The 127259-nt window shown below is 37.4% G+C and overlaps 2 protein-coding genes across 2 annotated transcripts; both read left to right on the top strand.

Annotated features, from left to right (window-relative positions):
• Window positions 1-6119: 6119 nt before the first annotated feature.
• Window positions 6120-32660, top strand: LOC140148166 (polycomb group RING finger protein 6-like). Its single transcript, XM_072170027.1, has 10 exons — window positions 6120-6257; window positions 11782-11881; window positions 12666-12768; window positions 16317-16372; window positions 20330-20401; window positions 21779-21869; window positions 23035-23062; window positions 24279-24377; window positions 29884-29964; window positions 31799-32660. Exons 1-10 carry the CDS (start codon window positions 6198-6200, stop codon window positions 31862-31864), a joined length of 756 nt encoding a protein of 251 aa, XP_072026128.1. The 5' UTR covers window positions 6120-6197; the 3' UTR covers window positions 31865-32660.
• Window positions 32661-41223: 8563 nt separating this feature from the next.
• Window positions 41224-122688, top strand: LOC140148163 (polycomb group RING finger protein 3-like). Its single transcript, XM_072170025.1, has 9 exons — window positions 41224-41336; window positions 59787-59915; window positions 63382-63487; window positions 87277-87373; window positions 93194-93249; window positions 108865-108933; window positions 116784-116995; window positions 118991-119071; window positions 120840-122688. The coding sequence occupies exons 2-9, from the start codon at window positions 59871-59873 to the stop codon at window positions 120882-120884; spliced, it is 711 nt and encodes a 236-aa protein (XP_072026126.1). The 5' UTR covers window positions 41224-41336; window positions 59787-59870; the 3' UTR covers window positions 120885-122688.
• The last annotated feature ends 4571 nt before the right edge of the window (window positions 122689-127259 follow it).

Genomic DNA, 127259 nt, shown 5'->3' with positions numbered 1-127259 from the left:
CATGCAGTTAGAATGTGTGTTAGAAGAGTTTTTTGGTATAAAGTTGATATTTCTTGTTTTTTTTCGCTATCTACTGAAGATAGCATTTAGGGCCTAGTAAAATAATACAGAAAATAATTCATATACATTTAGCAGAACACATATTAGGAAAGTCTTTTCCTGAACACCCGCCCAGCTAGAATGTGTGTTGGGAAAGTCTATTAGTACATGTCGTCCTAATAAATACAGGAAATAATTTGGGTGCAACTCATTTGCAGGGTGTGATGCGGGTGTGGGGTAGGTTTTTGTGAGGTTCACCCTAATACAGGTGTGACTTATATGCGGGGTGCAGGGTGTATTTTTTCCAGGGTGTGGGGTGATTTTTTTGCAGGATGCACAGTGGGTTACTTTTTGCAGGGTGAGTCACTTGCGGGATGCAGGGTGAGTTAATTGCTGGGTGCGGGGTGAGCTATTTGCTGCGAGGTGAGCTACTTTTAGGGTGCGGGTGAGTTGACTTGCAGGATGGAGGGTGAGTTACTTGCAGTGTGTGGGTGAGTCACTTGCAGGATGCGAGGTGAGTTACTTGCAGGGTGGGAGGTGAGTTACTTGCAGGGTGGGAGGTGAGTTACTTGCAGGGTGGGCGGTGAGTTACTTGCATGGTAGGAGGTGAGTTACTTGCAGGGTGGGCGGTGAGTTACTTGCAGGGTGGGAGGTGAGTTACTTGCAGGGTGGGAGGTGAGTTACTTGCAGGGTGGGAGGTGAGTTACTTGCAAGGTGGGCGGTGAGTTACTTGCAAGGTGGGAGGTCAGTTACTGGCATGATGCGGGTAATATGTCATATCATTCAATTTTTCATCATTGTAACTCACCCGTACCCTGCAAGTTACTCGCCTTGTAGCCTGCAAGTAACTCACCTGCACCTTCAGCTGCCCTGCAAGCAGTGTCCGAAATAAGGAATATATGGAGTTTGTCCTAAAGCATAAATTCTGCTTGTCCTCAAAATATTTTGGTTGTCCCCAAAATGTGTCTTATGTTTGAGTGCAAAAAATCAAATTTGTTTGATGTCTTTCATATGGAAAAGTAGTCTCTTTTGCTCAAATAAAAGGGGTCCCACATTTAAGCAATGGGAGAAAATTGTCTTTTTTCACTTTCAACTTCAATTATTATAAAGGGAAAGTCTTTTATTTTTTGTCTCATTCTTAATTTTCTCATGTATATATTGAACTCTACTTTCCCCGATTTTCAAGGAAATCTGATGAAAGACCTCGTCGTACAGGAGCACTAAACACTGCAAGGTATTCCCAAAATCTCACTCAATTTACTGCGAAATACACTGACATGCACCCCGTGTTATTAAAGTAGCGTGCTATAGACAGCCCTCACTTGATAATAGTCAGTCCGATTGACTTGGCTCACACGATATTTCCTAGAAATACTTTGCCAGATTCTACTCTCTAAAAAGGAATCTGATTGGTTACAAAATGCCGTCGTACAGTAGGAAAAACCATACCCTCTTCCGTACAGCCCTGCTTAGTGTGCTGTGTGGTAATGTATGCATTGTGCATTGACCTCGAACGCCTCTGTACACACAGTGTGCACACACTGGAGTCGAGTATAATTTATTTAAAGAGACTTTCATAGGAAAACTTTTCCATATGGTTATGGAAAATCTGTAGCCACAAATTGCCAAACCTGTGCAAGCTTCAAAATTTGCCATTCTGATCATGCCCCCGGGGCCACTTGTATTTCAAGGTGGACACCATGCTCGTTTAAAAAACAAGTAAAAAGGGTTGTTTTTCAGCATTGGGCAAGTACAGCTCTGTACCTGTTTAGGGTGTCAAAAACGCCAAAAATCAGGAAAAAGGGAAAACTTTTCCAAGCAAAATACTTGCTTAGGGTACCAATGTTTAATGGCAAAATAAAAAAGGGTGAAATAGGCTATGTTTGGCTTCTATCGGAACAAATCGTAGGGTAAAACATTAAGAAACATCAAACTACTTATAAAACAAGAACCTGAACATGAATTTTGACTTTATTAGTGTTAAAAAAAATGGCAAAATACTTGTTTAGGGTATGTTTTACTGCCAGCGCTGAGTAATACTCATTTAGGGTGCGTTTGAGAGTCCATACATGAGCATGGTGTCCATCACGTAATGTAAGTGCCCCCCCCCCCCGGGATCATGCGTATCTCAAGCACTACCACCATTGGGTAACTCAGTGAAATGGTAATTAAAAATATTCAGAACTGGACATGCTGAACAAGTGGACATCACATAATACTATTTGCTAGCAGTGCAGTGTGGTCTATAGATCTCGCTTTAAGGACACAAATTGCAATCAAACATGAAATCAAAAGTTCATTTAGCAGAACACATATTAGGAAAGTCTTTTCCTGAACACCTGCCCAGCTGGAATGTGTGTTGGGAAAGTCTTTTAGTACATGTAGTTGAAGTTTCATCTTTCAGCTATCTACTGAAGATAATAAGTCCTAATAAATACAGGAAATAATTTGGGTGCAACTCATTTGCAGGGTGGGGATGCGGGTGTGGGGTAGGTTTTTGTGAGGTGCACCCTAATACAGGTGTGACTCATATGCGGGGTGGGTTTTTTCCAGGGTGTGGGGTGATTTTTTTGCAGGATGCAGGGTGGGTTACTTGCAGAGTGCAGATGAGTTACTTGCAGGGTGCAGGTGAGCCCGGCAGGTGAGTCATTTGAAGGGCTATGTGAGTTACATGTGGGGTGCAGGTGAGTTACTTGCAGGGTGCGGATGAGTTACTTGCAGGGTGCAGGTGAGTCATTTGAAGGGCCATGTGAGTTACCTGGTGGGTGCAGGTGAGTTACTTGCAGGGTGCGGATGAGTTACTTGAAGGGTGAGGGATCAGTTACTTGCAGGATGCGTTACTTGTAGGGTGTGATTGAGTTACTTGCAGGGTGCGAAGTTTAGGCATAGATCCCGGGTTGGATGGCGGGGTAAATTCCCCCCAATATTTTGACAGGGGGATAGTCCATACAATCGTCCCCCAATGTTGACACCTGTATGTGGTTTTCTGACCATTTTAACCTCATTTTTGACCAATTTAACCTCTAAAAAGTGTCAGTTTTTGCACGCTTTGCACCAGTTTGTTCCACTTTTGCACCATATTTCACCAGTTTCACTTCAATATGGCAAAAATCTTTTCTGTCATCAAAAGGTGCTGGCTTCACTACACATCAAGAAATTTTTTCAATTCCATCCCCCCATGTCAAAAGAAATCTATGCCACTGGTGTGGAGTGAGTTACTAGCAGGATTCAAGATGAGTTGCTTGCAGCATGCAGGTGAGTTACCTGTGGGTGCAGGTGAGTCAGGCTTACTTGCAGGGTGCAGAGTGAGTTACTTGAAGGGTGCGGGGTTAGTTACTCGCAGGGTATGCCGGGGTGACCTGCACTCTGATGCAAGGCCCAGGGAGGCACTCCCACTTTGAAGATGACGCGTATGTAGGGCTGTTAAGACCCCACCCCCTTTTTCAGCGTCGCTGTCACCCAAAGACCCCATATTTTTTTACGAACACATGCTCTGTCACCCGAAGACCCCAGGCGAAGACCCCTTTTCCATTTGATCTGTCACCCAAAGACCCTTATTTTTCAATTTGAACAGCAACTTTCATTGATCACTGATTTTGTTACTTATTTTGAAAAAACAAAGAAATTTGAGGCCATTTAGAACTAGAAATTCAATGTTTGAGGTTTCTGTTGCGCTGTTTCGGCTCTCACCCAAAGGGTCCATTAAAAAGAAGTCATGTTCTTACCCAATGACCCCATATTTTTTATATTTTGCTCTCACCGAATGCCAAAAATCATGCTCTCACCTAATGACCCCATATTTTTTACATTTTGCTCACCGAATGCCCCTTCCTGTGAAAGTGCCAGCCCTACACCTATATCCATTTCATATTGAAGTGCCCTCCCCAGATGCAAGATGATTTACTTGCCATAAATGCTGTATGTACATAGAAACGGGCACCTTGAACGAATCCCCCAATGTTGATGCCTGTATGTGAGTTTCTGACCAAATTAACCTCATATTGGGCCACTTTAGCCCCCCAAAGTGCAACTTTTGTCACGCTTTGCGCGAATTTTCAATTTATTCCACTTTTACACCATATTTCAACATTTTAGCTTCAAAATGGCAAAATTGTTCGGGGGTACCTTTGGCATGCTGGGGTATCTTTTGCAGGTCTATAAATCGGAAACTTATTCTGTCACCAAAAGGTGCTGGATTCAATATACTTCAAAAAAAATTTTCCAACCCCATCCCCCCCCCCATGTCAAAAAGATATCTACGCCACTGGGCACAAATCTGGTCATTTTACATCCTCATAATGTACTCAAAATTTACAAACATGCACAGGCCAAAATATGTTTTGTTTAGGGCCCTAAGTCAGTGGGGTACAGTCATAGGGACACGGGGGACATGTGCCCCCAACAGGGGCGTAGCCAGCTTTCTTGGCCGGAGGGGGGGGGGGGAAAAAAAAAAAAAAAATTGCAGTTGCATCATAAAATACATAGAGACTGTATGTCTTCAGGCTTCCTGAAAAGGGACTTATTGGGATGAAGTGAGCGAGTAGCAAAAAAAAATGGTATTTTACACTATTTTCGTCCATTATCCGGCTAAAAAAGGGCTTTATTGTTACAAGGTGCGCGCGTAGCGCAGAAAAATTTTGTATTTTACACTATTTTGGCCCTGAATTTTGCTAGAAAAGGGGCTCCTTGCCCTTTTTCTTTTCCTTTGCCCTCCTGATTTTCTCTTTCATTTTTTGTCAGATGGGCACTTTTTCTTTCATTTTTTTTTTTGTCAGGGGGGGCACTCTGCCCCCCCTGCCCCCCCGCTGGCTACGCTACTGGCCCCCAATCGATTGCAAAATTTAGAAAATTCCATAGGAAAATTGCCAAAAAATGGCTTGTGTTCCGGTTCCCCCTCAATCAGACTCGGTGCCCCCAATCATAGTTGGTGCCGCCCCAATCGGATGACCCACGCTAGTACGCCACTGCCCTAATCTCATCTTCATGTGAGGAATGGTAGAAAGTGTTTTGTGGTATTTTCAGTAGCGTAGCCAGCGGGGGGAAAACCCCCCTGACAAAAATGAAAGATCAAAGCGCTCCTCTGACCGAAAATAACAGAGAAAATGGGGATGGCATTATGGAAAAGAAAAAGGGCAAGGAGCCCATCAAATTCACCCTGATCATAGGCCAAAATAGTATAAAATATCAAATTTGTGCACGCTATGCCCGGGCGCTATGCGCATACATTTTTGCATTAAAGCCCTTTGCACCCTGATCACAGGCCAAAATTGTGTAACATACAAAATTGTTGCATGCTATACGGGTGCACATTGTCCCAATAAAGCATTTTAATATTGGAAGCTTGAAGACTTTTATACATGTATAGTTTCTCTGTAGGCCTATATTTATATCTCACCGATTATCGGAAATTTTTTCTTCAGTGCCCCCCAATTTTTTTTATTTTGCCCCGCCCCCTCCCCGACCAAAACAACTGGCTACACCCGGTGGCTACACCCCTGGGTATTTTGTGTGTAGGCATACCCTGGACAGGTCTAAGGTAGGTCTGCATGTCACCGGGCATGTCACATCTGCGTGCGAAGAATTCAGTGGAAATCACAGTGGCGTAACTAGGGTTGGTAGCGCCTGGGGCAAGAAACAAAATTGACGCCCCTACGTACCCCCACCACCCGAGAATATCTTTATTATTATAGACCCCGGTTAATGGCGGTTATAGACGCAGGGGTGTGGGAATGGCATCGGCATATTTTTTAAGTGGCCGTTTTGGCGCCCCTAGTGGTAGCACCTTGGACATATTTCTCCCCTAGTTACGCCACTGGGAAATCATAGCAGGGGCAATTGTGATTTTTGGGAGAGTGGCCTTTCTTTTCCTTGCTCCTTTTCTTCATTCTGTTTCTTTCTAGTTTGGCCAGCATGGTTATAAGCTTTCAAGCTTGGCTTATATGAGCATTTTGTTTGAGCCTGGTCCCGGAACAAGGGGTAGGCCCAATTTAAAGTAGTCAAAAGTTCAAATTTGCCGCCAACGGAACTGGTTGACATTGGGAGACGGGCTGCCTACAATATTCTGCATGCATTCAGATCATGTTGGTCAGTTTTCGTGACTGTAAAATCTGAATTATTTATTTCCCCTTTTAGGCTTATTTCATCCGCTTCGTAGAAATATGTGGCACCATCGTAACACGAGACGTAAGCAGAAGAAGATAGATCAAGAAGGAGGCCAGGTAGTAAACTTTTAAGTAAAGTGAAACTATAAATGAAAAAGAATATGTCTGCGCACCCACCACTCTGCAGTGAGTAATCTTCTTTTCAAGAAGCCTTCACTATAACTGGAAGAAGAAGAAGAGAAGAGTGCAGCGCACGATTTGCATGCATGCAAATGCAATGATATTGATAAGCTTTTAGTTAATAAGCTTTAGCAGGGCATGCATGGGTAGTGCTAGAACTAAACACTCTAGTCAGTGGCCGCAGGGACCCCGAACTTGCAGAAAATTAAAAAGTAGGGGGTCCGGAGACCGGAGTAGAGTTTGGCGAGTCCCGAGTTGCGCAAATGCAGCATAAATAATAATAATAAAATAAATACCGGGTAATGCTTCCGTCAATTGCAAGCCCGGCTACCAGGGACCCGGGCACAGCGGGGACGTAGCGGGGGAGATTACCAAAGGCAATTGTAATAAGCCCCGCTATGCCCCGGGTATTGTCCCGGGTACCGGGGCACAAATTGTGGGTGAAACCCCCGGTACTGTCCCCGCCCATGCCAGCCGGGTTTCAAAGTTCTGTATTAATTTTCAATGTTTTTAATCAGCAAATCCAAAATTTAAGTATTTTCATGGCCCGCTACCGGGACGACTGATTGTACATCCCGGGTACAGTCCCGGGTACCGGGGACGTACTTTCTGGTAATTTCAGGGTGACAGTCCCGGGTATTGTGTCTACGGGTCTCTGGTAGCCGGGCTTGCAATTGACGGAAGCATAATAATAATGGAGCGTATTTCTACTGCGCAAAATTCATCAAAAAGATCTCAGGGCGCGAAAACAAAAAACAAGGACACACAGTGAAACACAAAAAACCTTAAGAATCAGGGAAAGCATGTTGGAAAAAATGAGTTTTAAGACTACATTTGAATTGAGCGAGAGAAGTAATATTGCGGATGATGTTGGGAAGGGAATTCCAAGCTACAGGGGCAGCATAACGAAAGGAACGCGTACCGGCAGATGATAAATTAACACGCGGGGTCCTAAGAAGTTTTTCAGAGTATGTCTGCAATAGCGCTAGATTGAAAAACTGGGGGTCTGCAGCCTGCAGGGACCCCTAAAATGCACTTTGCAGAAAATTTAAAAACAGGGGGTCCAAACTGTATTTTGGTGGGTCCGGGACCCCAAAAAGCAACTTAGCGCTTCCCCTAATCCATGTACATGTATATCAGATCAGACCATGAGACTGATCAGTTGACAGTTATACCATGGTTATACCTAGTACAGGGAACCCATCCGTATAGTAGCTCTACACAACGCAGCGCCAATACGAAATTGTCATACCGATAAATGATGTGTCTGTTCATTGCCCGTTTTTTTTTAAGTTTGCGTTGCGTCTGCGAATTAGGTTATACCTACCTTGCTCGAGCAGTCTAGCCACGACTTTGCTTACCAATAACTTCACATTCGAGGCTAGAGACCATTTCATTCAAAATCTAGTCGGATTCACTGAAGCATGACACCTTGTAAAAGCAATGGAAGTTCAGAAGTAAACGTAAGCCAGCCCAATCATGCCAATCACGATGGGCGAGCCGCGATCGCATCAAAAATGTTGCTAAAATGGCACTTCAACAAAATTGTACTAGGTATAATGTAGAGTTGGGCGACTATCACTTTTTTCCTAGTCGACTAGTCAGCAGCAAATAGTCGCGACTACGACTATAGTCGCGACTATCTGTGGTTAAAATTGGACTGAAAAATCGGGTGAAAGATTGGTGGCAATTTAGTATTATAATGTATGATTACAGGACCCGTGATTGCCGGCATCGCATCACAGTTTGCTACACAAATCAGCACTGTTGCGATACAAATTGCTACACTGTATCGCACATTTGCGATGCAAATATTTGACTTTAAAATGCTGTAATATAGGCCTAACTTTTCTGTTCAATTAAATTCACTTGCCACTTTCCAGCAACAGCACAAGAAACTTCTTATAATTTCTCAAACCTTCAATATTCCAATAGCGATCTTTGTTCATTTCCATGTTTTGCTGTGCATGAAAATATGTAAACATGCCGGTACGGCAGTGCATATTTTCCATGGTATGCTCATGAACGTGTTGCATTGTGCATGTACGATTAACTTTCACCTCCGACCTACGTCACCTGACCTCATCTAGACTATTGCATTTGTGGCTACAGGGGTGGCATTGCAACATTACGACTGTTTGTCAGCTAATTTGTTTATTTTCCTGTTGCTTTCTAAATATTCTGTTACCACAATAAGCATAGCTTTTTGAAATTACATGAAAAGTACTTCTAATCTAATAATATTTTCCTAAATTTTCCCTTTTGGAAAACACTTCTCGGAAGTTCTCGCTGTTTCTTTCCAAAGTTAAAATAATCTCATACCTTCAGTAGTTGGTACAAACACCCAACCTGGGTCTGTACATGCACGCTATGACGCTGCTACACCTGTTATCGCTGCATAAATTATAATCATAATGAGATGTTCGACACAGTTCTAAGTAATTTGAGTTTTTTGACGGCTTTTATCTTGTGGGAAAGTAGTTCGACAACAAGTCCATAACACCAATTTAATGATGATTTATGGACTTTATGATTACTTGTTGGTTAGTGTTACTATTGGTAAGACAATGACTAACATTTTTTCACATTTTTCGCAGTTTATATATGTTAGTATTTAGTTGGTTTTGGTGCGAATAACTGGCACTTTTAAAGTAATTTTTTAACTCAAAAATATACTTGCATTAGTCGACTTTTGGTTTTCAATAGTCGACTAATTACTGATAGTCGCGACTAACGACTATTGGCGACTTAGTCGCCCAACTCTAGTATAATGAGAGGCAAACCTTAACACTGACCCATGCTTTTTTCATCGTGGTATTTTGTGGTTTTTTCAGGTGTTAGGGTTAGAAGACGCTCTAATCTGGAAAAATACATATTTTTTTGATATCGGAAGTCAAAGAAGATCCGAATTTTTCAAGAAGAAGAAGAATTTTGACTAGGCACCCCCGGAATTTGAACCTTTGACCCCCCGCATGCCAACCACACGATCGCGGACCGGTAGCTGCACGGGTTATTGCTGCCCGGCCAGCAATTCCGTGAGCATATCACACTTAGAGTGATTGCGTCATCTTAGACCCTGGGATGCATGCATGCGCAGAGTTTTTCATCGTGGTATTTTGTGGTTTTTTCAGGTGTTAGGGTTAACACATTTGCTAGTCAGCCAAATTGGCCTAAACCGGGGCCCAAACACAATACATATTTACATAGAAATTTAAAAGAAACGATCGGTCAAGGAAACCTTCATACATTTATGTTGTCTATACTTCACTTGACCCAAATATATGATTTTTTTGGTGATGAGACAATCGCACATGGAATTTTAGAGGGATTTTGATAGCAGTTCCACATAGAAAAGCTGCTATCATCATGAGACTAAGATCTTTTTTTAAAAGTAATTTTTTTCCAGTTTTCTAGTGTCCCTGGACCTAGACCTTAATGCTAGGATCATTCATGGTTGACCTAAAAAAACCCCATTTTGCACAATGTTTTTGTGTTTTTAATATGAAAATTGATAACTTGTATTCATGTCATACTAATAATGATATCAAAATGCATTCAAATTCAATGCATTTTGATATCATAATAGAGTATGACATGAATACAAATTATCAATTTTCATATTAAAAACACAAAACATTGTGCAAATTTTTTAAAATTTTTTAGGTCAACCATGAATGATCCTAGCATTTAGGTCTAGGTCCAGGGACACTACAAAACTAGCCTATGCCATAGTCGAATTTTATTAAAAATATGTTATTATTAGTCATGATGAACCCATTTCGTTGAACTCAAAATTATACTGATGATGTTTATTAAAATTAAAGTATTCAATAGTAAAATGGTCATAAAGAGTTAAAAATATCAGATAATTAGTGACAATAAAAGTAACTGAATGCAACATTATCTTGCATAATTATAATGGCTCACTTTAATACTGAACAATTCTGATTTTGGAATCTACCAGTTTATTGATAGCGAACCCGAAAATCCGACTATGGACTTTGAATTTTAAGCAGAACTTAACCCCCGGGACTTTGCTCTCTAAAAACACACAGTCAAGCATACTTGTTTATACAGTCCATTAACCACAAGTAATAAGCATGGTATATACAAGACGCGCTAGATGTTTGATGAGAGATTAACTTTCGCGTCAACACAAAAGCGCCGCAAATACCACAGATAGTTGTGTACGGTGTAGTTAATGGTAATGGCGCGGGCCCGGAAGATTTAAACAATAGCGAGATATGGGCGACCTATCACAAGGCAGATCCATTTAAAGATGCAGAAATTGGCCTAACTCTCCATAGAGTCCCGTGTTAAAAATCTTAACCGCAAGGCAAAGTCAGTAGTCCACTTGGGAAGCTAACAAACAGAGGGAGTGCGGTGACTGAAAAGATCAGATACAGATGTGAAAATCTATCAGTTGCACACAAATCAATATAAATCAGAGTTTTATGCTTAAATGTAATAGCCAGAGTATGCAAAATGGGCAAGTGGACTACGGAGAAGTCTACTACAAAACCGGAAATTTTTGCAATTTCTTTTTTTTTTTTTTGCGTAACTATGTTTACTATCGTCACGTGCTGTACATACATTGTGGGGACTAAATCGGTTGTATGCGACCAAATTTTTACCAATGCGATCATGTTTCCTGGTGCTCTCGCCTTCTGCGACCTACAAATTTGGTAACTTATACAATGTAAATCCATATTTTATTAATTTTGAATAAGCTAAAAATTAACAACAAAAAAATACCCGGTTCACAAAATTTGTTCTGAGAATCCAATTCATCAAAGCATATTACTAGTATTACTAGATTTTATTATTAATGAGGTCAATCTGATGACGTAGCATGTAGTTGGCAGTCCCCGCTGTGCCACTTTGAAATTCGCAAAGTCGATAAAAGCGTGGTGGTTTAAACATTGTGGGTAAAAAATAAAAAGTGTGGGGCTTGTATCAACTAACACTACCAGTATATTTTTGTTGAATGATAAAATAATCATAGTTTCCAAGAAAAATCACCAAACCCACAAACCATTTCGCAAGATAAAATGTCATTTGATGCCTGTTTACGTGCTTCCATCACAATGTAATATCCTCCCAAACCCCTGCCAAAACTCATACATGTGATGTATGCAAATGTCCAATTTTCCATGACGTGTTGTGATGTGTGGTAGTTTTGTGGTACCGCTAGAATATGTACCTCATTTCTTAAAACATATAATGAACCACTTATCTTGAATCACTGAAATTGCGGTGAAGTAATTAGATTCCTTGTCCCTTTAATATACGCATACATAACTTTTGTTACCAGTGTGTTATTAGTCACAAAATTTATCAGGGGATGTAGTACCACCTTAAAGTTTATACTATAATTAGTTACTGATCTAATTTACCTTAAATTAAATTAAGTTAAATTCATTTCTCTTTTTCCTCCATCTATTATTACATCTTTGAACAGATTTATGTGAGACTGACGGATATAAATCAATACATAACATGCCATCTCTGTGGGGGGTATTTTGTAGATGCTACGACCATAACGGAATGTCTTCATACATGTAAGTAATGTGTGCTGGTAAGTGTGTCTTTGGGGGTGTGTGTCTGGATGTGTTGATCCAGCTATTGATGATTCATATTATACCAATATATCTTGATCAGTCTAAATTTGTAACTCCTCCGACATGGAAGATTCAATTGATTGACAACTGAGTTCATTGGGATAATATTCTATTGGTGGACCACCTAGGTTTCATTATCATTGAGGTATAGGACTTTTTATTTTTTCGGAGAAGAGCAGGTAGGGCAACTACTTGATTATATGTCTACATGTTCATAACTTCATACTACATACTCTGAAAATTTTAGAAAATTCGCACGAGTCCGTTTTTTTAAAATCACATTTTTGTTCCTAAAATGGGGGTTATAAGCGCCCTCAACGGGCACTCTCTCCATAGGGCTACATGTAAAGACCAGTTATAGACAAATGGCCCTAAAATCAAATGGACTCATGCGAATTTCCTCAAATTTTGCATATTTTGTAGATTTAACATCTGGAATGTAATGCAAGTGATGTCGTTGCTGCTCTCCTAAATTCATTTTTAAAATGTCCGCCCCAGACCAAGGTGGACACATTTCATGGTGCTTAGCAGGATTTGAAATGGTGATTGATTGCTGTCCTTTGCTCTACACAATTGTTTTGCTTGCCCAAGATCGCAATAATTGGAGACAGTTTGTAGTCGCCTGGTCCCCAGCCGACTGATGATGCTCTACACAAATATTAAAGAGCACAAATAAAAAAACATGCACATATTTTCATAACCCATTTGGTATTTTCTGTTACAGTTTGCAAGGGTTGTTTGGTCCAGTATCTGTATACTAATGAGAATTGCCCAACATGTGATAAACAAGTGCATCCTAGTAATCCATTCTTTGACTATGCAATCAGGTAAGCATGACTAATGCAGATTATATACCTCATATATAGATTCCTGTCATCTGATTGGTTGAAAGTGCAGTCATTGAATTAACTATGCCCGCAAAATGAACTATGGACCGGTCCATGGAAATGAACTATGGACCGGTCATGTGCGTCACGATCAAACGGCGCGTTTTTCCCAGCGTAAAATGATATTACGCACGCGTTGATGTTTCCACGCGTTATAATCACGCAGAAATCGTAGATTGTAATCTGTGTGCCGTTCGCATTGAAACTATTAATTACTCTTCCCAAAATCAATGCTTTTAACCAAACACATGACAAGAATCTTAAGATTTGGTATATATATAAAACAAATATTGACTACTATGAGGGGCATGGTTAAAATTATAGGCCCGCGGTGATCTCAAAACCATGACTGCCCCGAGGAGTAGTCGAGGGGCATAGTCATGGTTTTGAGATCAACTTGGGCCTATAATTGTAACCATGCCCCTCATAGCAGTCAATATTTGTATACTATTGACCAACAGGTTAAGTCCCAGCATCACCCGTTAATTAGGCCCAATCATTCCATGATGCGAGAGAGACAGAACTGCTATGCATACAAATTTGTATTCCACATATATATTTCTAGGGTCTTTCACATAAACACGAAGACATGCAACGCTCTATTGGGTAATGCAAAGGCATGAAACGTTGCTGTGATTTGTTTGAACCACACAATCAAAAGCTATCAAACGATTGGCCCTCATGAATATGCAAGCATTCACAGTATACAAAGCACAGGAACTTTGGCTGTTAGTGATTATAGTCTGTAGTTGTTTAGTACATTCCAAGAGACATTCTAAACCAATGATGTGTATAAAACTGTATATACACTCAATCACTTTGCAATACATGCTCACTCAGCATCTACATGCCTCACTCAGCATCTACATGCCTCACTCAGCATCTAGATATAAAGAAAAATTGCCAAGCACTCGCTAGCATGGATCATGGGTACACTAATTATTTTGTATTTAGATGGATGTGAAAACATTTAGAAAGGAAATAGTTTAGCCCCTTAACCAACAAGACCAATACCAGCTACATGTAATTTGTATATGCTGGTCCACACAGTCGTTGCATTATGACACTGACTGGATGACTTGAAAGAGTACTAGCCAAATTCTTTCTATCTCACTCTTGAGCATGGTCACTACAAACCTTAATGCACCCGTCGCAATTTTTCTTGAAACCTTCTATGTCAACAAAATGGAAGTCTTCCGATAGCTCCTTGAGCCACTCTTCAGTGAAGGCTAACCAGCATTGATCACCAGCAAACCTGATATTATGAAGGTAGGACTTAAAATTCTAAAATATGTTTCACTAGCTGGAGGCCATGCCTGAACCACAATGTGGTTACTTTAGTTAACTGACCCTTCTGTCGTGAATGGCAGCTTGACAAACTAAGAATAGCGTACAGGACACAATCCGAGAACAGTCACATTCCTACCATCAACCCTCTTCACATGATGGCTTGCCTCAATTTTGCTATCAAAATTGTATGATATATGCCTATGATTGTACTTTCATTTGGCAAATGATCTGTCATCAAGACTCTCCCTGGATCTCAGAAACAGCGATGAAGACTTTGCACTATGGTGACAGAGTGATGATCTTCTTAGGGGTGGGAGATCCAGGTGCTTCCACTAAATGCACTCGTAATTCCAGTGATTAATGTATGCCTTATCATCTTTTGCCACAAATAGATTGAACTTGTCTCGGTCCTCATTCTAAGTGTATAGAAGGTGTGGACCTGTCCTGAATATGTCAATTGGTATCAATTTTGCACATGAAACTTCTGGGACCCCATCTAGAAGACACCCTGGAATACCCAATGTTAATGGATTAATGTTGAAAACACATTCATCAGAGTTGTCATATTTTGTGGCTATCTCATCTTTCTTATTTGGCTCTTTATTCATTATCAATGCCACTGTACCAGCACGTATATAATTAGTGGTGAGGTCAGCAAGTCTTGTGGACCTTGGATGATCTTCAAGGACGCTCATTCCATTCTTGAACTCTAAGAACCATTTCGATGCTGTTGAATACCAAGGACTTCATTACCACTTACAGCAACTGTACATTGTTAAATTTCATTTGAGTTTTTACCACCGTCCGGAGAAATGTCCATAATGACCCTGTATTCACTTCTGGTAGGACCTGTGAATTCATGGAGGTAGGCTTCCTCTGAAGAGTGTCCTGCCCACATATGATACAGTGATGCAAAAATCTAATGTCTTTGCAGTAATGTTTTGAAAGAACAAGCTTTCAAATGAGACCAAAGTCAATACCGTGCGACAAAGTAGCATACCGAGTTCTACGAACTTTTTGACCGCCCCTCGTAGGTTTGTAGCATCAGTCACACCAATATGTAAACAATACACAATAATTATAGGGTCCACAACTTATAAGTTCCCCTCTAATACTTTTTGAAATAAGTGGAAAAATGTTTTACAAAATGTAAAAAAGTATGTTTGTTTCTATTTGTTTCACACATGTGGACCAATTTATAGCGTCACACATCATTGCGTTCAGTCACAAAGAAAAGAGGCAGTTTTAAAAGATGCACCTGAGTCCATAGCAGTCAGGTCTTCTTTAACAAATACATGAATAGGCCCGGCCTACTGTATGGTTTGAGAGTTGACTCCTATGGACTCAGATGCAACTGTTAATACTCTTTAAACCAGTCTCTTTTTTTACATAATGAACCATTGTGACTGATCACAATGACATGTGATGCTGTAATTTGGTCCATATGTGTAAAACAAATAAGGCTACCCATACCTTTTTACAGCTGTTGATTTCGTTAAATATTTTTCGATTTATTTAAAAAAGTATTTAGGGGGACCCTAAATTTTGTTATGATAAACCAGATATTCAAAATTACCGAAACTTGAATGTGAATTAGATTCAGTTTTGTGAGATTCACAACAAGGGATATTTGTTTCTATGGCATGTGGAAAATCGCTCACTACAAATCAAGTTTGGGTGAGCGGTGTCGAGCAAGAGCGATCGGTGACGATGGAGCAGTAAAGTTGAATAATTTTGTGTTTATGAACTTGTATTTCTTTCATCTGTCATTATATTTGAACTGAAACCAATAATGTAATAACATATCTATTTAGAAAGATTTCAATACATAAATATTTACCTGGATCAATTTTCAGCTGTTGCTACTACAGTATTCGTCAGCGGAATGACCCAACTGTGCACTCTTGAAGTGTGATGTAATACTTGTAGTGCCCTCCATCTTTGTTCAGAGATGGTTGGTTGGCCCTGATGTGGATGGCTTCCTAAACTCTTCTCTCAAACCAATAGGGTTCCCTGTCCAAGCTTTGGACTTCGTCCAGGACGATGTGATATTTTTGTATTGAGATCAAGAGTTAAACTTTTTCTATAATGTGGATGACCAATACAGACAAACTTTCATGCTAATATAATGTTAAACATAATGTCTTCAAGTGGTCAGCTTTGATTTCAATATCAATGTTTTCTTGCCTTCTCTTCAGACCTGACAGAACTATCCAAGATATTGTGAATAAACTACTACCTTACATAGAATCAGGTAAGTGGTCCAATTTGAATCGGAAGTAACAGATGTGAATACTCATAGGGGTATGATGTATGTAACTTTTACAAGAATCTTTATGAGAAGCGATTCGCTGATTCTCAAATCAAAATTATTGTGCTGCTCCCAAACATGCTGCTTGTGCTATCTAAATGTTTCTTGTGGTGCTTCTCAAATATATGCTGCCTGTGCTATGTAAATGTTTCTTTTGCTGCTTCTCAACATGCTGGGTCAGTCCATGTCAAATCAACCAATTTTCTGAAAAGTTCCCAGGTGACCCTCTCAGATTTGGATGAAATTCCATCAGAATAATCTTTTGTGGCCACAATGAACCCATACAAAAATTTAGCCTCATAGGCCATGTCGTTTTTGAGAAATGGTCGTTTGAAGTTTGGCCCGGACCCCCCCTTTTTGGCACTCGCGAGTGTCATTGGTGATTTTTACCAACTTTGGTAGCTCATAACTTCCTGTTCTGAACAGATATAAAGCTGCAAATTTGCATTCTAGCTAACCTTATGTCATATTTTCAGAATCTGGCTCTAAATTTCAGATAACTGCTTTTCCTTTTTAAGTTATGAGCACCCAAAGTTGGTCATTTATTCAACCGCAATTGTGATTTTGTCATTTTGGGGGTCCCCTGGTGCCAAAAATATGTGATCATATGACTCAAATATCATAGATACATTGTCTATGGGTACATATCTGAGCCCACAAGCAAGTTTGAGCAAATCAAACCATTGATGGAGGAATAGGCGGCATCCAAAATTGGGTCCGGGTGAAAATATGCCAAAGACCCCCCTCTTTCGGACCAGTGGTTGACCTTGTGGACAGTTAAAACATGAATTGAAATTTACAGCCATGAAACATACTTATGAGACCTACCTAGAACCAAAAATTCAGCTTTGGTACTCAACTCCATCATAGTTAGATGGCAGCTTGAAAATAGGGTGGAAAACCGGCTATTTCTTGTCTAAGGGTGTTGAATTCAGCAACCATGACAATAAGTTTTTTCACAAGTTACCTCAAGTGTCATATGAAATATGTTCTGGTTGTGTTTTAGAGGCTAATTAACACATCTAGAGTGGTCTGTAACGTACGACCCAAAAATATGAACATATACTTAGTCAAATTTGGCATATTTTGATGCCATGGCTGCCGAATTCAACAACCTTAGACAAGAAATAACAGGTTTTCCTCCCTATTTTCAAGAGCCATCTAACTATGATGGAGTTGAGTACCAAAGCTGAATTTTTGTTTCTTGGTATGTAAATTTCAGTTCATGTTTTAACTGTCCACAAGGTCAACCATTGGTCAGAAAGAGGGGGGTCTCCGGCAAGTTTTCACCCGGACCCAACTTCAGAAGCCGCCTATTCCTCCATCAATGGTTTGATCAGCTCAAACTTGCTTGTAGGATCAGATATGTACCCATAGACAATGCATCTGTGACATTTGAGTCATATGATCATATATTTTTGGCACCAGGGGACCCCCAAAATGACAAAATCACACTTGCGGTTGAATAAATTACCAACTTTGAGTGCTCATAAGTTAAAAAGGAAAGCAGATATCTGAAATTTAGAGCCAGTTTCTGAAAATATGACATAAGGTTAGCTAGAATGCAAATTTGCAGCTCAATATCTGTTCAGAACAGAAAGTTATGAGCTACCAAAGTTGGTAAAAATCACCAATGACACTCGCGAGTGCCAAAAGGGGGGTACGGGCCAAACTTCAAGGGGCCATTTCTCAAAAACGACATGGCCTATGAGGCCAAATTTTTGTATGGGTTCATTGTGGCCACAAAAGATTATTCTGATGGAATTTCATCAAAATCTGAGAGGGTCACCTGGGGACACCTGGTTGATTTGACATGGACTGACCCTGCTGCATGTGCTATCTAAATGTTTCGTGTGCTGCTGCTCAACATGCTGCTTGTGCTATCTAAATGTTTGTAGTGTTGCTTCCCAGCATGCTGCTTGTGCTATATAAATGTTTCTTGTGCTGATGCTCAACATGCTATATGTACTTGTGCTATCTAAATGTTTCTTGTGGTGCTTCTCAATACGCTGTTTGTGCTATATAAATGTTTCTTGTGCTGATGCTCAACATGCTACTTGTGCTATCTAAATGTTTCTTGTGGTGCTTCTAAATACACTGCTTGTGCTATCTAAATGTTTCTAGTGCTGCTTCCCAGCATGCTGCTTGTGCTATCTAAATGTTTCTTGTGCTGCTTCCCAATATTCTGCTTGTGCTATCTAAATGTTTCTTGTGGTGCTGCCCAACATGCTGCTTGTGCTATATAAATGTTTCTTGTGCTGATGTTCAACATGCTGCTTGTGCTATCTAAATGTTTCTAGTGCTGATGCTCCATGCTGCTTGTGCTATCTAAATGTTTCTAGTGCTGCTTCTCAACATGCTGCTTGTGATATCTAAATGTTTCTTGTGCTGCTTCCCAATATTCTGCTTGTGCTATCTAAATGTTTCTTTTGCTGCTTCCCAATATTCTGCTTGTGCTATCTAAATGTTTCTAGTGCTGCTTCTCAACATGCTACTTGTGCTATATAAATTGTTCTCGTACTGCTGCCCAACATGCTGCTTGTGCTATATAAATGTTTCTTGTGCTGATGCTCAACATGCTATATAAATGTTTCTAGTGCTGCTTCTCAACATACTGCTTGTGCTATCTTAATGTTTCTTGTGCTGCTTCTCAACATGCTGCTTGTGCTATCTAAATGTTTCTAGTGCTGCTTCTCAACATGCTGCTTGTGATATCTAAATGTTTCTAGTGCTGCTTCCCAGCATGCTGCTTGTGCTATCTAAATGTTTCTTGTGCTGCTTCTCAATATTCTGCTTGTGCTATCTAAATGTTTCTTGTGCTGCTTCCCAATATTCTGCTTGTGCTATCTAAATGTTTCTTGTGGTGCTGCCCAACATGCTGCTTGTGCTATATAAATGTTTCTTGTGCTGATGTTCAACATGCTGCTTGTGCTATCTAAATGTTTCTAGTGCTGATGCTCAACATGCTGCTTGTGCTATCTAAATGTTTCTAGTGCTGCTTCTCAACATGCTGCTTGTGATATCTAAGTGTTTCTAGTGCTGCTTCCCAGTATGCTGCTTGTGCTATCTAAATGTTTCTTGTGCTGCTTCCCAATATTCTGCTTGTGCTATCTAAATGTTTCTTGTGGTGCTGCCCAACATGCTGCTTGTGCTATATAAATGTTTCTTGTGCTGATGCTCAACATGCTGCTTGTGCTATCTAAATGTTTCTTGTGCTGTTTCTCAACATGCTGCTTGTGCTATATAAATGTTTCTTGTGCTGATGTTCAACATGCTGCTTGTGCTATCTAAATGTTTCTAGTGCTGATGCTCAACATGCTGCTTGTGCTATCTAAATGTTTCTAGTGCTGCTTCTCAACATGCTGCTTGTGCTATCTAAATGTTTCTTGTGCTGCTAAAAAATGTTATTTCTTGGGAAAATTAAACTTGATTCTCACAAGTCATACTTTTGTTGTGTCTCGGCTCATATTTGTCTTCTCTTCCTTCTGTCTGTTATCAAAATTCCCGGGATTAACACATGTATGGGGAAGGAAAGAAGCAAGAAAATGAAGAGAAAAGTTATTTTTCGGGTGCGGTTTTGATCCACAGACCCCTCGAGTGCCAGACACATGGCCAGGGATTGCATGCTGCATGGGTGTACCATAGCTGTCCAATCTTGGCCAATCATTTCGTGCCCATATGCATGTTCGCATGATGATGCAATCGGATCACATGGGATACCCGCGCTTGCAGTTGCTTTGTGCTCTATCCTTATATAATGCAGCTTTTGGTTTAGGGTTAATGTCTGTTGGAAGCACAATAAAAAACAGAACAGAACAAAGAAGCAACAAAAAGAAGGATAAACAGTTTGGAGTTTATTTTAGTGCTTACTGTCATATTTTTTTTTGTACTTTTCATTAGATGAGCGAGAAAAAGAGAGAATATTTTACCAGTCCAGAAAGCTTCCTATGCCACAGCCTGTATCAGAGCAAGGTAAAGTTAACATTATGTTGCTTCTATTATCAGGTGTGTATGACATTGCAGCCTGGAGACCAGATCTGGCCTGTCTGAATATGAAACTCTCAAGTGATCAAATGTGAATTACATTTCAACAACTCTTCCTATACCTTTGTACAGGAGCCAACCGTTGTTAAACCGTGATGAACCCACACTTTTACTGAAGCGTATACGTAACGCGAAAGCGAGACTACGCGTTACGCGAGAGCGTAAAATTCGTCATGCCTGGAACCTTTGTGCGTATGCCAGCTTACAAGTTGAATTCAGTATTTTTCAGGTAGCGGCTAAACATTGCCGTTTTATTCTGTAGTTTTATTGCTGATATCAAAAGAGAAATCATTGGAAGTTTTTGTAAGGCTGAGTGGCAATGATTAACTGACATTCCTCGTAAAATAATTGTGAATTATACGATATTTAGCTTCTTTTCGTTGTTGAAAGGATTCAATCATGTTTCACCGTTGTTCATCACCGTTTAACAACTTCGCGTCCGGTAGCGTCTGCGTGGTTTACTTCGCTCGGTACTTCCTCGCGAAGTAAACCACTCAGACGATGCTGATGCATTGTTGTTAAACGGTGATGAACAACGGTGAAACATAATTGAATCCCTAAATATATTTTTACATCACTGTCGCCCCCCCCCATTAGAGATGTGTCACCATTGTTTAGAATTATTTGATACGGGTTGAATATGTCATGCATGTACAAAATCACATTTGACAGACTGTGATGTGATTCGCATATCATTGTACAAGGGCACACAGTCATGATCACCACCACTTACTGTATCTATGAACAGGTTTCATTCTGCTTTTGTGTTATCAAAGACATTTAGCAAGCATATGGGCTACATTGTTTTAATAACATTCATGACTAAAAACTATTCATGACATAAAAACTTCTCACTGATCGCCCGGATGAACAAATGGGCAAAGCTACAAATATTTTCCATTCCAGATCCACATTTGTGCTTAACTTCTTTAGGTCAAATATTTTGGATTGAAATAATATGTGAATCTTTGGCAGTTGGGTTTCCCCCTAAAAATAAGGGATTGCAGGGAAAAAGTGCCGTCGGTTAATTTTTTCCCTGGAATTGGATTATAATCCAGAGAGACACAGGACTCACGTCTGTTTGAAGACACTAGATCTATTCATATAAAACCTTTGACCTCTGTGACCCAGGCTTGGACGTACATACTGCTTCTGTGCTTCTTTCACTGCTTGTAAGGTATCGGCAAACTGACTGAGCGAGATGGGTTCAAATGAGGTTTTCTTGTGGGGTCAAATAGATGTGGACTATACCTGAGTCAGTACAATAATTGTGTCTTTCTTTTTTTTATCCTGCTTTTATTTCAGTTTCATCAGTGCCTTCGTCGGTGTCTTCATCAGACCTTGCTGCACCATCAGTGCCTAACAATATAGTTCCATTACAATTAGACTTTGCTGGGTAAGTGGACATACTGGTTAATAATTTAAAAAGTTTTGTTATCCATGTGAACTTAATAGTGTGCATTAAATATACAGTATGTAGTTGTTAGGTAAAATTGCATCTCATACACATACACACAAAATATGGCGAATAAACGTCCTCGGTTTGTCGAGTGAATGAAGTTTCAGATGTCTGCGTTTGCATAGTCCTAAACTTTGTCCACGTTTGGCGGCGAACACCCGTAGCGATGTGTGTGTATGTATGTGACAAATTTTGTTAAAGTTTTGGTTTGAAGGTTTGATTAAATGCTCTCAGGTGAACAGTTCAAATGCTATTGCAACAAGACTTGGGTCATAGGGTTCATTCATGTATTCATTGTGGTCTGAGAACTGCCTTGGTTTCACAACTAGGTATGTGGGTATCTTGATAAGAATATCAAAATCACACAGAAACAAAAGAAGAAATTCTGTTAAATTGCACGTGTATATAAACTGGCGTCAAAAAGAAACTTATAATTTTTCACAAGGTCATATCTTAAAATCCTCTCCATAAAAATGAACAAAAATTGCACACAGGATTACTTCAATACTCTACTCTAAACACATGTCCGTATCCAAGCAGTTGTCCAACTGACACAACAGCAAAATGCACTGACATGGAACACCTTTCTGCACCAAAATTCACATCTCAATAGATTTCTTTAAATGGGTTCCAATTATTCGCCTGTGAATGTGGTCCCGGAAGCTGTTCCGTGTCAGTGCATTTCACTGTTGTGTCAGTTGGACAACTGCTTGGTTACTGTCATGTGTTTAGAGTAGAGTATTGAAATTATCCTGTGTGTAATTTGTGTTCATGTACAGGCGAATAATTGGAACCCAACAAAAGAAATCTGTTGGATGTGAATTTTGCTCCAGGAAGGTGTTCCATGTCAGTGCATTTTGCTGTTGTGTCAGTTGGACAACTGCTTGGTTAATGACATGTGTTTAGAGTAGAGTATTGAAGTAATCATGTGTGCAATTTTTGTTAATTTTTATGGAGAGGATTTTAAGATATGACCTTGTGAAAAATTATAAGTTTCTTTTTGAGGCCAGTTTATATGTACTAACTGTTGAACTATATAGCTGTGTGTTTATTTTATTTATTTATACCCAGTATATTTATAAAACTATTTATTTCTACACAGGGCCTCTGAAGATTGCCCAGATATACCTGTAAGTACATTGCACTGCAGATATTATCAATATGTACGAGGGGGTATCCAAAAGTTTTTGACATCGCCCAGAAGCGAAGGAGCTATATCAAAGAAATTTTGTCAGTGTAATTACTGGTCCTTATGTACATTATGGTCCAAAAATTAGCTCATAAGTATGTTTACTTTCTTTACAGGTGGCGCTAGATGGGCAGTAGGCGCATAACCTTTTCATGATAAGATCCTCCACTTTCTTGAATTTCTTCACTGTGGCCGCATCATCCAAAAGTGATGGACGTCCACTTCTTGGCTCATCTGTGAGGGACATGTGGCCAGTTTGGAAATTCCTTTTTCAAAAATCAACAGTGCCATATGATGGGCAATCATCACCAAGGATAGCTTTCATTTCATCATAGATTTTCTGAGCATTGTAGGCCTAACCCTTCAAATGCAGGAACTTAATCACGCTGCTTGCCTCAATTTTCACCATTTTACAGGTTATGCGCCTACTGCCCATCGAGCGCCACCTGTAAAGAAAGTAAACATACTTATGAGACCATTTTTGGACCATAATGTACATAAGGACCAGTGATTACACTGACAAAATTTCATCGTTATAGCTCTTTCACTTCTGGGTGATGTCAAAAACTTTTGGATACCCCCTCGTATCTGCCATATTGGAGTGTCACTCATAGGGACCAAAATAGTATACCTCATGAATATTTCGAAAAATGCCCAAAATAGAATGCAGGCTGGTATCTTTAAGTATGATCTTGCAAAGTGAAAGCTGTGTATGCAAGATTCATATTGCAACATTATAACATGAAAATGAAATGGTCACAAACATAAGCACAAATCCGGCTTGAAATGTGGGGGAGGGAACAACCAGCCAAAATTGTTAAAAAGTGGCTGAAAAGAACAAAAAATGGGTCAAGGTGGGGAGGGGGGGGGGGGGCATTTGTCTAACACTTGCTCCAAATGGTTCCCATTATCTAAGAGTGTACGAAAGTGTATCGGGCATAATTTAGTGTGGACATTTTTATATTGTAAAAACTAGTTAATGAATTTCAGAATTTGTATCAATATGTAATTTTGCATAGAAAGCACTCAAAAACCATGCGATACCTGTTATATGCCCTATAGAGTGTTGCTCACACGTCGCAAATGTAATAATATATAATTATTTTTCAAATATACTCATCTTTTTATTTATTTTAAATATTCTGTATGTCTTGCAGCCTCTTAAGAAGAAATTCTTGTGTGTACCAGACAAAACAACCATACAACATGTGCAGAAATTCCTCATCAAGAAACTACAACTCACAGACATGTATGAGGTAAGACATATGTACATTCTTCATCATTCAGAGATGCCAATCTTCCGATTTAAATCGGAATTCCGATTTTTTTGTATTTTTCCAAAAAAATCAGATTTTCTAAAAAAAAAAAAAAAAAAAATTTTTTTTTTTTTAATTTTCAAAGTAAATTTTTGGCCAGAGCAGTAAGTTATCGACTCAAAATTACTTGTTATTCAAGGTTGGAAACCATAGAAATACTGCTATTTCAAAAAAAAATTGTTAATTTTATTTTAAAGTTGGATAAAGTTGTACATTTTGATTACTTTTGCTTCTATTGAACAGTCAGGAACACATTGAATTAATATACATTGCTAGCTGTTCAGTAAAGGTAATTAAAATGTACAACTTTATCCAACTTTGTAAAATAAAATTGGCAATTTTTTTTTTTTTTTTTTTTTAAGTAGCAGTATTTCTATGGTTTCCAACATTAAATAACAAGTAATTTAGGGCATATTATACAAATATTGACTGCTACGCCTCGGGCATAGTCATGGTTTTGAGATCACCTTGGGCCTATAATTTTAACCATGCCCCGAATAAAAAGCAGTCAATATTTGTTTTATATACCAAATCTTAAGATTCTTGTCATCTGTTTGGTTAAAAGCATCGATTTTGGGAAGAGAAATTAATAGTTTCAATGCGAACGGCACACAGATTACAATCTGCGCTTTCTGCGTAATTATATCATTAGCGCGCGCGTAATATCATTTACGCTGGGAAAAACGCGCAGTTTGATCGTGGACGCACGTGACCGGTCCATAGTTCATTTCCATGGACCGGTCCATAGTTCATTTTGCGGGCATAGTTAATTCAATGACTGCACTTTCAACCAATCAGATGACAGGAATCTTTATATGAGGTATATAAAACTTGCTTTTTTGGCCAAAAATATTTTTTGAAAATTTAACAAAAAAATAGGGAGGGGGGTCAGAAATTTGATGAATCATCATTTTTATATTACGCATTATATATATCCATTTTAGCCATGTAGGCCATGTTATTAGGCCAAAAAATACTTTGGAAAATGTCTCTCATGTACAAAAGTATAGGAAACTGAACATTTAAAGCCACTTTTTTGTGATGATGTAAACATTTTTTCAAAAAAATCTAAAACAGGTTTGTATGTTAAAAATGGCCTTTTGGGGTGCTAATTCTGCTAAAATTGCCTGGGCTTAGGTACCTAATTTGCATATTTTATGGTATAATTTTGAGAAAACAAGCCTTGAAGAATATTACATGTATAATAGATAGTCTTCAATACTGCTATCTAGGCTTGTTTTCTCAAAATCCATTTAAATCCATTTGAATGTAATTTTACCCTCAGAAATGGTGTCTCCTGTGCAGTGTAAAATGTGTAGAAACCCTCTGGCTTCGGGGGGCTTCACCCCCTCAACCCCCATCGTGGCTTTGCCCCTAGACCCCACCAGGGGCCCTTAAGCGGGCCCCTGGTCCCCCGGCCGCGGGGGCGAGACTTCGGTCGCTTCGCTCCCTACGCTCGCAAATTTCAGATTTTTTTTCATAACCCATTGGCATCTCTGCATCATCAGCCGTATTCAGCCCATTACTGAGGGCGAAAGCCTCCCCAAATTGGCACCAAAGTTTCCTGTCATTTGCTTCTGCCATTCACCTGATCCCTATGATACTGGATATCTCATCCCTCCATCTGACTTTCTGTCTGCCTTGGTGTCTTGAGCCCAGCCAAGACCTCCATTCTGTGACATTCTTTGTCCATCTATTATCTGTTGATCTTGCAAGATGGCCAGCCCAATGCCACTTCTTCATCTTTATTGTGTGGATTATGTCTGTAACTTCTGTTTGGCTCCTGATCCATGCCACTGTTTTCCTATCCCTTTTGGTGAAGCCCAGCATGCATCTTTCCATGCTATGCTGTGCAGTTTTCAGTTTTTGCTCCATCCTCTTAGTAAGTGGCCATGTTTCAGCTCCGTAGGTCATGGCTGGTAGTACACATTGGTTGAAATCCTTTTGTTTCGGACAAGTTGGCATCTTGCTTCTCATGATGTCGTTGAATTTATGTACATTAAAAGGAATTAAAAACTGGTCCACAATATTCACATTTTGATGTGAATAATTCCAAGGAAACTATTCTCTGTCATCAGCGGTGTAATGCTGTTGATCGAGTGATTGGTGTGCTCTGCTTTGTCCAGATGTTGACAATGTCTTTTTTGTCTTTTCAGACAGTGTTTGTAGTAGTTTAGAGAATCATATATTTGGGAATGTTCTGAGCTCCTGTCCTTGTCGAATAAGCTGGTATCTTTCTTTATGTACTTTCCAAAATATGACATTGGTTATTATTATTCTGACAAGTAACATTAAACTTCATTGATCAGACCTCTGTGGAAGCAAAAGCAATTGTGAGTACAATTTGGTTTTGGCAAGCATAATCTTACTCAATGAATTTTTTTACTACAAACCTACCAAATGCATCTGTTTTATAACAATAAATTAGGCATGAGAATCTCCAGGCTTTTACCCTAAGACAGAGAAATTGACAAACACTCGGACGCAAAATTTGCATGCATGTTGGCAATCAGACACGACAACCATTTATTGACTTTTGTTTAAGACCCGCACCAGTACCTACACAAACAAACAAACAAACTCGCAGCCGTACTATAGCCAAATATATAATAGGAGATTCTCTAATCGAGCGAACTATACCCAACCCAAGACTCTAGCGAAACAACGACCAAAGGCGCAGAAAATCTCGTTTTAGCAAAACCAAATGTGATCCAAACTTGCAGGCTACCCGAGGCTTAAATTCTGAGCGTTTGACCCCGAACCCGTGGATCATTAAATCAAATATCATGGCTAAACCAAATGTGATCCAAACTTGCACTCGGGTAGCCCCCACCCGAAGCTTAAATTCTGAGCGTTTGACCCCGAACCCGTGGATCATTAAATCAAATATGGCTGGAATCAAATATCATGGCTGGAAACTCAACAATAAATTCCGGTACTGGTGCATACAGATCCCACGCTCCCAAGTGGAATTCTTGAGACTCTTCAACAGGTGAGCGACCTGAAGTTCAAAGGATCAAGTCTTAATGTTAGCATTCTATGACATGTACATAATTATATCATAATAAGACAAGAAGTCACTTGCAGTACCAATAATGTTGTTTATCTCATTGAATGCGCCAAATGCAACATTCAGTATGTGGGTGAAACTGGTAATAATATAAGAGAAAGAATGCGTAACCACAGATGTACCATCAAGCACCACGCCAAACACGTAGACAAGCCAGTTGCTGTGCACTTTTCCCTTCCAGATCATAGCATCGATGATGTCAAAGTCACGGTCATTGAATCACTTGGTCGCCAATCCAAATTTAGACGTCAGCAGCGCGAGAAATTCTGGATCAACAAACTTCATTCCCTTCAACCCGAAGACCTTAATCTTATTGAATAGGTCCCCCCCTCTTTTTCACGCGCGCGTTTTATAGATGCGCCTTCACACTGCGTTGTTTTTAAGTCGCGATCTTTTCATGCTTGTTTTTTTTACGCGTTACGCATTAATTTTCTTGCTTGTTTTTAGATTGTTTTCTTGTGTCATTTCATATGTAATAAAGCCTGAAGAAGGTACGCCCAGTACCGAAAATTTGCTGTACAACTGTTTCCCGTCTTCGTTTGTTTTATTTTATCATAATAAATAAATACAGAAAAGATAATTCAAAACCCAGCATTATTTTCTTTTGCTTACTGTGTGAAGTCTTTGACCTTATAAAAGACTACTTTATTAACACTGTTTTTGATGACCCTGTGCCTGCAGGTAACAATACGATTGTCAATTCCTGTACATATTAAGAAATATATAGTTTTGACGACTTATTTTCCCTCTTGAACTATCATCCTAAAAAGGTTGATACAGAACAATTATATAAAAATTTATGTAGCAACATATTGGACACATGATCTAATTAAACAGTGTACATTGTATCTTTGAAGATCTGAGAAAGGGAAATTAATTGCAAGTCACATGTAATTTTCATGATCTTCGTCAACTCTTTATTCCTCCCTCCTTATCTACAGGGACCATAATTCTTGATTTTTCTTTTTAAACTTACAGACAGTTAAATGCTTAAATTAGCTATTTAACACACTACCATGTAGTATATAGATAAAATATATCTGTATTTATACAGGTCATTATCTCATTACTGTTATACATAATTATATTTTACTTCCTTCTCACATGTCCACACAGGGAGCGGTGGGTGGGAAGATTTTTGTTGTTGTCGTGTCCAATACAAAACCAACAGTGAATAAATCACCACCTAATCACGCCCGAAACCTGTGAAGGCGACAAATCCCATTGGTTCCCGGGTCGAGCCAAACAATACAAATTTATCTGCATGACAATGATTGACCTCTGACCCGGTAAACAATAACAAGGATTCGCCCATTTCTCAGCAAGGGTAAATTGAGTTTAACTTGTTGCACTGTGTTAAACTTTATTTCCTGAATTCAGGCAGTTTTTGTTGTCCAAATTTAAGCCTTTTTGGGCCTTTTCTTTTAAGGCTGAATTCACACACTTTTTCAGGCAGTTTTCAAAAACCCCATTCTCATGCCTGATAAATTGATTACATTAATAGAATCATGGCATGATCATTTTTTATAAATAAAATTTTCTTGTAAATAAATTCACCAGGTTTGTTGATAAACATTATTAAAGATTTCATTAAAACAAAACCAAAACTTGAACTCACTATACCATTTGCTTCGGAGCTTTGGACAATTGATCATCATCTCAATTTTATTAAGGGATCTAAAATGAGCGTTTATTATGCTTTCGACAGTATTTTTTGTGGGACATGAGAGCACCTCAGACCTATCGAATTGCATTCTGAATACGAAGCATGTCTTTCTGATATCAAATAATTTTCATTTTTTGAAAATCACAATATAATACAAATTTTATGACAAATTATAAAAATTTGATATTTTTCAAATTTTTGATATATAACAGTCCTCGAAGTAAATTATATAAATCTAATGACATATTCTTAAAGTGTATGTAGCAGGAGGAAAAGCCGACGGTCAATTGAAAATTGTGACCTTTCATATTGAAGATATGGATTTTTTCCCAAAAAGACCTAATTTTTTTTTTTTTTTGGTGTTTTGGGAAAAAAAATCCATATCTTCAATACGAAAGGTCAAAATTTTCAATTGATCGTCGGCTTTTCATCCCACCTACATACACTTTAAGTATAAATCATCAGATTTATAAAGTTTACTTCAAGTACTGTTAAATATAAAAATATAAATTTTAATGATTTGCCATAAAATGTGTATTGAATTGCTAATTTCAAAAAATCAAAATTATTTGATATCAGAATGACATTCTTCAGATTCAATGCAATTCGATATGTCTGATGTGCTCTAATGTCCCACAATAAATACTGTCCAAACGCTCATACCCCAGCCCTTAATGAATACCTATTTCCTTATATTTATCTTGCTTCAGGTTGACATTGTATTTGCTGATGACATCATGGAACCAGAGTTAACATTGAAGACTGTGTATGAACAAGCCACAGAAAGAGAGGTATTTATTGCAATGATACGTGTGTGTACTTATCAGAAATATTTCAGTTCCTATGTACAGGAATCATGATCATTCTTGTTTTGTGAATTTACCACACACACAGATGGCTGTTCAAAAAAATGCCAAAGGTTTATATAGAGCATGAGTTCCCTGAAATTATTGCAGGGGCGGATTTAGGGGGCGAGCATGCGCGCCTCTATTTTTTGACTAGCAAAGGGCGCGGTAACTTAAAAATACAAAAATTGTAAGAAATTTAAAAAAGGAACAAATTCGCCATGAACAGCAAACAATGGGCCAAAACCGTTGAGTTTTCGAGGGGGTAACCCCCTTTAACACATTTTTTTTCGTCGTCGACCAAAAGGCGCCCCCTTTATCAAAAATTCCTGGATCCGACCCTGTATTGTGTGTTAAAGATAGAAAGTCCTTGACCACAGTGACTCAAGTGACCCCATGAAACGTTAGCATAATTCAGGGATCCATCCCTGTGCAGGTGCAGTACCCTCTTCAGCCTACATTTATATTAATCATGACAGCCTGGACCCAGAGGTTTTTTGTGCTGGGAATACTAAGAAAATGAGCAGTTTCCTTGTCTTACAATATCATGGCAGGTATGTCATACTAGTCATTCAAATTTTATTCAGCAACAAAGAAAACTATTTAAAAGGATAATTCAGAAAGACAAATATGTTGCAGGCCCGGGGGGGGGGGGTTCTCAGTACAAATGACCATACGGGGACGTGCCGCAAATATGGGTAGCATTTTCAGCCTTTTGGTATATCAATGACCCCTTTTTCAAAGCCTATTTTTGGTATATGAATGGGTCCTTTTTTCAAAATTTTCTCAATTTTTTCGGAAAATAGCCCAATTTTTCCTTAACCTAGCCAAAATTTTCAAAATTTTCCCAAAATTTTGGGGAAATTTGTAAAAACTAAGACAATTTGGGTTAAATTCGGCCGAAAATTTTGACTTTTGGTATATCAATGGGTCCAAATTTCTTGAAAAACTGGTATATTTATGGGTCCACTTTCAAATTCTCAGCGGCACGTCCCTACCAAAACCAAACTTGAGTACCCCGGGTTGCAGGGAGCCATAGTAGAAACTCACTTGGAGCTTTTTTAAGCTTGTGAGCTTGTTCAAACAAGTTATGGCCTCCTTCATATAAATAATACAATTATAAGAATATAATACAAAACCAACAAACTGGGGAAAAAATAAAGGAAAATGTGATATGAAACATCAGAAGTTAGCGAGTTACATGAAAAACAGTTGCATATTAACAAGACAAAACAATTAGACCACAGTACAAGCTATAGAAACAGTAGAAACCAGTGACCAAGGGTGATGGGAAGAACAAGATATACAGTGCTGGCAGCATCGAGGCATTCAAGGACGAAATTAAACAAAGAAGAAAATAATTGAGGAGAATAGATAAAAAGTGTGCAGTAATTATAGTTTCTATAGGTGGCATAATCAAGATGATTGCTTTGAAATTAAAATGGGTTTTTAAGATGCAGCCCGAAGAAGTATTGAACTTTTATTTTTTACAATATGGAAAGTTTAATATCTCATAGATCACAAGTTTTATATGAAAATGTTAGTATCTCAGAAAATAGAAGTCACTTTTTATGGGGATTGCTGGATATTGTAGCCTGATGATTGGGCACAATTGTTTAGATGGAATATAAAAATAAATACCTACAACCAACCACATGAGTTGTTTAGCTTGCTTTACATCACATTATATCATCCATGATGTACTTTGTATCCTAGTTTTGCTGACTTTTTAAAGTAGGAATGCAATATATTTTATATTTGTGTCTGTTTTCTTTTGCAGTTACGTGATGATGGCCTGTTACGTCTTCAGTATAGCTTAGCCCAAACACAACTTGATGATACTTGACGTAGCTGTTGAAATGCTGTGACAGCAGTAATATGCTACATTGTTGGCTAGATATGTGGTTGGCCAGATTTCATAAGTCATAGAGGGATGGTCATAAATCCACCAGACTGATACCCAACTGCAGCCAAATTGGATGGATAGAAAGTAACATTGAAAATGTCCAATTCCTCTGATTGTGTATGAATCGCCAGACTGGTATATCAAAGTGGGCTTGTGACCCTCTGGTCCCTCCATTGTGCACACCATTGGCCATTAAGTATACTAGAGTATGTCAAAGCATACATGTATGATAATAAAACTATGAATGAGGACTTAATTTGGCCTATTATTTCATAGGCATAAAGCTATGAAGATCTGCCATATTGAGTACAGAGTAAAATGTTTCCTTTGGCATTTTGTGTTAAAGCCTGAAATGAAATGCTACTATATGTAATTTGAAATGCATTTGACAGGTGTAAAATGTAAGGATTTAGTGGTTTGGTGGCAATGACATATGACAGAAACTTAATAACAGAACAGGCAACAACTCCAGGTTTATATATTATTCATACACTCCTATATCAAAGCAGCCAATCAGAAAAGCTGTTAGAAAAGTGTTTCTCGCGCGGTCGCGTAGGATTGATTCATTTTTCGGGCGGGTTGATGCATTTAAATTTGGTTCTATTTTCCAACATTTTTAGTGATAATTTGTTATATAAAAAAGGAAAAATCACTTGTTTTTTTTTCTTCTCGTGTATGAAATAGATTAATAAACTTGTATTACTTATTGCTCAAGAAATTAGACAAAATAATGCACTTGCGCAAATAATTATGATATTGAATAAATATTGACACATTTTCTTGAAAACAAGTGTATATTTTCACTTTCAATTTCTTTTATAGACCCTATGCAGTAAACTGACCAGAACAGAATAATAATTGAAAATGGCAGCCATAATGGAGGACAGTACCAAGATATAGAGGGACAGGTGTCTAGTTCATTGTATTTTCATAAGAAATTACCAATGGAGGCCTCTTGAAGAACAGAATTTGATTGAAAAAAGGATGACTCTGTCATGAGTGACGCCATATTACACACCCTCTTATGAAAAGTCTACTGCTTGCGACTTGATGCTAGGGCATGCTAGCGACTCATTGTATTTCAAACTACAACATGAACACACAACCTTGGATACAATACTAACCAATCACGAGTGTGTTGGCATGGTTGGATTCACTTCTGCTTTGCCCATGCACAGTCGCACACGCTGCCGTACATCGCACAGTGTATGCGAAAAATTGCCACGCTATCACAGGCTGTATTCATTCAATTGAAATTTCTAATATAATATGATATGTCCTTAATGAGTGTTAATTGATTGGGCTTGAAGAACCTGAAATTTATTCATTCAAGTGTTTGTCTACCCACTTGGGTGGTTTCTGCTAGATTCAGTCAAAACTCTCCGCTTTTTTATACACCCAATTGGGTGGTGTCTTTGCTATTTGGGTGTTTTCTTTTATTCTTTAAAGGAGGATGTTTAATACGATTTCATATTAAACAGACTATTTCCACCTTGGTTGAATGACCTTGATTGAGCCTCACTCCCGGTGACCCTGCCTATGATCTTGATTGACCCTCACTCCCGGTGACCCTGCCTATGGAGTTTCATCCTGGTATTTCATTCCATGTTTTCGATATGAGAGGCAAAACTGTGTATCCATGGAATACTGACACATTTTGCTTAAAAAATCCGAACAAAAATATCTTTCTGCCGTAATATTTCACAGGTTCAATGAGAAAAATATGACCTTTCCATTGATATCAAAATATTGTGACTGATCCCCGTGCATGCCATGGTGCTGATGAGTTTTGGCAACATCAAAATTGGGCTTTCAATTTTTGTTCATACCGGGGGCACTCAACACAAATGACCATATGGGTATGCTCCCGGAAAGACTCCCTTTTAGATTTCGCAGTCTCGAAAGACCCCATATTTGACCAAAATAGAGCTCCGAAAGACCCTTGATTTTGATCATTTCAGCTCTGAAAGGTTTTTTCAGGCGATTTTCAACCAGAAAGCCAAGAAAGACCCTTGATTTGGACTGTTCGCAGCTCCAAAAGACCCCTTTTATCGGTACGCCGTCAGCTCCCAAAGACCCACCACCTTAAAATTCCGGGGGAGCATACCCACCAAAATTTTTCGATGTGCCCCCCGGGTTCATACACACCTCTGTAAAAATAATGTAGCACTGTTTGCCATATTTTGTGTATTTTGATCTTTATTATTAACATGTTAGGAAGTACCTTTGAAGAAAATTATAAGCCAAAAAGAGGTTACTTTCAGGGAGCAATATTTTGTCCTGCATGTAGTCTCAGATTTTGCCGTCCTCCAGTGAGGTGACTGCTACACCCATGTAACATGTTAAAATTGAGGGCGCTCTCACACAACACTGTTATTCTCATCATGATCCCCTTGCCAGCCTGTTTAATTCAATAGCTTTAATCCAACAATGGTCTTTACAAATTGATTACTAGTATTGTGATATGATCAAGCTATAAAATGTCGGAGCTGTTTGTCAGGAATGTTGATTTTATGATATACAGTAAAACCTCATTATAACGAAATCTGATACAAGAAAAACCCTGTTATAAAGAAGTATTTTTCCAGAACCAAGATACAAAATTCTTTTGTTATTTATTGTCTTTACAACCCTGATATAACGAAATTTGGATATAAAGAACTAATTTTTCTGTCCCTGACAACTTCGTTATAATGAGTTTCCACTGTAGTCAATGATAGCTTTCAACTTCCCTTGTATTTGATTGTTTTGAGCAATACAAAAATGTCCATATCTCTGGAATGGTAAGTCCAATTGTGATGGGGTTTTCATCATCATAATAAAGCTAGCTCTGAAAGTAGCTCATATAATGAACTTAACAACTGAAATTTGATTTTACTTAACAAATTATTCTTTTAGCTTCATCACATTACAATTGACAACATAATTATGATAATTCTGCCCATTCAAGTAAGAACATTTATGTAATTCTGCTTTGTGGAGGGCCAAATTTTATTTTGAGAGTAAATTAATCCAAAGAAAGTAGTATCCTCTTTTTCTGAGTTACATTGACAAAATGTAGTCATGTACTGCATTTTCATTTAAGATTAGGCCGATTCAAAAATGAATTTAAATAACTATAGATCAAGACTGACTCAGGCAATGGAGTTGCCAGAAAATATGAAATTTCCTCAAAATTGGTGCCCTGAGTCAACCTTTATTTTTTTGCTATTAGAAGGGAAAGAAGAAACAAAAAAGGAAAGAAGATGAACAAAGAAGTCACTTGGTACCCCCGGGACACCTCGCATGCCACGCAGAAGACCACTGACCTGTAGCTGTAGCCACAGAGGTTACGCTGCCCCGGGCAGCGATTCCCTGGGTATATATGACCAGCTTTCTCAACTTTCCTGATATGACTTAGGCTGATTGCATCACGTGGAATGCATGCACGCACGCACAGTGGTTTTAATAGTAAGCTTTAGTGAGACTCGGTTCGGATAGAATTAAGATTTGGCAAGATTTCGACATCTTGTACTGCCAGCAAAGTGTGAGCTGGTTGTGGAGCAATACATGATAAAAATACAAAGAATGATTACATAATAAACGATAAAGTGCATAATAATACAATGATGAGTGAAGGAATAGAGGGCTGTAGTTCTGTAACCCCTTGATACAGCTATATGGCATTTACCTGACATGGCAGCAGGTTGGTAGAAGAGAAAAGATGATGCATCCAACAACCAACTGTCATGTCCATCGGTGACATATCCAATGTTGAACATTCAAAGAAAAACAAAATGCACAGGTCAATGCTAATTACTGATGCCAGTATTAGTAAATGAATGAAAATAATGTCCAGAATGATTAAGAAGACTGAATATATTGGCAAAACATTGTTTATGTGTTAAACTAATAGGCATTAATATGAAAGTTTTAAAATGCACTTCAAAATGAACATTTCTAATTTGACTAAGCATTGTAATTAAATTACGATGAAAGGGCATAACCGACACTAAAACATGGTTATTTTGAGATTCTATAATTGATATAAACTAATAAAATATACGCCTGTACAAGATACTTTGTGAGATCTCATATTGACATTTAAGAGTTTTTGCATGTTTTTGCACCATTTTCCCTCAACAACAAATTGCAAAAATATTAAAATTGGGCTTTTATTGCCAGATAGAACTAAATAAAGGATTAGGATTTAGCTATATTTAATTTGGCAAAACCATGAAAACAGGATAATAGTTTTTTTAATCCAAACAAGAACTGTCTTTAAAAAAAGATAATGCCATGGATAAAGATCATGTTTCATAATTTTGCATTGACAAGTACTTGAAAATGCTAGTAATTTTTGTGTGGCACAACCAATCGGGTGGGAAATATCGGTATTTATTGGCAGTGGCGGTGCCAGGAATTTTTTTTTCGGGGTGGAAATATATACGTGATTTGGGGTTTTTTGCCTCAAAAGTGGGGGGGGGGGGGCAAGAAAAATATTGGAGGGGGAATGCCCCCTTGCCCCCCTGTAGTGCCGCCACTGTTTATTGGTAAGTACCACCAATGACATACTAGGAAATACTGAAGAATGTTCATGTTGAAAGCTTAAGGGGTGGGGTATGAACGTTTGGACAGTATTTATTGTGGGACATTAAAGCACATCAGACATATCGAATTGCATTCTGAATACGAAGAATGTCCTGATGATATCAAATAATTTTGATTTTTTGAAATTTGCAATGTAATACATAGGAGAAAGGTTTTTAACACATGTCAACACATACACAAATGACAGCCAGTGAAAAAAATGTAATGTAATACACATTTTATGGCAAATGATTAAAAATGGATATATAGATGATTTATTCTTAAAGTGTATGTAGGTGGCATGAAAAGCCGACGATCAATTGGAAATTTTGACCTTTCGTATTGAAGATATGGATTTTTTTCCCAAAACACACACAAAAAAAAGGTCTTTTGGGGAAAAATCCAATAGCTACTCTATAGACATTTGACCATTTCTGCATTCTATATTGTACATAATCTTAAAAATAAAGCACTTGACAGCTATTGCATAAACCCTACCTATGTGCTTTTACAATTTTGTATATAAGAGATAAAGTACACATTAGGGGTTTAGGGCAAGAAAACCCTATCTGCAATAGCTGCCAGGTGTAAAATGTGTACAATATAGAATGCAGAAATTACCCAAATGTCTATGGAGCAGCTATAACTGCAAACCCAGAACGTCTAAATTCAGCAAGTTCTAGTATTGGAGATTAGATATGAATAGAGTATTAGCCTTTGTTAAACTGATACTGGACAAAATTACTTATGGAAACAATTATAGACACATTCGTGGTCTGCTAGCTCCCTCCCAATTTACCAGCCCAAATGGTTTGTTTTACACTTTTTCTGAAGATCACTAACTATTATTCAATGTTGATTGTTGTACAACTATATGTAAAATTACTGTTCAAATAATACTATTAATAACATCACCATTGAAATCCATGCTTATTGTTTGCTAGCAATTCACTGAACTGGAAATTGCTCCTTTGCAATGATTTATAAGAGCCCATAATGTTACCCACACTGAAAACAAAAACTCGTATTATGTAAGCTGAACTAAGCTTTTTTTAGTAGGACCACTAGTTTCCCCTGGTAAACTAGTTTTTAATGTCGGACTAAACGTCCATCTAGTATGCTTGGCTAGTACAGCATGCAGTGAGGGAAATTGTTAGTACGGACATGCCGAACTATGCCAAAGTATGGTACTTTACTAATAAGTGAAATTTAGTTGCACCGCAAAAGTTGGTCCAACTAACTTTTCTGGCTTTACGAATTGGTAGAACGAATCATGGTTGTGGGCCGTACCAAGGGTTGTACTAAAGTTGAATTTACCGCCCTTTTGATCACATGACATGACTCTTATGACAAATTAAGCTAGTAGAGCTAGTCTCTACTAGCTTATAGACGACATTTCACACATGCAGCTGTAGACATAGCACATCTAGCGTCTTGAGATGGACATTTTAGCCCCGATTCTAGCCCGTTAGAAAAGAAATGGAAAGGTATGTTTTATTGACATTTTTCCCAAGCTTGTTTTTGAATAACTTACAAACCGTTAGAATTTGAAATGAGATTGTAAATCGGAACACAAATGTCATGATCATGGACCGTGGGTTTGTGCATGTATGGTTGAGGCTGCCATGGCTGCCGAATTCGTGGAAACCTTCATCATGCCGTGTGTAGTAGAAAACAGGGCTCAAAAAACGGGGCCAAATCTGTTTTTCAAATTCTAACCATGCTAAAACGGTTTGTAAGTTATTAAAAAATACAAGGTTGGGAAAAAAGGTCAATAAAACGTAAGTTTCCATATCTTCGACCACTTCTACCGGGCTAGAATTGGGCTAGTTCCACAGACTAGTTCAGTCAGCTGAACTAGTCGAACATTAGTACAGAATGCCCTATTAAAAAAAATAGTCGTATTTGACATCGTTTTTTGATAGTAGAGCCCATTAGTAGAACACCCCAATATATTAGTAGAGTCCCTAGTAAGCTCTAGTAGGTCTCAGTTGAACTAATTTATTATATTAGTAGGTCAAGGTTGAACTAGTATTTTGATAGTTAAGTCCCTAGTGTATCCTGACCTACTAACATATAGTTTAGTCCAGTCCAGCCGTATTAGTTACAGGTTAGTCGTACTTGACATTGTTTTAACTAACTTTTCCTTAGTTAGTCACCCCAAGTTTCGTTTTCAGTGCATGTTTGCTTCTTATTCCAGAACCACCCATGTGTAAAATGCACCCTATGCTGTTTTGGGCTTATAGTGTCTAATTTTGAGTCTATTTATCCGACTCGGGATCAGACTACATTTGAGGTCTGATCTTAGGATTGTATACTCCCCAAATAGTGGTCTAAATGTGTGCCTATATTAATTAATCCCTCATTGTTACTGCCAAACCAATTTTAGAGGATCTGCTGAAATATAGGCACTTTGGGTTTGCAGTGTATGGTCCTAAACCCTCAATATAATTGTTTCTTGTTTTCCTTCTCACCCAGTTGTTTGTCTCCAAGATAAGTACTTAGTGGTCCAATTAACATTATTGTTATCTTATTGACTATGCAGCTCGTAAAAATTTGGCCCTGCTTTATATTAAGGTGAGACAGGTGTAATCGGTTTTTGTGTGAAGATCATAGAAATTCAAAACTTGGTACAAAGTAACTGATATAAACAAAAAATACTCAAATGTTAAGCATATTAATTAGCTAATTTGCATATTTAATTAGGGAAAATGAGCTACAGCACCATTGGTGCTCTTGTTCATAAATCAACGGTAGTCATTCTAAAAATATTTCATCTGCGACACAGTGTTTTGACAATAAATCCCTCAAACAACCTGCTGTGGTTTATAAAAGGAATTTAAATGCAAGATTAAAGGAGTGTTTCGTGATCCTAGCATCCTCTTTTTATGACATTTTTCAGTACATATCCACGAAAAAAGCCTATTCCCAAAATTTCAGTTGATTCCGATTTTGCGTTTGCGAGTTATGCATGATTATGTGTATTACACTGCTCCATAGACAATACGTTGTAATTTCGTTCTGGTGCACCAGAACGAAATTCAAATTTCACGATATCTTTGCTAAACGAATTAATCTGCAAGAAATATTTTGTACATAAACATTATGTAGCCAGAGGTTTCCAGTGATATAAAAATCTCAACTTTTTTGAGAAAAGTAGGGGATGAGGCTGTGGATCACTTAAATGCCCCTTTAAAGGTGGGTAACCTGATTGAAAATCTCACCCCCATTTTACCTCATCAAAATGCTGATTTTGGTATCAGAAGAAAGCTCATATTTTTCTCATAAACATATTGAAATAGGGCCTTCCACCACTTGAAATCAATATATTACATGATCATGATGATTATCATTAATAAAAACACTGTAGACTACCAATATCAAACTGTATAAATGTCGGTAATTCCATTAGGAATTAGTCACATTTACAAAAAACATTTACCTTTTCTTTTTGCATGAGTGCTTGAAAGGGATGACATTTTAAAGTTTTAAAGAATTTGATTTTCCAAATATGTCAGGTCACCTTCCAACATTACCTTTTTGTATAATTTGGTTGTTTGATTAAACAAAAGAAATTTGTGTGCGACACGATTCTCTACCCATGTCAATTACTATTTAGCACATTTAATCCTGAGTGAGACTGCTTAGTGTATGAATTTTTTAGCCTTTTTATTAAACATGTGTGCAATTGGCTTACAGTCATCACATGCTGATAAAACGGTGCCCAAAATATCTGTGCCAAAAATCGCTTGCCCCCCCCCTTTGACCTGCCAAAATTGCTTGAGCCCCCCCCCTTCCGACCTGCCAAAAAATGCTTGCCCCCCCCTTTCGGCCTGACAAAAAATCTTTGCCCCCCCCCCTATAATTCACCACCGGGGGTACACATAATTATTGCACCAACCCTTATAATTATGAGATATAGCAAACTTTCCATGCTAGAGATTGGACTGAAACTCCCATGCTTTTATCACAAAGTGCACAATTGTACCAAATTTGGACGCTTAGGCTAGCAGCTATAGGAGTTGGGTTTTTTTAAGTGGGGATACACTTTTAGCTAAATGAAAGCAATGAGCAGTTTTCATACTGATTTTCTCTGTCCAAATTGAAATATAAGGGGATGTGCAATAATTATGAGCCCGGAGGGTAAAAGGGGGGGGGTAAAGTTTATTTGGCAAGTCGACAGTGGGAAGCAAGCAAATTGCAGACCGGGGAGGGGGGGGGGGGCAATAATTGCACCGGCTCCCTTTGAGTTTGGGGTCGACCCCATGAAATTGAATGAAAAGGTGACTTCTAACCACTTCAAATGAAGCACCAATCTTAATTATTGATTATACAATAGGCCTAAAATAATTATTCAAGCATTTATTTTTATATACTTAGTATGCCTTTTTATTTCTAATCAAAATAAATATGAGATAGAAATGAAGACCACATGCTGCAGGATGCACTATTGTTTTTTGCTTTTTCTTTGAATTTTCCACAAAGCACTGAGTATTTTAAAAATGAAATTTGAATTCAGTTATTTATGTAGATCAATAGTTTATTTAATTTTCAATATCGTATATTTTATTTATTTACCATTTATTACTCTCTATTTACCTTTTCATTCACATACATTTAAAAGTCAAGACTGGAGTCAATCAGCTGCAGCACAGCAGCATACGGGCCAGTCGGTAACCTAATCAAGCTATTCACTATAACCACGCCCATATTGGCTTGATTGACAGCTACAGCTTGGCGCAGGGTGTTGTACACGGAGGCTCCATTCCTTGGACGATCTCTGGGATTTAATTTGGAATATCTCTGTTTTTCACCCAGATTTGACAAAATTGACCACATCAAGGTAAGAAGCAATATCTCCTCCATAATTATGGTGAATTTAAAAGAAATCGGTTGTAATTTAGAGTTGCAGTAGCGTCCGAAAGCTATCATAATCGAGTAGAGATTTTCAGCGAGAAACACAGACGCTGTTGTGAGTGCATTCTCTGCGGGGATCACCCGGTTGGGATATGCTACCGTGACCGCACGTACCACACCGGCCGGCGAAATAGTGATAGTGAATTATCTTTTATTTTCCCAATATCGGTTTCTTTTTTCCGGCGTGCTTTTCCTTTGTCGAGAGTAGCGTTAAAAGAACTTGGAGGCAAGCCATTGTGTAGCTAGTATTATAAAATTTTAGCTGAAGCTGCTGCATCATAGGGAAGTGGATTATTTCTTGGATTTTTAACCCATATTTTTTTCCTGCAAAACTGGTGCACTGCAAATATTGTAGCAGTGAATTTTTTTTTTGGTTGATATCTAATCACTCAGTTGTAGAGCTATGCTGCTATCCTGTCTGCTGATCACAGCTGTTTATGTACCCATGCAGATTTTTCAAGTCAAATCATCCAACAAGTTGTTGGGTGCCCGAAAAAAACAAGTGGCCAAATATCTCATGGTTTGATTCAACTGGGAAAATACAAATCAATATTATTAGGCCAAGTAAAAAATAAAACATGTTTCACGTCCGGGTTTTCGAAAAAAAGGAGGAGGAGGGGGCTTTTTATTTTCTATTTTTTATCGCAAAATTGGTGTAAATACCCATACTTAAAGCTGTTTTAGCGTATACAATAATGCCTGGAAAGAGGAGGAGGCCCTTTTTTATTTGTTGTTCTGAGAGTTACACCCCCTTCAATGATCACAAAACCTTCCCAAAATGTTTCTTGTATCTTAAACAAGGCTATAGAAAGCATTCCAACTTCCTAGACATATTTTTTGAAAAGTTATAACTGAATTTCAAAAAATAAAAATATATTTGAGGAAACCTCAAAAAAAGGAAGCGGGAGGGGACGTGAAACATGTTTATTTTTTTATTTTGCCTTATAATATTGTGATGTAATGAACAAGATGTCAACTTTAAAGATTCCATAAAATAATTATTTACATGGTTTTTGATGTTTTATAGGCCAAGTAAAAATAAAAATATGTTTCTCGTCCAGGTTTTTAAAAATTAGGAGGATGAGGGGCTTTTTATTTTATAGTTTTTATTGGAAAATGATGCTAAATACCTGTATTTGGCACCATATTTTGGGTATTCGACGTACAGATTAATATTTGAGAAAAAAAAATAAGTGTGCCAATAGAGTTCAAATATGTTGTGATGATGTTGTCACTTATGGATCTCATATTTTTATTTCCGTCAAAAGCATATGCCTCTACTGTAATGCTCTGAAGGAAAACAATGACAGATAATGCATTTCTGACTTCAGAAATGAATTCTGCACAAAATTTCAGTCTAGAAAACATATTTAAAACAATATTTTTTGAAACTTTATATTTTGCCATTTTTGGCAGTCAAACCTGCTTCAAATCTGAAACATGCAGCTCAAGCTGCAAAACCCTATCCATTTTGTATTTTGCAGAAAATAGGGACCCATATGAATTAAGTCCATATTTGACCAATTTTACACGATATTCGACAGGCATGAATTAATTAGTAAAAAATTAATATGCAAAATATTAAAGGGGCATTTCGTGATCCACAGCCTCATCCCCCCACTTTTCTCAAAAAAAGTTGAGATTTTTATATCACTGGAAACTTCTGGCTACATAATGTAAATGTACAAAATATTTCTTGCAGATTAATTCGTTTTGCAAAGATATCGTGAAGTGCACCAGAACGAAATTACAACGCATTGTCTATGGAGCAGTGTAATACACATAATCATGCATAACTCGCAAACGCAAAATCGGAATCAACTGAAATTTAGGGAATAGGCTTTTTTTCGTGGATATGTACTGAAAAATGTCATAAAAAGAGGATGCTAGGATCACGAAATACTCCTTTAATTTCTGACATGATCGTGTCAGAAATTAATATTTTGTTCTGGGTCTGATTGGACTAGGTGGATCCTAGGGGAGGCCCCTCCTGAATTTTTTGTTATTTGCACAGTGGACAATTTTTCATGAGCACCCCTCCCCTTTTTCAAAAACCTGGATTAGCCCCCGACTTTGGAGTTTTAGGTATAGCCATCCCGGGGTAGCCATTCAAGAAATGTTTTATTTATTTGTTCTGTTTGGCAAAATATTTTGTATGTGAAAAATCTTGGATTGTCCCTTTTTGGAGAAAATGTGAGGATCATCGAAAAAGTCACCATTTAAATTTTGTGGAGTTGTATTTTTTCATTTTTACCATTGAATTATGTACAAGTTTTATTTATGCTTCCAATGGCTAAACCATGTAGTCGTCATTTCATAATTGTTAGCTTTACAATTGTACTATTAGTATCAGTATCAACTGTTTCACTTCCAGACAGGATTGTAGCAATAAGTTTTCATTCATAAATGTTATAGCGTGCAGGAAATGATACTTCCTCTGTGTTTATTGAGAAAGCTTGCCTGTTTCATGTTTCTAAATTACTTGGTTACTATTTTCAGACCAGTACAATTGTATGTGATTTTAATTGCTAAATAAGCACCCATGATACTTAATTTTCCACCAATGTAGGTCTTATTACAGTTCTTGCATGGAATCTCGCAGACACAATCTGAGGTTTGTAACTGATACATGTCCCCTTTGTCATTCGGATGAACTATTGTGAATTGTTTTATGCAGTTTGAAAACCATCATAACTTCATGCTCCTTTGATCTCTTCCCCCAGCCCAGGATTGACATTTATTTTATTGTGCATAAAAGATGCTGTTTTTGGAGTCCTTCTATTGAGGGGGGTTTCATTTTAAGTTTCAAGTAAGTGAAAGTGTTTTAAATGGTTAAAATTTTCTTTTAGACCAACATTCAACTACCTGCCTAGCTGCAATGAGGTTGATATGCAAATTTTGATGTGTTTTAGTGTATGACTAGATTGTCAAACACTGTACATAATAGCTAGGTATGTCACAATATGTACTGGTAATTAAGTAAATTCATTAAAAATCAACAAACCTATTTCCATCTAAATTTATCTGATATTTGCCATGGGCTCTTTCAATTTTTAACCTTGCACAAACCTTGACCAATGGCAAGGTGAAAGCCAGTACTTGTATTACATGTAACTATTATAATAAAAAGTGACACAATATTTCAAGCCTGTAACCCCGGGGGGTCACTCTCATTGTGGCCTGTACACCATCCGCGATAATCAACTTTTGAAAAGCACCCTAAACAAGGATTTAAAACTTGGCTAAAACGACACCCTAAACAGGGATTTCATTCCTAACATCAAATTTCATACCCTAAATTTCATTTCCGCGTATTTAGAAATTGCAATTTTGCTACCCTTTTTTCCAATTTTGCATGTTTTTGACACCCTAAACGCTACATGCGCAGATCGTGCCTAACCACTAAAAACGACCCTTTTACGCGTTTTCATTATCGCGGATGGTGTACAGGCCACAATGGGAGTGACCCCCGGCCTGTAACCTTTTGAGGGAGTCAGGACCAATAGGTTTAGGAATAGAGTAGGATACTAGAAATGCAGTCAGTGGTTTGGTGTTTGTAGCCTGTCACAACTTTGTCAGTGAACTCTGAAGGTTAACCTTTTATTGAACTCTATTACACACATTCATTTGACTTCAGGACCTTGCATGCAAGTCTATACTCAGATCAGTACCAAATGAGCAGAATATAATCACTTTTCATCCTTGATCAAAATTTGCGTGTAGACTCTGAAATTAGAAATTTGATGAGAATCGCAGTTTGCAGATTCTCCGGCACTAGGTTTGAAGTTCAGCATGTTCTGCTTTTAATAGCAGGTGCGTGACTGCGTGTACATGCTTTTATGCGAGCGATCAACGTGCCGCATATATATTATGTAAGCCAACGCAGCACATGCTGAACTTCAAAGCTAGTGCCGGTGACTCGAGGTACATTGTAGATATAGGCTACAGCCTATAGACTAGTTTCTGTCTCAGCTGTTTGCTCCTTCTTGCCAGGCTTCTTTTCACTCAGCCACCCCTCCAAAATAAATCCTGGCTACACCCCTGGTTGGAGGGGAGTTTCCCCCCTCAAGTTTTGGAGATTTTTAAAAATCACTCATTTGACTGACTAATTGTTGACCATTATATTAGTTACCTGATGGGACACTTGACACTCTTGAATTATAAAGAAACACTTAGCCTACATGTAGCCTAATCTGTAAACAAAATACCGTATTCATTCCAATAAGCACCCAGGGCGCTTAACAAAGTCATTTTGCGTGGGCGCTTATTTTTTACCTGGTTTACCTAATTTGTTCGTACATGTAAGGGGCGTTTATTAGAGACAAATTGATGTAGGTTATAAAAGGGTCCTGAGACGATCTACATGTAGTACGAGTAGCTTTTCTGATGCAGAAAATGTATTGCAAGTTTACCCAGGACTTGTAGTCCTCCAGCTATTTCACTGTATCGACGTCTATCTGTCACTTCAATATTACGGTAATGGTACCATACCAATAGCAAATTGAAAATACCCTGGATGGGCACTTATTGGGGCATGGGCACCAGTATTTACTCTCTCTGGAAATTGGGTGTGCCAAATGAGACATTATCTTCCCAATTGGCCAAATTTTGGCTCAGTAGTCAGTAATTTCCCACTAATTGTAATACAGCATTGCAAATTTGTGTGCGCCAAAAATAATTTTCACTGGGCCAAAATTGAGACATACGGTACTCTTGTTTACTTTTATTTTAAATAATGAAGAAGGAGGCGGCCTATATGCTTCACCCTAGCAGGGCATAAGACATAAATTAATATGCGAGGATCGCAAATAAACGATGCAAGCCCAAGAAATTATGATTTAAATGACGTGTTTAAGGCTCGAGCAAACTGACATGAAAAATTTGAGAGAGAAAAAATCAGGACTCAGCGGGGATTGAACCCCGGTCGCTGGATTACCGGTCCAGAGTCTTACCACTGCAATTTTATTGTAGAAAGTGCCAAGTTTTGCGCTCTCCTCGCGTATTTGTTCCACTTTTGGCATCATAGGCCTATTTGACCATTTTAGCTTCAATATGCAAGATTGGTAACACGCACTGCAGTGACTGCACCATTCGTCAACACCAGGGATCTACTTACATCTTGGGGAAAGAGGACAGTTCCACCCCTGCTCGTAATACTGAGAAAAATTTACAAACATTTGCAATTTAATAGCATTATTTTTTTTGCGCTTCGCGCAGGTCATCAGAACAACTTCATAATTGTTAAACTACCCTTATGAAAATGTTTCTTTTTAATGAGTGCAGGGGAAGCTCTCCAGTCCGATGCCTTGAAAAGGGCATTATGAACATTTCAACTTTAAGGCGAGTGCTAGTTTGCTATTGTCCTGCAATATAGTAATTTCTGAAATTGAAAATTTTGATATTAATTATTATTATTTTCCCGGATTATTTTAAACATTTTCATTGAATTTTCCCGACTTATTATATTAAAATTAGCTTGGAAAGTGTGTTTAGAGTCTGGTCAATATTAAATGGTCTATGATTGAAGTCATTAACCATGGCCGATGACACAAGGGGCAAAACGTGGACAGAGGTAGAAGAGTAAGGAGTTAGCCCTGGTAAATGTTTTCTTCAAAGAAGAAATGCAGATGATAGCTTTGATCAAGCTTTGTTAATTTTCATGAAAATGTGTACAGTGCAATGTCGTCATTCGAACTTCATTCAACATAATGTGTACGCATGCTTGATTAGTTTTAAATCAAGATTAACTTATCTTTGTCGAATGAAGAAATTGTCTAATGTGAACAGGGTGTATGATATGCAGACATCACAGGGGATGAGTGCAACCTGTTTGTAGTGCAGGGTGATATATTCCTATTGCTATGGTAGTTTAAAATCCTTTTACAACATCACTTCTACAGCGAATGGAGACATTCAGTGACCAACAGAACGGGTACACCCATCAGTCCGAAACCCTGTCATTCCGAACCATGGCTAGTCCGAATTTTAAGCTTACCTAACGCATACCCTGACCCTAACCCTAACCCTAAACTTAACCATAAACCTAACCCTAACCCTAACTCTAAAAATTCAGACTAGCGGGGGTTCGGACTGGCAGTGATTTGGACTGACAGGAGACCCCAACTCGGGACCCCAACCAAACAAATAAACATATTCAAACATCAACACAGCTTGCTGTAGTAAAGAGTAGTTCTTTGTATGTCTGTGCATAGAACTGGCTCAGTTCCTAGGACTATGAGGCCGCGAAGCGGCCGAGTGCGTGCGAAGCGCGCCCAACGAGGTCGCGAAGCGGCCGAGAGGGCGTGCGAAGCGCACAAAGCACTACTAACCACGAAATATGGACATCCAACAAGCTTAATCTTAAATAAAACAATAACCACTAACCTAAACCATTGAATTAAAACAAGAACCACTAGATTAAAACAAGAACCACTAGATTAAAACAAGAACCACTAGATTAAAACAAGAACCACTAGATTAAAACAAGAACATACATACATACATGTACATTATAAATATTTATATAGTGCTGCTACATTTAGAACGTAGCGCTCAAAACAAAAAACACAAAACAAAGCAAAAGAAGAACATGAAGAAAAAATAAATGAGACCTGCCTGTGAAGGCTACAAAATCTATGGAAACAAGTGTGACTTTAGAACCCTCTTGAAAATACCCACTGATTAGAACCGGGGATTAGAACCACTAGATTACTGGTCACGGCACTTGGTCCAGGGCTAGTCTGTGCAATGTGTATTGAAGGCCTACATGTACAGTGTGGGCCAAAAACAACTTTACCCAATTTCAGAGGGTGGTAGCTCAAATTGTAGAAGAGCTATTCATAATATTGTTACATATTCTAAATGTATATATTTCGAAAAGTATGTGATGAAGAAATGAAAGCAAAAGAAGCTAAATTAACAAAATGGTGCTAGTTCTACCTCCGAGGGTCAAAAATCACTTTGTCCACACGTAATTCAATGGTATGTTTCCGATTGCTAAGAGTACGGCATACATATGCGTTAGGCATACATGTAATTGGTAAACACGTTTGGTTTGTCTTTGAAAAGTGATGATTGTTTTACATGCATGAAAGAAATACAACCGATTTTAACCCCATTTACTTGTCATGTACTCGAACTTCACTCCTGTCATTGACCAACAATTAGCATAAAAATTACACAATTACAAAGGTTTTATCTGGCGCAGTTTTTGAATTTTAAATAGGCCTTTGTGCATTTTGTGACTGCGTGGCTTATTTCTAAATAGGTTTGCAAGGTGTCAAGATAAGGCAATTCACAACACAAGGGATGACTTTTATGGCAGAGGTATACTTAGTATTAAGAACAGAAAGCTTTTAGGTAGTGCAGCGTCAATTTCAGATTCGTTTCCCGAACGTAGATCCCACCGAAACCTACTATAACTCCACATATGAACAACTTTCACAACCTCGGAAGTGTGATGAATAAATGCAAAGCACGGAGTGGACGTCCAAGAACTGGTCGTTCAGCTGCAAATATTGCAGCGGTTCAAAGGGAACTTGCAGCTAACCCCAGAGTCAGTTGTCGACGCAACAATTTGCGAACATACTACTTAACGCAATAAGTTCAATAACTTCAAACTTTCTTGTAGATAACATTTCGTAAAAAATCAGGTCTGAGGTTACAATTGCTTTGCGCATATTTGAAGAGAATTGTGTTTATCTTAGCAGCGTGTAAGCTGCATATCATGACGAAATATCGTAGCTTGACATTTAAATTGTTCATGTTTGATTTATTTGATTGTGTTATATAAAATTGCTGAACAAATTTGTGCGTATACTGAGTGGTTCTCATTCGTTATCGAACTCGCAATTGCAAGTGATGCGACACGACAGCTAGTAGGCCTTCGCGTGGACAAACTTAATTTTTACTCTTTGATTTAAAACTAGAGTCACGTTTTTAATTTAATACATTTTTGGATAGTTTTTTCAACAAATACTCTATACTAGATGTTCTTTACGAATATGTGAAAACAATCTGTAGCAGACTTTTCAATTTTGAGATATGAACCTTTTGAATTGGGTAAAGTTGTTTTTGGCCCACGCTGTAGTGATAGATGGAAAGCCCTTGACAGGGCAAGTATATATCATTCTTGTATGTATTGGGTTGTATTGACTATTTGCCTGTCAATTGATTCTGGACAATTTGGTAACAACATTCATGATACCATTTTATTGTGACTTATGAACATCAAGGCCGCAAAATTAGTGGATAATCAAGAGTACCTCATCAGTGAATAGAGTTCATCAAAAGGGCAGAAGATGGTAACATATTGCTGACAGCAGATGATGGCAAGTTTTCTGAAATTATTACAATTTAATGTCATGTTGCTCATATTTAAACATGATTTAAAATGTTTTATGAAGCGGAAAAGGGTGTTCAAGTACATACATTGTAGAAATATTATAATAAAAATACATTGGCTATAATTGGGCAATTTGATATTGATATACCTGTACCATAATTATCTCTATTCCTGTTCACCAGTCCCTCTACTATTTTTGCCTTACCGATTTCTTCAAAAAATACAGTGCACTATACAATGATTGTGGCAGCCACTAGTAGCAATATTCAATGTCTCAAATGTCTCAAATAATTCCAAAAGTGTATGCATGTTAAGGGGCATTTCGTGATCCACAGCCTCATCCCCCCACTTTTCCCAAAAAAAAGTTGAGATTTTTACACCACTGGATACCTCTGGCTACATAATGTTTATGTACCAAATATTTCTTGCAGATTAATTCGTTTAGCAAAAATATCGCCAAATTTGTATTTCGTTCTGGTGCACCAGAACGAAATTACAACACATTGTCTATGGAGCAGTGTAATACACATAATCATGCATAACTCGCAAACGCAAAATCGGAATCAACTGACATTTTGGAAATAAGCTTTTTTTGTGGATATCTACTGAAAAATGTCATAAAAAGAGGATGCTAGGATCACGAAATCCTCCTTTAAGCACTATTTTATCAGTCTAAATCCGTTGAGGTTCGACAGTGAACCTCATTGTAAGTACTGTTTTTTTAAATGTTTTGTATGAATAACGCACGATATGTTTATGATATATACTAAAAATTTCTCCAATTTGTGTATCAATGTTTACGTGGTCTAGCGGTAAGAATCTCGACACCCACGCAGAGGGTCCCGAGATCGATTCCCACTTCTGGCTAAAATAATTTTTTTTTCTTCACATTCATTTTGAATCCAAAATTATTTATTTTCATGTGAAAATGTATACATGGCACTGGGAAATATATTTTGTGCATTTTTTTTTCTGTAACACTAACAGAGCCAATAGAGCTAAAAACGCACCTCGGCTCGGGGCGTCCAACGTCCAGGCAGTGTTGCCGTCATATTGTCTGTTTTGTTTACGCTAGATCAGCTGTTGCCGCATTAAATGACTGTCGTCCACCATCGTCTGCAAAAAAACTTGCCCCCCTTGGACATGCCAAATGTTGGGAACCCAATTTTGCAAACCTTCATTAAATAGTGGAGATATGTGACATGATCAAGGGAAAAGAGGATATTTAGAGCTTTCAGAAACTGAAAACCCCATGTTGATACAACTTTTCTTTGTGAAGTTACGTCAATTTATCAATTGCTGAAAACAATATAAAACAAAAGAATTTTAACACTTTCTTTGCCAATATCTCAAAATCAATATTATTAGCGACATCCGACTCATTTCCCTTGATTGTGTCACATAATTTTGTAATAATTAATGCAAGTAGAGAGCAGGAAAATTGGCATATTTGAATATTTCCAATGTTACTGTTTTCAGGCATTTTACAGCATTTTAGTACAAACAAAATAGGTACCCTCGGTAGGTGCCCCTGATTAAATGTATGGCAAAAATCTTGTGTCCCCCATTTGTCTTGGCAAATATGTTTCCTTTCCCCTTTTTTTATGCCAAAAATGAATTGCCTGCCCCATTGGCCCTGCCAAAAATTGCTTGCCGTCCTCATTGCCTCCCTCTCTTTTTAGCCTCCCTTGGGCTCATAATAATATTGCTCAGCCCCTCAAAGCAGAACAGAAATTAAGTTAAAATATTAATTAATGTGAGGAAAATTGAAATGAAATTAGTAAGTAAAATGGGGTGTGTTTGTTGTAGCATTAAGGGCTGGGGTATGAACGTTTAGACAGTATTTATTGTGGGACATTAGAGCACATCAGACATATCAAATTGCATTCTGAATACTGAAGAATGTCATTCTGATATCAAATAATTTTGATTTTTGAAATTAGCAATTTAATACACATTTTATGGCAAATTATTAAAATTGATATTTTTGATATTTAACAGTACTTGAAGTAAACTTTATAAATCTGATGATTTATACTTAAAGTGTATGTAGGTGGGATGAAAAGCCGACGATCAATTGAAAATTTTGACCTTTCATTATTGAAGATATGGATTTTTCCCAAAACACCAAAAAAAAATAGGTCTTTGGGAAAAAAACTCATATCTTCAATATGAAAGGTCAAAATTTTCAATTGACCATCGGCTTTTCCTCCCAGCTAAATACACTTTAAGAATATGTCATTAGATTTATATAATTTACCGAGGACTGTTATATATCAAAATTTGAAAAATATTAAATTTTATAATTTGTCATAAAATTTGTATTATATTGTGATTTTCAAAAATGAAAATTATTTGGTATCAGAAAGACATGCTTCAGTATTCAGAATGCAATTCGATAGGTCTGAGGTGCTCTCATGTTCCACAAAAATACTGTAAAAATAATAAACGCTCATTTTAGATCCCTTAATATCAAAGTGCTGTAATGAAAAATATTCATAAGTCAATGACTATTTTCAGAGAAATTGATGCCGTTTTATACAAAGAAAAACTCATGATGAAATTGCATTTCTGAGGACATGATGAAAACGTCAGCCGCATCAAGGCCAGGTTGACAGATTGTATGAAAAACACTATAGAATGATGAAGTTCAATGCACAAAATATTTATTAAAGAGCTGTTTCCAAATAAAATGTCGGCATTGATGGATTATACTGAATAGTGGTAAATTTTCATGAAGCTTTTGTTTTTGCGCTGATTTTCAGAACTGCAAATTTAAAATCCAGCGGAAATGTTTTTTTACCCATTTAAGAAGTTACAAATATACACCTTTTCGATACAAAATTGTAATTTTTTGGAGATTTGTTTCCATAATACTGCAAATAATGCATTTGCGTATTTGTAGCAGCCCTAAATTGATCGGCAGGATATTATTGCAACCATTAGTGATTGTCATCAGCATGTCTAAGACACAAAAGTTCCTGAGTGCAGCTAGACTAGACTGTGGCTAGCCATAGTGTCCAAAAGTCTTTGTTTGCATGCCAGGTGAACTTACCCACTGCACACCTTCCGAAATACTGGAGAAACAAAATCATTCAGGAGAAAATAGGCATAAAGCAAATATTTAAATTCTAAGGGTTAAAATAGTGAGGTTATGACCGGTGGTTATGATCATTGTTGGATAAAAACCTGTTTCTGACCAAAAACTATTTGTCATTGATAAATAGGTAAATGTGGCATTTAAGACAAACAACCTCTAAACCTAAACCCTAACCTCTAACCCTAACCTCTAAGGGGTGGCGCAATAACTATGTGTACCTCAGGGTGGTGAATTCTCAAAATGGTCTGCCAAAATTGCTTGCCCTCCCCCTTTGGCCATGCCAAAAATATTTTGATATGCCAAAAACCTTTGCCTCCCTTTTGATGTGCCAAAAATCTTTGACCCCCCCCCCACTTACACATGCAAGATATTTGGGGAACCTGAATTTAAAACTTTAAATTGTCTTTTCATATAATGTGAGCCACAGTGAATGTGAGCGAAGCAAGCAGGAAATTTTGCTTATTTGACATTTTCCTACACCTTTTTCGGGCGCAATATAGAAACAGTGCCCTCTTTCAACCTGCCAAAAATTGCTTAACCCCCCTTTCGACCTGCCAAAAAATGCTTGCCCCACCTTTTGGCCTGCCAAAAAATCTTTGCCCCCCCCCCTATAATTCACCACCTGGGGGTACACATAATTATTGCACCACCCCTTAATTAGCATATATGATGATGTTTCTGTCATAAATGCCACATCTACCGATAAATATCTTGCAATTGAATACCTGAGTGGAAGAAAGGCCCAACTCCAATTTTTTACAAAAATGAGTTAGACCCACCATTTTATTCCGAGAATGACTGTTCTTCATTGTGCGTGAAAGATGAGCAGAGATCCACTCTCTAAATAGTCTTCCACGTACACTTAATCATGGTTTTCATGGAAGAAAGGCCCAACTCCATGGAGTTGGGCCCTTCTTCCACAAATATTGGGTTTAAAAAGAGGAATTTTGTTCATCCATGAAATCTGCTTTTCACTACAATAAATTTTTTTCCTAACATATTACATGCTTCTACTTGCACAATTAATGGATAATTACCAAATTTCTGTAGCTATTTATAACACATCTGCTTACGGAACTGGCACTTGCAGTATATTAGTGGAAAAAGGGCCCAACTCCATCTCGTATTAAGACCTGTACCGTTGCCATGGAAACATTATACATAATTTTGAATGTATGTACCGTATTGGTCCGAGTATAGTCCCACCATTTTTCACAATTGGGGGGTGGGATTATACTCGAATTTAAAGGTTTTTTTTTGGTTTTGGAGTGTCCCTGGACCTAGACCTGAATGCTAGGATCATTCATGGTTGACCTAAAAAAACCGTGGGACTATACTCGGACGAATACGGTAATATTGTATGTTCATGTATTTAAGGTCCCCTGAAGATGAAAACATTTTGTCTATAAAACTTTTCCAAATATTAAGTTTTTTCTTAATATCTCAAAAACAGTTTTGATGGAGTTGGGCCCTTCTTCCACTCAGGTATTCAATTATATTCAGGTCATTAGCATAATTATACAACATCAATTGTATTGTTTGATTGTTTGGATCAAGTTTGGTCCAATTATCATGTTAAAAGAGAATTTAAATTTGCATTATACATACATATACGCATGTGGGAGAGAAAGAAGAAATGCAAAGGAAGAAAAGACAGGCAGAGAAGAGATGGAATGAGAAGAAAGGAGTGGAGAGGAGGGAAGATGAAGAAAGAGGCAGAGAGAGAATGAGGAGAGAGTTTCTATGAAGTGATCAATATTTAAAGCTGATAACGTATATACTGGTTGTGAGCGAGCGTTAGTCAGTACACCCACCCACTATCTACGTCTCCGATCAACTTACCATATTTCACAGAAACTAAACATATCAAAAATGCATTAAAGGGAAAAGATGACTTGAAGTGGAAAAAAGTCTACACTATTCACTTTGAAAATAAATATTGTTCAGTGTCACACATCCTATATAATGAAATTTTTGGAAAAAGTAAATCAAAGTAAAATTTACAGTAATATAGCCAAAATCTTTTGAGTGAGTTTTGGAAAACCACTTCATTTGTTGTTTGAGGCATGAAGGGATACACATGTACTACATCTAAAAATATTATTTTCACAAACTTTAAAGTTGTGTATTAATGTTGTTTCCAGGAATCATTGTGTGCAAGGAAAAAAGTTTTGTGGTTGGTGTTTTGGAAAAATATAGTACTACATGTAATCAGGTCCCAAAGAATTCAGATTTTTACTGGACTATTTGATCAATTTAAACCCATTTCAATGACTGTTACTTAATGTACAGGTTCTGTTTTAGAAAAAGGGGGCACACCTGTTAAGCATGGATGTGCATGTAAGTTGAGTTAACATAGCAAATTAACTAACAACTGCAGTGTATTTCTTGATTTTAATAATAAGCATGGGTAAAAAGCAGTAAAGACAAAAATACAGAACAATTTGGAGTATTGAATTAAAGAGTTGACAGGAGTTATAGGAGTTAATGTTTTTTGCTGTTTCAGTGTGCATGTTCTCACCATTGATGGTTTGGTGAACTGTCATGTAACATGGATGTAAGCGTGATCCTAAAAAATGCCTTTCACGGTGACCCAAACTATTTACAAGACCTCTTCTGCATTGAGGCTGGCCTTCCCTTTTAAAGGGAATTTTTATTATGTTTGATCCACCCCTGATAGCTCAACAGTACAAATGTAGTACTAGTCTAACCTACACTAACCTGTGGATGCACCCTTTCTAAAGTAAAGTGTCCATCCCTTATACATGCATTGTGTTGTGAAAAACTATCTTCAATATCTTGTAAGGCCATCTTAATTAAATCCTGTGTCTCAAAGCTCCTGCGGGCGTTAGAAAAATTGTGCGCGTAGTCCTCTTTGAAAATCAAGAAATTCATTTTTTAAGTCTTTTTTTTAAACAAAAAGGTGAAAACAAATCTCAAAATTCGTATTTGATTCGGGATTTGATCTTAAGTTTCTGATATTTTCGCAAATTTTTGCTTAGATCATGATTTTCATGTATGTTGCAATTATTCCAGATAATTCTTGATTGTCGTCGAGTTTTTTTTAAATCAAAAAACATGCACTCAAGTGTTTTTTTAAACTGGAGGCCACAATTCTTCTTGAATAAACCTCAGTTCAAAATTCCATGTGATGCCATGATGCAGTCAGCCTAAATCGTATACCACTGACTGTACCCACAGAATCGCTGACCAGGCCAGCAAAACCCATGTGGTTACAAGTTGGTGATCTTCTGTATGGCATGTGAAGGGTCCAAGGTCAAATCCTGGGGTACCAAGTGACTTCTTTGTTTGTCTTCTCTCCTTTTTCCTTTCTTCCTTCCCTTCCGAAAGCAGAAAAAAATGGGTAGGGTTAAGGGGGTACGACACCCATGCCAAATTTTGTGCCTATTTTTGCATTTTTCTCAAAAATTATAGCACATTTGTGACAAGTAAGATATGTATATTATAGGGGCAAGGACTACAACTACATGTACTGCACTGGAGATTTTATTTCAGCACAGACAACAGTTGTGGAGTTACAGTCAAAAATGAGGGAAAACCAACATTTGATCAATAAATCAATAACTACTTGCCTTGAGTTGCTGAATTTTCAGTGCAGTAGTCGTAGTCCTTGCCCCTATAATATACATATCTTACTTGTCACCAATGTGCTATAGTTTTTGAGAAAAATGCAAAAATAGGCACAAAATTGGCCAGGGGTGTAGCTGCATTATGAAAAGAAAAATAGTTCCGTGGCATCAATGGGACTTGAACCAATGATCGACGATCTGTTACTCATTGTTCATAAATCCATGTCTTTAATGCTAGGCCACGGAGGCAGTTGGACGGAGTCAAGTATAATATAAAACAAATCTCATAATGCCATGTTTAGCCTTTTGTTTGCATGAAAATAACACATTTTGTAAAGATGGAATGGCCAATTTACATAATACATGTGTATAGATAGCACAAATAATGAAGACACTGATACGATGATGAAATGGCAAAAGTCAGGAAATATCTGTGAATTATTGCAATTTTTTGGTTTTTGGAATTTTACCTTAATAAAATTTATGACTTGGTAACATTATCATTCAAAATCAAGAAAAGAAGAAAATATATTTCAACAATATATATATGGTCTCATTCTTTCTCTGGATTTTTGGCCCCCATGTATGTGAAATAGCATCAACAATGGTTCACTGGTAAATAGTAAAAACAGCCTTGGTCTAAAAAAGGTGAGTGGTGCCATATTTACGGATTCAAGTATCCTTAATGTAGAGTTAATTGACAAGTTATACCTTCATCAGTCACGTATGTTAGGTATTGGGGGTGGGGGGGGGGGCAAGGTTGCAGCTAGCCAAACATAAGTGCCGGCTAAAATAAGAGAAAAATGAATCAGAATGCCAATTACTTGACAGTAATGGCATTTGACAGCTGTTTTGAGGACAATTTGTCATTTTAGTGCTGGTCGGCAAGACCAAATTCCCTTGAGTGCCGGTCGGTCAGGGGGCGGGAGGGTCACTCACATTTAAAGGTGGTACGGGTACATGTGCTGCGGTCAAGGGTCCCTTTTTCAGGCTGCATGATGCTCCAGCTCATACATGTAGAGCCTCAAACTCAAATTTGGAAAAAATCTGATTTTTTTAGCTTCAAAGCTACAATCAAGGAAATAAATGTTGGCACACTCTGGCATGATACTAAATGTAAATTGCCACCCCTCTCCCCCAGTTCAATGTTGATGATCTTCATGCACTTTTTCCATTGGGCTCTCCAGTCTCCTAACATTGATTGAGGGGGAATGGGGGAGGGAAGGGAAGGGGAAAGGAGAAGCCATGTACTTCTCATCAAACATAGTTATACTAATTTCACTGAACTATCAAGAGTGGCAATGAAGTTCCAACATATTGTCAAGGTGTGCAAACTCCCGGGGGGATCACTCACATAACAAAGTGGTATGCATGCTCGTCCCAGACCCTCAAAAATGGACCCTAAATGGCGTAATCAGTGTGGAAAAATTTCACCCCTTATTGGCGTAAGGCTCTGTAAATCTTACCCCTAAAATATGGCGCAATTCGGCGTAAGAAACTAAAATGGACCCCTAAATGGCGTAAATTCTAAAATAAACCCACTGAAGTTGAAAAAATATACCCTAAACGTCGAAACAATGCCAAAAATCAACCCTTTTTCGACGATTTTGGGGACGAGCATGCGTTCCACTTTGGTATGCGAGTGACCCCCCCTGGTGCAAACTATTAATTTCGTTGATTGTAGTAATTTGGCCCAATTTTAGTTCACATACCCCGCAAAAATATCAGTTCATCAAGCCCCATCAAATCAGTTCTTTAGTTACCAAAGTTCCTCTCATCCGCGCCACACGCCCCTACCAAAATTTAAGTTGAGTGTCCGCCCCCCCTCCGGATTGTGACCTACAAGCCTAATAATAAACAATTTCAGTCCCGTTTCAAGGTCGATTCAACTGGATCTTGATCAACTGGATCTTGATCAACTGGATCTTGATCAACTGGATCTTGATCGGCCAAAACTAAAAACATGTCATCACATGGAATTCTTTATTCTACTGTAAAAATTTGTAAACCTCAAAAGTTGCTTTGAAATCAGAATGGACTGTGCTTTTGTTTTCAGACCTCAAGTGGAAGGATAACAACAAGTTTTCTTTGTTGTAATACTGGTATAACAGTAAAAATTGGGGATTTTGGGGTGCAAAATTGCAGATCATCTTTGGCTTGCAATTCATGTTTCTTTCAAAATGGCAAATATTGCTTCAGATTGTGTATGCATACATTTTGTGTTTTGCAACAAACTAAAGAGATCTTCGTTGTGTTTTTTTGTTTGGGATGGAAATTAAAGGGCTAGAAAGAAGCAGAACCAAAATAGGATATCATGGGAGAGTAGCTTACAAAAGGTCACACAATATTGGCTTTGTAAAATGATCAATGGGCCATGTAAATAGAATTTGAAGAGGAACAAATAAAATCTATGATGAATTCCTATGCTCTGTAACACCAGAAACAGTGTAGGCTGGTCTGGGATCAATAATAATTGGCTGACTCTGATGAACACACAAGGCATGCATGGAATTGTGTATTAATTGTTTAAGTAATTAATTAATTAGTCAGCTACTATTACTAGTGTAGTTGTGCATACATGTACATCATAGACTGTTACACTCTGTGCTTACATGTACACCCTCATCAATGCAGTGCCAAAATATTGTAAATTATGTTGGGCTTGTTTTATCCCTTTATTCTATGAGTATAATTTTGCATTGCATATTTTACAATTTGACTCGTTTAGGGTTTCAAAACACCAAAAATTTGAACAAAATTGTTTCTTTCTTCATCAAAATACTTGAATGCCTTAACGAATATACACATTACATGGAAAATTCAAATGAAAATGAAATTTAATAAAAAGTTTATAAGAAATTTTACAAACTACCATCTTTTCAGTGTTATCACCCCAAATTTCTCACAATTGCAACATTTTGGATTTTCAATGCAGAATTACAAATAAATAATTTGAATTTTCATGTTCTACGGTCTTGAACTACAACATTGCATGAAAATGTCCTTTAAAGAAAATCCCTCCCCACCTCCACCCCATCAAAATTTGAGATAATGGACCGTTCACAAACACTTGTTAGGGGCCCGATGCCAAAAAATTTCATCGCAAAAATTTTTTTGCCCCCTCCCCTTTACAGCTAGACTTCAAAAATTTCAGGGCCCCCTTTTTGACATGAAAATTATGGGTCAACCCCATAGAAAAGCATATAAACTCAATTTTCCCAGGAAATTTTGTTGTCATCTTTTTCAGCCCCCCCCCCCTCTTATGCAAAATGTAGTTCTTGTTTTACAGTAATTTGTCTGAAAGGCTAATATACATGTGTTCTTGTGTTGTTCTTATTCCAGAGGGAGGAGTCCCCTTGCACAGCCAGTGAAGAGGAGGAGTGAGTGACAATAGCTGTCAATCGGAGCTGATGCTAGTTGTCAATCATGGATGACTATGATGATTTCTCCTTTGGTCTTGGTGACCCCATGGTAAGGACACTCTGAACTGGCTTAGTGGTCACCTGGATCCTTTGTCACATCTTGTTCAAGATGTTACAATCAATAAGATGCTATTTATTTGTCTGTTTCTTACTTCAGTAGAGCTTGATTTTTTGGCCCCAAACATTAAAATCTCAGAGCACCAAAACCAGCATTACTCCCATGTTTCCTTCTTGCAAATCGCCCCACTTCAGGACTCCTATAGCTACCACTATCATACAGTAAAAGCACAGCAGCTGAAAGGAGTATCCCATCATGCGTTGCAGTATTATCTGCATGCCCCTTAGCAAATGTATACAAAATATAAACAAGAGCTGCTTAGATATTGAGAGCTATGCATAGTTTCATAATACTTTAGGGGTCATATTTTTGCAAACAAAAGTCTAAGCGTCCCTGATTTAAATGAGTTATTTAAAGTTGAAGTGAGGGGTTTTGTGTACATTTTCTATGGCATATTCAGTTCTATTATGGTACCGCAAAGCATAATGGGATACTCCCTTCAGCTGCTGTGCAGTAAAAGGGTGTTACTACATGTCGCAGACATATTGAAGATCTTCATTTGGGGATATGAATTGTTTAGCATAATTATTAACTCACCCTGTATATGCTACATGTAGAGACTGTCAGGTAAAAAGTATGTACAAATTTTCACTTTTCAGTAATGCATTGTAATTTGTTGTGGGTGATTGGAATCCCGGGATTGGAATTTGAATCAAGCCATATTATTTATATTAGCAAATAATTTTCAGATTCAATACATGCTACCAAAAATTTCAAAATTGCATTCTGGAATAAATTTGAGAGCTGCGGAGATGTCAAGTAAAAATCAAAATAGAACACATTTTTTTGTTCATCTTCTATCTATGGCGAGCCTGGATAATGTGTTATGATTAGAGCAAGTGACTGCAGCAAGCAGCAAGCTAGCAGTCAGTCTGGGGCAAACAGACAAGTCCTCATAAAGCAAGTGCTCCATGCTTTGCATGCTTTGTGCTTTTGTTAGTTTTCTATATGAGGCCAGCTTGCCTAGGGCGATTGTGCGCTTGACTGAATCTTGCGGTGTTTACTGTACCCTATGTGCCACTTTATCATGGCTTGATGGCGATCATATGAAATACAATTTGGGCATATACAAACTTTTCAATTTTTTAAGCCAGGCTGAAGTACTAGTTAAAGGTGCAATATTTAAAATGTACTCTGATATATATCTTCTGATACGGAACAATAAACAGTGTGGATCACGTTTCAGATTACTATACAGGCCTAATGATAAACTTCTAGGTTTAAAAGTCACAGCGTTCACACTTTTTCACATCATAAACAACAAGAAAACATACTCCCAACTTTCCCAAGTTTACATTTTTAAAAGAAATCAGGGCAATTGCCTGTGGCATCATAGACTCTGAAATTCAGAGTCTATAGATGAGGTGACCTATGATGTCACATGTTTACATTCAGACCACCCTCTGTTGTTTCAAGTCAGGCAAAATAACAACATAGGAGTGTCTCACAGACCACATAAATCCCTTTAAAACTCAACTTTTAAAAACCTTTGAAGTTTTGTGTGATATTATGTATATAGCTTGATGCATTTATAAACAAGATTGATACCATTTTTTGTATTATTTGCTTTGAAACCAAAGTTAATGAATAAAAATTAACTTCTTCCATGTAAACTATAGTGTTTTTTGCCTGACAGTTTTGATCACAGACCAACAGAGGGCATATCAAATGTAAACACATGTCACCTCATCTATAGTGGCGCTGGCATACAGCTAAATACAAAAACCAACTTAGTCTGGGCCAGGCCCCGGGGGCACTTCAATATGAAATGGATATAGGTGTAGGGCTGGCACTTTCGCACTAAGGGGCATTCGGTGAGAGCAAAATGTAAAAAATATGGGGTCATTGGGTGAGAGCATGATTTTGGCATTCGGTGAGAGCAAAATGTGAAAAATATGGGGTCATTGGGTGAGAGCATGACCTTTTTTTAAATGGAATCTTTGGGTGAGAGCTGAAAAAGCGCCACAGAAACCTCAAAAATCGAGTATCTAGCTCTAAATGGCTTCAAATTTCCTTGTTTTTTCAAAATAAGTAACAAAATCCATGATAAATGAAAGTTGCTGTTCAAATTGGACTTGTAAGGGTCTTTGGGTGACAGATCAAATGGAAAAATAGGGGTCTTTGGGTGACAGAGCATGTGTTAAGTAAAAAAATATGGGGTCTTTGGGTGACAGCGACGCTGAAAAAGGGGGTCTTAACAGCCCTACATACGCGTCACCTCCAAAGTTGGAGTGCCCCCCCCGGGGGCCAGGCTAATATAATTTAAAATTATGGCAACTATAAACTTTTAAACATTATTCAAGTTAATACAATATTGTATGCAAACCTGTTTCACCATCCAAACTATAGCATCCAAGTTTATTCAAACCAAGTTTCAAATATTATTTGATATTTCCGAAATAGACTGAACTTGTGAGTCTGGCTGGAATGTGTCCAAAGTTAACATCATGATGATACTAATTGCAATTTGGACTGCATAACCTTTATACAAGGCCCGCAGGGAAGAACAAAATTGGGATTTCCCTAGTAGGCAGTGTTGTTCTACAATTGCGACTAGGGAAGTGACACAGCACAGATCATATGTGTCATTGATACAAGTAGAACATGAAGTTAATACTAGTTATAATAGTAAATTAGTGATCAAGATTTTTATTTGTTTAAAATGTTCACTTAATTTTGACTTGTCACCTGTCACATCAGCAGAGGCATAGCCACGGGAGAACAGGGGTTGATTTCTCCCACCCGCTCTGATTTTGAGAAAGTAAACCATAAAGTACTTTCATATTTTATAGTACGTAGTATTGTGCAATTTTACTGTTTCCCAAAGATGGAAACATATATTTGTAGGCAGGCCTCGAAATAAGCCAGAATTGCTGAGGGCCATTTGGGCCCTTGATCTTAAATGTTTGAGGGCCCTCACCAATTTTTGTGGGCCCAACTTTGGGCCATTGGTTTTAACCTATGAACCCCACAAAAAAGTGAGAAAAATTGCCACATATTTTGCGGGCCATTTGGGCCCTCACTGCTTTTCGGGGGCCGAGGGCCCTTGGGCCCTCCTTATTTCGAGCCCTGTTTGTAGGCATTTTTAAGGATGTTTAATTGGATAAAAACCAACCCACTAGCTCCCACTGTCTCCTATGATGCCTGTATGAATAACCTGACAATGCCCATTCATTTCACAAACCAGGGGGCTACTAAAATACAAATGACCATACAGGGGTCTACTTTCAGATTCTTAGAGGCACATCCTTACCAAAATCAAACTGAAGTAGCCCACCCCCACCCCCACCCTTGGGTGTCGGATACAATATTCCACCAATTAGCACCACATTTTAAATTTATACCTACATGTATCTTTGTTAATAATATAATTTGAATTGTGTTTCTATTTTCCTAGATCGACCATTCCGTTCGTCTGGTGGATATAAATGAACAGATTTGTTGCAAGTTATGTAATGGGTACTTCATTGATGCAACGACAATCACAGAATGTCTACATACATGTAAGTACTTGTCGCAAATTGTCAAATTTCATACCTCCGTCTTATACATCGATTGCAAATTGTACAGTGGCACATTTTAAGCTGTAATTCATTCACCAATGTAACATTCCTTCTGTTCATTATATAAATGCTGGCATTGAAATTCACAGATTTAGAATTAATTGTGAAAATAAAAACATTAAAATTTCCTGCTATTCAGTATGGATGATAAAATTTTTGTACTTGTACATGAAGCCTGTGAATGCGATATGAATATGAGATCCTAATTTCAAAGGATCTGATTGATTGCACTATAACCTGTTAGTGGCATCAAATTAATGTTGCTTTTACAAGAAAAAAATCATCTGTGGTGCCTTGAATCAAGCAATACAACTAGGTGTAGAACTCTTCATTAACCCTAACACTGGACCCTGCTTTTTGGGATCGGAAGTCAAAGAAGTCCGAAAAAGTCAAGGAGAAGAAGAATTTTGACTTGGCACCCCCGTGATTCGAACCTTTGACCCCTCGCATGCCAAGCACCCGATCACGGACCGGTAGCTAAACGTGTTATTGCTGCCCGGCCAGCAATTCCGTGCGCATATAACACTTAGGGTGATTGCGTCATCGCAGACCCTGGGACTTATGCATGCACGCAGATTTTTTCATCGTAAGATTTTGTAAGATTTTTGGGTGTTAGGGTTAGGGTAGGCTCTAATCTGGAAAAATACATCTTAGTTAACCCTAACACTGGACCCTGCTTTTTGGGATCGGAAGTCAAAGAAGATCCGAAAAAGTCAAGGAGAAGAAGAATTTTTGACTTGGCACCCCCGGGCTTCGAACCTTTGACCCCTCGCATTCCAAGCACCCGATCACGGACCGGTAGCTATACGGGTTATTGCTGCCCGGCCAGCAATTCCGTGCGCATATAACACTTAGGGTGATTGCGTCATCGCGAGACCCTGGGACTCATGCATGCGCAGATTTTTTCATCGTAAGATTTTGTAAGATTTTTGGGTGTTAGGGTTAATGTGGTGAAAGTGACTCCTATTAAGAGGGGCAAAGTAATAGGGTTTGCCACTATGGATGACCAAATGATCATCCTGCCTGCTACAAGTGCAATGCATAGTTCATAATAAGTGATTGACATGTGAATTCTAAAGCTGCTCTTACCAAAGCGTTGGTGTTTCTGATAGTAGGCGTGGCTTGTAAATGAAACATTTAGAAACATTTCAGGCTGCAGAGGTGACAACACCGAGTGTGTTAAAAATTACGAACCAAATTGGGGGTGGGGCCAACTGTGATTTTTAAAAGGGAAAAAAAGATATCACTGGCCAAAATAGTTTGCAGCAGGGAACCAAGAGCTGTGTTTATTTCAAACAGGAGCAGTGAAGGTACATCTATAGATGGATACTGGATTTCACAAAGTGTTCCATTTTTTACACTTAAGAAGTACCAACTCTTGTAGATTTTGTGTAAAAATGTACTTTGGGGCTCTCATGCTTTTAGTACACGTAATGCTGCATGCTATCGAGGCAACAAAATGTGTATTCAGGGCACAGTGATGGAGAATGTGATGAAATGCTTGAAAATAAGTTCATGCATCTAGCTAGCTTGTATTAAACAAATGACAAAATAGTACAGAGTAGTTGTGTACTGTTCTAGTTGTTGAGCCCATTAGGCTATGTTGATGTTGGTGGGTGATACATATTACACTTGACACTGGCATAGTGCTGTGCATCCAACTCTGCAGGAGGTCAACAGACAGGGAGTAAATATGATGTCATAAATACACTGCGCACCCTCTTACGCACCTTACGAAATTTCTCAACAGAAATTGGAGCCTTTTCGAAACACGTCCTTGTTGGTCGCAAGAAACAAATTGGTGAGGGCGATATCTCGTTAGTGTTGGGCGACACCAACACCTGGGCGTTGTCATCCCCGTTCTTCCGGGGTGCCAAAACCTTTTCTGTGGTACAGGGGTTTCTTGTGGTCCCAAACTTCGTTTTGTGCATAGATCAGGTCGTGGGAGGTAAGTATCGTGCGCTTGTGTATGTCCCTCTCACTTCTGAGAGGGGATTATGGTGGTGTGTGTATAACCAGATAGAAGTGATCACGATACGATGACAAAGTGCTGACCGTGCATGGGTGGATCTAGGATTTCTTAAAAGAGGGGTCTGAGTGTCTCGTCATCATCCTTTGGCTGCGGAGCAGGTGACCAGAATGTCCCGAGTGTCTAAATTACACCGAAGTATCTAAATTAGACCAAGTGTCTAAAATTGGGCAAACTTTGGTCAAAAGAGGGGGCCGAGTTATTGATATATATCCCCACAGGCTGCATTTGTATGATTTAGTTGTCAAAAGAGGGTGCCGGGCCCCCTCTGGACCTGCCCCTGTTGTCTGAATGCTCTCATCATCCAGTTATTGTAATTGTGTCATAATCAGTAAATTATGAAAATACTTACGTTGACAGTTTACTTAATAGAGTCATTGATAGTTATTATCTTAACTCAAAAGTACAGTGTTTCAGAAAATGAGGATTTCAATAATCACCTCAGATTGGCTTAAATTTCAAATCAACAACAAATCAGCTTTTTAGAGCGGTAAGAGCGCTGTTACATGGAAATCCCGACCACAGTGCTTTACAAAAGATATAAATTAAAATTACCTTACAATATGCACAAAGTGTTTAAAGCAGTTAAACAATATATACATGTACAACAAAAGCAAGAAACAAAAAGGAGTTTGAATCATTCTGGAAATACATAAATTATTGAACTTACGAACTTATTGACCATCCATGAGCTTAACAGCATTCACAGATCTTTAGCTGTATGTGGATACGACAAATGGACATTGGACACAGCCACCAACAAAACCAATGCCAAACGTGAATGTTACGCAATAGTGACTCGAAGGGCAACAAGTCAAAGGCTCAGTTACCATCCCATATCTGGTCGGTGTTTTGGAGAGTCTGAGGCGGATATTGAAATCCCATGGCATTGTAACTCATTTCAAGCCCCAGAATACAATACAGTCTCTTCTGGTGGCTCCCAAAGACAAGACTGACAAGCTGGACAAATCGAGGGCCATCTATGGCCTTAAATGTTTAGACTGTTCTGCATCATATGTAGGGGAAAGTGCAAGGCCATTAAGAACACGTATTAGCGAACACGAACGCCCCACTTTCCCAGTTGGTGAGCATATCACTAAGGAGCACCATAGTATTGACTGGGACGGTGTGCGCATTCTGGACCGTGAAGAAGATTGGTTCAGGAGAGGGGTCAGAGAAGCGATCCAAATAAGGAGAACTGGCAGCGACCTCAACAGAGACCGGGGCGCCATGATCTTCCAGTTGTTTACAACAAGATTTTGTCACTTGACCAAAACCAATCAATATCTGGTAGTCAAGAGGCAAGTCAAGTGGAATAATCTCTTCAGTGGCTAAAGAAGACCTGTACGGAGATGCAGGTCGCAAGCTACCACAGCTCTGCAAATAGTAAGTCTTGTGACTGTTGTTTTAAATATACTACTGTACTACATAAATTATTGTTTAGTTTTAATAAAAGAGATGACTATTGCAGATTTTCTGTCTGCAAGTGGTAAAGTGTTCCACAATATTGGGGCAACATTTGTGAAAGCACATCCACCTGTGTAGTGAATCATAGACTATTGAAACATACGTTTCCACAGTTCTAGCTATGTTCACATTATTGGACGGGAGTACGCCCGCCGGGCGGAACTTGGTCAGTGCAAGTTGCTATGAGTAGCGGTTGGCACTACCAGGAATTATAGTGGCAGTGTGAACGATGGTCAGCTAGCGAGTAGCGAGCTAGGCATAACCTACGCCAGTCGTATGTTGCAATGTGAACGCTGCTATGACTGGTACCTGGTGTAAGTTTGACCTTCTTTTGGTCGAAATGAAGAAATTACATTTCACATGGTTGAAAAAGGTCACAGACACACCGGAAGTGGTAGACTATATCTATGCTGACCAAAAGTGAATACTTGGTGGAATTGGTTGGCGTAGTGCTAGGAGTAGGTAAGGTGTGGACATGCGGTAGGAAAAGAGCTAATATTTGTGGAATTTTTATCAATGTTAGAGTAAGTTTACGCCAGGTGTAACTCAAAATGTGAACACTAATGAGGGAATGCTCTGTATACAATGTACAACAAGCCAAAGTTGATCGGGGTCCAGAGCCAAGGTTTGCTGAAGAAAGGAATGAAAATCCCTATTACAGCACTGTGTAATTGATACATATTATTTACACTACATGTATGAACACCCAGGTAAATCATATCATATTTTGAAAAGTATACATGGTACAAAAACCAAATCTGTTGTCATTTTAAAGCTTATTTAATAATCTTTACACCCATATGCTATATATTTTGTACATCATGTATCAAAATCTCAAAAAGTACAATATTATGACATGTTCTGGAACAGATTACAATTAGGCCTATACCTAAATTATCTCTCACTGTAATACTGATTGGCTCATTTATTCAAATGAAATAATTCTATTCATTCAGGAAATCTAATCTGATTCATTTCTTTTATTCAATGTGTAAGCTTCAGTGACTGAGCACACACGGCAATGTGTAAATGATAGATGATATTTTGTTACCAAATGAAATGCTAGAATTCACTGAAACAACTCATTATGTTATGCATGTGCCATACTAGCTATGGTTGACTGGTTGAAACCTTTTATATGCTTCAATTATGACAATGAAAGATGTGCTTCAATTAAGGCAACTAAAGTCTTGCTAATTAGGATAATTATTTTTTTTATAGTATTTTTTTTTATAGTAAATAGCTTTATTCAGTGAGGTAATGTTCAATTTATATCATGTTTTAGGAAAGAATTAAAGGGGCATTTCGTGATCCACAGCCTCATCCCCCCACTTTTCCCAAAAAAAGTTGAGATTTTTACACCACTGGATACCTCTGGCTACATAATGTTTACTGTACCAAATATTTCTTGCAGATTAATTCGTTTAGCAAAAATATCGCCAAATTTGAATTTCGTTCTGGTGCACCAGAACGAAATTACAACACATTGTCTATGGAGCAGTGTAATACACATAATCATGCATAACTCGCAAATGCAAAATCGGAATCTGACATTTTGGAAATAAGCTTTTTTCGTGGATATCTACTGAAAAATGTCATAAAAAGAGGATGCTAGGATCACGAAATCCTCCTTTAAGTAAAAAATGGACAAGATATCAGTGTGGGTTTTAAACATACAGCTCAAAAAGTATTTAAATCAATGTGTACTTGTAGAGGTCTATTGCCATTTGGTCTAATACCATTTCGTCTAATGTCCGTTTAGTCTATATTCAATTTGTCTATTACCAGAAAGGCTAATTGCCACTTAGTCTAATAATCATATAGTCTAATGTCAATAGTCTTACATTGTTTGGTCTAATAACCAGTATGCGTACTAACCATATAGTCTAATAACCATTTGGTCTAATATTTCTTCAATAACCGTTTGGTCTAATAACTGTTTGGTCTAATAACCGTTAGGTCTAATACTTGTATGGTCTAATAACCATTTAGTCTAATACAATTTCGTCTATTTATTAATAAACTAAATGCTTGTAAGACTAAAATGGTTTGTAGACTAAATGGGTATTAGACCAAATGGCTATTAGACCTATTGGGTATAGACCAAATGGGTATTAGACTAAATGGTTGTTAGGCTAAATGGTTTTAGACTTAATGGTTATTAGACTAAATGGTTATCGGACCAAATGGTTATCGGACCAAATGGTTATAGGACCAAATGATTATTGGACGTAGTGGATATACACCTAATGGGTTTAGACGAAATGGATGTAGACGAAATGGATATTAGACGAAATGGTATTAGACCAAATGGCAAATCCCCCTTGTAGACAACTGTACTGTAGAGTGCATACTTCTGTCATGACTGTCAAGTTTTGTATTCAGCTGATGAAAAAATGATTGAATCCGATAATTTTCAGGAAAGTGTCGTTTTGTCAAAATAAACATGTTATTGCAACTATTATTTGCTATTTTGGGTTAAAACATCAAGAATTCAAAATGAGGACATTCTAACAAATTCAATTAACTATCCCCACAAAATATGAATGATGACTATTGATGAGCCTTTAACTCTTGAAGCTTGACATGTACAATGTACTAGCAAGTTGTTCCTTCCTCACCATTAGGGCCATGACTTCCGTACTACTATTGCAGAAACCGGGGCACCTGTGGGACTCTGAACTCTGAACTCATGTCGCAGTTTAAATGGTTCACCCTGCATTCATAAAAGTACTCACATGTTCAGTTTTGTGATATAATCCTTAAAAATAATACTAATTACTATGAAGACTTCCATCAACTCTTTTCTTCATCAAATCGGCATTTCACAGCAAAAAAAATGCAATTTCCTTGCCACCGTCATGGCCGTGTTTATCTCTATGGCATTAAATTTTTGTTATGGTGACGATCGATACGGTCCCAAATTTGGTCATTTTTACACCTTCAAATGTACTACCCAAATTTTTCACACATGCACCGAATATGTTTTGTTTATGTCTTATTTTCACGTGAGGAACGGTAAGAAGTGATATTTTGTTTTAAAATATTGGATACTGTGTACCCTGGACCAGATATGCCTAGGAGCCTCAGGCTAGTAGATAGGGGGTAGTGAAATCTAGATACTCTAGCCCCAATGAGTGGCTTTTGTGTGCAATCTGTCTGCCCATTGCAGCCTACAAATGGCGCAAGGTTCATCAGTATAATGACTGTGACTACCCTTAACAGCTTCCCATTGCACCTGGGTGGGGTGAGGCAAGCAAGACAAAACGCCTTGCCCAAGGGCGCAACACGGTGGTGGAACGGGGACTCGAACCCACACACGTCGAGCAAGCTCTCAGATTATGAGTCCAAGGCCGTAACCACTGAGCCACCATGCCCTGTAAAAAGGCTTAGGAACATAGTATAAAAAACATTTTATTATGCAAAATGTTCTGCACACTACATGTACATGGTGTACATTGTATGCTCGCAGACCATTTAAGGTTTGCAATTGGAAATTGGGTTCTTAAAACTTAAATGGCATGTGGAAAGAGTGGGAAGGGCAAAGGTTTTTTGGTAAGCCGAGCGGTGAGCAAGCAAATGTTGGCTAGGGGGCAAGGTTTTTTAGCATGCTGGGGGAGCATGTCATTTTGAAATTTGTCCACACAGGGGACAGATAATTTAGAAGGTTAGAACTGAGGGTCAGTGGCATAGCGTGGGTCATCATATTGGGGGGGCACCGACTATGATTGGGGGGCACAGTGGGTCTGAATGGGGGGCACAGACCGTTTTTCAGCAATTTTCCTATGGAATTTTCTAAATTTTGCAATCAATTGGACGCTTGTAATGGGTCTCATTAAAGTTCTGATAATATCTCAATTCCTAAAGCTCAATTTTGTTTTAATATTTAAAGGTGTAATGCGCAGAACATAGTCTGTCTGCCCAACCCTAACCCTAACCTTAACCCTAACTTGTCAGACTAGTTTCTGCAATTATGCTTACCGTATTTAGTCAAATAAACGCCCCCGGGGGCGTTACATTTTCCCAAGGGGGGGCGTTTATTCAAGGTCAATTTTAGAACGATAATTCCCATTAAAATCATTAGGTAAACTAAAAACACGCGCTAAAATGACGAACTATGAACTAGAAACACTGACTTCTGGCTTACTTCCGGGTTTCTGATCCAGATTTTCGCCAATTATTGACGCTATTATGGACCATGTGGGCAACTTGGTAAGCTTACTGTACACAAGATAGCATGGAAATATCGGCATTTTTGAAACATCTTGGTTGAAAAAAGTGGGGGGGGGGCCTTTATTTGAGGGGGCGGACTATTTGACGAAATACGGTAATTTAATGCAACCTATTTACCAAAATGGTTCATCAATCATCCTGTCACCATTCTAATTCTGATTCTACTATGTGTGTATACATTAGGCCAAGGAAAGTCGATTTTGAGTTTCCCGTCACCCGCCCTCACTTCATTTTCTGACCCTCACTTGAATTCATTATTGTGATTTTCCAAAAATACTGATAAAACTGGTTATATTTGCAAAAATATTATGAATATCCCTTTATTTTTGTGGAAAAATCAAAATCAAAACATGCATGTTGCTGTCAACCTTGTAGACTCTTTTTAATATACTTTTGAATCTCATTTGGGCTAAACATCCATCTTCAAGCGAGTGAGCAGCAAATAACAACACATTTTACATGCATGTTGGTCATATAATGAAAGGTAGAAAAATAATGAATAATGAATAATGAAAAAGTTACCTCACTTGTTTACAGGAATTATGTGACGGGAAACTCAAAATTGACTGTTAGGGGCCTTAAGCTACTGATACGTGTGCTCCAGGCCACTCCAGGATTCAGCATTCTACCCTACAGATTTATCTCTATAATGTATGAGGACTGGTAAAACTCTAATATTATTAGTTTTCCTGAAGTGAACATTTTAAACCTCTCTTCAAAATTTCCTGAGAACATTAATTTGTGTGGTAAATTGGTTGCCTTCTTCCCTGCTTGCGAACGTAAACAAAGGTACATAAATCTATGTAGCCAGCTAGCCCATTTATTTGGCGCTGTGTAGTGCGACATGATTAGCTAGTCGGATTGCATTATTTTAGATGAGATCTAGGACTTATTCACCTGTCACTCCACTTGCATACACTATGGACCACAATGGCCTCATCCCAATTGCATAGTTCAATAACCTCAATTAAACAACCATACTGCAAAATTTGACCTCAAGTTGCAGAGTATGAGTTTTCATACACAAATGTTCAAAGGTCATGCAATAAATGTATAAATGTATTGGGGTTAAAGAATTGTGCCCTGATGAGCATGTTGTGGATCCCAGTGATAGCCATTCATTATTCACTGCTAGTATATAGATAGTATGATGTAGCGAGTAGCTGGCTGTAGCGAGTAGCTGGCTGTAATGTATACTGAGCGCAAGATTTGACGATATATATTCACTTGCTGTGTATTTTCATGAATTTACGAGGAAAGGTGATAATATATGGCCAGGATTTGTTCGGGGTGGGCTAAGGGAGGGGAAGGGAGGTGACTTTTAGAGGGGGCAAAATTGTCCAAAAAAATGCCAATAAGTCTAAAATATCATGACAAGTAGCATGCCCCTGGCTATGCCACTGGTGACAGGAAAAGTTGAGCTTTTTATAATTAGTTTCTGAGGTGATCTGTATCAAACCTCTGCCTAATTAGGGCCTAATTAACTTACTTAAGTAAAGTAGGTAATGGGGATATGCATCCTGCACAAGAACAAATAAACACAATGGGGAACGAATGCTCGCTACGAGAGGAAACAGAATATATTAAATAAGAAAGTAAACAGTTCATTTTTTCTAACTTACTTAAATTATTACTAATTGATTCAATGTAAATTATCTGACTTTTAGGTTGGGTTAAATGTCAGACTCTAGAGGTGCTACATTATAGGAATGCTTAGGGGAATTAGTTTTAATAAAAAAAAATTGAAGCAAAATATTGCCAAAATTACACAATTACGGAATGGGCTTCTTCGTAAATGAATGGAAGTAAAGTAAAGGTAAAGGAGTCGATCCTGTATAAACAGCGATCGGAGTGCCCATCTCTCTTTCATTGGCGATTGGGCCAGACTCCTCCATGTAATCTTGCTATAGGGGATCGCTACACCTCCTCTACAGCGAAGTCTGTTACCTTCCCAGCATTTAAGAATGCCGGTACCCATATAAACACCTGGGTGGAGAGGAGTAATCGAGATAAAGTGCCTTACTCAAGGGCACAACACGATGGCGTCGACGGGCTCGAACCCCAACCTTTCGATTATGAGTCAGTGCCCGTTCCGCTAGGCCACCGTGCTCCCTAAATGAATGGAACGTACCTTTAAACTTGCTCAACAGTTGGAGCTTTTGTGTCACTCTGTGCATAGACCACCGAAACCATAGATTTTAAAATCTATGCCGAAACAAACCTTTATCTGGAAAGCATGAATGCCCTTTAAAACATGAGTGAGACAGTCAATAATGTTCAAATTACATGCATGTGAGTGATCTCTAAAAGGAGGTCAGCAGTCAAGTGTATGTCAACAAAGGTACATTTTTTCTGCTCTCTGCATTGCATACCTGTGTAAACATGAACATAACATCTAGTTAAGAACCACACCACTCTTTGTCATACATTAATTCTCCCAGCCACATTTCCCTAACATAATATGAATTTTTTTTAAAGGGAAATTTTGTTTGGCAGAGGTGGGGCTCGAACTCACGCCGCACCGCTATCGTAAAATCTGAATGAGCCTAGCGCCTTAGACCGCTCGGCCACATGACTTGTTGGCATCCATCTTGAAACTTTTTTGAACATGTAATCGCAACTTCAACATAGGCTTACCATGTGACAAGCAAAGACAGAAAACATACTATATTTTGGGATTTTAATTGCTTAAAACATTAATGTGTATTAATAGCGCTAATGTGTGTTAATAACTGCGTGTTCTACATACAGAAATCCGACAATAAATGGGCCTCTCATACATTGCACAATACATTATATCGATTTTGACTCGCCGCGCGGCTGCACGTCTACTCCTATATACATGTATCAGTATAATATGGAGCCTACCATTTTTCGTGTATACACGTCTGGATTTTTGCAATTTATAGGAGAAGTCCATGTAGGTCCCCAAAAGTTTCTTCCAGATATTGGAGATTAGATTCTCATAAAGACGAAACAGTAATTTTTCGTGGGGACTGGGGACCTACGTAAAAATTACATAAAATTTTCACCATCAATTCAGTGTCAATTTCCACTAAATTCAGAAAATATTTTGGGGTATATAAAATTGAAATAAAATTCTCTGCTTTCTAAACCACATTAACTTTAGCACCATTGGGTATCACAAATCGTCATATATGATGTACAGTTAATATTCAAATATTTTTTATACATTATGATGCTTCAGTTTTTACACAAAAAATATTTCATTGAAAACCCTCCCACTCGGCTATTTTAAAAAGGTAATCAGGCTTCCTCAACATGTGCAAGAAAATAGCATTAAATTTTTTCTTATTCTAGCAGCCTTTTAGAAATACTGGAGAACGGCGTCCACTGCTGTAGTTAAGAACCTATACTGAAAACATTGTCAACAATTTGTCAATTTCAGCAACGTAATTTGGAAATTAACAATTAGCAATGTCTTGCAATTTCATTTTGCACTATGAAAATTTTTGGAAAAAAGTTAATAACCCTTAGCATTTATGCAAATTAGCTAATTAATCATGCAATTATGCAAATTAGAGGGCAGCTAGGCAATATGATAAATTAGAACATATGTGACGTCCCATGTCAAAACCAGACACTTTTGGACAGGATCGTAAAGGGAGAAATAGCCAAAAATCTGCCCGGGTGATTTTTTCACAATTTGGGTTTGTTGCGAATTTGTGATGTTTAATATTGTCTGATAGTTTCAGATCGGAATATATCTGGCATCTTATGTTTTTTGAGACATTTTTTCAAGGTAATTCCTACTGCCAACATTGTCAATAATATTTTTAAAGGCCGATATATCAATTTCCAATTTTATAATACCATAACTTACGAACTCAATATCTTCACTTAGGAATGTCCGATTTCATTGGAGAAAACGGCATTGTGGAGCAAAATATCTCTTTATTTCAGATATGTAAAAACCTCAAAATTGATAACCTGCCCAAAAGTGTCTGGTTTTGCCATGGGACGTCACATATTAGAAACACTTTGATTAAGTTTCAAGGCAAAAATTTGCAAAATAAAAGTACCCTGAACATTTATGCATGGAGCAAAATTACATAAAAATGAGCCTGTTCAGTCATTTGAGCTTTTCACATCTGGGTCAGTCCATGTCAAAACAGACTGAGTGTACACCCACCCTCTTGGATTATGCTCTCCTTTGGCTCAGGGGTACCTTTCATGGACCCCTAGGTGAGGTCACAAGAAAAAATTCAAATTCAATTTCGTTTCGAATGGCGGGCCATCTAAGTTTGGCGACCTTGACCAAAATTGGGAATTTAAGGTGTCCAAATGACAAAGCGCTCTCTTTGAGAGGCATTTTCTTCTTAATTAAATCAGTTGTGACCCTCTTTTTGAATGTGGTCACTCACTGGCTGTGTCTGAAATGCCTAATGCCAAAAAGATCGGTTTGGAATTTCGTTGGGATTTCAGAGGGGGTCAAAATCAGCACTTCATACTGTTCAATCAAATTATCTTTGATTTTGAAGGACCCATGATAATGCCACAGTGCACGTATAGGTCCTAATTATGTTCAGAATGGATTAACCATTTGCCAATGTCTATGAGCAATTCAAAAAAAGAGAAATTTCTAGACCCCCTACAGAATTTTAGGCCCCCCTAAAGTGGTCCAGCCACAAATGGCGCTTAAAATCGGCAAATTTTGACACCTAATAACTTTAGGTGTACACCAGATATGAATTTCTAGTCTTTTGCATCTGAAAGAATGTAGTCTAATGTTACTAGGAACATAAGATTTGTTTTGTATTTTTTGTGTTTTGATACTTTCAAAAAGGTCGTTGACCTATGAACATTTTTTCGTCATAGCGCCCTCCTGAAAGGTCTGACACATAACAAACTATACATTTTTGGAATCCTCATGACCATACGAGTAATTTGATATATTACTTGACATAATTGGGAGCATTCTGAAAATTTGACCCCATAACCTGTACTTTGCATGTGCATCGTTGCCAGGAAGTGCATTTTGACCCCTTAAAAATCCATACAGAGGATTAGAAAGTAGTTTTTTCTTATTACTTGACTCAAGAGCAACTTGAAATATCAGGATAAATAATACAAATGGCTATAAAGTGATCAAAAATATAAAAAAATATCATACTAAAATTGGCATTTTGTACCGTATCCTGTATGCATGGTATGTTAGGCAAAAATGACTATTTTTGAAAGCGCCAACTTAATACTAAAACACAAAAATACAAAACAAATCTTATGTTCCTAGTAACATTAAACCACATTCTTTCAGATGCAAAAGACTAGAAATTCATATCTGGTGTACACCTAAAGTTATTAGGGGTTAAAATTTGCCGACTTTAAGTGCCATTTGTGGCTGAACCACTTTAGGGGTGGCCTAAAATTCTGTAGGGGTCTAGAAATTTCTCTTTTTTTTGAGTTGCTCATAGACATTGGCATATGGTTAATCCATTCTGAACATAATTAGGACCTATAAGTGCACTGTGACATTATCATGGGTCCTTCAAAATCAAGATAATTTGATTGAACAGTACGAAGTGCTGATTTTGACCCCTCTGAAATCCCAACGAAATTCAAATCTATCTTTTTGGCATTAGGTATTTCAGACACAGCCAGTGAGTGACCACATTCAAAAAGAGGATCACAACTGATTCAATTAAGAAGAAATTGCCCCTCAAAGAGAGCACTTTGTCATTTGGACCCCTTAAATTCACAATTTTGGTCGAGGTCGCCAAACTTTGATTGCCCGCCATTCGCAAACGAAATGGAATTTGAATTTTTTCTTGTGACCTCACCTAGGGATCCATGAAAGGTACCCCTGAGCCAAAGGAGAGCAAAATCCAAGAGGGTGGGTGTACACTCAATCTGTTTCGACATGGACTGACCCATCTTCATCTCTTGCCAGTCAGTCTCTTGGTTTTAGCCATGGTTTCAGCTAGCTATTTGCAGGAGGAGCAATCCTAGAATTGCTGACCTCCAATTTACCTTACCAGCTTTCAACACTGATGTATGGAGCTGCAGGAGCACATACTGCTCTCTACATTGAGTATCTTTGGTAGCACAGATCATGTAGCCATGTGCATCACTCAGGAGATGCGCAATAATATTAAATGAATCCTGGGAGGGTAAAACTGGGGGAGCAAGAATTTTTGGCAAGCCAGGGGGAGCAAGCTATTTATGGAGCACCTGTTAAGTAAAATGCTCTGAAAAGTAGGAAAACAGTACGGTATTTAAAGAAACTTTCAAATAGGCTTATGTGACATGATCTGGTCCATTGAAGCCATTTGACAGTCAATGATCTCTGCTTTTCTCATCTCCAAGCGCTGAACGCTATGTGCAATCGTCATTTGAAAAAATGGTTTGGTATTCCAAAACCCGGTACCCTTGCCTTTATTTTCATGCTTAATGGGCTCAATATTCGATCCATTTCTGATCTGTATCTCACAGAATTCTAATATACACAAGAACCAGTCATCCCTATACCGATGCGTGGCCGCAAACGTAACTGTCCCCGCTGAAAAATGAATCAAAAAAGGTATAATATAAACTGTATAATTGCTTTGACACTTAGTCAAGTGTATCTGAATATCCTCATTGCCACCTTAATCCCCATCTTCATACTGCAATCATGTATGAATGATAAGCCAATGATGTGCATAAATATTTTTGCTCTTTTCACTACAGCACTCATGTCCAAGCTATAAATAATACATTGCTTTATTGATTGCCGATGTCTATATGGTTAGACGATGGTGTCTATATGCACACAGGCTTGTCCAGCCTTCCCCTACCATGTTTCGTAAGTCTATGATTGAACTGATTACTAAAAGCTCTTCGCACTTGCTAAGTACTACATTTTGTTGCCCAATTAAGTACAGCTCATTTGTGGATGAGATAGGAGATCTGTGAGTTACCACATCCCTGGAGCTACATAATAGTGATAGGTGGGGCATAGAAGTAAGAGATGGGTCACCTTCATACAAATACTGTGTAATCATTTAAGACTTGATTTACGGGACCCCACAGAAATGAAAACTACCCGAAACAAGGTGACACTACTATGTTTTGTGTACCTAATATTATCTGTAGGGAGAAAAAATACTGGTTTAGGGTACTAAATGTACACACTGACAGAAAGCAAAGTGGGTACCGTCAGTACGGTCACCCTTCCCCTTGTCAAGGTATATTGGTTTTTATGCCTCCACCCGAGGTATACTGGATGCTATATCTCATGAATGGATAGGCAGATTGACTTCAGATTTTTAGGATAGGATTGCCACGGTCAGAAACTCTGGCTACCTTTTTTGGGTGGTGTTCAATTTGAGGTCATTTGAGGTCAACTTGTAAAATTCCATAAAAACTTTTGGTTAAATTTGGTCTCATATGGACCATTTAAATCCTAATGCAACCAATCTTGGATCAAAGCTGCATTATGGGTACCTTCATATAATTGGAGAATGGTGGTATCCAAGGTCACATAACGGAGGTCAAAGGTCATTTGAGATTATGCTTGTTTTTTACACTCATGCAGTTTGACATAGCCGTTATAATATCTTTCTGAATTTAAATCGCCCCATGGTGGAGACATCCCAATTGATGCCTTGCATTGAAAACCATTTTGTTTCTTTTCACAGCATTCAGTGTGTGTTTAAGGTTATTCATTATTTTAAACTGTTGTGATTTGGTAGTTCACAGTATCTTACGAATGGTTGTGAACTTTGGCTTAAAAACTGCATTGCTCAATTCTTTGCAAACATGTAGGTTAATTTTCAAAATATATTGATTCATATATAAAAATCTTTTTGGTGCTGACGGTTCTTGCCAACCCTTAAGGGTAGACGAGGTATTGCTGAAACAAGCAACCTAAAATCAATTTACATTATCTACATCAATATATTATTTAAAATTAACACATTGATGTTTTGCAAAAGTTCATTCTACAAATCGTGATACTTTGCAAAACTTGCCTAATTTATTGATGTTAATGATTTATGTGACGCTTTTATAAAAGTGTTGTTGTTTCAGCCTCTTCACAACGGAACTCAAGAACCGCAGCACCTATAAAAATATATCTGTGATATTTTAATTCTTCTACATGCTCGCTATGAATTGAGCAATGCACTTTTTTCCAAAGCTCACTACCATTCGTAAGATGNTGTGAACTACCAAATCACAACAGNTTAAAATAATTAATAACCTTAAAGGCCCATTCAGTGATTTGCTCATCCGGATGATCGTAAAAATCATCCAAATTCAGATTTTGGTACCTTTGTAATTGGCATAGATGTGCTAACATAGCCTGCTAGTGGTTCGGTCGAAAGTCGTGTATTTTAGACAAAATAAAGCATTTAGATGATTCTGGACTTTTGATACTGACAGTACAAAAGTCCGACTCAAGATCGAAAGAAGCTCACTCTCCATCGCACTAACACGCGTTATGTATTGTTTCTACTACTTATTACATCAGTAGCTACTATTTTAAACAAAATACACAATTTTAACTGTTTTTTATATTTGATTTGACCGTTAGTTTGCCTCGGTGACGTTTAATTGCTTATTTTGTTTTTTACTACAAAAATTAAGCGCCTGTTTTAAATCAATTTAGACTCTACTTCCCCGTGTTAGAAACACTGGACTAGGAAGTTTTTCCAGTCGATTGGTGGCGCACTGTACGAAAACCTTTCTAAAACTTCTGTTTTTTTGACTAATTTGTCGATGTATTCAGGGGAAAAGTGGTTTAATGAAATTCTGTAGACTTATTCTTTATTTCTAAGCTACTCTGACAAATTTCCATTTTTTAAAATGTTCCTGTGAAATCACTGAAAGGGCCTTTAAGCTGAATTTATATTCAGCTGGGCGACAAGTGATTGGTTTGTAGCCAATGAGCATGATGATGAGGTGGTGCTTTTTTTCTTGCATGGTAAAAGGGTGCTACCTCATTGGTAAATACCAATCGCGCTAGTCACTCAGCGATGGAGTATAAATTTGTATAAACCAAGTTATTCAAAGACATTTTTATTAAGATCACCCTGTATACAACTTACAAGAGGTTTTTTTCCTGCCATGTTTGAAGAGAAGAATAAATCACCCATCCAATCTGGCTGACATATTGCAATGTCTACCAAACTCAATATTTGCATTGTGTACTTTGCTCCATTTACAGGTTTACATTTCTTGAAAAGTACTTTGATATACACATTTTGTAGGATTTACAGTCCAACCTCTCTTATCTGAACCTCTTTTGTATGGATCTCTCTGTTATCCGGATGTGAAATCTTCACAGGAAAACATATTTTTGATGATTTAACGCCTGAATTCCATGCTCTAAATGCTTGGAATGACATAGATTTGGCAAAAAGTACTCTAAAGCCTTCTTTTAGTGTTATTATCCCATGTTAAAACAATCTTTTGTTGTCACCATTTCTTTTTTGGGACAGTCAGTACAGAATTACATGTAATTCACTTATCCGGATTTTTCACTTATCCGGACAATGCTTGGTCCCATCATGGCCGGATAAAAGAGGTTGGACTGTACTCATATTAATTGTACAACAAGGATTGGCATATTGGGATCCTCCATTGCCAAACTGCTTTTCTCAAGATTTTTTCGCTAAATTTTGATGGTGTGTGTGGAGGTAGCATTTCGGGCAGGGATAACGGGTACAAATGCAGTTAATAAGAGCCACAGCCACTACTAGGCCAAAAAAAAAAAAGGTTCGTCTCAAAGCTTGCGCGTGCGTTTGTAAAATCCCACGATTTGACAAAAAACAAATGCGGACATTTTTTTTATTTCAAGTTTTTTTTAGTTTTTTCCAGACAAAATCGGCGAAAATAAGACTTTTTTCTCAAAATACCATGAAAAAAAAAAATTTCTCGTGAGCTTTGAGACAACCCTTTTTGTTTTTTTGGCCTAAGTCCTATTGGGCTTTTCCAGTGGAAATCCATACACCTCCTATACCTTTATTTGTTAATTTCAAATGTGGTTCATTGAATGGGTGACTCCATTTGAAATCTACACCTCCTTTTACTTATAGTGATAGACCATGTCTTCCACTGGGGTGTATAGATTTTGACTGGAATAGCCCATTGAAGGATGGTTGAGAGTCCTTGCTGGAGGACAGGGTCAGGTCAGTGGTCAGATATGGAGGAAAGGGCAAACAGAAACAATTGATAGTTGTCAGGGGCATAGCCCCGGGGGCAGGCCTTGAAATAAGCCAGAATTTCTGAGGGCCATTTGGGCCCTCGATCTTAAATGTTTGAGGGCCCTCACAAATTTTTGTGGGCCCGAATTTGGGCCATTGGTTTTAGTCTATGAACCCCACAAAAATGTGAGAAAAATGGCAATTTTTTTGCGGGCCATTTGGGCCCGCTGGATGTATCTTTTGCGGGCCCTCACTGATTTTCAGGGGCCAAGGGCCCTTGGGCCCTCCTTATTTCGAGGCCTGCCCGGGGGCATAGCCAGGATTTTTGTTGGGGGGGGGGTGGGAGAGCAAATTTAAAATGTAGTGGACTTTTGGGAATATTTATTTTCACTTGTTACACTTGCAATTAAGTGGACCTTTGGTAATGGGGGGGGGCACCCCTGGCTTTAATTTAAGCCCCTGGCAGTTGTTACATGTACTATTTTTAGTAATATTTTATAATATTTTGCAAAGAATAACCAAATTAAAATTTGACCAATATCGTATGTTAAGGCTTTTTTGGTTTAATCAGGCCATTTACACTATTAATTTATATCCAATATTATTACTCAGGGAAGAAAACCCAGTTTTAGATATATGGGAAGAAACTGGAGTATGTGGGAAAACCAAATGCACATGTATAAGCTATCTGGGAAGAGCTGCGGCTCGAACATGGGACCTTGGTGGTGCAAACAAGAACAGAACCACTGTCCGCTATGCTGACCACCTACCCACCCACAATGGGGAGGGGAGGGTCAACACTGTCCACTATGCTGACCACCTACCCACCCAGAGTGGGGAGGGGAGGGTCACCACTGTCCACTATGCTGACTACCAGCACTACCTACCCACCCACAATTGGGAGGGTCAGGTCACCACTGTCCACTATGCTGACTACCTACCCACCCAGAATGGGGAGGGTCAGGTCATAGATTGTCTGATTGAATTGACCCATATCAATTGCAAAGAACTATTGTAATTTTATGAAATGATACTAAGGCCCTTCACAATTAATTCTTAGTTTCCTGTTTCATGGTTGAAAACCATGGATGAGGCGACTTTTAATTATTAATTATTAATTATCTTTTATTTTCTTTATTTTAAAATAAGTGGTCGCAACCTACATTAAGCCATTTTGACAAGGAGCATGCATTTAATTATTTTACTACTAGGTTTGATTTTATACATAAGTAATGGTACAATTAGGTTCTATGCTTATTCATCATTATAGATGATATGATCAAAGTCAGAAAGTAGCAAATGGTAGTCATTAAAAGTTATTTTTAGAGAGAAAATCCAAAATATAAATAAAATAATTAAATATTTTGCAATTCTCTACTTTGGACGCGGGCGGGAAACAGGAAACTAAGAATCAATTGTAATTGGCCTAATGAAACTTTGGGTCTTAATAATTATCAGATTGACGTTTGAGTATAGTCCCACCCCGCTTTTGGGTGAACATTTTTCAAAATTGGGGGTGGGACTATACTCAATTTCAACAAAAAAATTTTTTTTTTTTAATTTTTTTTTTTTATGTTTTGTTTTTTTTCGGTTTTGTAGTGTCCCTAGACCTAGACCTAAATGCTAGGATCATTCATGGTTGACCTAAAAAAAAAAAAAAAAATTTTTTTTTTGACATGTTTTTTTTTTTTGGTTTTGTAGTGTCCCAAGACCTAGACCTAAATGCTAGGATCATTCATGGTTGACCTAAAAAAAAAAAAAAAAAAAAAAATTTCAAGATATTTTGTATTTTTAATATGAAAATTGATATTTGTATTCATGTCATAGTCTATTAATGATTTCAAAATGCATTGAATTTGAATGCATTTTGAAATCATTAATAGATTATGACATGAATACCAAGTATCAATTTTCATATTAAAAATACAAAACATCTTGAATTTTTTTTATTTTTTTTTAGTTCACCCATGAATGTTCCTAGCATTTAGGTCTAGGTCCTGGGACACTCCAAAGCCGAAAAAATAAATAACTTACAAAAAAAAAAAAAAAAAAAAAAACATTTTTTTAAATTTCTGAAATTTTTCGTAAATTTGGGGTGGGACTTTACTCGAAGGTGGGACTATACTCGCGTCAGTACGGTATATGTTTGAAGTGCTGATAATGACTAATTAAGCCAGCTTAACTGAACTTCAAATCAGTGTCATTATTGATTTTGTTAATTGGGTCAACTTACTGATATGCCTATTTGCCCTAAAGGCAATTATGAAGTAGCTCACTTATCACTTGCTTTGTGCAGTTAGCTTTATATTGAACAACAAACAAAAAATACCTATTAAAGTCTGGAACTAAGTTCAATTTCTAAGGTATAATTGTTTAAATTTCAATGTTTTAGTTGGAATTAGAAATGGATATCAATACTGCCTACTTTTTTAACAAGTTTGCAAAGTTGTTTAGTCTTTAATATTCATATACAGGATATAAGTTGTACAAAATAGAAAAGAAAATCTTGGCTGTATATAAGAATTCATTTGCAGGCCAGCAGGGTTAGCGCTGGATCAAAATTTACGGGGTCCATTGGACCCCTTCAACCCCCATTTACAAAAATTTCGGGGTCCGGGGTAATTTTTGGGGGTCCCAAATTTTGTTCAGCATTTTTTGGGGTAATGTGATACATGTATATGAAAACATTAGAGTACTGAAGATGAACAATAAAAAATTTAAGAAACAAGGAGATATTTTGTGACTGATCATGTTTTGAAAATTTTTGCAACAATATCAATAATAACCACATGGCCACCCATGCATGGAAAATTGTAACATTTGTTAAGCTTATTACTGGGTAATTTTGTCATTTGGAAGGAAATTTACTAGACGATGTGAAACAGTCAAACTTGGTTCAAACGTGGTTCAAAATTCGGCACCCTAATTTCTTAAGCTGATTATCATGTGCCCTTTACGCAAATTTTCCTTCAGTAATCAACAGAAGTTCTACATTTTTGAGTAGAGGAAACTCACAAATTTACTAGCTGAAGCATTAAAATAAGGCGAGGAATCTATGAAATCCTGAAAATCTTGTATAATTTTGGAAGATTGTCACGCAGCTGGGCAGGACACACAATATTTTCGTCTCACCACTGAACTATACACCCATATAAACATTGCTACTTCTATGACGTCATAGTTGTTCGGCATTAATTTTGGAGTATGAGATCCATGAACACACATAATTTGCATAATATAATTTGCATTTAACGGAGAATACTGTATTTAGTTTGATGATCAATTGGCGAATTTCAGGGATCTTTCTTGCATTCTGAAGACTGACATTGAAATTTATTGCGTCCGGTCGGACGCAGAAGGTTTGATAATTTCAAAATTAATGCGTCCGGCGCTCAAAAAAAGCGTCATGGACGCGAAGACGCGATCTGGCGCGAACCCTGCAGGCCAGGAACACTAGGTCAGAGCACTCATTTATCTATTTCAGCCCTTAATCAACAAAAAAACCTGTGAAATCATAATTATAATACATGCCAAATGAACACATCTAGTCAGTCTCTGAGACAGTATGGTAAATCATGCATGTAGCCTTAGGATAAGCCAACAAGCTGCCAATGCAGACCCTGGAAGCAGTGTCAACAGTAATCCGATACGGAGTTCTAGCTGCCTGCTTGACAGATGTTAAGGGGCTAATTTTACATTACTATTAAATTTTCACACAATTTTAAAGAATTATAATTTACATCATGTACATGAATCATAAATAAATAATACCTCGAAAATGAGTGCCTCTTAGAACTGCTGCCCTAAGCTTCACCAGAAAGGCAAATGTCCTAATTCATGTTTTTGCTGCTCTTGCTGATCAGCAATCATTCTAAAATAAATCTGCAGATAAAATCTGCTCACAGAATGTGTGATGAATAGGGGTGATTTTGGTAACGTGCAGTTACATTTGTTACACACTTGAGTGACTCAACTGCATAATTTTGCAGTTTGTCTTACCCATCTACTGGAACAATTTTCAGCAAACAGTGACGAATCACTGGGTATAGACAGTTACCATGGTTACTTATCATAATTTAAATCTATTCTTCAATTCCAATACTAATTGAAAGGGCAAAATTTCTTGACAGTTTCATTTCATTTTCAAAAGATTCACAAAAACAGAAAAATTAAGATGAAAAGATTATTGTTTCACATCTACAATCTACATGTAGTGGCATAATTTTTGTTGCTATACCAGCACATTCAGGTGCAAATATATTGAGATTTATGATGATGTGATGTGATGTGATGAAGATTAGGAGAGGGGTGAAAAGGGGGAAAAGATAGAATGATGAGCGATGGAGAGACTATATAAGTGTTAAACCAGAACACCATACAAAGTCTTTACCCTTTCAAAGCAAATTGACTTACAAAAAAGCAAAATGATTTCTGCTGGTAAGTGCCAACTGATGATGAAAAAATGCAAGAACCGCATCCAGTAATAATTTATTCAGCAATTCAATCATTTTGTCAATGATTAAGAAAATGTTACAATTGATTTTTTTATATTTATGTGAAACGGTGTAAATTTTATTATAATTTATATGATGAAAATTTCACACACAATGTTATACAATTTGCACCTAATGCAGCCTTCCACACAACAGCTTTCCCTGCATCTCAAATCCTGAAGTTACATAATTGACAAACAAAAGAAGACTATATAATTCCAATCCCCTATATCTCTGGGCATCTGTGCAGAACCTGTGAGCTTACAAATTTACTGCAAATAATGTGTGGACTGAGAGATCTGTGATCCTTTCAGACTATTAATATGTATTGGAGATGTGCAATTATTAGGGGGTCAATTCTGAAAAATGGCCTTCTTTTTTGAGAAGTTCAAATTTAAAACATCTTTGCCAAAATTGCTTGTGTCTCCCCTTTTGATGTTTGCCCCCCTTCTGAATCTTGCCCGAAAAGCTTGTCTCCCATAATAACGCCCATGTATTGCACCACCCTTGGGGTAATTGGGGTTCAAAAAGGAGTAAAAATAGGATTTAGTGAGGTCGGTATCTAAAGTTGCGGTGCGAAGATACACAATATATTTTATTTACTATAGTATGATATAGTTAATATCTATATAAAAGCATCACACTCACTCACCATGTGGATAAGGAGATGGTGTAAGTAAGTGCATTTATATACTAGAAAGTGCTGTGCAGTGTGATGAACCTGAACTTAACTGTATATAGTCTGAGCGATATATAAATACATAGGCAGAGTTTGATATCAAACCAGGAGGGTGAAAGTGCACAGGAACAATGCCGGAAACTACGTCACGCTATTGTTCGACCTAGGCTACATATTTTTTTAACGCATGCGTGTTCGTCAATACAGCTTTAGTCTCCTCCACCGTCGCAACACGGTAGGGCCTACGTGGAGTGTCTGGAATCACACTGACGGCGGAGGAGAATACTAGTTGGTCAGACAGTTTAATTCTATCAAGCATATAATACCTGAACAATCACCGTCATTTGATTGATTTACTACAGAATATATTGTATATTCAAAATATAATTTTAATATTGTAAACCTGTTAACTTATATATTTGTGTACTAAAGTATAAGAACACATGAATAAAATCATGTCGAAGACAAAATGGCCGCTAATCCGCCTATTGTCTAGACCTAGGATACATATTCCAAATGAGGGCAGCAGTCTAGGATGCTTATCCCTTCGCGTAAATCCCTGATCAAACTCCCGGAATCAAACTGCTTAAAAGTGGGAGCCAAAAATTGCAGGTGTACAGTCTGAGTTAATTTTAATGAATTTGATTGTGATTTTTTTAAATCTTTTCTTTTCTTTACAGTTTGCAAAAGTTGTTTAGTGAAATACCTGGATGACAACAATACCTGTCCAACATGTAATATAGTAATACACCAGAGTCATCCATTAAACTATGTAGGGTAAGTACAAACATACACAGTTTCTTTGATATAGGCTGATGAAGAAAGAAAGTTGATTTCCTTAATTACTCATTCCTGTTGCACAACACATTTTCTTTTTTTGCCAAACTCATATTTGTGATAGTAAGTCATTTTTTCTTCCAAAAAAATGTGGTAAATGTAACATTTGTTTCATTTAATTAAGAACGAAGATTAACGAAAGGTAACAACAGAGTAAGTTTCTAATTTGATATAAGACTTTATATACCTCCTATATAGATTCCTGTCATCTGATTGGTTGAAAGTGCAGTCATTGAATTAACTATGTCCGCAAAATGAACTATGGACCGGTCCATGGAAATTAACTATGGACCGGTCACGTGTGTCACGATCAAACTGTGCGTTTTCCCAGCGTAAAATGATATTACGCAAGCGTTAATGTTTTCACGCGTTATAATTACGCAGAAGTCGCAGATTGTAATCTGTGTGCCGTTCGCATTGAAACTATTAATTTCTCTTCCTAAAATCGATGCTTTTAACCAAACAGATGACAAGAATCTTAAGATTTGTATATAAAACAAATATTGACTGCTTTTTATTGGGCATGGTTAAAATTATAGGCCCTTGGTGATCTCAAAACCATGACTATGCCCCGGCCACGCCCGGGACATAATCATGGTTTTGAGATCACCTTGGGCCTATAATTTTAACCATGCCCCTCATAGCAGTCAATATTTGTATAATAGCAGATTCAACCCATCGTGGGACGTTTTTCAAACAAATTCAGGCTACCAGGCAATCATGCATATCACATTATGCATGATTGGCAGATGATTGACCAGCAGCCTGAATTTGTTGGAGTAGTGACAGTAGAATTGTATGTGGTTTCTCCTGGAGATACATGTTGAGCTTTATCAAGTAAGACACTACATAAGATATGGGGTTGATGGCATCCTCATCAAAAGAGGCAAGGAGGAGGTGTAAACTTGTACCATATTCACCGTGCATGCCCTAGAAGTGCCCACACAGTGACTTTACAATGAGCAAACTGTGATGTTAGTTTATTAACTGCCCATGCAAATCTGAATCATGGTCTGAAACATACGACGACACTGATGATGATCGATGGATATTTTGTGCCTTTACATATTGTCAGCTTTTAAAACAATGTAAAAAATAAGTGCCCACTCAAAATGACTTTGTTAAGGGGGTACTACACCCCAGCCCAATTTTGTGCCTATTTTTGCATTTTTCTCAAAAATTATAGCGCATTGGTGACAAGTAAGATATGTACATTATAGGGGCAAGGACTACAACTACTGCACTCAGGGGTGCAAATTGTGATTTCTTCCTCAGGAGCAAGGTTTTAGGCTCAAGATTTCCTCAATCGTACCATGCATAAAATAGCTTTATTCTGCACTTCAAAAGATGAGAAAGTTAACATAGCGTGTATTTTTAGAGTGACTCTATAATGTTAAGTCTTCGAGCTTCCAAAAAGGCTTTATGTGGTCAATATGCACGCGTAGCGCGCAAAAAATTGGTATTTTGCACTAGTATGGGGTCAATTTTGGTAGGACAGAGGCTCCTTTCCCTTTTGATTTTGCTTTACCCCCATTTCCTCTTTCATTTTTTGTCAGAGGAAACACAACTTGTTCAGTGCTTTAAGGTTCTTCTTTTTAGCAAGGTGAAAAAATTCAAGCAATGTGATGAAATGGGACCAGCCTCCTTTAAACCATGGAAGTAGTGTCTAGTACTACCATGTTTAAACATCAATAACAGTACATCCCAGTTTTATTAGGGATCATATTAAGTTTGCTTGATTCTACCTGTAGACCCTCAAAAAAGAATCATTAAAAAGTTTGTTCGGCTAATATATGGCTTTTGTTACTCCATGCGTCAATAAATCCAAACTCACGCTCGCGTAAATTCACACAATCGTGTGCCAGTCACGCATTACGCAATGCACAACTAGGGTAAGCATTGCGCCCAACTCTGTGACAGTGAACGCCATTATATATCAATACACTGTGTTACGAGTCTTATTTTTTCCGCCTTATATAAGCCGAAAAACTTTAATTGTATCAACAAACAAAAAAGGGCAACTGAAGTGGAAAATTTGCATGCTTAATTTTTTGTCTGTTGCTAACTTTGAACAGTTTACTTTTTTTTTTCTTTTTTTTTTTTTTGATTTGTTCGGGTTTTGACAACCCTGGATAACCCAAGAAAGCCTCTATTGAAGCTTATTTCCATTGGGGTCCATTTGAATACCGGGCGGGTTGGGAACAGTCAGGGGTTAACACCCTGCTCTTTTCGAAACTGGCTGCGAGATACATGTACAGGTATGACTCTCTGCACACGGGACCGACGGCTTAACGTCCCCTCCGAAGGCGGAGTACTTTCATGATTCATTTACCCAATTCTAAATGAACCATGGGGAGAGCGGAAGTCTGAGTTTAATCTACAGATGTTGCTAATTAAATTCAGACTTTTTTTTCCAAGTCAATATCCCAGCAAATCGCCACCGCTGAATCGAACCGGGACCTCATGTACTAAAGGCAAGTACCCTAACCATTGCGCCATGCTCTCCCTAAAGAGAGCGTAAAGTTACTTGTTTTACTTGTTTTTAAATTCACAATTTTAAGGTGACATACATTGAATTATGCCCAAAAGGAATGAACATATTTGTCAGTTGGTTGTTATTTTCGCTGCTTGGAACACACAAAAAAATAAATGTAGCATGAAAATTTCTACTTTTACAGTAATGTTGGGAATGTGTGGGTTTTGAGGTGAAACATTTCACAATGAAATAGGCACTTTAGTTTTAAGGTAAATATTTTCAGCATTACCATCCAAAATAACCACCAGCGTGATTGCGGGACAAGTAAATGGCAATGGCACTAGTTTGCATGCAAGGTATGCGCTTCCTGAGGCGTATAGAAACATGATGTTTACTGACAAAGACACATTTACGAAATTGATAGTGACAGGAGCACAAAAGGACTACATAACTCTTTAATCCTATTTTATACAATTCTGCAAAGGCTGTAAAGTGTGTTGGCCGCCAATGAACCTGCTGATCACGAATAACAGGCGGGCAATTAATGTTTCCTCAATGTGTTCTTGACCACATGATTGTATGTAAATCTTTCGGTAATAAAAGAATTATTTATTAAGTAGAGTAGTGACAGTAGAATTGTATGTGGTTTCTCCTGGAGATACATGTTGAGCTTTATCAAGTAAGACACTACATAAGATATGGGGTTGATGGCATCCTCATCAAAAGAGGCAAGGGAGGAGGTGTAAACTTGTACCATATTCACCGTGCATGCCCCTAGAAGTGCCCACACAGTGACTTTACAATGAGCAAACTGTGATGTTAGTTTATTAACTGCCCATGCAAATCTGAATCATGGTCTGAAACATACGACACACTGATGATGATCGATGGATATTTTGTGCCTTTACATATTGTCAGCTTTTAAAACAATGTAAAAAATAAGTGCCCACTCAAAATGACTTTGTTAAGGGGGTACTACACCCCAGCCCAATTTTGTGCCTATTTTTGCATTTTTCTCAAAAATTATAGCGCATTGGTGACAAGTAAGATATGTACATTATAGGGGCAAGGACTACAACTACTGCACTCAGGGGTGCAAATTGTGATTTCTTCCTCAGGAGCAAGGTTTTTAGGCTCAAGATTTCCTCAATCGTACCATGCATAAAATAGCTTTATTCTGCACTTCAAAAGATGAGAAAGTTAACATAGCGTGTATTTTTAGAGTGACTCTATAATGTTAAGTCTTCGAGCTTCCAAAAAGGCTTTATGTGGTCAATATGCACGCGTAGCGCGCAAAAAATTGGTATTTTGCACTAGTATGGGGTCAATTTTGGTAGGACAGAGGCTCCTTTCCCTTTTCATTTTGCTTTACCCCCATTTCCTCTTTCATTTTTTGTCAGAGGAAACACAACTTGTTCAGTGCTTTAAGGTTCTTCTTTTTAAACTTTCCTCAATATTTTCCAGTTCGTCCTCTTCTCACTGGCATTAGTATTGATACACTGAATTCCTTCATGACCTTTGTTCCCATAAAATCCTCATTGCTGCCTCTATAAATTTCCTCAGCAGATATGATTGCAGCCTCTCTGTAAATTTCCTCAGATATGTGCCCTGTTTCCACCTGCCTTCACCCAACTTCTTTTTTCCTGTTAAATTACATTAAATATCTCCTATGGTGATGAATTGTAAATTTCCTTATATCCCATTTCCATATTCTAACACCAACACTCCTCTTTTTTGTTCTTATTTCTTGAACATTTTTGCAATAATGTGGATTCCTCCAAATTTTCCACAACCAGTGTCTTTAAAGATTTCCTCTCTTCCATTCAGTAGCTTCACTGCCTCACAGCCCTCCCTATAATTATATTGTACCTCACTCCCCTTCTTTTTCTTTCCTCTTTTCCCCCTTCCTCACCTCTTTTCTATTTTCTCTCTCCCTCCTTTTTCCTCTCTTTCTTTTTTCTTCCCATGGCATTATTTCCTCAATTTTGATTGTCATTTCCTAGGAGAGGTGCTCCCCGCTCCCACACAATTTGCATCCCTGACTGCACTAGAAATTTTGTTTCAACACAGACAACAGTTGTGGAGTTACAGTCAAAAATGAGGGAAACCAATATTTGATCAATAAATCAATTACTACTTGCCTTGAGTTGCTGAATTTTCAGTGCAGTAGTTGTAGTCCTTGCCCCTATAATATACATATCTTACTTGTCACCAATGTGCAATAATTTTTGAGAAAAATGCAAAAATAGGCACAAAATTTGCCAGGGGTGTAGTACCCCCTTAAGCACCCTAGGTGGTTATGGAATGAATATGGTCCCAAAAGTCATAGTTTTGTCACTTTGTCCACTTGCTAATTACTTTTTGTGGATCCATAATGAATAGTCAAAGAAAATATTTGGTAATGTGTTAAGTGTAAAATACATAAAACACCATTTCTGTCAAATTTTATTTTGTTTTTGCTAAAAATTATGAAATATTACTAACAACAACTCCCGGAAAGTTGCTCTGGTCATTTTAAGCAAAAATAATGGGGTAAGGTGAAAGAAACCCCACTTTACATATATGTACTATTGTGGCTGCTTTGAAACTGGTGTTCTATGGATGGGGATTTCATGTTTAATTAAGACATCATGCAACATTGCTCTGATGTCCCCCCGGGGGGCGGAGGGTAAGAACTCAGTACAAATGACCATACGGGGACGTGCCGCAAACATGGGTAGCATTTTCGGCCTTCTGGTATATCAATGACCCCTATTCCAAAGCCTATTTTGGTATATGAATGGGTCCTTTTTTCAAATTTTTCTCAATTTTTTTGAAAAACAGCCCAATTTTTCCTTAATCTAGCCAAAATTTTCAAAATTTTCCCACAATTTTGGGAAAATTTCTAAAAACTAAGACAATTTTGGTTAAATTCGGCCGAAAATTTTGACTTTTGGTATATCAATGGGTCCAAATTTCTTGAAAAATTTGTATATTTATGGGTCCACTTCCAAAATCTCAGCTGCACGTCCCTACCAAAACCAAACTTGAGTACCCCGGGATGTCCCACAAACACACTAAATATGGCTGATTCCAATTAACTGTAGGTTGGGACATGTATAAACAAACATGCCCCCAAATCAGGTTTGGAATAAAATTAACCAAATTCATTTCAAAGGACCATATATTATGGCTTTTTAAAGATTAAAATCTTTTCTAACTTCACTCTACCATACCCTTCAACACAACACCATTTTATACCCCGTTGCTATTAACAATGTGATTTGTTTCTTTGTGACTTTCAGATTTGACAGAACAATGCAGGACATTGTGTACAAGCTAGTACCAAATTTACAAATAAGTAAGTACACATCTGTACCAGGGGTGGCTTTACTGGGGCAGGGGGCATCCCCCATGATTGCAAAAAGAGGGGAAAGGAAGAAAAAAAGGAAATAAAAAGGTAGAAACATAAAATGGGAAGGGGCAGACGAAGAGAAGGAGGATAAAAAGAGAGGGGTAGAACTGCTTGCCGCACCACTTTGAACAAGTTCATTAGGAATGTTGATTTTAACTGTGGATTTTGTTAAATTGTTTGTTTCTAACAATTCCTTGTTGATTCAATTTCAATTTGAGTACAAAATGATGATCAATGTTGTACTCACATTTTAGTGACATTTCACCACTACGCTAGTGGTTTCAAATCAGTCAGATGTGATGAGTTGCCAGTCTGATGAAACCACTAGCGTAGTGGTGAAACACTACTAAAATGTGAGTATAACATCATCAGGAATTGTTAGAAACGAACAAAATCCACAGAATTGAAAATATGTTTTCCAAATATTCAAATGCATAACTTGAAATTAGTCTTTGTACAATTCTTTGGGCGTGATTGTCACGGCATACGGAAAACGCATGTTTTTGGCCCTTATTTCCAAAAATTGACCAAAAACTAAAATTTGACTTTCTTTGCCAGTTAAAACTTAATAAGATTTAGCTATGTTTCAATTAGCAAAAAAGGATGATATTTTCTGTATTTTTCTGGAATAGGGAGTAGTTTATGCAATGGTAAAAATATTTAGCCAGTTCTATAATTTGGTAAAACCGTAAAATAACTTGCATCTATTTCTGCAATTCACTTAAACTTGATATTTGTAATCTTATTTATGTGAGAGTACATCAAACTTTTATGTCATCTGAATAGTTAACACACAAAACAAGAGTCATTTATCTAGGGGCTACAAGGTAGCAGCAAATTGACTTGATGTCAGACATAGTAACATTTTAACCTATCTTGCCAGCTTCAATGTAACAACCAATTTGAGTAGTGTAAGGTCACTAAGTGCACTTATCCAAAGTGAGGACATGTCTGAAGACCATGCTTCTGTGGAATATTGAACAAGTAGACATGTTTTTATGCCTCCACCGGAGGTATTATGTTTCCTGGTTGTCCGTCCATCCATCCATCCGTCCGTCTGTCCGTCCGTCCGTCCGAGCTTGCGGGTGCAATTTCTCGGAACTGGTAAGATATACAGTGATGCAATTTGGTGGAGGGATGGTCATTGGCGGTCTTCAAATTCCAGTAGGTTTGGTTAGTGGGTCAAGGTCACCCAAGGTCATGTAGGGGTCATCAAATTACTAAAAACTGTCGTATGGGCATGAAACCTGATGGGTACAGTCAACATTTAGAGCCAAATTTTTGGAAGGTCATTTTGGGGTCATCCAGGGGTCAGCTGAGGTCAAATTAGTAAATACTGTCGTATGGGCATGATACTTGGTGGGTATAGTCAACATTTAGAGTCAAATTTTTGGACGCTCATTTTGGGGTCATCCGGGTTCACACAGGGGTCATCTGAGGTCAAATTACTAAAAACTCGTATGGGCATGAAACTTGGTGGGTACAGTCACCATTTAAAGTTTAATTTTGGGGTCATCCAGGTTCACCCAGGGGTCATCTGAGGTCAAATTACTAAAAACTCGTATGGGCATGAAACCTGGTGGGTACAGTCATCTTTCATTTGTTACACTTTTCCTAAAACCTACACTGTCATCTAGAGATGGCCAGTTCCTAGTGAAATAGCACCAGTTAAAATGATACGCATCAAGGTGGAGGCATTGCGGCCGACGCTTTGCGTCGAGAACCGCGTAAATCGAGAACCGCTCTAGTTCTTCTTGAATGTGCACTTGTGGTGTAATATGATGATGTGTAGGGGTGAATTTTCAAAATGGTCTGCCAAAAATCTCTTGGGCCCTTTCAACATGCCAAAATAGGTTCCCCCTTTTGATTAGACTATGCCATAGTCGATTTTTGATAAATAAAAATATGTTATTTGATCATTATGAACGCATTCAGTTGAACTTCAAAATTATACTGATACTAGCAGATCACCCGTCTTTCGCGGTTCGTAAATGCATAGAGTTACTTTATTTGTTAGTAAGTTTTACTTGAAATCTTTGCATGTTGTGGCCATTGCTGAATATGAGACAAAAAATTGACATACGAGTCAAAATACTGCAACCTTATTGGAGGTGATTAGTCTGAAAGGCCCTTTCAGTGCATAGACCCCCTTAACGTAAACAAAAACAAAATTTGACGTTTTATTGAAGTGTGCACGACCCAGTTCTTCGCATCGCAAAAGTCACCTTTTCGAAATAATGTAACCTGTAAAAGTTTTTTGCCTCACCAATTTGCCAGTTTCAGTAATTTTATTACATCAAAATACTAGTAATACTGGTTATGAAAAAGTTTATATAATTATATTAGTGACAGTAACAGTCAAGTATACGTAGGCTTATTGAATGCAACATTGAATGGGCTTATTGAATGTAACATAATGGCACTTCAATACTGAACAGTTCTGATTTCAGAATCTACCAGTTTAATAATCGCGAAAGCCCGAGTTAAAAGTCGACTATGTACATTGAATTTTTAACAGGACTTTGACCGGGGACTTAGTCCCTAACACACACTGTCAATCATACTTGTTTATCAATCCAATTTAACCGCACGTACGTACAAGACGCGCTCATGCACCTAGTACACAAAGCGCTGCATAGTTGTGTACAATGTAGTTATCAATGGTAATGGTACATGCCCGGAGGATTTAAACCATAACGAGATCTGGGCGACCAATCACAAGCCAGATCCATTTAAAGATGCATTACATCATGGCCAATTTTAGTAGGCCAGAAATCCGACAATCTCATCCATGGATACATTGGATAGACAACCGTGTTAAACATGTTAACCGCAATCGAAAGTAAGTACAGTCCAACCTCTTTTATCCGGCCATGATGGGACCAAGCATTGTCCGGATAAGTGAAAAATCCGGATAAGTGAATTACATGTAATTCTGTATTGAAAGTTCCAAGGACTGAAATTGTGACAACAAAAGATTAGGCTAATATGGGATAATAGCACTAAAAGATGGCTATAGAGTGCTTTATGCAATAGAGATATGCCATTTTAAGCATTCAGAGCATGGAATTAAGGTGTTAAATCATCAAAAACATGTTTTCCTGTGAAGATTTCACAGCCGGATAACAGAGAGATCCATACAAAAGAGGTCCGGATAAGAGAGGTTGGACTGTAGTCCACTTGGGAAGCTAACAAACAGAGGGAGTACGGTGACTAAAAAGATCAGATGTGAAAATCTATCAATTGTGCACAAATTAATTAAATCAGAGTTTTAACAGTATGCACAATGGGCAAGTGGACTACGGAGAAGTCTACCTTTGATGTGCCAAAATGTCTGCCCGCCCCCTTTACACATGCCAAATTTTTTGGGAACCCATACTTAAAACCTTTAATTGTCTAATCATGTGATGCAGACAATTGTTTTACTGTTTTTTATGCTGTTTATAGCGTAATATCAAAATATTTGCCTATAAGATATTTGGGCCAAAAATTGCTTGGTGCCCTTTCAATATACAATATGCGGCAGAGCGAGCTCTTTACCAAAGTGAGACCACACCTCCTGTGGAATACAGTTTTTACAACTCCCCATCTGAACCCCGGTGGGGTCACTCCCTGGCAAGGGGGACATGTAGGACCGTTACCACAAGTACAAATTACCCCCTTTCGCAGTCGATTTCAAGGACAAGTCATGAAATTTTACCCCCTTTTTCACTCCAGAACAAGGACAAAATGGTACTCTGAAACACCCCTATTTTTTTAGATTCCGAGGACACATTTGCATTTGACCCTATTTCAACATTTCAAGGACGAGGCTTTTATGAATTTTTGCTAATGCTACGCACAAAATAGAACCGAGAACAATATTGATCACGGGATGAGTACGAGGAAACCAAATTTATTCCTGTGATTTAATATCTGGCCAGCTATCCACGGGATCGGGAGAAAAGAATAAGAACCCCTTTTTTTTTAAATTTTGCTGACATTTGTGCGATAAAACACCCCTATTTTTCCAATTTCACGGACAATTTTGTCCGCGGACAAGCCCTAAAATTGACCCCTTTTTCCACGATTTTGGTAACGATCGTGCGGTCAGTATTGCAAGTTGAGTGACCCCACCGGGATCTGAACTGTACTTGACCTGACTGACTGCATGCATAGACCCTATAAGGACAGACAGGGATTGACAAAAGTGTCCTAAGGATATTATTTTGAATTGTTTGTCTGTTTTTTGACCAATTAATAAGTTTGGTTGTCCTCAGCTGGTGGACCAACTGATACAAGTTTTCACTGTACAAAAGAATACTAACCCTATTTTTCTTTTACGCTTTCCACCCCTTTCCACCTTTCAGAATTTTTTCATTGATAATAGAATTCATTTGGTATGTTTGTGAAGGTTAATTGTCATTCATCCTGGTTTAATAAATATTAAATTGGAATATAAAACTGATCAACTGGACTCACTTTTATTTGAGCAGCTACAGTATTGCACCTTATCCTAGGTGCATCTTCAGGCAATCTGATGATATGGTGGCAAAAGGTTGTTGACCTTTGACAATTTGGTGTTGCCAGAGGTCGTAGATCTGGAGTCAAACTTCTTGGGAATGATGAAGATACACCTAGGATAAGGTGCGATACTGTAGCTGCTCAAATAAAAGTGAGTCCAGTTGATCAGTTTTGTATTCCAATTTAAAATTCATTTGGTGAACACTTGGTGTTTCACCATATTTTAAAAGTGGTGGAAGATAATAAATCAGGTTCTAGTTTTTGTTTAATTATATTGTACTTGATCTGTTGACCAATTTTTGTTTTGCTGGTATTGATCTCTGATCAAAGTTTAAAAGGAAATGTCTGGAGCAGAGTAAGCTTATCTTAGTTATGATCAATTTAGAAATTTTCACAGGCACAAATATTGAACCAAATTATTTCTGTTGCAGTACTTAAAGGTCTATACAACAGGCAGGCGAATCCACACAAGCTGTAAAATCAAAATCCTTTAACCAGACATTTTTCTCTTTTTAGCAGAAGCTATCAATGAAAATTGAACTACATCCTATAGGGAGCCCAATAGAAAAATGCTCAAGTCAAACATTTTAGACGCTTGTCGTCTCTTACTTGGCATCGGAGTGGAGATATGCATTGCGGAGCTTGAGTACTTGAGTTGTGTGCTAATAGTGCTATTTGTAGTTGCCATATTTGTAGAGGAATAGTAAGATGCATTTGATGTCTGCCTATCTCAGATACATGGCTATTCTTGAGGGACTTTAACACATTTCAATATTAAACTAGGGTAATCTTTTTGTCTCATATGCAGGCCAGATTGTTGTAAATAAACTTTAAGATTTGAAGATCCTCAGTATAGACTTGGTATTCATGATGTTTCTCCTATATAGTTCATTTATATTTTTTGGTTTCAAATTTGCATTTACACCCTTTTATCTCAGAGGGGGCTTGTGATGTGCATTTCCCAAAAACGGCCTATCTGCAGTATTTCTCTATATTTCTAAAGTTTGATATCCCCTAGCCCCCAGCTAGCCTGGCAGCCCTGCCTTAATTATACTAGTAACTCGAGGGCTGTGCAATAATTATGAGCTCCTCAAAAATAATTACTTGCCCCCTCTCTGCCTGCTAAAAAAAATCTGTTACCCCCCCCCCTTATGCACATGGCAAATGTTTGAGATTGCAATTTGCGAACACAGCGAGCATGAAAATTTGCATATTTGAACGTTTAGGCTAGCTTTCTTAGAGTGCTTTATTTAAAAGGTGCCCCATGAATGTGTGCTAAAAATTGCGTGTACCCCCCGCCTTTTTTGGGGCTTGCTTAAAATTGCTTGCCCCCCCACACTTTTTTTTGGTTTGTCAAAATTTTCTTATTTACCCTCCCCAGGGCTCATAAATACTACACAGCCCACAAAATGTGGCTTGATGGAACAAAATGTGTGAAAATTATGTCAGCCATATTCAATTTGGATTTTCATAAAAATTAATTTGCACATTTTGCTGAAAATGTTATGAACATCCATCAATTTTCATAACTTGAATACATTTATATTTGCATTATTGCAAGTATTAGTTGTCCAAGACAAGACTTTGCTGCTTTAATGTTTTGTTCATTCTACTCTGCTCAGACTCCTTGAATAACATAAATACTTGTGGAATGAATATTAAGACTGAACATGCTCTCATTATGCTTGAATTTCAAGTAGTTCCCCCAAGCTGAAATCATAATTTTCTTAGAGAAGGTAATTTAATTGCCTAATTTTGTCATCCTATACCTTTTTTCCAGCAATTTTTTTAAGAAAATTGTAAATTTAGGGAGTGATATATTCGTGAGTGGAATGAGAGTTTGCCGTATGCGTAAACCCAATAATCGGTGTTTATATGCCTCCAGCTCTGCAGTCCCGTCAAGTACCTGCTGTTCACGCAAGATCAGACATTTACACACTGTTCCATGTTACTTGAGTATATACATGTAGTGTTGACAAGTGAGGCTCAAAGTCTGTTCCATGTAACTTGAATCATGTATGAATACAATCATGACAATAGGCAGACATTGCTAGGTTATAGCAAGTAGCCTGTCAATCTGGTGATATTTGAGTGCTTTTAATACTGTCGATGTTTCATATATTGGACTGCGCAATAATTACGTGCCCCGGGGAATTGTAAAATCGGGGGAGTGGGCAAGAATATTTTGACAAGCTTAAGGGGGGGGTAAGCAATTTTAGGCGTGTTGAATGGGGGAAAGTAATTTTTGGCACACAATTATGGGAAACCTTTGAAATAAAATCTCATGAATGCCACTTGAATTGGAATCAGTCAAAGTGGTGCACAGTAATTTTGATAATTTTTCACATAAAGTCTTGAACAAACAGGGGTCAAAAATACCCCAATCTGCAAACCTCCAATTTAGGAGCTTCCTGGGGCACTGCCCCTGGACTCGCACATGCACCCTCGCAAAGTCCTCCCTTAACATGTTGGCACTTCATGATCACTAAAAAAGTTGAGAAGGCCCAATCTAGACCATCTAAGGTTTGGTTTTGCAAAAATTTGACATGTGCAAGGGGGGCAGTAAAGATTTTTGGCAGGCCAAGTATGAAAAAAATTTTGTCATTTAGTAAATTATTTATTATGATGTTTTTGACTTATTTTTGTCTTGGTCATACCTAGCACTGGCTTCTGTGCTGTACTCTGATACCTGTATGATGATTTTCCAACTGTAGGATAGTAGCCGAGCTACGCTCGGTGCTCGCTCCGCTCTCTATTCAAGAGGCGTCGCGGTTTGTGGAACGGGGCTAGTTCTAGGTCATACCAAGTTTCCAAGACTTATAGAACTTTTTAAAGACATATGTCCATAATCTTATTAGCTGTGGTCTACAAACAGGGTTTCCAGCAATATCAAGAAATAAAAACAAAACACAAAATCCTAATTTTTGTGACAGCTATCAGACGACTTGAAAGATAACACACAGAGTTAATGCCACTGATAAATTCATTGCCATGTAGTAGAACTGGCTCAGTTCCCTCTGATCGTGATGCCCGATTGCGAGCGCTCTTAGTGCTTACGAGCGGTGGCTGGAGTTGGAGTGTCATCATAGTGGTACAGTACTGGGCACAGAGCTAGTGCTACCATGTAGCAGACTCCCGGGAGCAGACTTTTTAGCGATTGCAGTAGATACTGAGTTATACTGCTTGTAGCTCTCATTGCAAGATGCCATATATCCATTGCTCACTTGGGACGACATATAACACCCTTATCCCTAACACCAAAATTTTTTTCCAGATTAAAGCCTATGTTAACCCTAACATAAAAAAAACCCCACAAAATACCACGATGAAAAATGCTGCGCATGCGTGAATCCCAGGGTCTGCGATGACGTAATCACCCTAAGTGCTATATGCTCATGGAATCGCTGCCTGGACAGCGATAACCTGTGTAGCTACCGGTCCGTGATCGTGTGATTGGCACGCGGGGTGTCAAAGGTTCGAATCCCGGGGGTGCCATTGACTTCTTTGTTCATCTACTCTCCTTTTTCGTATCTTCTTTAACTTCCGATATCAAAAAACAGGGTTGGGTGTTAGGGTTAGACAGCATTTCACTATTAGCCTCCATGTAGCACTGGCTTGAGCTTTACATCATCTCTCCCTGTGTCTGTCTGTTTGAATTCTTAGAATCTGGCCTTGAAATTGACTGTTATTATTTGCAAATTGGGAAAAAGGTGCAATTGTAAAATTGTATGATTTAATAGGTTTGAATATATGGTATCTTGACAGTGATTCAAGAAAAATTTGAGATAGTAAGCTTGATATATCTGCTGTCACCTGAGCGATTTAATAGGATTAGGGTTAAGTTTTAGGATTAGGGTTAAGTTTTAGGATTAAGGTTTAGGATTAGGGATAATGACCACTTAGTTAAAGTTACTCCCAATGCTTTGACGTTTGGAGCTTGGCCTACCAAAAATCACACTATTTAAAGGCAAAAAAATGCCCAATTTCAGGCAATTGTTCTGATTTTGGAGGGCTGGTGACTGAGCCCACCATAGGTCTCTATACACAGAGGGATTTGACTTTAAACTTGGTAGTTGGGTTAAAATAGACATTCACTTTTATATTTAGCATTTTTAGCCAAAAATCAATTTTGCCAACCAATTTTGGGGTGCACTCAAATTATGATATCATATAACAACATTACGTGGAGAATGTTTGTACTTATTTGGTATCACTAGATAGAGGAGACCCATAGCTGTACATTGGTACCTAATGTACAGTACAGGGTATATGATGTTAAATTTATAAAATATACAAATGGGGTTGCAACACTACCATTTTTTAGTTCATGTTACAAAAAAATGGTTTCGCATAACGATAGTTAAACAATGTCAAACATTTAAAAGATCATCAGAGCAAGTAATATAATGCCAGATTTGTTAAGGGGTGGGGTATGAACCTTTGGACAGTATTTATTGTTGGACATTAGAGCACATCAGACATATCAAATTGCATTCGAATACGAAGAATGTCCTTCTTTTTTTTAATTTGCAATGTAATACACATTTTATGGCAAATCATTAAAATTGATATTTTGATATTTAACAGTACTTGAAGTAAACTTTATAAATCTGATGATTTATACTTAAACTGTATGTAGGTGGGATGAAAAGCAGACGATCAATTGAAAATTTTGACCTTTCGTATTGAAGATATGGATTTTTTTTTCCCAAAACACCAAAAAAAATAGGTCTTTTTGGGGAAAAAATCAATATCTTCAATATAAAAGGTCAAAATTTTCAATTGATCGTCAGCTTTTCCTCCCAGCTACATGCACTTTAAGAATATATCATTAGATTTATAAGATTTATTTCGAGGACTGTTATATATCAAAAATTTGAAAAAATAGCAATTTTAATAATTTGTCATAAAATTTGTATTATATCGTGAATTTCAAAAATGAAAATTATTTGATATCAGAAAGACATACTTCAGTATTCAGAATGCAATTCGACACGCCTGAGGTGCTCTCATGTCCCACAAAAAATACTGTGGAAACGCCATAAACGCTCATTCTAGATCCCTTAATGTGCTTCTGAAAGTCAATTATGAATTATAACTATAAATGCACCTATTACCAAAATGATATATTACATTTACCAGTTGATAATTTGTTTGATTAAAAAATAATGTTTCGATTACTGCCTTGTGTTTTATAGAATTGGAAATTTATTATTTTATACAGTAGATACAATGTACATACTCTAAATTTTGCATTTTCATTTGACTCAATTGTTCCTTCTTTCCTTTCCAGTCACTTATGGTATAATCACATGGAAATATTTACCATTTTCTGCTAGAGGTTGTGTGTTTATAATATGGACCCTCCATTTGGGATACTGAATATTACCAAACTCATGAGTCATAGTGTTATAAGGCTAGTTAAATACAGTCAGGTGGTGCAATATTTTTGCAATGTTAAAAATTTCACAGAAAAAAGCCTTTTATACTGGCAGACTCCTTTTATATTGGCATTTATTGGTGTTTTTACATGATTATGATAAATATGGACAGTGTTCGAAATAGGCACTTATCCTCTTGTCCAAAATTCACTGGGGACAACCATATTGAGCTATATTTTATCCCCTGGTTGGACAACCACTATTTTGAATCTTTGCACTCAAAAATATGACATATTTTGGGGACAACCAAAATGTTTTGAGGACAAGCAGAATTCATGCTTATAGTTGTCCTCAGGACAACCTCCATATTTTCCTTATTTCGGACACTGAATGGAGCTCCATTCCGTTGCATGTAGCTACAAGTGCATATACAGACAAACCTCCCAAAATGTAATATTTTACCTGTATTATCATGTTCTTGTCATTCTTAACATTCATAAATCATTTTTGATATCTTTTTTTTTTTTAATTTTCTGATTTAACGAATCACTGAGAGTGCCTTTAAATTAACAAGGTTGGCTGTGGTGTTTAACCTATGTATATGACATTATTCTGGGAAAGAAAATAGACTTAGTACAAAAAAGTGATTTGATCAATTCTCTCAATTTTCAAGCTTTAGAATGCAATCTTAAAATATGTTTAAAATATATGCTCTTTAAAAGAAATGTACCCGTTTTTTGCTCTGTCCATGGATAGCAAACAGAGTGGTTGGGTTGGGTCATGCTTTGGAGTGGCTTGCAAGATCACCAGACGTCACACCACTTGATTTCTTCCCTTGGGGCAAAATCCATAGTGACGTCTATGATCGAGGACCACCAGCTAGCCTCCAAGATCTTTGTTTTAATGCTGCATTCGCAAGTATCTGGCGCACAAGGATGGTACGCAACATAATTAATGCTATGAGGACCGGGGCTGAAACATGTATTCGGAAAGGAGGCAATCAGGTAGAGGGCACAGCAACACAGTAAACTCACTTAGATGAACCAAAGACAAACCAAACATCCCTTTTTAGGACTACCTTTTATCCCCAAAAGAATAATGACTTATGTTGTAAATAAAGAGAAAGCAAGAAACAACAAAGTAAGAAATGTAATAAAACAATATAACAATGTAATAATAACAGTATAATCATCACAATTTATTATATGCCACTTCTCCAGATTGTCGGAGAACTGCGATCCCTCGATCCAGGGAAGTGCCACTGCTCGATCCTGCCTTTTTCTATGCCCTTGCAGAAACTAGGGATGTTCATTTTAGAAATATGCACTTCACGAGGTTCATGAATGCATGTGTCATGCATTTATAATCAAACAAGATACAGGATAGTCAGCTGGTCAGAGAAACCTACAGAGAAGATTAATATATGATGATATATTTCGTCAAACAGTCGCCCCCCCCTCAAATAAACGCCCCCACCACCTTTTTCAACCAAGATGTTTCAAAAATGCCGATATTTCCATGCAATCTTGTGTAGTAAGCTTACCAAGTTGCCCATATGGTGAATAATAGCAGCAATAAATGGCGAAAATCTGCATTGGAAACCCAGAAGTGAACCAGAAGTCGGTGTTTCTAGTTCATAGTTCGTCATTTTAGCGTGAATTTTAAGTTTACCTAATGATTTTAACGGGAATTATCGTTCTAAAATTGACCTTCAATAAACGCCCCCCCCTTGGGAAAATGTAACGCCCCCGGGGACAGTATGTGGCAATTTGAGAGAGAGTATAAAATGTTGTTAGATTAATAAGGAAAGTACATTGTTTACCTGGACTGTGAAGCTCAAAACAGGTAACATGTACTGATGATGCAGAATCGACTCTCTGATCAGCTGATGGGAAAAAAGCAGCAACATATTACTATTTCATCTGGGTTTGTGTTGAACAGGTTCTTTCTTTGTAGGTATATGTTTGCATGACAATTATATGTGCATGACAATTTCACAAATTTCATTTATGACTGGCAGCTACTGGTAAGGAATCACCATATTTTATGAATGTATTTGATTATTATGTACCAATTAATTTAAAGGATAATAAATTAAAGAACAACTTTGTACTGCAAAAATTTATTCTTAGTTGTGAAAATTTCATGCCACAAAAAATGTGCACTGTTGAACTGAACGTACCTGAAAATGCAAGTGAAGCTGAGGAACAAGGAGGGAATAAGAATGTGTACAAGTAAATTAAAAAAGTGGCTGGGTGCATGCTTACCGCAGCTGCAGGTGAAACATGCACAATTTCTAATGACTTTACAAGTAATACCGTAGTATGCTTAAAAATGCAAAAAGCTATACATTTGGATGCATTTTCAGGAATTTGTGACAGATGAATGACTGAATTATGAGTTAATTTAGGGGTGGTGCAATAATTATGTGTACCCCTGGGGTGAATTATAGGGGGCAAAGATTTTTGGCAGGCCAAAAGGGGGGGCAAGCATTTTTGGCCGGTCAAAAGGGGGTCAAGTGATTTTTGGCAGGTCGAAAGGGGGGGCAAGCAATTTTGGCACAGATATTTTGGGCACCGTTTCTATATTACGCCCTAAAAGGCATAGGAAAACGTTAGGAATACGTTCAAATATGCAAAATTTCCTGCTCGCAGCGCTCACACTATATGATAAGACAATTTAAGGGTTTAAATTCGGGCTCCCCAAAGCCTTGCATGTGTAAGGTGGGGGGGCAAAGGTTTTTGGCACGTCGAAGGGGGGGCAAAGATTTTTGGCACGGCCAGAGGGGAACAGCGATTTTGGCAGACCATTTGAGAATTCACCCCAGGGGTACACATAATTATTGCACCACCCCTTACTAGGGTGCATCAGATGCCCCTCAAGTCAATGGATTCATCTGTCCCTAGTCTTAAAATGTTCCTATTGTCACAAAACTAACATGTGCCAAGTTTGAATTAATTCTGAGGTCGTATTGGGCGGCCACCGAGAGCCTAAAGTTACAATGTGTGTTCCTATGTAGTAAAGTTCGTTGACCACTGTACAATTCCAATTAGAAGCCGATCGAACAATTTAAAGTAGCTGCCATATCAAAACCGTTAGGACTTAGAAGCTCAAATCTTTTGCGCTTATAGTACTGATAATCATCTTGAATCGGTGATAAAATTAATCACCAAGAAAATGAGCATGTGTGGAATTGGCACAAGCGCCCTCGATACAAAATTTCAGTGAAATAGGCATTTTGTGGTAATTTTTACCTCAAATTTTACAAATGTTGATGTCCTGGTTGTCATTACACTTTTACAAAGCAGATTATCTGAACTTTAGGTCAATATATAATACATATTAACAACTTTCAGTGTGAAATAAAGTATTATAGCACTTGGTTAAAACAGAAATTATAGATTTTCCCAAGAATATGGACTGTGGGGGCGCTTTTGACAATAAAACACACACGGTCATTTCTTTGGAGATGGATTTTCATCACAGATTCAAAGATGATTATCAGTACGCTTAGCTCCCAAGATTTGAGCTTCTAAATCCAAACGGTTTTGATATGGCAGCTACTTTAAATTGTTCGATCGGCTTCTAATTGGAATTGTACAGGGGTCAACAAACTTTACTACATAGGAACACACATTGTAACTTTAGGCTCTCCGTGGCCCCTCAGGACGACCTCCGAATTAATTCAAACTTGGCACATGTTAGTTTTGTGACAATAGGAACATTTTAAGACTAGGGACAGATGAATCCATTGACATGAGGGGCATCTGATGCACCCTACCCCTTACTTATAAAAAGAACTAGTTGATTACTACTGTGTAACTTTGATGTAGTTTACTACTAAGCATCAATATCAAAGGTTCCTGGATGGTTACTCACCCTCCTCATTTATCTAGTACCATTGACTACTAAATCAAGTGCATGTTACTGTGCGGTGTTGGGAATCAATTATGCTGCACCAGAATCATCAGTATCAGGGAAAATATAGAAATAGCTGGAGCTTTGATATTGTAGATTGGATGGAGAGTGTATAAATGCAAAATTAAGCTGGCAAATGTGGTGGTTAATATGAAATGGTCATGTTGTGGCCGGGTATAACGTATGTAGTACTTGTGCATGTAAAAGGTTTGACAGAGTTCTAATTTAGATTATCAGCAAATTGTCTGCAGATTTTGAATTACTTATACTCTGATCAGCCCATAATAGGCATGACTATGTGAACTGTACTTTGTGTATTGTGTGACTGATGCACGCTTTTGTGAATTTATACGGGAGTGAGTTTGAACTCTGTTGAATCAGGCAGTAAAAGAAACTGAATAAATCTCGCCCATTACGAGCTGATCATAGAAATAGTATGATGGGTTAGTCTTATTCAGTGGGTATCATGGTCTATACATCAAATCTGACTGGACAATCATGATTTTGGGTATCATCTATCAGGCCGTTGTGGATGTGCCAGTTATTTTGATAATGGTGGTACTAAAAATAAAAAAACATTTTCAGATAAGATGGAAATAGGTGATTTTGACCCCCCTTATTTGCCAATCTCATTGTCGCTACGCGCCTGCTGGAGGACTTATAACTGAGCAAAATAATATTAGTGAACAGTGTTTTCAATATTTTTTTTCATACTGATCCTCTTCCCACCTATTTGGCATTGGTCTTTCAATCTATGTGTTAGTCTGGTCTATCTGTCTGTCTTTCTGTCTGTCTTGGTCACCACATGTGTTAGTCTCACACCTAGCTACATGTACCTTTGTAATTGTTATCTGCCCTAGGTACAGTGTATGTGTTGCAGAAAATCTCGAATTCCCTGATTGACAGAAATGGATTTATCGATGAGGTGACATCCTGATCTAGTTCTCTATGTCTGTGAAATCTGATGGCATATCATTGAGGCAGTTCACACCTATGAGGCCAGCCGTAGTAAATAAACAGTGATAAATTGTGTGGGTTTAACTGACTCAAAATGCATTGGAAAACTTTTTGACAATAGTGAACTTAAGTATAAATAGTGGTATATTTTATGAAACTTTTCAAATCTTAATGGAATTCTTCTTCATACTTAAATGTCCTTATCGATAGCCTTATCCCTCCCACTTTCCCAGTGGCGTTGCTAGGGTTTTATTGCCAGGGGCCATGGATACATAATGGCGCCCTTGCCCCCATTCTGGAAACGATTACGCATGGAATGTGCAAAATTTTGGTTATAATGAAGTTGAATTTCAGTCTAATATTGATCTTTCAAATGAGTATTGTGCTGAAATGAGCGCGACGTGCGCACAAATGTTGACTTTCATCACTTGGAGGGGGCGCAGAATCGATGCTGAATTGGTCAATCTGGCGCCCTCCTTAAGGTGGCGCCCAGGACTGGACTTACCTCATCTTCTCAAAAGAAATAAAATGAAATTTAATACGGTATACGTTCATTTGTTTTCAGGGGCTTTGGGACAACAATGCAACAGGGATTGCGACCCGTTTGCAAACACATGTATTAGCTTGCTAATTAATCACCTTTATGCTGAAAATGTTCTGTTTTATTTCCATGGTTGCAAAGAAGGGATGATATTTGACATTGTAATTATTATTTAAGTTTGAAGAAAATCCATAGGCCTATATATCCTAAATAGGGTTACCCTCTTCAACATCATTATTTTTTTCATTTTAATTATCACAGATGAAACCACAAGAGAAAGAGAATTTTATGAATCATTTGGGAAACAAGAACCTGAAGATAAATTATTAGGTAAGTACATATCTCATAAGGTAAATTGCATACCAGAGAAGGTATCTTACCCTTCCCAGAATCCTTTGTAACACAATTTTTCATCTCGGTGAATCAAATGACACTTCTATTACTTTGTACAGGTTCCATTTGTTTTCAAGTTGAGAATAGACTGTTTAATCATGGTTCGATAGTCATGAAATAAACCAAATTTTTAAGCTCTGGATATGCTCCGTTCATCGAGGTACCTTTGGTTACTATCGACCTGTGTTGCACTGGATAGTAGTTCAGTACAGAAAATTGAAGCAATGCATTGTGGGAAGTGTAAGATGTCTTTCTGATTAAGCTACTTGACGCGGTTCGCCATTATGCACTATGTGCGGGAGAGCTCGAACTGGCAGCATACATGAATGGGAATTGAACTAGTCATAACGTTCTGTGTAAGGTTACATAATTCTTCCTTTCATGTATGCTGCCAGTTCGAGGCTCTCCCGCACATAGTGCATAATGGCGGAACTGCAAGTAGCTAATTGCATACACTGTCAAAAATATGCAGGAGGAGAGTGATCTAATGTATGTATTATATGTGGGATATGCCTATGTACAACTAGCTACATGCATCTGCCCATCTTCCAATTTGAAAGTAACTTAAAGCCTTAATGTACGATCTTATAATATGAAATTGGTTAATTTTTTTCAGACCTGATTTTTTTGCAAATTTGTAATGTTTACACATGTCCCAACTTGCACCTAAATGGAATTGGCCAAATTTGTTGTCTTTGTAGGTCAACAGAGCAAAGTTTAACATATTATCATAATTTAAAAAATTATGATAATATGTCCTCCCATAGAACTGCATGTTAAATGGTCAAAATAACTCTAGAGTGGGGTTTCTTTCACTTTACCATGTTATTTCAACTTAAAACGGACAGCAACCTTTCTCGGCAGTTATTACTAATATTATTTCAACATTTTGAATAAAGAATAACAAAATTAAAATTTGACGGAAATCGTACATTAAGGCTTTAATGACCATCTCAAAAATACTACAAAATTGAATCTGGCCGTATATAAATATAGATGTTTTTAAAACTTTTGTAACAACATCAAATCATGAACAAGTACTTTAAGATCATATCATAGAAATATTGAATGGCCTGTGCTGATCATAAATTGTTTTATCTTGTTTTGCATACACGACCTATTTACTCTTTAAATCATATCATACTCGATGTCTGTGGTGAATGTTTTGACAGCAAACATAATGTATGCAAATATTTTGTATACAGTGCTTCAATGAAAACCAATAATGTAATGTGACATGATCAAGTGGAACGAGTCGCATGTCGGCAATTTTCAATTTTTTTATGTCAGACATCTGGTAATTTAATTATCAATGGCTGAAAACAATATAAAACAAAAGAATTTTAACACTGTTTTTGCCAATATTTCTAAAACAATATTAGCGACATCCAGCTCATTCCCCTTGATCATGTCACATATAGGTTTGTAATGCAATGTTGTTTACTTGTTTACTGATAGCTGGAATATCTCCATTAATATGTGTAAATGGTCAGGTCTTTAAAATAACATTGATATTAGTGTGTTTCATCTTATTGCTGCATACGTAATCTGTTCTAATGGTATCACCACACAGTGTCATTGCCAGGGTTCACAGTTTATCGCGTTTTCGCGTCCAGGACACTTTTGTACTCACTGGACCCGCAAAAAGTAAGATTATGTAACCTGAATGGGTCCAGCAGGCTGTGCTTGGACCCGAAAAAAAAAAAATCCAAGAAATAAAAAATATCATCATAGATCGTCATTGTGCGATAACCCAGCTCAATCGGCTCACAGCACATTTTTAAACAACTTTTCATTCATAAATTACATACAATTACACAAATCGCTGCAACATGATACACACCTCTTCGCTATTTCATGCACAGATATTTGATCAGCGATATGAGGGGAACTGTGGAAGAGGTTGACTTGCGATTTTTTTTCGTATCTTGCAAATATTATGTTACAATAATAATGTCAACAAAACAGGGTCAATTGCTGGTGACATCGCGAAAACATGTTTTTGCGGTAGTTGTATATTTCAACCGATCAAATATAACAAAATAAGCAAATAATTAGATGATTAAAGTAGTGCATGTTATTAGGTAGTAATTGTGGTTCTTTATGAGAAAGTCGGCCGATCGCGGCAAGTCGTCTTTTACCCAGTAATTTGACTCGACTTTGGTAAGTTTTGGGTGCATACTTTACTATTTATCGTTTGCGCCAGTACTGAAAATACATTTCCGTGTGTTTCTGAAGTTTCGTTCATAAGTACACAAAAATCAATTTGGGACCCGCAAATTTCAACTAAATTGGATCTGAATGGGTCCAGCATAAAAAAGTGGACCCGGTTATTTGAGAGCAAACTGTGAACCCTGGTCATTGCCCCAATATCTTCATGGCAGAAATCGCTATGGTAGGTTGAATCCAAAGCCACGTATGGCCATTTTGTTCCGACCTGTTTAATAGTTTTGAGATGCATAATGATACGAGGGACATCCGACTAGCCTGGTGACTGACCTCTGTAGTGTCAGTGAGCATGGTATACGCCATGAGGTCATCTGCTTTTAGACTGCCTCCACCAATGGCCTACGCTGCGCTATAGTTCAGCACATATAAAATCAGAATTTTTGTCCGTTTTTGAGCTCAATACGCACGGTTCTTTCTCAATATGCAAGCTAACGACTATCATATCCTTTCAACACATATATTCAAGTGCAAGCATCGAAATATGGCTTCTTTAGAATAAAAACATTACGGGAGATATTAATCATTTTCTACCCCGGTATCCAAAGATTTATCGTCTGAATATCAAATCGTGCATAGCACATTCACCTGTATCGATCCCGGGTATTGATTTTAGTGTCTCTGCTGTACAATGTAATTATTAATCAGGCGATGTCGGTGTGCACCACTAAACACACAAAATAACACATCTCTACTAGATCCATGCACAGACTAATGAAAATCTAAAATTAAATTGAATAGACTTTTTTCTTTGGCTTTTATTAAAACAATTATTACTCATTACAAATTCACAATTTGTGCAATATGAATGAATGTAACTGTTATTATGTATTCAATGAACTTATGTATTCAATGAAAAATTACTGATTTTAACAAATATCCTGGGAAGAAAAGGGGTCTTTACACCCTACTGTGCATGTTAACATGTTCCCCCATGTATTGGAAAAAAAATTCAACCAATCTGAGGGGTGGGGCACATCACCCTAAGAATGTTTACTTTAACAGACACCCCCTGCCAAATTACACTTCTTGCCAAATCCACCACACACATTTTGTTATGGCTACAGGCCTGTTCAAGCTCCCCAACCCTGTTACAAAACAGGGTTGAGTCTGAACATAATGCTATGATATGTGTGTGACCCGGGGTACTTAAGTTTGGTTTTGGGAGGGAGGTGCCGCTGAGGTTTTGGAAGTAGACCCATAAATATACCAATTTTTTAAGAAATTTTGACCCATTGATATACCAAAAGTCAAAAATTTCGGCTGAATTTACCCAAAATTGTTTTTACAAATTTTCCCAAAATTTTGGGCAAATTTTGACAATTTTGGCTAGATTAAGGAAAAATTGGGCTGTTTTCCGAGATAATTTTGAAAAAAGGACCTATTCATATACCAAAATAGGCTTTGAAAAAGGGGTCATTGATATACATTTCTTTATAAAATCTTTGCAAATCCACAATATGTCCGCATTTGACTTTGATCGGCTCACATAATGTGATTTAAAAATCCTTATTTAGAAACCATTTCAGATACAGTTATTATTTTAATTAAAGCATTCTCTTTCATCATATCTCAAATATCTTAAATGTTTAAACTTTCAAATGCACTACTGTATCTCACATAGCGCATCAGCATCACCTACTACATAGATCAAAAGGAATTACTGAATGACTGGTGCAGAAAATGATTTATTAAATCTAGTGTATTACACTTCTGTGATGTGTTTAAGGTGGTTATGGAGGTATTATAAAAGTGCTCTAAGCATGTTTTAAACAAATTAATTGAGTAGAAAAAAGTACACTGATCAACATGCCTTTTGTTTGGAGTCAATCGGACATACGGTTTTCAAAATATATCAATTTATATTTTCTTTGTATCTTATTGTTTTTATCAATAATCAATAAAGTTAATGAGCTAAAATGACTGGAGAAGCTCATTAGCATATAATTTTTGCCAATATTTTGCTAAAAATCCATGCATAAATGTTCAGGTACTTTTATTTTGCATACTTTTGCCCTGAAACTTGGTCAAAGTGTTTCTAATATGTTCTAATGTATTATATAGTGAAGCCGCCCCCTAATTTGCATATTTGCATAATTAATTAGCATTTATGCAAATTAGCTCATTAATTATGCAAATATGCAAATTAGAGGGCTGCTTCACTATATAATACATTAGGACATATTAGAAACACTTTGACCAAGTTTCAGGGCAAAATTATGTAAAATAAAAGTACCCTGAACATTTATGCATTGATTTTTAGCAGAAAATTGGCTAAAATTACATATTCATGAGCCTTTGCAGTCATTTTAGCTCATTAATTACATTGATTATTGACAAAAACAATAGGATACAAAGAAAATATAAATTGATGTATTATGGAAACCGTATGTCCGATTTGCTCCAAACAAAAGGCATATTGATCAGTGTACTTTACCCTACTCAATTAATCTATTTAAAACATGCTCAAAGCATTTTTTAATTTCTAGAAAATGCATCCAATACCACCTTAAAGTGGTGACAATAGCTAGGTTTATATGCCCCATTAAATCAGCACCATCATACAATAATCAAGCAAGGCAAATACATTCCTAGCCTTTTGTGTTTTATCCATGGGTTTACCAGATAATGCCTGTTTACCTGCGTATTTGACCTTGTGTGTTCACTCCCATAGTTTGAGCTGATTACCATAACTGTTTATGATTCTAATAAGCAGTGAAGATGAGCCATATCTAATTATCTTACAGTATTTGATTAAATATTATATAATAAAATTAATTATGAAGCAATTGGGTTATGTGGCAACATTAAAGGAGAACTGCATATCACCTATAAATTTGGTCATGTTAAAGCCATGTTTATCTTATAATAAATAGCGAAAAGTTGTTTGTCTGTGGGTTTGTGGGCTAGTATGAAGATTGAAAGGCTCCGTCAGTTTGGATCCAAGTGTCGCCAAATTCACACGGGAGATCAAGAATTATACGGGGAATGCATTGCACGTTATTTGGTTGAAAAGTCAAGAAATGGCTGCAAAAACAGTGAAAATATAGTCTGTTGCTATCCTAGGTAAACAGAAAATTAGGCGGTTGCTAACCTATCCACACGCGTCCTACAAAGCGTGCGTATCTAACGCCGCTCGCGTAATGCAGCAATACCGCGCGGGTAACGCAGCACTACGCCATCGCGCGAGTAAACGACGCAGAACCATGTTAGCCCACATAATGATATGAGGTGAATAACCGCTAGAGGATGTAATAAATACGGGGAAAAGATTTGTGTTTGTTCAAAAGTATAAACAACATGAAGCGGTAGGCCTACTATAAATAAAAAAGAAAAGAAAAGGACAAAAAAGGTACGGGTATACATGTGAGTTATAGTATATATACCGTATTTCGTCGAATAGTCGCCCCCCCTCAAATAAACGCCCCCACCACTTTTTTCAACCAAGATGTTTCAAAAATTCCGATATTTCCATGCTATCTTGTGTAGTAAGCTTACCAAGTTGCTCACATGGTCGCGAGTAGCAGCAATAAATGGCGAAAAATCTGCATCCGAACCCGGAAGTGAACCAAAAGTCAGTGTCAAAAGGTCATAGTTCGTCATTTTAGCGTGACTTTTAAGCTTACCTAATGATTTTAACGGGAATTTTCGTGCTAAAATGACCTCTAATAAACGCCCCCCCTTGGGAAAATGTAACGCCCCCGGGGGCGTTTATTCGACGAAATACGATAGTATAGTTACAGTAAGAAAATGAAAACGGGAATAAAATAGGCTAGAGAAGGAAAGAAAGAAACTAATCAGGAAATGTAAGAAAAAAGAAGCTAAAATAAGAAACTAGTCAGGTAATATACATTTTTAAAACCTAACTGAGAACATATTTAAAATAACATGGAAATGGCAAATAAAAAAGAAGCTAAAAGAAAATAACGGGAACGGGGTTAAATAAATCAAAAAACATGGAAAAGGAAAATCACAAGCTAAGCAGCAAAGAGAGAGAGAGATAAAGAGAATGGAACAAAATTGGCCCATGTAGAAGAAACTAAAAAGAAAGAAGCTAAAAAGGAAATGTAGGCCTAAGTAATTCCTGTTTTAGTGAATGCTCCTATTTACTCATTCGCACGGGGACCCGCTAGTGTGTTACAAATCAGCACAAACCTCTGGTAAGTTGTACAAATAGTGAAATTAATTACAACTGACCACCCTTATGGGTGCATCATTTTCAAAGAGGCTGGCAAGATGTAACATACACTACCACATCCTAAACTCCTGGTTTGATAAACAGAACATAATCAGGTGAATGTATTGTAATTCAATTGGTGTACACTATGCTTTATTGTATAAGGCCCTACTGACATATGTGATAAATTAGGGCTGCTAAGAATACGCAATTGCGTTATTTGCGCCGCAATTTGCGTATTTTGGCTCCAATTGCATTTTTTGACTTTTTTTTAAAAAAAAAAAAAATTTTTTTTTTTTTTAATTTTTTTTAAACATCAAGTGCTACCATCTGGGGAAAAAAAAAAAAATTGGAAAAAAGTTACCAAAAAATTACAAGTTTGTATCCAAATGGAACCAATTTGTAACTTATGTTCACTTCAAAATCTATCTAAGATACTTGTGTACAAAACCAATGCATTTTTATATCTTCAATAGACTATGCAGTGAACACAAGTTACAAATCGGTCCCATTTGGATACAAACTTGTAATTTTTTGGTAACTTTTTTCCAATTTTTTTTTTAATGATGGTAGCACTTGATGTTAGCTCCAGGGACTCTCCAAAACCGTGAGATTTTTAGATTTTATGCGTTTTTGGCGGGAAATCACAGATTTTTGCGTTTTTTAGAAAATTCGGGGTGCGTTTTTTGGCCTCCAAAATCGCGTATTCTTAGCAGGCCTATGATAAATCATGTATGCAATCATAAAGAGTGGACCCTTCACACTTGATTCCGAGGATTCTGTTACATATTTTCAGAAAACAAATGCGGTTACGTTTTCATTATTCATTTTTCCCAAGTTTCATTATCAGTCTAAATGGAGGCTTTGCTGTTTGAAATTTGAAGGGGAGCTTTTAATTGCTCTTTAAGAGCACTACAAGAGAGCACTAGGAGAGCATTTTTACTGTACTGTATGTATGTGGTTATTATTATTACCTATACCTATAAGGTAGGCGAGCAATAAAAAGCTCTCCGCAGCGTCATTTGAGGGGCAAAGCCTGAAAATGTAGTTGCAAATTAGATGCAGTCTTCATGCACAATCTTACGTACATGGCCCTGCGTAGGGCCTATTGAAAGTTTTAAAGGATATACTTAGGCTCACTCTAGAGGGTGTGGTAGGCCTACTTAATGCGAATTCTTATTGCATTCCGACTCAAAAAGCACACATTTTAATTGCAATAATGTTCAAACGCAGGAGTGAATTTCAAATGCATGTGGGAACCTTAGAATCAAGTGTGAAGAGCCTATAAGGCATTTGATGGCAGTTTAATGAATACAATAGTTTCTGTCAACCATCAAACATTTTTCCTTTCATTAACACTTGTTAATATTTATCTCCCACACAGACAATGACATCGATGGCAACAGTGATGCACCAAAAGAAGAAGGTGATAACGACTATCACCGGAACGATGAGCAAGTCAAAATATGTCTTGAGTGCAATACCAATCAGCTTCGACCACTCCGTAAAAAGTTTATCCGCATCTCGGCGCAGGCCACAGTCAACCATATAAAGAAATTTGTTGCTAAGAAATTACATATGGACGGCTGTCATCAGGTAAGACCAGCTTCTGGGTCCTGGTGAGTCCTTCACCATGACCTGCCTTCTGTGAGGTGTATATATACTAAACAGGCTGGTGAATCCTCAGCTTGAAGGCTAGGCTGTCAGTGTCACTGTGATCAATGCACCTGCACCATGATCACAGCAAAGGACTTCATCCATCAACTTGGTTTGGGTTGTACAATTTAGGGGGCCCACATATAGGATGTAAGATTTATTTCTGCTTGGTGGAGATCCAGGGGCAGAGAGATTTTGAAGCCATTGAGTTTTTACAATGTGAAATGCACAGAAAGCCCTGAAAAATGCTAAAAGCTATTTGTCTGGATACAACTAAAAGGGTTCAACTTCAACAAGAATCAGTGATTGGAACATCACCCTCCCTGTGGTGCTGCATATAGCATTATTTAAGTTATAGTCTGTATAGTGGTAAAGGATTTGTATAGGCCTAAATGTTGATTTTGCATTTTACTATCAGATTTATATATCTGCTGTATAACTCAAATATGGGATATCAAAATTGTCCTCATGTTGAAAGCAAAACAATTTTATACAGGCCTAAATATTGCTTGAATGTATTAATTATTGGTTGGTAAATTGTGCTTTACAAATCCACTTGATTACTCACATGCTTGAATGTAACTTGACATTGCCAGAGTATGAATGCTGCAAGATTTAAGATTATGTGATTTTGAACTAAGATAAAGGACAGGAATGAATGAATGAATAAAGTACTGCATAATGGGAGATTTTCATAAAGTTTTTAATTTACGATAATTTGTGTGTGTGTGTGTGCAGATTTTTAAATTTGCAGTTGACAAAATTTGCGTGTGTAGAGTATGTGGGTTGCAATGTTGCAGCATGTTAATTTGTCATAAGTTGTCATATCATAATTCATATGACTGGGCAGATAGATGTGTTGAAAGATGCTTGTGTTAGAAATGCAGCCTAGACTTGCTCCAAGTCCTCAGGCTTTCTGTGGATAATGCAGAATGCATTTTTTTTCTTTTTTAAAATATTTTATATAGAATTTTGAAATGCTGTCAAGGTGGCCATCAAAATCTAGTGGGTGAAAGTGATTTTAAAAAGGAAGAAAGAAGAAGGATAATAAGGCAGTGGTCTTGAATTAAGGCTAATGCAGTCTGTCAACCTACCTGTCAGGCAGAGTGATATCAAATCAATCATTTAGTTACTATTCATATTCCATTTAACTTTCAGCCTCAACCAAGAGCAGAATTATATTGCAATGTGGTACTGTATAAGTGGAAATTTTCGCAAGGGTTTTATTTTCGCGAATTTCGCGATTAGAGCTCCAACCGCAAAATAACACCCGCTAATATATGCAATAATGTATTACAAGTATAGGGGAGGACTTTGCAAACGCGAAAGTAACATTCGCGAAAATGTGTCTCTCACTACAAATCGCGAAAATAACTGTACGCGAAAATTACCACTTATACAGTACATGTGTATTTATCACTGTAAACAAACTAAATATTAGAATAGGCAGATTGTTTGTTTATCCAGTTGGCATGGACACAAAATCAGACATAAGTCCGATCCTGACTTCACATCGCAGTGTGATGCGATACTATAAAAACTGTATCCTGGGTCAGGCTTTTACAAGCTCAAAGGTGAAAATTCTCATCACGTGGTGGGAAATTTTGGTCCACGATGGAGTAGCAAAATGTTCAACTTTTTCGCATCGCGCTTCGATGTCGCAGCCGTGCACGCTTGTGATTGGCTGTTGGAAAATCAAGGTCGGTGAAATGACCTTAAAAGAAGATGCAGATCCCACATGCTTTTCAAACATCACAACATCGCGCAATGAAATAATTTCATCGCGCGATGCTGTGATATTTGATGAGAAGGTCCAAAGAGAGAGAGAGGGGGGTGGTCTCTCCATGAGATATGTTGTGCCAATAATTAGGTATACTAAACTAAAATCATTATGATGTTGAATCGTGTTTTTTTTTTTTTTTTCTTTTGCTTCAGTTGGACATCCTATGCAATGAAGAAATTCTAGGCAAGGACCATACATTAAAATTTGTCTGTGTAACAAGATGGCGGACAAAGGTAAGTACAAAATAAGTGGTTATTCTACTTCCCAGCCCTAGCCGTGATGAGTATGAAGCTGTACCCCACAACCACATAGCAGGTTTGTGTAGTTTTTTTTGGAGGAGAAGAAATAATCACACATCATCGAACACTAGAAAGGTAATTGCACTAAAAACTTGCCGAGAGTCTCCTCCAGATCCACACCCCTCCAGCTCCACTGGCTGTCCAATAAGCTCGAGTCTGGTTGCTATGATTGAGCAATGAGGGTAAACAAGATACACAACACACCAGGGCACAAAATTTGGGACATTGCCAGGGCACAAAATTTAGGACATTGCCAGGGCACAAAATTTGGTGCAAACACGTCACATACAGGAACATAGAAAGATGTAAACATGTAATGTTCACATTTTTCCCAAGTTCCTATATATGTGTGAAACCTCTTATGCTTTTCTTGACAAGACAACAATAAATCAAACCTGGAAAGGATTTCCACCACCCCAATCCAGAAATACATCATGTATGATTGACTGAAAATTACCATTTTCTGATCTTTTTCTTGTTTTGGTACTCTTTTTTATATTGACAGTACCAATGAAACTGTACAATAATGACAAAAACATCAATTAGAAATAACAAAAACACCTGGCACTCTGTGTATTGCATAGTTGAACACTAATACTTGCCATGACCATCTCTCATTTGGGGCACTGCTGTAATTGTACAAATATCTGCATGCAAAGTGGAAATGCTATATGTGACACAAGCAAGAAGTAGAATGAGTACAATGTCGTGAATTTTTTTGCTTTGATCAGCTTTAATTTGATGTGAATGCCATCAAAAGGTGATATAGCTTTAAACAATTTGGTATTTAAAAAATGAGACATACAGATTTGAATGGTAAATGCGCCCATAACTCAAACCCAACTTTGGCATTATTGTCCTCATTTTGCTTGGGTATGTTACAATGCATTGTAGTACAATTGTAGAATAGTGAGAATTGCAGCTTTGAATGCTTGTTATCTTAGGTGATCAAAGGCAGGTGATATTACAATCCCTCGTGAGAACCACCATCACTTAACTATATCAATTCTCTAGATAGAATATATTACAGATGGTTTAGTGTTAAAATACAATTGTAATGCAATGAGAGAACTGGTACTTAATGCAAGTACCCTAATATTTCATTGATGTTGTCACTTGAAATTGAAGCGTTGTTTTAATGGCATTTGATTTAATAACAAATACTAATGCTGGCAAAGATCCAAATTCACAGCTGAAGGCAAAACAGTGAAGCAGAACTGCCAACTGTTTGTAAATTATGTATATTTGCTGTAATTTTATATATTGTAGGAATGATTGATTCAATTTGGATTCAGTTTGCAGTAAATTGGAGCTTTTATGATGTGCAAATTAACTGTATATTATATAAATATTGCTTGATTTCATCATACACGCATCATGTTCAATTGAGGACCTGTGCTTTAAAAAACTTGGTGCAACTGTTGAATGCAACAAACACTCGTATACAATATTCAGCTAATCACTCACGGTCACAGTTTACTCTGTGTTGATCCATCCATTGTTGTGTTGCATTTAGCAGTTGCACCCCCCAAAAGCAGATACAGAGCTATTTGCACATTGAAGTAGTCACACTCGTACACTAGTACCTCAAACATATCAGTAGATCATTTCCTTTATCTATGAGCACTGTTGTCACCTCATCTGATAGGAGGTGTCACTTATATAAGATCAATTTTGATATTATTTTTCTTTTCTATTACAGCAATATCCATTGATGTTACATTATCGGCCCAGGATAGACCTATGATGTCAGCTTCCTATGCCAGAACACTGCCTAGATTAGACTGTACAAAGAAGACTACAAATTTTTATATATTTTGATGGTTTGTTTAACCAAGTACATTTATATTATAATACACACAAAAAACAACAATAAAAATTGATAGTGAAGATGTGCAGTTGTGGACGTCCAGTGTAAATGGTTTTTTTTTACAACGCCACCATCATTTTGCTTTCCATTAGACGTGCTGTTTTCTCACCGGATGTTCATCATTCATTGGTGTCAGCAAGTGATTTATGATCAGGGATGCTCAGGCAATTCAGGGTTACTCTTCCTTATAAAAGGCTACAGGAAGGTTTCAATTTGTATACAATTCTGGATGGATGTTTGAAGGAGATCTGCAGGCCTACGAATATTAAATGTGCTGTTTAGCAGAGTGTAACAGTGCCGCAATTGAAATCATAGTTGGAAACCATTCAGCAGAAAATGAGCAAAAATGGCTGATGCCCTTCCCAATGAGATGACTTATACTGTACCTTTATATGGAATAATCATCTAGGTTCAACCATTCTCACAACAAGTGCTTGACATACATCGTTCTCATGGGATTTTTAAGTCAACGGGTCTTCAATATAAGATGAGATGAATTCTCATCAAGTTTGATCATGATTTCATGTTACAACATTTCTCACACCATATGGCGTGGGATTATTTGGATTCATCTACGATCCTTCATCAACTGTTGTCACATCCTTGGATGACAGCTCTTCATAATTATGTAATATTATTATTATGATATCACAGATATGGTCTGCTCTCAGTGGAGGAGACATGTTCATGTAGAACATGATGAATCATTCAGAATATCATCTAACTGGCTTTGAATGAAAGTCGATCATTGATAGGAGATTTAAATTTGTTCTTTAATGCTGCTGTCATTTTTCCGTGTCATGTGACATCATCTACTATAAAAGTGGACATTTTTGCACAACATTTATTTTTGCGATTTTCGCACTCCAAGGAGCTGCCGTGAAAATAACAATACACAAATATATTCCTTTTGATTATAGGTCAATGTAAGGAAGCTTAAAATCGCAAATTTAGAAACAAGGGAAACAATTCAAAATTGGCAAAATGCAAATAAATCACTCAAAAAATTTCCACTTTTACAAAATGTCATGTGACATTGATTACTATGGAAATGTAATATTAGTATATAGGCTGTATACCTTCCTCGAGTCAGTAAAGTAAAATCAAATTTTGAGATTTTCTCAAAAACTGTTAATATTTGCAGAAATCTGTTATGCTAGTTAGATTTCTTGCATCATTTCCTTTCTGAAATGTATACTTTTATATACTTCTCATCATTATATTTAGAGATACAATAAAAACAACATCTAAATTACTGACTCGCAAAAGGTCTAAAGTAAAATCAAATTTTGAGATTTTCTCAACAACTTAATTTTTACAGATTCTCCTTAGTTCAGGAAGTTATGGATAGCAATTGGTATAAAACTTGTAACATATATCATGTACAAGCAGCCGGAGACTGGATATAATCAGAATCTCACCTGAAAATGAAACTAATGATTAATTTATTATACCGAAGTGAAACAAAATTATACAATGTACCGTATTTGTAATTTCAAAAAGTAAGCTTTTATACTGTTTCTGTTCTAAAATCAACTGATGACAATTTAATAAGCAACATTATTAAAATGACAACTTGTGCAGTTACCAAATTGACTGTGTATGGGCAATTGGAGTATGATACAAGAAACACCTAGTCAATGAATTAAAAACTGACTTTGCACTATGATAAGGCCAAAAAAAAAAGGTTTGTCTCAAAGCTCACAAGAAATTTAAAACAAATGCGAAATGCGATTTTTTTTTATTTATTTTTTATATTTCCGACTTTTTTCATGGTATTTTGAGAAAAAGTCTGATTTTCGCCTAATTTTTTCTGGAAAAAACTATAAAAAAAATTTTTTAAATAAAAAAATTTCCGCATTTGTTTTTTGTCAAATCGTGGGATTTTACAAACGCGCGCGCAACCCGGTACCCCAGGTCAACATAAAAAGTGGTAACCATGTGTGTTCTAAATTTCGCATAGAAAAGGGTATTTTGTTGACTGAAATCATGGACCGCTAAATCATGAAAAAAGGGGGTATTCTGAGCATTGTCTCTCATGAAATTTTAAAAAAAAAGGGTATTTCACAGGTTCCTCTGTACACAAAACTTCGAGGATTGTTCCCTTTTTCATTTTCAATTAAAATCAGTATACAGGCATTGTAATTACCCCAGTTAATAACACAGGATCATCTGGGAGTACAACAGACACAAAGTAATGTTCATACTTGCACATTTTGTACTTAATACAGGGTGTCCCAAAAAAAAGAGGCCCCACATTTCGCCCTCTTTTTCTCCTATTTCTGAAAAGTTGATCAAATATATTTTGGTATGTAAAGAAACCTTCAATCGTTAGCTTTAATAAACCAAAACAATTATTTCAATCGGCTGATAACTTTTAAAGATATGTCCTTTTAAAGAAATGTATCCGTTTTTCACTCTGTCCACGGAGGAGGTTTGGCTACTTCAAAGATTGGAAAGTGCATATACCATGCATGAATATAAAACATTCCTCGATGATAACTTTATAAAATAACAACTTTATTTAAGGGAATGGGCTTTACCGGTGGGCTTATGGGTTATGGATTATGTTAAGTGTCATTAATTTGGGCGAAATTGATGTGGGATGGGACTTCTTTTGCTATACTTGCAATTACTTATGTTTTTCTCGTTTCTTGCTTTCTTTTTATTGACAACATAAGTCATTTCTCTTTTTTGTTTTTTTTTTAAAAGGTAGCCCTGAAAAGGGCTGTTTAGTTTGTCTTTGGTTCTTTTGAAGTGAGTTTACTGTGCTGCTCTGCCCTCTACCTGGTTGCCACCGTGTGGAATACAGGTTTCAGCCCTAGTTCTCATTGCATTAATTGCGTTATGTACCATTCTTAAGGCCTTGTGCGCCGGATACTTGCAAATGCAGCAGTAATATGGGGTTGCGAAGATGTTTGAAGCTAGCTGGTGATCCTCGCATATAGTGAATGCTTTCCCAAGACTAATTATATTATCTATCCATGTCATTAACCGTGTGTTTCGTTTAAATCTTTGATGTAGCCAAACCTCATCCGTGGACAGAGTGAAAAACGGGTACATTTCTTAAAGAGGGCATATCTTCAAAATTTGTGAGTGGATTGAAAGAATTGTTTTGGTTTATTAAAGCTAACGATTTAGGGTTTCTTTACATACCAAAATATATTTGATCAACGTTTCAGAAATAGGAGAAAAAGAGGGCTTAATGTGGGGCCTCTTTTTTTGGGACACCCTGTATATTAAAATATTTGGAGTCATTGAAAAGGGGTGTCTGGAAATCTTCTCATTGAAAACCTTGAAAAAGGGGGTATTTTTTACCCTGATTTGTCAGTGATTTGGCAAAAAAAAGGGGGGTAAAATCAATGAAAAATCAGTGAAAAGGGGGGTTTTGAAAAAAGGAAGAACACACATGGTTACCACTTTTTATGTTGACCTGGGGTACCGGGGCGCGCAAGCTTTGAGACGAACCTTTTTTTTTTTTTGGCCTAATGTGACAGTAGCTTAATTGATGCATTATAAAAGTCTCTTTTTCTCTACTTTGATTATATTTGTATTGGATGAAACACTTGTTGACTGCGCCCAGGCACCTTATTGTTTCATTATGTCCTCTTTAACACTGCAAGTTGTGAAGTGACATAATTTGTGACTATTTGCACAAATATTGTGTTCATGGATAATTTACTAGTTCCATGTGAAGTGATACCAAAATATTATTCTATAGCTCTAAGCATTTGCCAATGTACATGCCAAAACACTGCCCGTTTTTTTATTCCTTTTGTTCGATGCTAAACACCAATCATGGCATCACATGGAACAGTTTTATCAACCATGCAGTATAAATCACAACTTCCGATAGAATTAATTTTGATTGATATTCTTGTAAGTCATTTCTAAATAATGTTAAACCACCGGAGATCCTTTATCTTTAGATAATATGCATTTATTCTGCTGAGCTATAAATGGCTTTAAAGCTGTATGCTACTACTCACTGCCCAATGTAATACAAAGTAAATACATCTTTGTTTTGCATGTTTCATTTTGCATTATATTTAAGGGATCTAGAATGAGCGTTTATTGCGTTTCGACAGTATTTTTTGTGGGACATGAGAGCACCTCAGACCTATCGAATTACATTCTGAATCTGAAGCATGTCTTTCTGATATCAAATAATTTTCATTTTTGAAAATCACAATATAATACAAATTTTATGACAAATTATAAAAATTTGATATTTTTCAAATTTTTGATATATAACAGTCCTCGAAGTAAATTATATAAATCTAATGACATATTCTTAAAGTGTATGTAGCAGGGAGGAAAAGCCGACGGTCAATTGAAAATTTTGACCTTTCATATTGAAGATATGGATTTTTTTTCCCAAAAAGACCTAATTTTTGTTGGTGTTTTGGGAAAAAAATCCATATCTTCAATACTAAAGGTCAAAATTTTCAATTGATCGTCGGCTTTTCATCCCACCTACATACACTTTAAGTATAAATCATCAGATTTATAAAGTTTACTTGAGTACTGGTAAATATCAAAAATATCAATTTTTAATGATTTGCCATAAAATGTGTATTACATTGCAAATTTCAAAAAATCAAAATTATTTGATATCAGAATGACATTCTTCAGTATTCAGAATGCAATTCGATATGTCTGATGTGCTCTAATGTCCCAAAATAAATACTGTCCAAACGTTCATACCCCAGCCCTTAAGCTTACTTCAAAATGTTTTTTACATGTATCTTATAAGGGGACAAAGCAAAGGGAGACTGTGTGTAGTTACTACCTTAGAGCAGGGGTCCCAACGGGTGGGTCCTGACCATAGAATAATAATTGATTTGGCATTAAACAAAGGGTTAATTGGGAACCCCTGCATTAAATGAATACCTGTAAGGCCAATGAAAGTTGATTCACTGGTTCTGATTTCCTGTTCGCCTGCACCAACTTTTCTTTTTGCGAGGACTTTCTTTAAATTCTCAAAGAATACCGTAAAACCTCGTCTACAAGCATATATAGTGTTTTTGATGAAAGCTAGATTAATACGATGGTTACGAGGTTTTACGGTATTTCAACTCAAAATGGGACATTCCAGTCGAAATCCATACACACCCTATGGAAGACATGACCTTAATCTCCCACACAGACGGTGTAGATTTCAACTAGATTAACCCATTAGGTAATCCCATATGCACTGCCTGTGTGGGAGATTAAGGTCATGTTTTCCATTGGGGGTGTATGGATCTCAAATGGAATAGCCCAATGCCAGGCATGTCATTCTGATGATTTGAAAAATAATGAAAGTGTCAAATAATGAATAATGAATAATCATCTCTGCCCTTATCCAAATGTATAAACTAGGAACCAATGAACCAACTTTCATGAGCCGGCTGTAGTGACTAAGTTTATCAGAAAATTTCACTAATTGTGCTTTAATCTCAAACTAAATGTGATTTAGAATTCAACTGAATTTTCCTTTAAATTGTATGCTAAATGCCTTGAAAACTTATTTATAGTAAGTTGTACTTTATGATTTAAATGTTCCCGGACAGTAGTAGGCTCCTGAGTCGGCTAGCTGCAGAGGAAATGTTGTGTAGAGCTGAGTCATTGATATAATGCATTGATAGGAGAGGTCATTAGTTGAATGATGTTTACTTGTCATGAAATCACAGTAAATGTTTATTTATATACAATATATGATTAGGTCAAATCGTGCACTTTTCATTTTGAATAAATTCTAAAGAAAATGATATGAAAAGAACTTGATTTACTAATTATGTTACAAAATTGTGAAGACCTTCAATCTTTCATGGTAATTTATATTTTTTATAAACTGATGAACTAATTAAGAAAAGAAGTCCCACCATAGTTGAGAAAATAACAGCAAGTGGCATTTGACATGTGAAGGATACTCTTTGGCTTAAAAGTAAACAGAGGAAAAATGTATGCACAAATAGGAACATTACTGAAATGCACAATACTGCAATTGACTAAGGCCAAGTAAAAATAAAAAACATGTTTCTCGTCCGGTTTTTAAAAATTAGGAGGATGAGGGCTTTTATTTTCTATTTTTATTGGAAAACGACGCTAAATACCTGTATTTGGCACCATATTTTGGGTATTCGACATACAGATCGATATCTGAGAAAAAGGAGGAGGCGCTTTTTATTTTATTGTTTTTAGAGGTAGACCCCTCCAGTGATCACAAAACTCTTCTTAAATGATGTATTATGCATTTACAAAGCCATA

This window comes from Amphiura filiformis, chromosome 3 (assembly GCF_039555335.1).
Source record: "Amphiura filiformis chromosome 3, Afil_fr2py, whole genome shotgun sequence".
NCBI lineage: Eukaryota > Metazoa > Echinodermata > Ophiuroidea > Amphilepidida > Amphiuridae > Amphiura > Amphiura filiformis.
The sequence above is the reverse complement of the archived record's forward strand: the minus strand, read 5'-3'. Positions and strand labels throughout refer to the sequence as shown.

Excerpts from the sequence above, each read along its gene's own strand:
- LOC140148166 (XM_072170027.1), top strand. The coding sequence starts at position 6,198 with ATGTGGCACCATCGTAACACGAGACGTAAGCAGAAGAAGATAGATCAA. Across the intron at positions 12,769-16,316 it reads TTCTTTGACTATGCAATCAG|ACCTGACAGAACTATCCAAG; the intron begins GTAAGCATGACT and ends CCTTCTCTTCAG. Across the intron at positions 21,870-23,034 it reads TTACAATTAGACTTTGCTGG|GGCCTCTGAAGATTGCCCAG; the intron begins GTAAGTGGACAT and ends ATTTCTACACAG.
- LOC140148163 (XM_072170025.1), top strand. The coding sequence starts at position 59,871 with ATGGATGACTATGATGATTTCTCCTTTGGTCTTGGTGACCCCATG. Across the intron at positions 93,250-108,864 it reads AGTACCAAATTTACAAATAA|ATGAAACCACAAGAGAAAGA; the intron begins GTAAGTACACAT and ends TAATTATCACAG. Across the intron at positions 108,934-116,783 it reads ACCTGAAGATAAATTATTAG|ACAATGACATCGATGGCAAC; the intron begins GTAAGTACATAT and ends TCTCCCACACAG.